The sequence below is a fragment of the Erpetoichthys calabaricus genome, chromosome 18, assembly GCF_900747795.2.
Source record: "Erpetoichthys calabaricus chromosome 18, fErpCal1.3, whole genome shotgun sequence".
In the NCBI taxonomy this organism is placed as follows: domain Eukaryota; kingdom Metazoa; phylum Chordata; class Cladistia; order Polypteriformes; family Polypteridae; genus Erpetoichthys; species Erpetoichthys calabaricus.
The window spans coordinates 14,437,919-14,582,097 of record NC_041411.2 but is presented as its reverse complement, the minus strand read 5'-3'; the positions used below and the strand labels follow the sequence as shown (position 1 = coordinate 14,582,097).

The window sequence follows — 144,179 nt, the reverse complement described above, 5'->3', positions numbered from 1 at the left end:
GCTCCAGTGATTTAGCTTAAAGATGGATGCATTTAGCAACTAGACTGCTATTTGAGAATAAAATTATCCAGTCTTCCTTTATATTCATGTGCCAACAGGATTATAAAACTATCTCCATTTTTAGATAGCATAGTAAGCTGCATTACAGACTGGCAAAAGTGGTTTAATTCATGAATGTTACCTCAAAGCTAGTGTGGCATGGGAGACACAAGTGGTTGAGAAGTGATGCAATAAGGAGACACCAACAAAGCGCAGCGACTTTGCAGCTGAAAATCTTAGGATCTCAAAGGATTGAGGAAGGGCATGCTCCTCCAACACTGAACACCAGCGTTGCAGCAGGCAGTCATCTACACTGAGGATGAAGGGAAATGAAAGAAAGATTAGGAAAAAGGCAGAGGATAAGAGGAAAAATAGATTTACTGGGTCACTGTCACATGTACAGTTAAATGATTAATTGCCTGTAATCCACTACACACAAAGTATGAAACCCAAGACAAATTTTGACCAAAGAAATTCTTTTTATTCCATCAATCCATATCTTGTACCTGTTCAGTTCTTTACGGGGACACTTAAGCTCACCTCAACACTTGCATTCACAAGGCCCACCACTGGGTCATTCCAGTGCTGCCAGTTACCATAATATGCAAGCCTTTGGGTTGTAAAAGAAAACCCAATGGCAGAACTGTAAATCCAGCAAACAGAGACCAGGCTAGAAAATGAAATTGGGTCACTAGATCTGTGTGTGTCAGGAACAATCACATCTGCAAGACACTGGTTTAAATCACACTCTGGGTAAAGGCCTGGACTGTGCGGGTAGTGACATAAGGATATTTTAGAGTTTAGAAAGAGCAAAACTTTTAAAACATCCTCCTTTACTACTTGTGATAGATAATCACTAGTGTGTCATTTACTACACATCCTTCTTGAAGGAAGGTTAACAGTTATGCATGACATCTGAAATATGAGGTTGAGGCCACTATACCAGAAAGTTAAGTAAAGGGATCAAAAAGTAATAGATCATAGAAAAATAAAAATTGTTAAATATATAAATATATATTTCTAAAGTATAATATAGAAAAACCACTACGTATAACAGATAGGCAAAAAAAAAGAATTAAAAGGTCTTTCAAGACTTGAATCCGATCTTCAACATCAGTAACTCCAAACTTGACACTTAAGTCTGTTTTACAAGCAAACTATAATCTCTTGGCTCAAGCATGACACTTAGAGAGTTAACAGAAAAAAGGTTACAACAAAACTAAAGTCACCCTTTACCTTGAGCACTTAATTGAAATTTTCCAAAAACTGGCATTGTTACTGGTCTCCATGACTGCTCTCTTATTTCAAAGCCACACTGCAGAGAGCATCTATGACAAGTAGGAGTAGGCAGCATCATGCTGTCATTCATTGGATTTGTTTTTTGCAAGGAAGTGTGAACACAAAACAAAATTATACAGAGTAAAACAGATGCCATATTTGCCTTTTGTAGTCAATTAATCTGAAATTTGTGTTGCTAGCTGGCCAGACCTTCTATTATCTTCTTGTGTGCATATTCACTTACACTTTCAAGGGTATACTGTATAATTGTTAAGTACTCCTGCCCACTGCTATTCAGCAGGCTGCTCTGACAGAGCACTTCTCCCCCCTGGGAATCAATGCTTTTTCGATCACTCAACCATAATTTCTACTAACTGAACTTGTGGGACTTTTATTCCATATGTGCACATTCTTAGATTCTGAAATACTGCATCACTATGTAATCTTATGTTACATTTTTCTTTTAAATTTGTAGAACCCCATGAGCTGGAATATTAAGTATTGCTTCACATAGTTATTAAATTTTTTCTGTGTTTCAAGTAATTCTGGATGAGATATAGTGCCTTGTACAATGTGATCATTGGTGAAACATAAGTATGTTTCAGTATGCTTCTAAATATTTCAGATGAAGTGGTCTAACTGTGCATCTCTCTCTTACTATTATGCAATTTTCAAATACATAAAGGATGCAGATACACTTGTATCATACTGTTTTATTCTTTTACATTTGCGAAAGCCTCCTTTCACGTGGAAAGACTACATAACAAAAATAACCCGAATAGAAAAAAGTCAAGGAAAAATTTCCTCCTCTGGCAGCTATTGCCCAAGTTCCTATTTAAAACTAAAACTGACCATAACTGACAAGAAGTGTGTTCTAGTTATGTACCTTTTAAGAATACAGTGAGTACCACGTGCCTTATTAATTGACAAATTAATCTTTATCAGTTAATGCTAGAATGAAGTGAAATCCAGATGACATCGGACATTACAGTTCAAAACTTACCGTCTTAGAAGCAGTAAGCTGGAAGCACATAATGCATGTGCAAGGAGATCCGGGCCAGCCAGTCTGCTCTCTAGCATTGAGATCAACGTTTCAGCACAGTCAGAAAGTTCATGATCAGTGGACTTGTGCACGGAAGAGTCACTGCTAACACCAACATCCTCCATTTCACCAACCACAGTCACAAATGCCTCCAAATATGCTTTCAGAAATGCGACATCTTTCTGCATCGCCACTGCATTCTTTAGGAATTTCTAAACACAGCAAGTCGTATCTTAATATCATGGTTTTCATGTTTGAGCTAAAGCAATTTCTCACAAAATGACACTCTGTACACAAAGCTTCAAAAGAACTCCAAAGATCATAACATTCAAGTTTACTTAGAATCACATTGGAAGGCTTTGGCCAAAAAAATGTAAACAGTAAAATGTGTTTTCCAGTTGTAGGAATCAGCTTATTATCACACAATTGACGGACTTGGATTCTCTGTTCTTACTTTGGGTCAAGAAAAGAAAGTGCAGACTAAAGCAAAGAAGGTAAGAGGGATAGCAGACACACTTATACAAGTTATAATGGTGGAAAATTCATTTACACAATGAAGATTTTAATGGATACAAAGTAGCTCAAACAATATACCATTAAAAAAAGTAAAAAAACTAAAGACATGCAATGTAAATCCGTAACCAACAGTAAACGTCAGATCACATTTGTTTTCTTTTTTTGATTAGTTTATTAGCCTATAATTGTGTAAATGCCTTTAACTGAGCTAGACTGCAGCCCAATGCACCTTAATGCTGTAGTAAAAATGAGAGGTTTATAAATGAAAGTATGGACATTACCAGAGATTTAGGCAACTGGAAAAGGGCATGTGCATCTCTGGAGACTGGCAAACTCAATGGATAAGCCACAGTGAAACCAAAAATAAGTGTGAAGCCTGTGATGATTTTTTGTGCTCTATAAATGTTTAGTGATACTAACACATTAGTTATCAGTTTCTATTACCAGACTGTACAGGAGCACATTTTTTTCTGCTTGGCTGCCCTGCAAAGGACCAGCATACTGCTACATGTGCATCTTAATGAAATAGATTATTTCAGCCAGGAGAAGGAATAATGAGATTGCCTAAACATTTGCCTCTGGAAATGACTTTTGTGGACATTCCAATCCATGGCTGCTGAAAACACAGGCAATGCAATTGCATCCACACACTACAAAATCCTTAACAGTTAACCCGGTTATGGATTTACATGGCCATGTAAATGAAATTATTCAAGGAGAAATCTACCTCTGTTAGTCTGGTTTCTCAGACACCAATAACCCAATTTCTCTAATCAGAGTGACGGTTTACATGGAATTTTAGAAGCCAGATTTCTGTGAATAATTGGGTTATTGAAGCCAATGTAAACATGCTAACTATGCAAGGAGAAATAAACAACAGCTCAACTAATTAAAAAAAAAACTATTTGTTTCAAACATGAAAATCAATTCAGCAAAAGTGAAAATTAGGCAAAAATGTTCAACTTTTTTTTTTAAAATAAATTTAAATAATTAAAAAGTAAAGCAACAAATCCCCATCCTACTACTTATGACTTAAATGCAGCCAAATCTGCTTTAAAAGGCTGTTTATTAGTCTTACCACAACTTAGAAGGCATTCAACAGCAGCTGAAAAAAATCAAGCGGCCGAGTACATTTGTTAAATATGATGTGCTCACCACTTTTTAACCTGAGTAGGCCGTTTGTTAACCATAAATATATTTATAAAAAATATCCGGTCTAGCTCTATCTTAATTGCCATTTCTGTGGATGGTGTTACAGCCCACAATTTCAGCATGGGATGAGAATTAATATTATTTTCCAATTACCTTGCGCTTGCAAGACCCATCAAGACTTTCTTATTCAAATCAGACTTTATTTTCCAATCATTTGCTCCATTGTAGGGTCTCTCAAATCACTAAACCAGGATCTATATTGTATCTAAGCAAACAACTGGCAATGAGTGCATCAACGATGATAGTGAGGTGGAGTGGGCAGAAGAGATTAAAACCAATGGGGTCACTTTAACAGCAATATTAGAAATTATTTCCCTATGAGATTTCAAGATTCAAACAATTATGACAGCAACAACAAAAAATTCAAACTAATCTGTAAATTGGGACAGGCTTGGGCCTACTTATAGCTTCTCCATTGTCTTGCATTGTTGAAGTTTGCAGATATCAAGTTATATCTAAGAAATGACCTCAAGTCTCAGATGGCAGACTGGGTCACTACTGGCGTCACCAGATGGATTTAAATATTTTTATGTACACGCACATATTTTTTTTTTTTTTTCCTTTTTGGTGTTGATTAAAGGCTGATTATCAAGGCTGAGATGAATGGCCTTGTGTGAGGACACAGAGGTAACTTGGTTAATGGTAAATATTGTAGGAGTCTGGTGAATACAGATTGATAAATTATGTTGCCCTGAATGGTCTGTTCTCACAAAGGCAGCGCCTAATCAGACTTAATCCTACATTAAATTGATTGAGACATGCTAGAATGTTACTGTAACACCTTGTTTAGGGATTTAAGAATAATTTTGTCACTCTGTTAAATTAAAAGGTAGTGGTAAACCAATGCAACATGTCCTAAAAGTACTCCTTAGCATCAAAGATAAAAGAGCCCTGTTTGAATTCAAAAAACAGATTTAATAATTGCTTAACATTAATTTATTTCCTGAGCAATACATTAGTACAACAGCCATGTCAATGCAAAAGGGCAGACATTTAAAACAGAACATCACCTTCAAGGTTTCCTGAAGTGCCAGTCCTAGATAAGTGCCTTTCCAAGTTTGCTCCTTTACTATCCAAGCAGCAACAGATAGCCGAATATCAATATCTTTTGAAATCATAAGCTGACAAACATAGTCTGCTATTTTCACATCCCCTGTTCTGATGGCTTCGCTGCAAAGAAACTGAGCAGCAGCTTGTCGAAAAATGGCAGCACCAACCTGAAAAGAGATTGAGAAACCTTGTAGCATATAGTATAGAACCCTTCACAGAAGTGTGACATCATAAGGTGCTTTGCAAAGAAAACAATAGGACAGCTGAAAGCAACAAGAGAAAACAAAAATCATTTCATAAAAGATAAACCGCAAAGAAATACACTAAAAAAAAAAATCTGTGTGACGAAACTAACTAAAATCTCAAAAAAGAGCCTGAGTGTAAACTACAGTACAATCGGGACTTGAACAGGTGAATCAAATTAGAGCTCTAGTTTGTCATGTGCACAGCCATGTTTTTTTAGAAACCCAAGCCTACGATTAGTTATGCTTAAGTTACTGTATATATAGGCTGTGACAGTGTACAGTATATTGGTATTGTATTATTGTCACTGTTCTGAGAATACATGCAAATCAGAATTCACTGCATAAATGTCCACATGACAGTTAAACCTGAACTTGATTTTATTTCAAATCTACAGGTAGAATAACCATAACATTCTAGACATGTAAGGTTTGCTAAAATCCAGCTGTACAATATAATATGACAACAATTAAAGTGGGGAGAGAAAAATTATGAAAAAAATACACCATTGTACCTGCAGCTTGCATGGAGGTGTTAAGAGCTCAGACTGTAATTCTAAGTGCAGCTGCTCAGTGAAGCCTTCTCCACACCATTCTATCAATAAAGCTGCCACTTCAAGGTAAGCAAAACGGTTTAGTGGGCAACGCTGGCTCCGAGTTACCAGCCAAAACTTTAACTCAAACTGAGTCATAAAGTTCAGTATGGCACTGGGATCAAATCTGAAATGGTTATAAAAAGCAAAGAAATGAAAAAAGATGAATAAAAAAAACAGTAATCTCTGCAAATCAAATACTGCACATATCACAGTCTCAAGTTCATACATACTGTACATCTCACCTATTCAATTCCAATACTTTCATTTACGAGTTACACATTATCATCAACACAAACATTTTTTCTCTCACATTCACACACACAAAATTTCCCTCCAAGTTGGGTGTAATTCTATAGTTTCTTCAAGCTGGAGACAGAGGGCAGACTCTTGTCCACTAACCAATATAACCTGGAGCTCAGCCTCACATAAGGATTTCTGCACATACTTGACAAAACCCACAGCAGTGGCATAAGAAGCACACATACACACTAGACCTTGGGAACACTAACCACTTCTTGGTAGATGAAGTGTTTATTGATGACAGAAGGTGTTCTATACAGTCTATGACAATGAAATGGAAAATGCTTTTTGAAACATGGAGCCCTACATCACCAACACGGAAAGAATCTGAACTTATGTAAAATGCTGGAAACAATTAGCTAGACATATTCAACTGTATTATTTCTTAAGCCTAATATTTCAGTCAGTTTTGGCACTGCCCCTGCTCTCCTTCACAGGAAAAACCCTAGGTGACTATGGATCTTCTAATCATGAGCAGCTGGCTAGGTGCAGTACAACTGGAAATTCACTCAACATTTAGAAATGTTTAATGGTTTAATGTCATTGGTCATCTTTTTATTTGTGTTACCTGTTCTGCTCACTCAGATGAAAAGACAAGTTAAGATGCCATTTGATCTCCAATCAGCAGACAGACAGACCAGGGCAGCACAAGAAGATTTTAAATCTTTCTTGATTTTTTTTTTTTTTAAACAAAATTTATCTTCCATTTTAATAGCTGTACCTGCTACTGTATGTCTAAAGCAAAATCTGGGGTGCAAAATAAGCAATGACCCAGTTCAAGACTTTTATAGATGTCCGATTGCTGTTGTGGTAAATCTGGGACCCAGTGATACGTAGCAGCAGAATGGGAAGACACTGAGTTAAAGGTTCAAGCCAACGGAGAAGGCAGTAATTTAGTCAGTAGTGAAAAGCAAAGTCTCTTGTGTGGAATAGCTTGCAGAGGCCTTGCAGAAAGGTTATGCCAAAATATTTGATGACTCAGGAAGAGGAAGTGCAGCGCCATCAAAAGCAAAAGAAAAACAGTCGGCGGAACCTCTAACCTAGGCCAGCAGGTCTTTCTTGTACATAGTGCAAGAAGCTTCTGATAGATCTGATAGCTAAAGAAACAAACTCAACCTAAGATCATGGAGGTGATTGAGAAGCTCCGCTCTGGCAATGCTATGTGGTAGAAGAGATTCAGTCAGAAAAGGCAGTAAGTACTAGATAATATGTTGGCGTGTGTAGTCAACCCCATCTGGAATGCAGAGAAAGAAGATCTGAATTGGTAGGCCATAGCAGAGAGTTTTTCATTTTCAAAACATGTAACCAAAGCAGGTTTTTTGGGGTGCTGGATAAAGAAACTGACAGTCTTCCAAGGAGGAGTAATATTGAATCCAGATTGCCATATAATCCATTAATGGTTTTTCGTAGACGTGGAGCACAGATAGGATATAAAATTGCCACCAAGTTATGGAGAATGCTGTTTGTAGATTTGAGGGTTCAATTTCTGCTGTCTAAGAAAAACAGTCTCCTTTGAGCCTGATTAGTGTGAAACAGCCTACTGGTCCTATCATTAACGCACAACACATCAGTTTATTAAACACAGACTGTCAAAGTACTGGGCTTAGGGTTATTAGGCGATTATTTTGCTTGTAAAGCATGTTGTGAAAGGCACTCTATAAAACAAAAGAAAAGCCATGTGGTTTAATGTCAGATAGTGCAAAAAATGAAATCTTTTCCTACCTGTTCACTTTTAGAGCCTTGTGCAGCAAGGTCTTTGTCTGAAGTAACCGTCCATGTAGTTCATTGTGACTATATGCATTTCCTTCTGAAGGCAGATCTTCAATCAACTGTAAGATAAGATGACTAACAGACGAAGCAGAAACCATTGGAATCAAACTTCTAGCAGCCATCACTCGCACAGCATAGAGTGGACTTCCCGCTAATGTGAGTAATGGGTGGATGAAACCGGAGACTGCACTGAAGGAGATAAAAATTCAGAAGGTAAGATAATAATTGTAAACACCAGATACAATGTCTCAATCCACTGCATTCAGAAACTGAAATTCAAAGATAATGTGCAAGAATGTCAATGATTCTCGTCGTCTATATTTACGTGTGAGACGTAAAATATATAGTTCTTTTATGATACACACATACAGTATATTTAGACATGTACATGTATATATACTGTGACAGTGGTGTTTTTAACTTACATTTATTAATCCTGACATTTAATATAAACTGCTAGCTCACCTCTCTACTATAACACACTCAAGGAGAGAACAGCCAAGGAAGAAACATCTGCACAAAATGTGCTCCATTACACCTACATACTGACAAGCACTCGCAGGAAGCCAAGCACAGCAGTAATTTTTTTTAATTAATGTGTTGTTTAATGTTATTCTGCACTTGCATAGTCAACATTCCTCATTGGAGGCTCATTTAGTCCTGGTTAGATAATATTTTAAGGAAGCTAGGTTGAACCACATTTAATTTCTGACCCAATTACTACATTCTTTTTGTGATAATGCAACAAACACGTAACACTACACCACTTAAGTCATCCATGTTTGGTAAGGTTCTAGATTAAGCACAAGTTAGCATAAGATGAATTTGCAGTGGACAGCAGCTTGTCCTGAGGCATTTGCTTTTCCCAAAACAACCATCAATTGGATTTAGCAGGCTTGAGAGTGGAGTGTTCTGTTAGTAGAATTTTAATGTCATGTGATCTAGATCAAACAAAATGTAAACTAAAGGTACAGACTGAACCTGCAGACATGTGCTTTACCACCACAACTCCTAGCCCCTTTGCTATACTGCCAACTAAATACTGAGAACATTATCCATATATACTATGTTTAGGAATGCAAATAATTTGTCCACGCCACCCTGGTAAACCTATGTAGGAAAAAGTGCATTAATACAGCATAGATGCTACATAGCAAACAAATACGTAAATTTAAGAAAAAGTACTCGGCAAGTAAAAAGACAGGGAGAACTATAAATTCTTACTCTGAATTATCATGGAACCCAGGCTGCAACTTTGCAAGGAGTGTCAGAACAGAATGTAGAGAAGGGGTAAGCAGCAGCTTCCCCTCTCCAACAAGTGGTTCAGTAATGGAAGCTTGCTTTAGTTCCTGCAGAAAGAAATCCCGTAGCAGGGAGTAGTGGGTGAAAAAAGCTGAAGGAGACATTCCATTTTGCACAGAGTTGTCTTCCCGGTTCCATCTCTGACCCATCAATCGAACACAAAGGCTACCTAGAAAAAGTAAGAATACAATACTGACCTGAGAGGAGATGAGAGAGTGAGAAAAAAAAAGGGCAGAATATTCTATTGGCAATTAAAACGAGACCAAGATAGGATAGCCCCATTCTTTCAAAAATCTGAAATGCATTTATAACACCTCACAGGATATAAAATAATGCATTTCTTAATGTTGGAGACTTCCGAGCCATGGCTTTTCCATTTTATCATGATTTGGTTTGCAAAACAAAAAAATACAACCATGCTCACTGCGACCAACTCTGTCCACACTAACAGATTTAAGTCCACAACAGACCTTTTCTGTTATATCACCATTCATAGAGAACATACTGTTTACACTTCAAACCTACGTACTACTTTACATTGAAACCAGCAAGTGAGAGGTAAATCTCACAAGGGCCTAGATTCAGACTGTAGTTAAGTCTACAATGCATGAGCTTAAGAGATTAATCCTCATCATCATACGATTAACTCCCGTTCTGCCTTTAAATATAGAAAGATTCAATAAAGCACATTATTAACTGAAAAATAAATGGACGCAAGTATACACACACAGTGATTAGTGTGTTAGAAAACATCCAGGGCATACAACTGCATACAGGTACATAAATAATATCCATCCTTCTATTAATATCAATGTATGTTTTATACACAAAGACCTAGAAAGTCTTAAATAAGATCATGACATTTATGTCAATGTCTGTGTCATGTTGTGTAATGTGGTATGTGTTGTATAAACACAAGATATTTAAGTAACTAAACAATGAGAACACTTATTTATGGAAGTCAGCTTAATTTTGCTCTTTCACTTGAACCTTTCTAGACTGTATGTTAATAAAACAGTAGTACTTCAGGCTTACATTAAATAACATCAGGATTGATACTGCAAATTAACAGTTTACCAAGAATTATATAGGCATTTATGTAGTTAAATGTTTTAGTTACAGATCTAAATCAAGGACAGCTCTATTAAAATAGTTTTTCCTACAAGAAATAATCCACAAAGAATTGTATTAAGATAGTGTACAGTAGTAATATTGATAAAGAGGAAGGGTATGCAAAGTAGTTTGTTGCCAAGAATTTCAAAGCTTGTAAACTATAATCTTAACATTTTTATAAAGCTACACATCATTTGTTAAAGGGCAATTTAAGATTATCTCATGGTTTTCATTAAAAAGCAATTGGTTTCAAAACATAATGCTGTGAGATTTTGCCTGGTCTCCCTTAGTCTCTATGAAGGTTTTACTCAGTGGATAAGGGGAAACAGACTTGCTACCCAAGGAAAGCAGTTCCCTCCCCATGGCCAGGAAAATACAGATAGAGATAAAGGGAGATAAAGTGCCCCCACATTTCCTTGCATTGACTGTTTCTTGCCAAAATTTGTGTGTGAATATGGGTGCAAGAGATGTTGCAGAATTTAATTTCCTTGCAGGAAAATTAAATGGATAAGTAGATTAAATAATTAGATGTATAGGATGTAATATGGAGAGTATACTAGCTATTAAAAACACTGTTGTAATAGCTGAAATTAGTATAATTCTGAAAACATTTTTTTTTTTTTTAACAATTACACACTTTTCTAGTTTTGCACTACATTAGTTAAAAAAAATAAACAATGAATTGACTCACTGAAAAGCTGGAGAGCTGCATTTCTCATCGCCCAACAAGGAGAACTTAGGGCATTCAAAGAAAGCACCGTCATTGGCGTAGCAAATTGCAGCACAGCCACTCCCAATCCTGAACCCCGAACCAGAGTCTGCATCACATGTAAGGAGCAGACCTTAAAAAGGAAATGAATGAAAAATTAAAATAGCTATTTCAGTGCTTCAGTGACGGTACCAGAGTGCTCTAACTTCAGAAATGGATGAGAATTCTTTGATTTTATCGGTATACAATGATCATAATGAAATACAAATATGAATACAAAAAAAAAATGAAATGCAGTCGCAAAAAAAATTGCTTTTAAAACATCCCCAAGCCCTCTTAAAATACTTACTACAATTGAAAGTTTTAAAAAAAAGTAACCATATAATTCCGAGACTACTGGTATAATAAAAAAAAAAAACAAAACAAAACATCCACACACAAAAAAACTGCAAAACAACATGCTACATTGGCTTGATACAGCAAGAATCCAACTTTTTCCTTATTTTGTAAAAAACACAAATGTTGGTGTAATAAAGCCACAATTAGAGCTGCAAAAGGTCAAAGTGCTACTTATCAAAGAAAATACCAAGACAGATGCATTTACAATAACGGGTCTTTACACCATGAAGCTTACCTGAGGCAAGTCCAAGGTGTGGTCCCATTCTTTAGGCAGAGGAGTATTTGCCACTGCTAGTAACATCTTCATGCACAGAGATAACAGTGGACGAGATCTACTGGGGTCTTCACCAGTAATGACACACATGATAAGCATGGGCAGCCCTGCAGCACGTCGAGTGACGGAGCTGTTGCGAGGCATTTTCAGAACAGAAAGAGCCTCAAAACAGATACACAAAAATGCTTTGTACAAAGTGCAAAAACAAGGTCCAACCAATCATAAATATGTAAAGATAAAATAGCTATGAATAGTGAGAAAAGCACTATATAAAACGTAAAGAATTTTTATAATTATAATAAATACATAAATAAGGGCTACTTGGAAGAATGACTACTTTCCATTATTCTAAAACACAGCTAAAGTTTATTACTAAGTGTATTGGATCAAATGAAATCACTGTTGAAAAGCAAGGGATAAATAAATAAAACATTACTGGTTAAATTGTATTTCTTAAAAAGTTTTAACATTCTTATACTTCTCATTTGTAATGCTACTAAGAGACCACATTAGTCAAAATACTCCGATGTGTATAGTCAACTAGCTAGGAGAAGCCATCAGACGTGAAAGAGAGAAGCAGATACTTTACATTTTTCTGTGAGGCTTACCTGCTCCAGGATTTGTTTTGGGATTTCCTGTATTTCCTGGTTTGAATGATTCAGAAGAACAGAACAGAATTTAGTGAATCCAATACAACAGCCCTCCACAGCTCCCTGAAAATACAAAATGTTTTGTTAACCCCTAAAGCTATGCTCTTGTTGCAGTTTAAAATGACACAATTCTGATTTCTTTCAGGCATATGTGATTGTTTTAGAGCAGTGTGCAAAGCACAAAACATGAGATATGCAGACCACCTTGAAAGAAACCAGTTTTACCAATTAGCATAGCAACAACATGGTGGTCTAAAAGGTTTCACTGGTCTGCCTTTATTTTTGCACAAATTTAGCTAATTTCAGGACATGTAGTTTTTAAAATATACCCAATATCTGGTTTGGCTTTCTTGTAAACATTAGCTTTAACAATCAGAACCTAAACAAAATTGATATCAGCCTAAATTAAGGAACTGAATCATCTTAGTTGCAGTATGAACATATGCTAACGGGAAGGTGAAATACATATAATTATAGGTATTTCACATTGCGCAAGCATTTTTAATTTATCTCAGTACAATAGTTTAGCTCACATGTTATGGCAGTTTTAGCATTTCAAATTGGCTCTCCAGGCCAACTAACTCATCTACAGCTTTCCTAGTTTACCAAAAAGGAATAATCTTGCATTTTGTGTTCCCTGCATCAGTGGAAATGATATGCACTATTAAGAATCAAGGTGACAATATTTTAAGTTACATAGACAAGGCACAGAATTCCCAAGCTCTCCCACACCAGCGCAGACAGAGAGAGAGAACCTTACTCTTACCCAGTGTCGGCACTTTAGAAGCAAATCTTGAAATAAATTAGCAATTTTCTTCAGCATGTCCACTGACAGCAACTCCTCCAGAGAAGTGACAGGAGTCCGCGATAGTGATTGGTCTACTAGTGTGCCCAATAAAATTCCAATTTCCTTTAAATTTAAGGTGAAGGAAAAAAAGTTAGTGTAAGTGAATTATCAATTAATGTGTATTTTAGAAATTTTTGAACAATTTATAGCAATCATGTATACCTGGTTGTAGAATTTCACAAGTAGTATTGACAGAATATTTACTATAGTTGATTCCTGATAAATCAAGTGTGTCAATCTTAATATACTTACCTTTTTTTTTTTTTTTTAACTGGGGTTGGGAGGGTTAATCCTTAATACCAATTACTCATCTTCATTTAAACAGTTATTCAAATACATAACTTGGGGAGCAACAGTTAAGAAAGGGTGTAGCTACAAATGTGTGGTTTGACTAGTGTTGTGTAAAAGGGTAGTTCCAGCCGTGGGACTTGACCTCCTGACATCACATTCAATACAATTAAAAAATGTAATTATTAAAACAGATGTCAATGGTTTATTATCAGCTAAATCTATTTTGTCCGATCCCACTGGCATAATAGGAGAGAACTGTATACAGAAAAAATATGTTGAAGATTGTATTAAACAATGGACATACAGAAGTTCACATACAATTAAAATTTCTAAATTCTAGAAAATCCTTAATGCAAGAAAGCTACAAAGTACTTGTAAAAATATATCAATATTAAGCAACAGTCATTTTAAATGCATGTGGCATTTTTCACTTTATACAACAAAAATTTTTTGAAAACAGTATGTTCTTTAATAGTAAGAAAGATGCATGTTTTAACAAATAAATCAGGAGCATAGTTTCTCTATTTTTTTTTTTTTTTAATACATCTTAAAAAAAAAAAAAAAGTAAAAACATTACAGTTGCACAAATAAATCATAATTTCTTATCTATCTATATATAATCCCTTACCACTTCACATCCCATAGCTTGGCCAACATACTTTTCTAATCTCCTGTGGTTATTCTGGCATACTGTAGGATGTGCCAAATAAAAATTGCTACATTTTGCTATTGAGTGTAAAGGGTAGTTCTCCAATTACCTTCACAGTCACCCAGCAACACGTAAGAATTAGGCCGTGATCCTCTGAGAGGAGCACAGAATCTTCTTCTTGTAGTTGGTCAAGTGCTTTTCCTTCAGCAATCAAAGAATAAATAGCTTTTCCCATATCAGCAAAGGAAGGAGGTGCTTCTGTAAACAGAGCATAACTTATAACTGTCAAGAAACTCTTTCAAAAACATTAACTTTTTGGTACTTCTGCATTCAAGATAGTGCGTTACTAGAATCCGTAACACCATAACTTCAAGCAAATCCATCTGCATAAGAATTGCGGCATCACTAAATTATTAAACAAATACTTAAGTTAGGTCATTACTGTAAACCTAGCTAAAATTTTTACTTTAAACCAATACCCTCCTCCCCCCTTTTACCTTGATTTTCAATGTCACATTCTTTTCCATAAAGGACTTTCAAAATGAAAAAAGTTATACTGCAAATGGTCCCAATTAGCTTGTCAAGAATATCTGGTACATCTGGGGTTGTCTGTCTTTTCTGAATGGATACCAGTACATCAGGGACTTTAGCAATGCACCGCTGGAGGGCAGCAATAACACCTTTGGAAAGAGAGGGGGTGGGGGGGAGATAATATGGTATTTTATTAAACAAATGCCATCCTTTTTCAAAATTTAGTCTCTCAATTAGTTTATTTTAGTTGAGGTGAATAATAGAGACTACAGAAACTAACTTAGCTTTCCAAATAAACATAATGAATGTAAACAAGATAAATTATCACAGGAAAGAGAGACAGAGGAACAAAAAAGTTCTTTCATTGAGTACCTTACTGAATAATTGTTACGAAATACAGGTATAATAAAATAGATTTAGTCAAACATCACACAAAGTAGAAACTTCAGTCAGTTCTTTAAAATTAAAAACTAAAATCAAATTTTCAGCTATTTCATAAAGCAAGGTAGCTTTTTTAAAGTAGTTTTCAGACATTATAATGGGATGAGCAGGGCCCAATAGAAGGGCTGCCCTTCACAAGAAGCAATCTGTCCTTTCATAACACAGACATTAACAACAGGCAGCTGCATTCACTAATAAATTCATAATAAACCTAACCCAGACATAATCTACTATACATATATTACTGGAATTAAGACAAGCAAACAATTCGCTTTACGCTTTGTTCCGGTCACTAGAAGTAAGCAAGATGGTAAAAAAGCTTTGAGACATTCTGTAAATTTTTATGCAGTACTGCTTTATCTTCCATTTTACTGTATGCGGTATTTCCCAGTGTCTTTTCCCAATATGGGATAGTTACATTCAGCTGGTGATAGCATTCCTTGGTGTATCTGTGTGAACACCTGACCGATAGTATATGGTCTGATGCCTCAGTTAAAATAATCTGGAGGCAAGGCAAGACTACGTACTGTAAAAATAATCTTGGTCTCCTTACCACCTAAATCCAATCAAATGAGTGCTGGTACTGTTACTTTTGATTTACCTTACATAACATGAAAGTGACACGGAGGAAGCATGAGAGAATTTACGTTTCCATGGATTATGGTTCCTACATTGCTGTGGAAGCATGGTGCGAGTCTCTTTGCAGACCTCTTACTGAAACTGTATGACCCAGAAATCTGTTTGGTATGCCTAATCTTCCAGTTGCTAAAGTTAAGTCAAGTGTTGGTGCCTTATAGTGCAACATTACAACTGCTCTCTCAAATTCTGTCAGGTTATTGCCGTCCTTTTTTAAACTTATCTGGTAGTTTACACTTTGTAGGTTCACAGCAGGGAATTCCCTGTTGTTTGTGTCTGCCCCCCAAATGAAGGCACAAAGTACTGGCTGAAATACATTTATGTGCTATAAACTAAATGATTCTTTCTGCAAAAACTGATGCAGAGTTGTTTGCACTGAAACATTTTTAATATTTTTAAATAACTTGAGATTTAATCCATATCGTTCAGCCCTTGTCCTTATGTACAGTTCAATTACCGTGTATAGGCTTGCTCCTTGCAGCCAGCAGCATATCTGTTTTGGCCAAATTGCAATGTTCCTCCAGCTCCTTAATGAGGTACAGCAGAAAGAAAACAGCTTTGTTCTCAACTGAAGATGAGGCTTTTTCAGTATTTTCAGAGGAGATCTCAAAGAGGAATTCGAGGCTTCTTGATCTGCAACACAACACACAATCTTTTGCTAAATAACAATGATTTAGTGTCTTTGAAGAGTTTTCCTTAAATTATTTTATCTCCTTCTGAACTGTAATACTGGAAGCTGTTAAGTGAAACAATTGATGTGGTATTTGTCAGTTAGGGATGCTCTGATTGATTGGCCACTGAAAGAAATCAGCTGATTTTCACTATTTAAAAAACACACACACTCTGATTGGTAAAAAGGCAGATAACAACAAACAATATTTTCAGCCCCTGCTTTTAGTACTAGGGTGATGTATCGTGTTAACTTATTACTACATCCATAATGGCTAAGCAAAATGACCCCTTTTATTGGCTAACGAAAAAGATTACAGTATGCAAGCTTTCAAGAAGAAGGGGCCTGAGTTGCCTCGAAAGCTTGCATATTGTAATCTTTTTAGTTGGCCAATAAAAGGGGTCATTTTGCTTAACTTCTCACTAGTCCCTGCTTTTCTAAGCTTTACAGTATGTTAGTTGCAGTGCTCCTTTACACAAGGCATTACAAACAAACAGCAGTGAGTGTGGAAGCTTGTTTTAGCAGTGAATGAGGAGAGGCAATTGGAATATTAGCCTTTACGTTAAAGAAACTAGAGTAATAAACTGGAAAAAAAAGTAAATCGTAGAAGTCATCCTGTGCAAACAGACAAATGCCAAGAAGAGCTACTTTAACGAATTAAACCTCTATTTTGTCCTTTAGATTAAAACGGGCACTGCTTTAGTTTGGGCAGTGAGCTTGTTTAAAATGTAGCAGCTTGCACTGTTAACTGCAAAGAGATAAAGATGAATTTGAAATTGCTACTGAGTCAACAATAGGCTTTTTTTTTATATAAAGATGTCTACTTTGTTTATTTGTTGTTGTGTGTCATACAGCATAAGTATTGATAAGAAACAAGTACTACATCATTAAAACAGTAACCCATATTTTGTAATTACACCTCAAGAATTATGTCTAGTTCAGCTACTTGAGGAAAAAAAACCTATATACATATAGTAAATATATATATTAACATCAAAAAGCTGTAGAAAATTGATGATTTAAAATGATTAAAACATAAGTGAATGTATATTTACATTTAAGTAGTTTTAATTGCCAATATCAGTCGATTGTGTGAGTGTATATATTGGTGGAAACTACTGTTTTTAATTAAGCCTTATTTCAGATAAGCACACTATAGAAAAAAACAAAATGACAGATTGTAATTATGAGAAGCGTTTTATTTTCTTTTATTCCATATGTATGATGGATAAATATGTTTGTACATATTTTATTTTTTTTTTTAATATTTTTATTTTATTAATTTTCATTGTAATCATTCCATACAAACAGATCAATTTATAACCCAACAAATTTGAAAACAAATCAAACCCCACCCCTGAGAAGGAGAGCTTAGCTAAAGGAAAATTTCTTTAAGCTTTTTAATAAGGCAACATTAGACAAAAGAAGGGGAGAAGTAAATATCTATATAAATAAGAGATGGAGAAGGGAGTTAAATGCAATAATAGTTAATTCTCTTATTCTAAAATAATATTGATTAAATCCTGCCAAGTTTTGAAAAAATTTTGTACAGATCCTCTAACTGAAAATTAGATTTTTTCCAATTTCAAATAATATAAAACATCGGTTTCCCACTGACTTATAAGAGGAGAATTAGGATTCTTCCAATTTAACAAAATAAGTCTGCGTGCCAAGCGTGTAGTGAATGCAATCACCGTTTGCTTGTCCTTCTCCAATTCAAGTCCATCTGGAAGGACACCAAACACAGCTGTTAGTGGGTTAGGAGGGATTGTGATACTAAGGCTGTCTGAGAGGCACTTAAAAATTTTTGTCCAAAATGATGTTAGTTTGGTGCAGGCCCAGAACATGTGACCCAGTGAGGCAGGAGCTTGGTTGCAGCGCTCGCAGGTTGGATCCTGGCCTGGAAACATTTTGGACAGTTTTAAGCGAGACAGATGAGCTCGATATATAATTTTTAGTTGAATAATTCTATGCTTTGCGCATATAGAACTTGAGTGAATTCTCTGCTTTGCTACCTTCCACTCCTTTTCTGATATATTGATTAAGAGATCTTCTTCCCAATGTCCTCTTGGATCTTTGAAAGGTAGGGACTCTAATAAGATTTTATATATTGCGGAAATAGTGTTTGTTTCCTCGGAATTGAGCAGTATTTTTTCCAGCATTGTGGAGGGTGCAAGGTGGGGGAAATCGGGCAATTTCTGTTTAACAAAATTTCTAATTTGAAGATAGTAAAAGAAATGTGTAGCTGGGAGGTTAAATTTTGAGCGTAATTGTTCAAAAGATGTAAATATGTTGTCTATATAAAGATCTCTGAGCATTTTAATCCCAAAACTTTTCCAGGTATTAAAAACTGGATATACTTGCGAAGGTTGAAAGAGGTGGTTCCCTTGCAGAGGTGCCACTGATAAAAGATTTTCCATCTTAAAATGCTTCCTAATTTGGTTCCATATTCTGAGTGAGTAAAGCACAATTGGGTTATTAGTATATTTGCGATAACTTTCATTTATTGGAGAGCAGAGCAGGGAATATAAAGAAGTACTACAGGATTTTACTTCTATTGCAGACCAAGCCTGTGTATGTGCATTTATTTGTGTCCAGGTTTTTATGGCTTGTATGTTTGCTGCCCAGTAATAAAACTGAAAATTAGGTAAAGCCATGCCACCTTCTGCCTGAGGTCTTTGTAGGGTCGCTCTTCGGATACGTGGGTGTTTTGAGTTCCAAATGAATGAGGTTATTATTGAATCTAACTGTTTAAAAAACGATTTATTGATATATATTGAAATGTTTTGAAATAAAAAGAGAAGTTTAGGAAGGATATTCATCTTAACAATGTTAATTCTTCCGGCTAGAGTGAGATGAAGGGTTGACCATCTATGCAAGTCTTGCTTAATTTTTTCCATACAGACGCCAAAATTTTGTTGATAAAGAGCTTTATGTTTACTTGTGATATTTACCCCTAGGTATTTAAACTGATCTGCTATGGTAAAAGGTAGGGTGTCTAATTTAATATTATATGCTTGTGAGTTCACTGGAAAGAGTATACTTTTATTCAGATTAATTCTAAGACCAGATATCTTTTGAAATTCTGTTAGTGCTGTTAAAACAGCAGGGACAGTGTTTTCTGGGTCCGATATATATAAGACCATATCATCTGCATATAGAGAAATTTTCTGTTCCAGTCCTTCTCTGACAATCCCCTTTATCTGATGAGAATTTCAGCAGTGAACCGCCAGTGGTTCAATAGCGATTGCAAACAACAGTGGCGACAAGGGACATCCTTGTCTGGTACCACGTTCTAGTTTAAAGTAGTCTGAGCAAATTTTATTAATACAAACTGAAGCTTCTGGACTGGTATACAGTAGTTTAATCCAAGCACAAATATTCGGGCCAAACCCAAATTTCTCCAATGCAGTGAAAAGGTAATTCCATTCGATCATGTCAAATGCCTTTTCTGCATCTAATGATAGTAATATCTCTGGGGTGTTTGATTTTGCTGGTGAATATATAACATTAAACAAGCGTCGGAGATTTGAAGATAGATGTCGGCCTTTAATAAGTCCAGTTTGATCTTGTGATATTACCGAGGGCAGCACTTTCTCCATCCTTCTAGCTAGGATTTTTGAGAGTATCTTAACATCATTATTCAGGAGTGAAATTGGTCTATATGATGCACATTGTAACAAGTCCTTATTTTGTTTAGGAAAGACGGTGATTAATGCTTGTCGAAATGTTTGAGGTAGTATTTGGTGGTCTTTAGCTTCTGTAAATGTTACCAATAAGAGTGGAGCTAGCTGAGTGGAGAATTTCTTATAAAACTCTAAGGGGTAACCATCAGGGCCTGATGATTTCCCGCTTTGTAGTGACTTTATAGCGTCTAGTAATTCTGTTAGCGTTAGAGGTTTATCTAGTTCCTCAGCACTTAAAGCATCTATTTGTGGTATTTGTGAATTATCCAGAAATGCATTAGATTGCGTGTTGTCTTCTTTGGGCTCAGTGGAATATAAAGACTTATAGTAATCTCTAAATGTGTGCATTATTTTATTATGGTCGATGATTTCTTCTCCATTCTTGTTGGTGATTACTGGTATTGCATTGTGAACTTCTTGTTTGTGAATTTGTTGAGCTAAAAGCTTATTAGCTTTTTCTCCGTGTTCATAGTAATGCTGTCTAGACTTATAAATAAGTTGTTCAGTTTCTTTAGTTGTTAAGATGTTAAGTTCTGTATGCAGGGCCTGCCTTTTCCTGTGAAGAGCTTCACTTGGACGCCTGGCTTGTTCTTCATCTATTCTAGTAATTTCATTTCTTAGCTCTGACACTTTCTTGGTTTCTAATTTATTTCTATGGGAAAGATATGAAATAATCTGGCCTCTTAAGAAGGCCTTTAGAGTTTCCCAGAGTGTTCCTGCAGAAACCTCTGTAGACGTGTTTGTCTCTAGGAAGAAGCTGATTTGTTTGGATATAAATTCTGTGCAGTTCTCGTCTGCCAATAAAAGAGGGTTAAGACGCCATCTGCGAGGTGAGTACGAGGGGCTTATTGATTTTAGCTCCAAGACTAGAGGGGCATGGTCAGAGATAACAATTGTGTCATATTTGCATGATTTAATTGTAGGCAGGAAATTATTATCTATAAAAAAATAATCAATTCTTGAGTAGCTATAATGCACTGGTGAGTAGAACGAATATGTTCTTGAGTTTGGGTTAAGAAACCTCCAGGGGTCTGATAAGTTGTGATCATTTAAAAACTGTGTAATTATCTTTGCAGTATTAGATGTCGTCCCCCCTGTCACAGGAGTCCTATCTAAGAGTGGATTTAAAACACAATTAAAGTCCCCAGCCATTATAATTTTATGAGTGTTCACATTGGGAATGGATGCAAATAGATTTTGCATGAATTCCTTATCATCAACATTGGGTTCATAAACTTTTATCAAAATCATTTTACTGTTATATAAGTTGCCCATGACCATCACATATCTCCCTTCAGGGTCCGACACTACCTCTGATGCTACAAATGGAACTGTTCTATGTATGAGAATTCCCACCCCTCTAGTTTTCTTTATAAAGCTAGAATGGAACATTTGGCCAGTCCAGTCTTTTTGTAATCTGAACTGATCCTTGGTTAGTAAGTGGGTCTCCTGTAGAAATACAAGTTTAGCGTTTAAGCCTGTTAGGTGAGAGCATACTTTCTTTCTCTTTAATTCGTGATTCAGGCCTTTAACATTCCAGCTCACAAAGTTAACTGTCCCATCATGGAGACATTGATTCTGAGTTTTTAATGTCATTTTATAGTTTTAATTGGTAATATGGCAGTTTTAATCTTAGTTTCAAGATTCCCCATGAGTTGTTGCATGTTAGCCTGTTGTTGCATTGATATTTATAATTATAAGGATTATAAGAATAGATTAGATATAACCTGCTCTCCTTCTCTCCCCCCTTTATCCCCCCACCCCCCCATTTTGCCTCCCCACATGAGGCTAGACCCCACTTCGCGATGTTCCAGTCCTCTGACATACAAAGAGACAGAGCACGTCCAAAACAAAACAAACCCCACCCTGCAGCGGCGTCACAGAATTAAAACAGAGATATCTTTTACAGTTAAATCCTTAATACTATCTGCCGAAAATGTTCTCATTAACAATATTTAAGCTTGAAATAATCTTCAGCGCTTTTAAGTTAAGATATTAAGATTAAAAAAAAAAAAAAAAAAAAACAACCCTGGGAGTGATTTTAAAAACTAGTCTAGGATAAACCTGGTAATTCATACTGTAATAGTATAATGGTAATTGTATAAATAGTAGAACAAGCATTAAACCAAGGGTATGAAGTTAAACAGTCTACTTTAAGGTATAGTAAAATAAAAAAAATAAATAAATAAGTAAAAAAAAATAAAAAAAAATAAATAAATAAAAAAATAAATAAATAAATCGAATCCTACTTTAATCACTTCCACATTTTCACACTCACGTCTATAACTCTATAACTCTGATTAAAACATAAACATATAACATATAAAGTCCAGATAAAAACAAAAAAAAAGAAAATAAGAGATGTATAATTATAATACCAGTCTCTTTAAACATGGATCCAGCGATCAGATCATAGGTCTTTCCCGTGCCTTGATAGAATACGGCTCTTTAATTTTAATTAACTTTCAAAAAAGTGTCGGAAACAGCTTCTTTAATTCTTTTTCAGCTTCTTCTTTGCTGAAGAAAATATAATGTCGATCTTGAACTTCCACTTTCAGTTTGGCAGGATACAAGAGGCTGTATTTGATATCAGCTTCCCGTAGCATCCTTTTAATGTCGTTGTAGGATCTGCGTTTTGCAGCTGTTGATGGTGAGAAGTCGGGAAAAATACGAATAAGATTATTTTCGAATATAATCTCTTGCTTGTGTCTGAGAAGTGCCATCACATCAAGCTTACATCTTAGTCGTTCGAAGCGGACAATAAAAGACCTAGGTTTAAAGGCGCTTGGTATCTTTGTGCGATAAGCCGTGGCTATCTCATTGTCGAGTTTAAAGTCATCTCCAATTATTTTAGACAGTAATTCTACTGCAAATTTCACTGGGCTTGAGCTTTCTCGTTTCTCAGGTATACCCTCAATTCTTATATTATTTCTTCTGCACCCATCCTCCAGGGCTGCAAGTCTGTCTCCAAGTTTTTTGTATTCCGAGTTCGCAGCTGTGGCTTTTTCATCGGCGTTAGATGCCATTTGTTCCGCTGTTTCCACTCGAGCCGTGAGTCCCTGCTTAACGTCTTCCAGCTGATCTGAAACGTCATTAATATGATCATCAAGCCTTTTCAGTTTGGAGTTAGTTTCTTCAATGTGTTCCACTAATTTCTCCAACATGCCTTTAAAGTTCACGTCGAAACGTTTAAATAGACGCGTGTCCTTATCTTTGTTATCCTTCTTGAGCTCAGTGGCCACCTTCTTAAGATCATTTGTGTTATCTTTCTTAAGCTCATTCATGGCCGTAACCATGGCAGTGGCCAGTGTAGTGTTCATCTCTTTCTGTGTAGCTATCTGTGTAGCGATCATCTCTTTCAGTTCGGACAGTTCGCTTCTGCTTTCGTGCTCCGCAAGTGAAAATGCAGCTCTTGTTACAGGCTCGCGATGAGTAGATGAGAGCACGTCCTGCAGAGCCCTTTCTAGTCTCGAATGATCCTCAGAAATCGGCGATCCCTCGCGACCTGTATCACTTGCGCCTTCGCTCCCATTTTCACTCTCAACTGGAGACGATACAATGGAGCGGGGTCCCAGGAATTCTGCGCACTCTTCTGCCTGTTCCAGGTCAGTCTCCGTGATGCCATACCTTACACTTGCACTCAGGCCGGAAGTCTGTCCGGACTTCGATGCAGCTTTAAGTTTCTTTTCCGGTTCTTTCTGACTTTTCTTCTTGTTACTCATGCTTGTATATTGTAGTGGAAGTTCCTTGGTCGGGTTAAATACAGGATACCTCTAAATAATATGAAATACGTGGGAAAATAAAGCCGCTGCTAGCGGAGCTCTGCTTCAGACGTCCATCTCCTATAAACGGACGAAACCAACCTACATATTTTATTAAAGAATGTTTAAGGAAATTTTATTTTAGTAAAATGAATAGTCAATGAATAATAAGCCTACATAATTTTATTTTGTTAAGCTGTAGTCTATAGTTTAATTATAAAAATACACTAAAATATAGGACATAAAACTTCTATCTAGTTATGTGGGAGATTAGTGTAAAAAGTATTTTTAAAGCAAAAAAGGGGGAAAAAAAAATATCTATCCGATTGGTCCCATCAAGTAACACAAAGTCAGTGATCGGTATTGGCCTTAAAAAAAACCTGATGAAGAATCTGCATTAGGAATGGAAGAGACGTCAATTTTAAATACAACCAGCATAATAAAAGTCAAAAAGTACAATAATGTGCAAAATGAAGATCACTGCTTTACAATTAGTTTTCACACTTTTCTCTTAATGTGGTACGCACTATATAAGTGGTGACTTTCAGATAATAAAAGTGTGCTTCTCTTTCTAATCTTACTATAGAGAAAAGCCAAGCAAAATGACACCTTTTATTAGCTAACTAAAAAGATTACAATATGCAAGCTTTCAAGGCAACTCAGGCCCCTTCTTTAGAGATTATATCTTGCCTGAAGAAGAGGTCTGAGTTGCCTCGAAAGCTTGCATATTGTAATCTTTTTAGTTAGCCAATAAAAGGTGTCATTTTGCTTGGCTTTTCTCTACATTCATAATGGCTAACACGGTACAACACCCTAGTACTATATACTCTTACTATAAAAACTTACTGTTAGCAAATCCTGAAAACACCGTACCTTCCTCTATTAATAATAGCATTTAAGTTGCATACAGTACATTACACTACTGTAATTGTCTTTCCACTTGAAAAACAACTAAGCATTTTTTTTTATTAAATTTAGAATTAACTGTCTTAGTCCAAACTTGTTAAGTGTTCAGCACCACAACAGAACCTAATTTGAGGGAAATGTTCACACATAGCGAAAAAAGTCATTAATGAAACTTCCCATGGCAACATTTGACACTACCCCTATAATACAAGGAACATGGTTTTGCTTACAGACATACGACCTTGTTCAAATTCAAAACAGACAGGTTTTTTTTTTAAAGAAACGCCAAATTAGACAGACATGACCTACACTCAGTTAGTGAAACAGTCAGCGTATAGGACAGTCACACAGGAAGAGGATTAACATGGACTTCCTTCTCTAGCCTAAAGCCAAAGTCCCACCACCACAACTCAGGAATGGGGCTGTTCTGAGCCAGTGAAGGAAGAAGATGGTGATATCTGCTTCAAACAACACTACACAGGGTAATCCCTGGTGCACCAAATATTTAAAAACCTTATGCTTTTCAGGATACCAATTCACTATATTTTTCTTTTAATATTTTTAAAATCCAAATAAATTTTTTAAAAAATTAAACAACTCCTTTTGGAGTAATCTCGCTCTCTCGCCCTCTCTATCTGTGCCTATGCATCAAGGTTTTAGGATGCGAGTCTATAGACAGAAGAACTCAAAAACAAACCACTTGATGCAAATGAAACTTAGTACAATTGTAGCATTGTAAAGTAGTAGAGTTATATAGATTGTAATCACTGTTGGTGAGGGAGATTCCATTCTACACTGAGATTATACTGTATATAATACTGTATTTCTCTATCAAATAAAGTACTGTGACAGGTAGAAGCCCTAAAAAATTTAAAAAGAACTTTCCTAGCATAAAACCGTTATATGCTGGACAACAGATGTTATGCTCTGCTGTCACTTCATGTAAAGTTGAATCCATATACAGCAGAACCTCGGTTCACGAACGTCTCAGTACACGTACAAATCAGTTTACGACCAAAAAGTTTGCCAAACTTTTGCCTCGGTTCACGACCACACACTCGGTATATAAACAAGCCAGTTTCCCTTTTGATTTGTACATGTACAGTCTCTCCCTGTGCATTTCCTGTACAGGGAGCGAGGGAGAGAGAGAGAGAGAGAGAGAGCGAGCATGACACACACACAGAGAGGAAGCACGAGAGAGACAGATGCACACACACAGGCAGCGCCAGAGAGAGAGGGGGGGTTGGACTCATAAGGTAGAGAAGACAGTTAAAGAATGCACTGGGCTTGTGTTTGTTTTCACTTCTGTTTACAGCGATCGGTTCGTAGCATGCATTGTTGCAATGTTACTTTTCTTGGTGGTTTATTAAATTACGGATTTTTTCAGATATTCATTTTTTTTCCCTGTGCTTAAAACTCATTAAAAAAAAAAGTGTTTTTAGCCAGCGGTTGGTAGCGCTATAGTGCCAACTATTGCAGTGTTAGTTTTCTCTGTTGTTCAAGGTTTTCTCAGTGTTATTCAATGTTTTTACATTTAGTTTTACTATGTATTCTATGGTATAATTAACTATATTTGTGCTTAAAAACTTAAAATATATTTACATACAGTTCATATGGTCTGGAACGGATTAATTGTATTTACATACAGTCCTATGGGGGAAATTGCTTCAGTTCATGATCAAATCGGTTTGCGACCAGAGTTTTGGAACGAATTATGGTCATGAACCGAGGTTCCACTGTAAGTGTAATTCATATAAACCAAGGCTGTGAGATGTTGTATTAAGTCAAAATATTCTTCACTCCACCTTAGTGCAGTTCATAAAGAACTTAATGGGGACCAATTTATCTAAAGCAAGCTACATACTGTAAAAAATAAATAAAAACGGACATCACCCTGTCCACTGCTACAGATACAGCCCTAGGAGTCAACAGCAAAAATTGCAAAATTCACCAAAATCACCTCTTACTTTTGAAGAACCAACTGCATCATTAATGCTCCTGCCTCAGCATCATGCACCCGGGGACTCAGCAAGGCCCTGTGAGCTTTATCAACAAGTGCTCCCATAAAGGGCTGCGGCAGGTAGCAAGGAAAGAACTTTACAAGTAAATCTGCTGTCATTTCTCTTATCTGGGAAAGGAGAGGAGGAAAAAAAAAAAGTCAGTGCTTTAAAGTAACCCAGAATTGTCAGTATAAACTGTATTCAAAAGAGGCACATTCAGTTTACCTCATTTGTACTGTCCTGTAAACAGCCAAACAAAGCCCAAAGGTTTACTTCTGAAAAGAAATCCCAGTAACCCCTTTCCTTTGACCAATTTATCAGGGCTGAAATGTCCACTAAACGCAACAAGAAAAAAACATCAGAAGCAGTATCCAGCACTTAGTTCCAAACAGATGTATCTGCTGCTGTTTAAATTACTGTAAGTGATGTTAATTTTAACCTAAACAAGTAAATCTCACTTAGATGACAAAGATCAATTAACAAATAAACTAGCTGGTTTAAGCTGCATACAGATACTCTAATAAGATATCTAGAATTGACTCAAGAAACGGACCAAATATGGATTAATCTTAATAATATGCCCTTAAACTCTGCTTCTGGTCTGCAGGTACAACTTTCCTCACAAAAACTAAGATGGCTGCATCTAAAAGTGGTCTACAAAGCCAAAGCTTGGACTCAAGTCAGTTCATGCATACAGAAGTAGGTTGAGCACTGAAGAGCAGCCCCACCAAAATAACAAAAAGTGTTATGCTAACCAGGTGGTTGTCCTTTTTTCTTGTCTGGCACCCAGCTATCTGTACACGTCTCCAGCACGGCAGATAGAATTAGTAGTGCAGTCTTCTTCCGCTGAAAATTAAGGTTTGGAGCCAGAGAGGATATAGATAACTGAACCAGCCAATCAACAAACCCTGGGGAACATAAACATCACCACCAACTGAGGAAAAAGTTTTATGATAAAAGGACATGCATTATATGTGCTTGCATCTTATGAAATACCATTTAATTATTTTCAGATGACCCAAAAACATGGGCATTGGCAATGTCATTAACACACACACACACACACACACACACACAAAGAGAGAGACCCCCCCTTTGGACAGCCCACATTACCCCTGGTTACTCACCTATTCCCTGAATTAGCTCATTGTCCAATGCACCACTCCCTTGTGAGCTCTCCTTTCTTCTGTTCTGTGCTCTTGCTGTTTTGTTTCGAAGATGAACAAGACAGCTGTCTCGGATTCGTACCAACACTTTTTTCACACCAACCTGCAGATGTTGTCGGAAAGGTGAAGATTCACAGTTCAAATTCAATGGGAGAAATTCCTTCAGTAAATCCAGCTCCAGCATGGATACTGGTTGGTTAGTCTTGGGACAGCTGGAAAGGAATCCCAGCACTCCTAGACGCACACTGTCATCCAACGAGTGAAGACAAAGATGCACTTTTTCCAGTGTGGCACCCTGCAGTATCAGATTGTCAGCTGCCACTGATCTTTGGGTCTTTAATATAGTCATTGAGGCACGCAGGTGGCCAGGGTTTACTAGAGTAAAAGTATTGCACAAGATCTCAAAGGTTGCTGGAAAGGTGCGTAGTGTACAGGGAAGAAGATAGTTGGCAGCATTGTTGTGCATTAGGGTGATCTCAGAGGTCAAAGCTTCAGATAGGGTAGACAACCAGGATGCAGCCCAGTGTGCCGCCATTACAGCTTCTGACAAGTTAGCTTCTCCCAGTTTCCTCAGTTCAAGTCTCTGATGATGGATCATTAACTTATAGACTTCAGCTGCACATGAAGTGAGGTATGTAGTGGAAAGACTGTTCAAAAGCTGACAAGGCAGTTCTGGGAATTTTTGTAGAATCTTACAAAAGAGAACCACAAACACTGGTTATTAGGATACAATTAAAGATAGTATACAGAAAACAGTGTTTTACTATTTTTTGGTTGTCATTAAGGAGTTTTTAAGAACATTGTCAGTACTACCCTGCAACAGTGAACCTGTGTAAAAACCTTTGTACTACAGAATGAACATAATGCACTCTCGCATCATATACACCAAGCACTGATTTCCCTTTGGGTAGTCAAACTACTATTCACAATACGTATATGAATGCAGCTGTATCTTGTATAGTTTTTGTATACTTCATAGTGTTTGGAACCTCCAGCAATTGCAAATGTTTCCCTTTTTAAGATCTAAAGGAAAAGCACAAATGAGAATTCCCTTACACTGGTTTGATAAGGATCAAAAAAATGAAGCAGCTTGAGTGAGGAGTGCTGCCTAAACTGGATTTAGCACATAACTTTCTAATGCTCACATAATCAAATTCAGGGTTGTAGGGAGCCAGTCCATGCATGGTTGGTACTAGGCATAATGACAAGTCTGGAAAGTGGCCATGAGCATGAGATTGTAACACTGAAAGGGTGTGGCATGACCAATTAAAAAAACCAAAAAAACAAATGCTAAAATATTGGCAGGCTAAAACCTAAAGAAAATAGTCATAGCTCAGACTGTTACAAATAAATATGGCACTGGCATATTTAGAAGGACAAAAAGCACTAGGCTGAGGCATGCAGACACACACCATAGAAGAACCAAAACTGATTACAGGTGGAAGCATCAAAAATGGTAGAATCATTGCAGTTCTTACTTAGGCTTGTAGACACTCATGACTATAATGCATCAAGAATAGCTATTTGCAATGTGGCGATTTTAATATTGTTATTTTTACAAGTGTGTTCATCGATTGTTATTGTCCTTAATCCAGTTTTGAGGGGGGTGGCACGGGCAAGTTAAGTGAACCACTTAAGGCCATATAGCATTTCCATTATGTGCTACTAACACCCCTGTAATATCTAGTTAATATTCCAAATTTGATCATTCATGAAATTCAAGTTTATACTCTATATCAGATTCTAGTTACCACCTTTGGTTTTATAAATGCACAGTGTGGAAATTTTAATTTGTTTATTTGTAATATAAGAAGCAGCACTGATACTCGCCTTACTGGTACCCAGATATGGCAGCAGAGCACAAAGTGGAAAGTACTTTGCTTTGTTTTGCCATGGTAGTGCAACTACCCGACCAAGGAAAGAATGATAAAGTGGTCTTTCTGAGTCAGCAAAATGTTCACATTCTAAGGTGTAGATCTCCAAAAGCAAACGAAAAGAGCTGTGAACAAATTCTGAAACTCCTTCTACCTATCAAACAAAATATAAAACAAATAAAAAGACATCAAAAAGTTATATTTTTACACCACAATAAAGTATTATTTCATCATATCTTACTGGGTTTTCTGCATTGTTCCAAACAAGTTCGGTGACAGTCAGCAGCAAAGTAGAATCTTCTGATAAAATGCACACTCCTGTCTCTTGCCAAAGGTCAGGCAGGCACTCTTTCAAACACTTCAGCCAGAGAGCTAGTACTTGAGATATTCATAAATGAGTGTATCCATGTGCCAGAATGGAAAGAAAAATAATTTTTACTTGCTTAGGTAGAACAGATATTACATTTAATATTTACTGCATGGAGAGCTTACAAAGGCTAATGCCATAGTATAGCTTATAGTTTGTTATTCAAGATGATGCACTATAAAATATGTGATCCTTTTTTAACAATCCTAGAACAGATACAAATATGCTAATTAAAGATAATTAAATTAAGCAAAATTTTAAAAAACTGGAGAGAAAAAAAGAACAATATTACATTCAGATACACAGACCTAACACAACCAAGCAATAACTTGTGATACAAAAATACAACAAACCATTACCTTGAAATGTATAATAATGGCAGTCAAGATTCTGTTTGCACAAGTCAGCTACTATAGGAAACACCATATCCAATAGCAAGCAGCCCTGTAAAGGAATGATATTTGACTAGCATCAGTGTTATTAGAAAGAAGACATGTACGGAAGATAGATATACATTAACAATTACTCATAAAAAAATGAGTAGAACAGGAGCTCGGTTAACGTATTGAACAATTAAACCCCAAGGATCAGACATATACATTCCTTTTACAGACTAATTTTTGCTTGTAAGCGCCATCTAGCAATTTTATTCACCCACTTTTTCTACTTGTCACGCTTGGGTCACAGATTTGCACAGAGACACAGGAGGTTGTAGAAAAAAAATTAAAAAAAAAAGGAACTTTATTCAAAGCACTGCAAACAAACATTTGTCTCTTTTCAAAAGTTTAAACGTGCTCCATGACAGGTCAGAGATGACAGTTCCGCCAGGAGCAGATAATGTCAGAGAGAGAGAAGCAAAACAATCAATTCCAAAACTGACAGGCATTGTACAAGGCTTTTAGGTTTATTGCGCGTTATAGCGCAAGTAAGAAGGGTAAGGAGCAATGTGAAGGTAGACTGTCAGTTGTTTCAGGGGTTTTCCCAGGGGCATCTGTGTCCTCCGAGGGTGCGATCAGCCCTCTGATGACAGAACTGCGCCTACACCAAACTCACTTGCGTCCTTTTGTAAGACAAAATCCTTTGAGAAATCAGTATTCCACATAACCGGATAAGTAGACAAAGCAGTTTTCAAATCACAGAAGGAACATTCACAAATTTCTTTCCATAAAATAGGGCGGTTTCTCCTACCTCTAGTAAGTTTTGAAAGAGGAGCAGCCCTATGTGCAAAGTTAGGGATGAACCTTCTGTAGTAACAAGCAAGCCCCAGAAAGGCGTGTTTTTGGTCGCGGGTAAGCAAGCATCTCTTCCACTTTCCTTAACTGTGGCCGAAGTAAACCCCTGCCCATAGAATAACCTAAGTAATGAGTCTCAGACATACCCAGTTTACATTTCTTTGGGTTAGCAGTAAGGCCAGCCTGTCTCAAGCTTTCAAGAACAACTTGAAGTCGCTCTAAATGCGTTTACCAATCATTGCTGAAAATCACAACATCATCAAGGTACACCCCGGAATATTCAGAATGAGGACGCAGGATCTGATCCATCATACGCTGGAAAGTTAGAGAGAAACAGCAGCCAAGGAAGTGTAAACCCCTTGTCGGTCATGCCATTCCTTCAAGAGATTAATGTGTAAAATCTGGAATGGTTTGTGCCGGCCTGGCATTCTAACCTTGTAATTTACCGGACCCATACGCTCCTCAATAATAGCGGGGCCCTGCCATTTAGATAGGAATTTGTGCGGGTCAGACGGAACCAGTACCAAAACACGATCACCAGTCCCGTCTTACAACACAAAGGTCACTGCCCAAGTCCAATAATGCGGAGATCTCTCGGTTCCCCAACTTCACCGAGATTAACAAGCCATCTTTTTTATCCGGAGAATAGGAAATATTTGAGCAAAAAACCTCGGCCAATCCAATTTTCATTGATTGAGCTGGAGACAAGCAAGAGAGAGAAGCAAAACAATCAATTCCAAAACTGACAGGCGCTGTACAAGGCTTTTAAGTAAGCGGAGTGCCGCGAGAGAGGTTTATCACGCGTATAGCGCAAATAGGAAGGGTAAGGAGCAATGTGAAGGTAGACTGTCAGCTGTTTCAGGGGTTTTCCCAGGGGCGTCTGTGTCCTCCGAGGGTGCGATCAGCCCTCCAGCTTACATACTATGGGAAAGACAGGCTGTATGAGTTAAACTGGGTGTGATGACAGAACCAATTCATACTTTCCCTAAAACAGATTTGCAGAAATCTATACATACAAAGCACCACCTCATGGGACATTCGCACTCTTCATTCACAAACAGTACTGTAAACTTAACATTGCTTCAGACTGATTCAGACTAGACACCCAAATCAGGGAGCATCCCAAAGTAAAAGAATTTTGAGGCAGAAATACTACGTACTGCATCAACATTCTTCCCATGCTTGAAAACAAAATGCTGGATTTATAAAGATGTCCCAGATAAATCCAAAAATGTAAAAAATGTTTTGTCAGAATGGGAAAAATACACTAAATATATATTATGTGCCTTTTCAAGAAATACTTTTTACTGGTAAATAAATTCTAATATTGCTAGGGTACAACTAAGTAGCCCAAGTCATTGAAAACTAAAAGATGGGAGAAGCACACCTGAATTTTGTCCAGTCGTCCGACCAAAATATCCTTCCTGCCACAGGTTAAAAACGCCCTTGCAGTGGCCAGTCTCTCCACACCATCCATCTTCTGTGTAGAAATGCTCACCTTGAGGCCTCCCAAATGCAATTCTGTCATTCCTAAAGAAACATTCAAAATCCATCTTGCTATAAAGAGAAACACCCAAGTGGGACTGACATACCATTTGGTAGAAATAATAATCTTTTTAAACTTAAGCTGCAATTATAGACACTCAATCCTAAGCATGCCATTACAAAATGCACTTACGTTTTTGTACAAGTTGTAAAAGACTGGCAGAAGCTTTTACTCCAGCCTTCTGCTCAGGAGCAGTATTTATTAGCATCACTAAAGCAGTGCCAGCCAGGAGCCTGGTATCTCGGTTGGAAGTCTAAACCATAACACATTTCAAAAAGAAATATTATTTCCTAGGACAACAAAAAAAAAAAAAAAAAAACACTGCAACACAATAGTAAAAGGAGCCATTGACTTTTGAGGAGTTAAAATGTAAAGCAGTAATGTTTTAGCTTATTTATACGTAACACATGACCAGACACAAACATCCAACAGAAAGTTTCTACTTGGGTCTGTTAACTGGAATTTTCCTTGATATTTCCAACTTAAAACAAGTTCACAATTTAATAAAAATCGGTAAATATAAAAAAGTAAAGGGGCTGTGATACAATAAGATTTTATACTTGTACTTATGTATTGGTATGCTTTGGTACAGCATTGAGGACAAAACCAAGCTGATTAAGTAGCTGTGACCAAGAAGAGAATCAGGGACTGTGGGAAAAGGCGGCAAGCATTTGAGAGATAGCTGAAATGTTCTTGTCCATTAGTATGAATTACTCTGTAATTGCACTCTTCAAATTAAAAAGGTTTCTGCATTTCTCCATGTAATCACTACAATATATAGAATGTATGTGGTGATTTTTTTCTTCATTTTTACAGCAATACCCAAATATTGCTAGGCGGAGGTTACATTCAGTTTTAACACTGGCAGTTTATTCTGTGGAAGTGCTTCATGAACTTTGAAATAGTTATTAAAAAAGCACATAAACATTCAAAATATTTACTTTATGTGTTAAATACTGTGTCTATTAAAGAAACCCCTATATTGCATAAACATAAAATGGGGCTTTCATCACTAAAATGTTTATTTGCTGTACTGCATTTGTACTTCTACTTGCATACATAAAATACATTTTTAGTTAATAATAAACATCAGAAAAAGATTTACAGAATGATTCTGATCAACTACTGAACAGTGAATCTCCAGTTTACAGCAATTGGTTTTATTGTGAACCCTGGCTTAACATCTTCATCACCCTAACTTTGCTTTATGAAGGTGGTTATCCACACGCTTGCAATGTACTAGAGTTTTTATAGTCAACAGATCTCATTATCTGGAGCCATCCTAATCACAAAAGATACAAGACACTGCATTTTAGATTTTTTACACACACACACACACACACACACACACACACACACAATCATTTATACAACACAAACTTGGATAGAGTTACGAACAGCAGCACTCTACAAACAGGCTAAAAACCAAAAGGAAAAATACCTTCCCTAATAGTACTTCGACCAGGCATGTGACAATGCTGTGTATTGTCGTACTATTACACTTCTCTATCCAGACTTGCCTGCCCACCTCCTCTGAAAGCAGTTGAAATACCTGCAGGCATATCTGTAAGAGATATGAAGAATGTTAGCTCAGTGGACACTATGCAGAATATATTATAAAGAAGTAAATTTAGTAAACAAATCTCCTTTAGATTTTAAGCACTCAGTGATAAAAGTACATATTCTGCCTTATTTCTGTTAGGAAAAAAATATAAATTCTAATATCACTTTGGTTAAAACAGACTCACTTTATTTTTAGGTATGCACAAAAATTTACATCATCACATAAAAATCTGCTTGAGCTCCATTTCACCATTATAATCTCCCCATACTTAATCTCACTGTGCATTTCTTACTCAAATGGAATTTTTGGAAAGTTCATACAGGGAAGGATATTTGTTCGTTCTTTCATTTTCTCATTCCTCTTAGCAGTCAGTACATCTGCAAAGAAGGCTTCACTGTGAGCCACAATGTAAAAACACGGAGTTCCCAACTACACAGTACCAACCAGAAAACTACAAAAAAAGTAATCAATCTTTATGAAGATGAAACCCAGAAAAATAAATGTTCTCTAAAACACTACATTTTACTTAATTAGTCAGTCTAACAAACAAGAACCAGCTATACAGATCCCAAGGCATACAGTCACTGGAAGAATGTGTGCATAATCTTTACAAAATACAACTATCAAACTTGAAAAAAGGATTTACCATATGTTCAAGAATTTGACAGGTCCTCACTGTCTGGGCCATCAGTGACTGACGTTTGACTCACTAAAAATAAAGTGGGACCAAGGGCTCAAGTCTGACTCACTCCTTTATGTACCCATAGTGCTTTTCAGTGATTAACTCACATCACAAAGCGAGTCAACTTAAACCTGATGAAGCAATTTTATAGCACTGACCAAATCCCTCACAGATGAAAAAGAAAGACTATGATGGAGTTCTAGTCTGAATGTACTTTATAATTTGACAACGTGGTTTATTTCAGATTTATAATAGGTCATAGTCAGCGTTTGAAAAACACTTATCATACAATTAACTGTAAGATCATGATAATGGTTTCTCAGAAGTGGCAATATTTAGTCTTGCAGCACTGTGGATCTCTGGAAGGCAGATGTCATCAATGTTAAACACATGTAATACAACATGTCCTGATGGTGCTTTTACACACTGATAGGCAGATTCTTTTCATTAAAAATGGGATATAGTCATTTTTCAATATTTTGAGAGTGTGGAATTTTATTGCATTAACATTTAATAAAATAATTTGTTGCAAATGAACACTTTCAGATAAGCATGTATAATAGATCTTTAGCATGTGTTAGTATTCATTGAAAGGAGAATTGCTGGGGCATACTTATCCCATCACGTCTCCTAGAAAGTATCTGTATTTAATAGGCAATTTGTATAGTTAATTTTTATTGTCAATATTTAACAGTGATTAGTGCAGGTGGCACTAATATTTATCTTGTACCTCACTTCAGCTGAAGTGCTGGTATAATAAATTTAACAGAGAATTTTGCATTCACTCAGTAGTTGTTGATGTATGGATGGACATTTCTAAAAAAATATGTATTTAGATGCCCATACTTTGAATATGAGGGGTAACCAAATAACTCCAAAAAAATAAACACACCGCTTTTTCTTGACCAGCAGTAAGGGTGTAAAATTGAATTCCCAAAATATAAAACTCGCATCCATTTTGCTGAATTTAAGGGTGACATGCAGACTGAAGATTCAGTGTGCTTCCCTAGTGCAGACCCACTCGCTGAAGAATTATTTTCTAAACTAAACAGATTTTTGCACTTATGAACTAGCACTTTTTAGCTCTAATGTAAAAAGACCATCTGCTGATTACTTGGTCTTCCTTTCAGTGCGGACCTTGATGATGGAAGAAATCAAAACGATGAAACCAATGGGGTTACAGTGAAGCCCTTGTACTTTGCAGAGTATTTAATAACAAGACAGTTATACATTTCAAAATTCACTGGCCTACTATATAAAAAGTATGGTTGAACAAAATGTACAGAAATAAGGAAATATTAATATTTGTTGAGATGAACAATCTTATTTTATTCCACTGCTGCCTAGACAGTAGCTATCAATTGTTGAAAAAAATGTGTACATTAAACTTTACCAAGAGAAGCTTTGACTGTTAAAACCTGCATAGCGCAGATGGCAATTATCGCCCCCAATCCAATTCAACAGACAGAAGGAAGAACAATATAAACCTATAAATGTGTGGACAATCTCAAACAAACAAACAAAAAAATCACTGTGTAAGAGCCACTTTTAGAAAGTTAAAAGTTTTGAGTTAAACTCATATTAATGTTTGCTTAATTTGAATAGAATATAAATTTCTTCCATAGTCATAGACAATGGTATAGTCTTTTCCCCCTATAAGTTAGTAAGAGATAGAACCTTCTTGCTATTACTGAGAAACAGTGTGATAGTAGATTCAGTTGTGTTTAGAACAGGTCCCAGTACATAGGGACTTAAAAGACCCATTTTCTACTCAGAAATGGGACAGGCATACAGCTTTCTGACTGTTTTGAAATGGTTCAGAAATGTTAAGCAAATTGTAACGATTTGAGATGTAACAAGATTTAAGCTTTGAACAGAACTTTTCTTAAGAATTTTTCTTTTTTTTGCTATTTTAATTTTCTTTTTTGTGTGAACTGTTTTATTTTGAATTTTAACTAAACTTTTAAAAAACAAAGATATTTTGTCTGTGGAATCATTTGTACACGTCAAGCATTTTTTTTTTTTTTTTTTTTTTTAAGTCAGAGCTGCTGAACTTTGGAAAAATGCAGCTACACACTGTGTTTCATTTTCTTATCCTAAATGAGCCAAGTACCTTAACAGAGAAGCAACACCACTCGTCATCCTGTGTGACCACCTGCTCCAGCACCCATAACAATGTGCTCGATATGCTAGATAGCAGTAGCGGAAGGTTTTCCCTGCATACCTCACGACCAAAACAGCTCTCTTCCAGATACATGCATGCTTGTAAAATGCAAAAGAAAAAAAAATTTAAAACATGCCATTAACATTAACAGAATTTAAGGATCACACATACTGCACAAAATTAAACATCACATACAGTACTATGACACATACACTAAGGTGAGCATTCAATACATAGCAAGATGCACACACAATGTACTCATTCACCCAAGGCATTATGATAAATGTTACAGTGTATTTTTGGTTGAGGAACATCCATGGCATACAGAGATAAGTATTATAGGAAAACAGCAATGTAACACTAGCAATTCCAGTATTAGGTTTTTCAAAGTATTTTACAGAACTGAATATAAAATTCTAATATTAACATATAAGACTTGAAATGGCCTTGCACAAAACTACATCAGTAACCTACTCCGTCACTATGTGCCTGTTTTCCAACTAAGTTCCATAATTTGTGGCTATCTCATTGTGCTGCAAACTAAACTGTTTTTTTTTTTTTTTTTAAATATATATATATATATATATATATATATATATATATATACTAGAGGGCTCTGCCCCCTGCTCACTTCACTCACCAACCCCTGTGTTTGGTTAATCGGATATACAATTTTAAAAGCTTTTTTTTTTTTCTCTTTCGAATTGTTTCAATTTCATTATTTGCACTTTTACTTTAAAGCTTCATTAATATCTATCTATCAAAAAACAATATTTGGAATTACCTTTTCTTCAAGATCTCATTGAATTTTGATTCCATTTTTGGAGACACATTGTGACAACACAACATATAACTGCCCATGATAAATAATCTGACTTTTTCTGATGTTTGTCCCTGTGATTTGTTAATTGTCATAGCAAAAGCTATTCTCACAGTAAACTGTAAACATTTTAATACGAATGGCATATCACAATCTCCTTTGGTGTCTAATGTTATTTGCGAAATATATACCTTTCTCGTCGCCTGTTAAAATTTACATCGCTTCTCAATGATCATAAATATACACCTGACCGAATTGTGTATTCTTTGAAATTAAACTTGTCATTGCTTTTACTGGTGCGGGACCACAGATTCTCATAGTGTATGGTCCATTATTGTGTAAATCCACGTTTTGTGCATTGAATGATGCGAAGGCGAAAAGACTTTGTTTTCCACTCTTTGCCTTTTATTTCTGACCTTCGTAATCCCAAACAACTTTCTAGCACCCTCTCCAACCCCTCTTCCCCCGGGTCTCGCCCACCCTTACCCCATCAATCAATACCCTGCTATCAGTCTTCCGTGCTGTACTCCAACCTTCCTCAATTGGACCTAACAGTCACTTAAAACAAAAAAGGCTTCAACCTGGCTGGAATGCTGCAATATTTTTGAATTTTACTGCTTTCATATTCTGTACCTTTCTCTGCATGTGTATCACGCCATCATTTGTTTGAGCCTTTCGAATTCCACTGCTTTCATAATCTCTTCTTATCTGCCTTTTTTCTCTGCAACGCTTTTGGGTCTCTCTTCTCCGTGCTGCTCTTTCTTCTTTGCTTAGTCGTTGATGTTTCATCTAGAACGTATTGTTCTTATATGCTTTATATGTGCTGAGAGCACAGGAGCTGTGCGTGCTACGTGCCTTTATAGGACAGTGTTTTGCTGGCCGTGCTCTTATTTGTAAGTGGGGCGTGTCTTACAAGAATCTCATGTTCCACGTCTCTTGGCACCAAGTCTCATGTTTACGGTCCCCACGAGATGCTCCATGGCCAGTCTCTTTTATCTCATGGGTCTTTTAAGTGTCTTCCGAGAAAATCACATCACGTCTCATCGCCCTGCTTTTCCTTTCCAGGATTTTTTTTTTTTTTTTTTTTTTTTAATAATAATAGATTTTTTTTTTTGGTTTGTAAACTATGGGTGATGGAGTCTTCTGATTGTGGAATCACCTCCCTAAATTAAGAACCATCAGTGGACTTGTTTCATTCCTTCAAAAAACTAAAAATTAATTTGTTCAGGAAGTCTTTTTACTTAACCTGACATTCTGACCCTTCTTTCAGTTCCCCTACCTGTCTGTCCAGATGCCCCAGGAAGATGTGCTAGCACCACAAATTATGTTATTTGTTCAGGGTTTTCTTGTGGTATTTTGTATTTCACTCTGGTTTATTGACTCCTGTTCTAATTCAAAGCTTTGTTTCTTCTATTTATATTTTAGTGTTTTATGCAAGTATTCTTTGTTTCCAGTATCATATATGCCACATTATTCATTTTGAATGTTAATGATATGCTTTAAGCTTAGAAAAGGCACTATATAAATAAAATGCATTATTATTATGTAATGTAAGAGGTAACAAGCCTAAAGCTCAGGTTAGCCTGAAAAACTCCTTACTATCCCAAATGGAAGTGCCTTCAGTCAGCCTACATCTGCCACCCTTTACCAGTACAATCTGTAGCTGCAGATTACCTCTACTCGTACTCTTTGTACTGAAGGCCATTGGTGGCATCTATCCATACATTCTCTGAATCCAGTTTAGGATCATAGGAAGCTGGAGCCTACCTCAGCATCACATGCAAGACAGAAATCAACCCTGAATGAGACACTGGTCCACAGCAAAGCATATTGACTCACACTGTTATATCTGATCAATTCAGACTTGCCAATTAATCCATCAAGTGGACCACTGCTTCTAAACATTAGCCCTAAACCTTCAGTTTCTTTCCATATACTATATGTATGTATTTGTGTGAAGTATAAATTTATCATATCTATTTAAAAGTGCTTAAAAACTGAACAGTTGCTCATAAAAAAATTTTCCATACCTGTCTGGAGGTCTTTGATCGACATAATCTGGGAAAAAAAACCCAAAACAAATAGCCTTAGTTCTGTTAATCTTACAATGGCCAAAAATACAATCATAGTTTTTAAACCATCCCAAGATACTGTTAAATGATGTATATGCTTCTCTGTCTCACTTTGTTAGTTTGGAGAACTGTGCATAGTCTTCTTTTTATGTCCGCTGTCACAACTGGTCTGTCTTCTGATATTTTCAAAAGCAACTGTTTTTGGGGAACAGTATAAAACATACAGAAGTTAATTCATTTGGTTCTGTGTCACAAGTACAATGTATGCATATATACGATGTAACATTATCAATAAATTGTCCTGCTTGAACATACCAAAGTGGCACATAATACAGATGTCATTAAACTCTTTGACGTAAACATTAAAAATTTGAGTGGGCACTCAGGTAGCATTAACCGAATAGTACTTTTGGTACACAAATAGATTTTTTAATACCCGACTAAGGCCAGTTGGAATAGTTTGCCGCTGGAGTGCAAAATAATAAATGTATTCCTCATTGCTAATCTGTACGCGTAAAATTGGCATTGAGTAAGCCTTATTCGCTTGGCGGTTCTTTTATCAGGAACATGTAAATTTTTGTGCCAGCCAATGTCTCCGTAAGGGAATAAAAGTGGGTAAACCATAGGATCGCAATTCATATTGAGCGTGGAAATCTGTTTACAGGAGTTGCCTATGGGATAGATACAAATATTCCTTTCAGCAGGCATTTTGCCATCTTCTCTGACAAAAATCGCTACAACATCGGTGTGACATGTCGGGGCATTGTATCGTCGTAAATCCTGCCTAGGGTTTTACTTGAAAACCATTCGTGCAGATGCTGTTGGACTGGACTAAGCGATTTCATGCATGTGTTTGTATGGTTTAGCGAAGGGGTTGATGGTTCTGAGCATGGAATCTAGCTGGAGAAGTACATTTTTGCTGCATGCAGAGTTTGCTTTATTTTGTAAACGTACTTCAGTAGCTTGCGCTGTGTCAAAAACATACAACTGTCCATATCCTGGAGAGGTAGAAGTGTTAGTGTATAGTGGAGAGATAAATTTGCCTGTGTATTTTAAAACAGTATGGTCTGTGGCCAGGAGGTTGAATTATCTGTGCACCCATGGAAGCAAACGCTACAGAAGAGTTGTATTCTCGAATGTGTTCACGATAATTTTTAGCTACTGATGTTTGCTGTGTAAGAAGCTGTTGTAGGTCAGCTTCCCCGGAAACATGTCTCACAAAACTTGCATGGATCTCTGCGCCATATGAACTGAACTGTTGCTCCATCATCTTGAAACCAGGAATCCGCCACATCCATTACTTCCAGTTGGGGCCGCTAAACGTTTTCTAGCATTTCAATGTAACGTTCTGAAGTGACGGTGACTGTTGCTCCCCCCTCCTCAAAAATAAGGGCCTACATGCCAAATTCTGCAACGGCACACCAAACTGTAACACGCTTACTGTGTCAGGGTCTCTGACGAAGTTCACGAGGGCTGGTTGCAGCTCAATAGTGAAAGTTTTGCAACCATTATTAAGCAACCATTGAAACAGAAAAACAGTAAACCTTGTTGCTGCACATGACAATGGCATCTCGATGAACGGTTTGCAGAAGGTTTGCGCACAACTCTCTATGGCTCTCCCAGTCTCTCTCAGTGAGTTCCTGCACTAGCATCATTTTGTAGGAATGGAAATTAAAGTCCTCAGGCAAAATCCTCCTCAAATGCCCAAGGCAGAAGCAGGTTTGCGCGCTGAACGTCTAGGAGAAATTGATGCCCTTACAGCTTGGATGTTTTCAGGCATCCGTACAGTCCGAGGACGGCCTGGATTTTTTCTGTTCAATGTTGTACCGTCTGTCTAAGTTTAGCTACCCACTGAAGAATCGTTTACCGATTTAGGACGTCACTGTTGGGTGGAATGCTGAAGTGCATTCGGAAGGCGCCTGGCGTAGTGATGATGAAGAACGCTTTGACAGAGAAATTACGGTGCACACCAGACGGACCAAGGCATGTTCCCGACTGAAAACTACAAGGGATGGCCTATCAAAGGACCCCCACCCCACAAAGGACCTTGACAAATGTGGTACTTCATTTTAGCTCACCCTGTATAATCACACACGCTTTAATTTTAGAAGACAGGAAAGAAACGTTGTATACACACACCTGATTCAGTCTTTGAAAAGCAGCTGAATAACAGACTGTTTCTAACTGCATCGAGACAACAACATGTGCTATTGACAGCATCTGACTGTCAACCAACGTGTGCCATTCTTCAATGGAGACAGACTTTACAAGACGCAAAGCTTCATCAAGAATCCTTTCCTTACAACGTTTCACAGAGGCCCTGAAATAGAAATAGTGCAGAATTACAAGTGACCACAAAATACTGTTATGTCAAAATTACATTTTAGCCTACACTTAAAGACGATGGTCTACTCTAGAAGACGATAAGGAGTCTTTTGAAACACTCTGCCATCTGCTGGTGCTTTAAAATACAGCATTTCCCTCCATTTCTGACACTTACTGATACTCCACTTTCAGTGATACGTTAGGATTAATTTAATGGGCAACGAACTAAATGTAATAGTGTAACAAAACTTTGAAAATGCTTCACAAATACAACTTACACAATACAAAATGCAGTAAAAGGAAATACAAAGTAAACAGACTAAGTATTTCTTGAAAATTAAACAGTCAAATTCAAAACAATAGCACTCCATGCCTTAACATTAAGATTAATATGTTTTTGGACTTACTTTACAAACATCTACAGGATGCAAAAATTACACAGGTGCTATATGCATTGGCACTTCATCCAGAGATTGCCCCTACTTTGAGTCTAATACCCGTCTTTGGTCCCTTTGTTGAAATAACCAGGAACTAATAATAATGAATATTGCGAAAGACCCCCCCCCCCCCACTTTACCCTGTGTTAGGATATAGCGGGTTGGAGAATGACTGACTGACTATAACACTACAAATGAACACAAGCCTGCTAATTTCACTACAGGCACTGTAACCAATGCAGATGCTTCACCCTTTCACTTACTCGATACACGTAAAGGTTAAACCGACATAATTACATCCATCTATTTTCCAACCCCAATTTATCCTGAGGAGGGTTCTGGTGGAACTGGCACTTTATTCCTGCAATGAGCTAGGCAGGAGCAATCTGTAGAGACTGGGCGCCGGTCCATTAAAGGGCGAACGCACGCACACTTGAACCAATATAACATTACCAATCCACCTAACCTGCAGGTCTTTGGACTGTTAGAGGAAAACCACACACAAAAGGAGAGAACATACAAGCCAACGCTTGGAGGACCGTGGATGTGAACCCCGGTATCCTTTTTGCGAGACATCAGCGCTACCACTTTGCCGCCCGTAGTTATATACAATAAAATTAACTCAGACACAGGGGATGCACAAACCAGTGTGTTTCTTCGTGCCGATCCCAAGACCAGATAAATGGGGAGGGTTACGTTAGGAAGGGCATCCGGTGCAAATTTTTTCAAAATCAACATGCGGACAACAATACAAATTTCCATACCGGATCGGTCGAGCCCCGGGTTAACAACTACCGCCAACAGGGTGCCGGCGGTAATTGGGCTACTGTTGGCCGAAGAAGGAGAACAAGATGGAGGAGACATGTCCGGATGGGTGTAACAGAGCAAGATGCAGAGGACAGAAAGATATGAAAGAAGATGATCCGCTGAGGAAACCCTAACGAGAGCATCCGAAAGAATAAGTTACATTATGTAACTTTCTTTTTAAACAATTATCAAACTACATGCCTGTGTGTGTCGTACATTAACTGTGTCTACAGTTACGCTGGTGTTATTGTATATAGCGCCTTTTACATGCCACACAATTACAGAGCACCTTAGAATATTTTAGTCATAAGCGCTCTTCCCGTGCTCAAATACAGCACACATATATATGGGCAACCCAAAATAATTAACATAAATGGTAACTCGGAAGAACAACGCAAGAAAGGCCTCCCCTGTCCGATATCTGGCACACTCCGTACTGTAAATCAGCGCTGGAAGGCAGGAGCCTCTCCGGGCAGCACGGCAAAACGAATACATGAACGGGAGAAGCTCACGCGAAGTTGCGACACCCTTAAACTGCCGTCTGGTATGTTGAAGAAATGGAAACCCCGCGGTGTTGCAAACACACTAGATGCGATCTCCGTGAGCCACAGAACAGACTCCCGTCTACACCACCGAAATGTGACAAAGTTCAGACTGCAGAAACGTGACCGTCTTACGTGTTTCTTGCTGAAACTAAAAAGGCTCTTTTCGTAGTCTGCATAAGCCAACTTCGAGTCACCTGGAGCCGATGCTCATATCATCATCACTGAATAAACTGCGGTTTAAAATATCAAATCATTATTTAAACGGCAAATCGCCACCTGCATAAACTGTCACGTTCATTTATAGCCGTTTACCTTGCGAAGTCTTTTAGCTTCTCTATAAACCGAACAAGTTTGGACTTGAGTGGTTCGTCCACATCCAGTTTCTCATAAATGCCGTCTACAGTCGGCCACTCTGGAGAAACCTCCAACAGCATGGCTCACTTTAGACTGTAACTTTATAAATCATAACACATCATAGCATAATATCTAAGTGTAATTGCAGCTGTTCTAAACATTAACGATTCCCTCTGGAAAAACAAGTAGACATGCGTTAGGAGACAACAGAGTGAAGCCTCTTAATGAAATCCAGAGTGGAAGATGAAGCGAAAAGGCGCAACCAGTTTATTCACAGCGCCACCTAGTGAAGCGGCTGAATTGGATGACTTGCGCGCTCTGCTTTGGAGGTGCGCTCCAGTTTAAGCCGCTGCTTTGGGAATGATTTATCACAATACAGGGTCTTTTTGAAAATTCTGTCGCATCATATTAATTTCTGGCGATAAGGATCATAGAAACATGCAAAGAAGGGTATTTTTTGATCGTTGCTCGTCAATTTCTGTACACCCTAGGAAAAAAACAGACTCGCAGGAAAGCTGGTGCGCTGTTCCTTAAGTTCCTTTTAATGTAGTCAACGTCTGTCGACTTCTTATTTTTATTACTACATAATGAAACAGGCAGATCAAGGCTAAGAAATAAGTAAGCTTTTAAACCTCTGTTTCATGTTCCACACTGCCACTGTCTGTATGCGCCCTCCGTGTGTGCTACATTTTATCTCCACGCAATCCAATTTCCCTCCCCATCCAGAAATGCGCAAGCTTGGTTAAATGACCCTTTATGGATGATACTGACTGCGTGTGTATGTGTGAAAGTGCCCTGCAATGGGCTGACGTCTTGTCTAAGACTGGTTCACACCTAGCATCCTTGCTGCTGGGCTTGGCTCCAGCCACCTGTGACCCTTATTTGAATTAAGGCGTCGCGATGGCATACAGTTTAAAAAACAGATGACTGGAGTGTGATTTGTCTGTAAACGTTTGTGCTTCATACTACTTGGGATTTCAGACTCGTATAGCACAGTGGATCAGTGGTTAGTGCCACTGTGTTATGGATCCTAAATCCTGCGCTCCTGAGTTGCCTGTGTGGCGCACGTCCAGCGTGGAGTTTCCTCCCCCACTCCCAAAGAGGTTACCATCATATGAACTGATAATTGCGAATGTGTACCTGATGAGGCCCTGCATGGACTGGCTCCCTGTCCAGGACTGTTTCACATGCAGTCAGTTAATGCTGACGTCGTTCATCTGCCCCCCTGGTTTTCAATCGCTCCACGCGCTCCAGGCTACTTCGTGCCCGTACCAGCGCATACGAGCCGCCAGCATCGCCTCAAGCCGCTCACTCTCCAGTGCTCTGTCTGTGCGCATCCACCACCATCACCCTTTGTAATACTAAAACAACAGTAGAGAACGTTGTTAAAGACAAGGATTTGATGAAGATCACATAAACAACCACAGACCACCGGACCTATAACATGAAACTGCACATATAACTTCCACGGATTGTGAAGGAGGGGCAAAAACAAACAAACCCCATTAATATAAAAGGAGATTATGAAAATCATACTACCCCTGCCCTAAATGCGAAAACTAACGAGACAAATTAACAATAGTCTCTTACAGATTAAAATCATTGAGGTGAAAGAGCCGGGGGTGGGAAGAGAATGATTCTTCCACTCCAGTCCAAGAAGCTTAAAATATATTGAAGAAGAGTTTATACTAATAATGAGGGGTTGGGCGAGTAGACTCTGTGTGAAATCTGAGGTGATACATTCAATGAACTGGGTGTCTTTTACAGCCGAAATAGCGGTGTCATTTCAACCGCAAGCTGGAGTTTCTTGTGATGAGTCTGGTATCTCATCAGCCCTCCACCCTCCATCCAACAAAGTCCACCTGGATAGCACATGGCATTGTTTCTGATGGCCCTCCTGCAACCCTAGTCTTAACCTTAGTGTAAATTGGCGAAGATCTGGAGGATTGCCTGTAGACTCTATTGGCGCCCATCAGAGTCAACTCAACCTGCAGGTACACGGGGTTCCTGAGAGGAGGCTTCATTCTGGAGAGATATTTATTTGTTCGTGAGCTGTGTAACCGAGAACATCAGCGTATTTGCGCCTTTTCATCCAGTTTTATTCTGGTCACAGGGATTTGTATTCCATGTTCCCCCAGAAAAGCAATGGTATGGTTAGGTTAGGTTAGGTTAATTGGCAACCTGTGAACCTGTCTGTGTGAGTTTGTATTTGTGACTGACTCTAGCTCTGGATTGGTTTAAGAGTACTATGTTATTATTATTAACAAACAATATAACACATTCTTAATGAACAGCCCTTCACAATATTTAATTTAAAACACAGAAAGTCTAAAAGTGTGTTTAGAAATCTCCAGCTGGAAAGCTCCATGTCTTTCCAAAGGTGGTGAGCTGGGTTAAAGTTAAGTTTCGCCTTCACAGGAGGGCATGCTTAATATATACTGTCAGAGAATGTGTGGAGAGCACTTCACACACAATGAATGCAACACAGTTGGCTTACCTCACCCAGTGACCTCCATATCCCTGCAGACCTGAACAAGCAAGTTCCCAAAATGTCAGGTGATGTGTTCCTAGGTAGTGGTATCAAAAGTGTTGAAGGTGCTTAAATGTCCTTTGGCATCAATAAAGTATCTATCTATCTATCTATCTATCTATCTATCTATCTATCTATCTATCTATCTATCTATCTATCTATCTATCTATCTATCTATCTATCTATCTATCTATCTATCTAATGCTGGCATTAATAAAGCACACAAACAGTGTTTATTTAATTTGTGTAGAAGTACCTTCTCATACAAGGTGTTTTACAAAGCAAGAAAATAAAATACAAAACAAGATCACTCATCCACATTTTGAACTGACCTGTTGCATTTCAGGGTCACAGCTAAGGGCCAGATTATTTTTAGAAGCATCTTTAAATTGTTGAAAGTTTAAAGATTTCAACAAATTAAAATTAATTGAAGATGTCTGATTAAGTGGATTGTTTTAAATATACTAATTTTAAATTGAGCCAGTGTGGCTATGTGTGTATATGCAATGGACTTGCGTCCTCTCCACACTGGACTACTGTGTTGCTCCCTGTGCTATCAGGATAGACTCTGGCATCCACAACACGGACTTGAATTAAGAGGGTTGGCAAGTGGATGGAGGGCTCAGTATGATCATCTGACTTGCTATACGGCCCAACCAATCCAGTCTCAACAACATGCCAGTCAGTTTTAGATCATCTGCTGGGTGCCTTGTGCACCCTGTCCTGCCAAGGCAGGCCGTTATTAAAAATGTGGGTTCCAAAAATGGATGATTGTATTATTGGGTCTTTGTCTATCTAGTTGTGCTAGGACCCTTACCTTTTCACAGACTGTTTAATTTCTTTTCAAAGAGGCTCTTGATCCTGTAATAGTATGCTCTTAAATCTGTAGGCCTTTTTCAGCCATCTCATCCCATACTGTGACACTCCTGAAGAGGACACTAGTGTAAGATAAAGATGATATGGAGCAATGGTGCAGTGGCTGTGTGTAGATGGTGTGTTCTCTCTGTTTGTGTGGGTATTTTTCAAGTTTCACTGATACATCTCTCATCGCACAGATATAAGTGTTTGGTGAATCATAATCAGTTGGAGTTGCTCAAGTGCTTCCTGCCACATGCCCAGTGTTTCTTCTCCTCTTAACTCAAGCAGCTTCTGAAAACCAGATGGATTGATTCGGCTGCCTGCTTACTTCTCATATTTCATACCAAATTTCTTCTTACTAACCTTTTATTAAGTATCCTCCATCTACCCATTTAACACAGGTCACCCTGGCAGAATACAGCCCATCATTCCTGAATGAGGTGCCAGTAAGTGCCAGTTCCTGATAAGGCTTTCTTGGTGCATAATGTGGCATCCAGTGACTCCACTTGAACCCTGTGGTGTAGGAAGATATGCAGCCCAGCCTGGTGAAATTGCCTTATTATGTATCTCCTTAAATCTTTCTCCTCACGTCAAAGTGCCAAACTGGGAAGTGTTTGATGGATGATGGGGTCCGGCTGCCAGCCATTTAATGATCTTGCTTACTCCAAATTCAGGGATATGAGGAGCCAGCATTGAGCTCAGATCAGATGGGCACCATCTATTAAGGATCATCTTCTGGTAAATCACTCTGTTTACACTGTAGCCCTCTGGCTCCACTGTTGAGGTGAATTTCTTTTTATTTTGCACTGCCCTGGGTGCCAATAAGACAAAGGTACATACTTGAGGAGTGCTGGATGGCTGCTTGAGTCGTGATCCCTCACACCTAACAATTCGTTTAGTCAACCTGTTTAATCCTCGTTTAGGTGCACACCGAGCGTCAGTCCTTCAGAAAGCAGCTAGCTGCAAGTCACTCGGAATGGCCAGTTAATTTTAGGATCATAAGAGGGGAACAACAGAGTCCAAGGCTCACTTTAATTACTAGTTTTTTAAACGATGCTCATGAATTTGCCCTATTTTAATTAATAAAGTGTGAGTAGTTGATCACAGGAGGTTTGTCTCGCGTTGATGGTGCCTGCCTCATTTTGTCTGCATAAACACATTTGATGTCTGCAGTTGGCCTACTGCACTTCAAGTCTCACTTTAAAACTGTAACTGCAAATCTCTGCACACAAAGGAACGAGCGCATAAAACACTGACTTTCTATAAGCCCTTATAAGTACCAAAAGCAAAAAAATAAAATAAAGGAAAGTGAAATGGGCTATTGCTTTACTTTTCTTATAGTAGCGGAAGGATTGCATTTCTTTGGAGCTGAAATATGCCTTTGTGGAGTGCGAAGCCAAAGGAGATTAGTTGATATTAATCCCCTGTAATGGTTTTACCAACATTTGAACCAATACCCAAGTGATAAGAGGTTTTCCTTTATAAATCACAAAGTCTTTAGATAGCATCTACACAGCCTGAGTGACTATTACATCAGGAATCCGTTGGCTATTAAACTTCGTTGAAAGGGGTGAAAAGATATTTATTGTTATCAGGTTTTAGACCCCCTTCTCCTTATCTGAAAGGCTTAGCGCAAGATTTTCTAAATCCAATAATTCTTTGATAAAAAGGAGGTGTATTACATTCTATGAAATAAAAGCCGTGGTACTGAATACACACAATCAGAGTTTACCCTGGAGGACCATATCCTAATAGTCTGAAGAAAATCCCAGGCAATGTGTACATTTGTAAAAAGGAAATATCTTACATGAGCATCGCATCTGACAAGATTCACTGTGGATGCCATCGATCGGATACTTGGAGCAGTCAGATTTCGAGATTTCCTTTCATTGTGTACTTTGGTTGTTTTCTTCCCTGTCAAAGGAATAAAAGCATCTGCAAGTCCAAGTCCAAGACAGACAGATGTGCATACAAGAGCTGGATATATTAGAAAGGAATTCAATTGATCAAAATGCCCCATAAAAAGTGTCATCTCTAAGGCCAATGCTGCTGGGATTTTAGAACTGGTTATTGGGCAAATGAAAATACCCGACCCATAAGAACGGAGCATATCTGCCACATGCGCTGACTCTAATACTGGACTGCACAGAACGTGTAATAATTACTCGCATGCACAGTAAGCAGTTTATTTCAAAGTTCACATTGGTGCCACCTTCAGGGCCCCCGGCTGCTACTTTCTGTATGAGTTTCCTTCCAACAATGAAACACCATTAAGTCCATGAGGATCTGTAAACTGCCCAGTGGTGAGTGGGCATACCCTCAAGGGTGGGTTTCTGTGCTTTTTTGCTGCTTTCATGGACTCTTGACTGCATGCTGTCATACAACAACTCACAAAAGAAATGTAAAAAAGAAATGGAACTTCCTTCCAGAATCCAAATCCAAGCATTTTGATCATGGGAAAGGTGCTATATAAATAAAATGAATTATTATTAAAGATGGTACTTTTTTAGGCTTGGAAAATCAAATGTGTGCAGAAACAAGATATTTAAATATAGCAAACAAATAGTGGAAGTAGTAGAGTGACATAATTTCATTCCAAGCACATTGCCATTCTCTTGTGCCATATGCACATTATATGTAAATGAAAAATAAATCTGAAATTTAATTATAATCTGTGTATAATATAAGCATTTGCTTTGCTGTTTAATTACGTTTAAAGTAAAAAAAAAAGTAAGCAGGTTCTACAAAGGAATACGCATTCATGAAGATCACCCTTGCAAGAAAGAGTAAACCAGCTGAGGGTCTCAAACTACTCACAGCAGTCAAATTGGGCACAAGGTGCAAGTCAGCCTAGCACACCTGCTTAACCACTCACATTTGGGCAATTTAGATGCGCCCATGACACTGATATGCAGGTCTTTGAAGTGCTGGAACAGAAAGAGGAGCATCTGGGAAAAAAATGTAGACAAGTAGAATATGAAAACCTCACATAGGCAGGAATGGAGCCCAAGAACTCTGGAGCTGTGAGGAAGTATTGCTAACCACTGAGCCAACATGCACAAAGAAATAAGCAAACACTTAGATACCCAATTCTGATATTAATAATACATTTATAATATTTGCATCATTCTACTCCTCTGTGTATTGGATGCTCAAGCACCATTTCAGTATTTCACTGCAGCAATTGCCAAGCCACTGTGCTGCTGGTTCAGATTCACTTAAATTATTAAAATTGTTACATATCACAAAAAATATAACAACAGCTCCAGAATAATAAATCCTTACACAGTAACAGCTTTCGTTATCCAGAAATGGATGGATATCAGCAATCTTGTTTATGGAATTATCTGTTAAAAATTAAATAAACAACTAGATGGCATAAAAATATTAAAGCAGCTAAAATCACCTTGAAAATAAAGTCTGCACCTACATATACAATACCTGAAAAATATCCACCAAAATGTTTGTATCATTAATTAATCGGTCGATTGCTTTTTTTATCTGTAACATTATTTTCTGTGTTTTGTATACTGTGATAATCATCATGTGTCTCTTAGATTTTTAAGTTCTATTTCACACCACAAACGGAGCTGATCATTAGTACATCTGAAGGAATAGCTGCTGAAAATGAGGCAGTGCAGTCCTATGTGAATAATAAATTTAGAACCAGTCATTTCAAGCAGTAAGAGCCATTTGCAACACTTAAATCAGTTTGATGGTACCATGATAAAAAGTAGCAATTTTCCCAAAAACATGAAACTTTCTGTGTAATTCCAGTCTTTTGAATGCTAGTGTAAACACACACATTCATTATATATATATATAGAGAGAGAGAGAGAGCGAGTCGGTGCAGACGTACTCCTTGCCCTGGAGTCCATGTGGAGTTTCCTGGATCCTGTTGATTAACCCCCAGATATAAATGGCATGTTAACTGCAGACCCATCTGAGGTGTGCATGTCATTCAAAAGTGCGTAATGCTAATAACTGGGCCTTTAGTCGTCGCTGAATTTGGAGCTGCCCTCCAAAAAGGGTCGAATGTGTGTACATTTCCTGAAGTCGACATTTTGACCCTTACCTTATACATTGAAAAAGTGAAAAGGGCTCAAAAAATGGGCAAGTGGATATAAAGTGACATTTATCAGCAAGCCACATACTAGTAGATTGAATCATGAAAGCTGTAAAACATAGTAACTATAATGTTTTCCCTTATACGATCCGTTCACACAATTTATTTATTGTATTTAACAATAACAGTTGAACTTCATATTTCTACAAAAAATTATTTCAGCGCCGGAGATCTCTTTTCGAAAAGACTTCATTGCGAAGACCGAGAGGACGAGGGTCTTAAAGCTGTACCGTTAATCCTTTTGTCTATTAGCATAAATTATTCTAATCCTTCCCCGCATTAACACACTTTCGTGGGTCGCCGCTGATCAAACATCCGAGGCGTAGAACGGTGGGCCGCCAATGGCCCATGCTGAGATCGCCGTCTTCTCGCGCCTCAGGTGCGCAGTCGGCCCTCATTGTCGGTATCATTGCGGCCCCGCTTACCTTCTGAGACCGTCGAGCAGGACGAAGTCTTTAAAACAGTCTACCTGTGAAAATCAGAGGCCGACAGGTCATGTTGGGTTTTCTTTTCCACCACAGTAAACGCATACCCCCTGCTAACACCTCCACAATGCTGATCTTTATTATAAGTCGCTCTTCCTAATTTAAGAGAGAAAAAAAAATCTGATTTACTTTTGGAAAGCAATGCTACAGGATTAGTGAAATCTCCTATCCTCACTAACCCCTTAACAAAACTGCTGAGATTAGCTGGAATTTATTTTCTCTTGCTTTATGTTTTCTCTTCAAGGGATTATGATTTTTTTTTTTGTCAACTTCACTTATAAAGAGAGTCAGCGATCCAGCGGAGAGTAAAAACGTTAGTGATTCCCAAGGAGAAGAGCTCCTCTGTATTATTTCCGCTTATTACTTGACTTTAAAGACTTGAAATCCGTCAGCATTAGAAAACAGGAAAACATTCACATTTTCTCAGAATGGTTTATTAGATTTAAATGAGTTCGAAAGACCCTGCAAATCGGATGCTCTTGATGCGGATATGGCTAAAACGGTCAAAAAGAAGTTCTCGTTCACCATTGAGGAGATTCTTGCCAAACTGCCGGAGGCAGACGGGGGCCAAGGGCAGGCTCAACGGCCCCTCTCCCTGCTCTGCTTTTCAGGAGAAGAATCCCGAGAGGAAGTGATTGTGGATGTGCACCCGAGCACCACCCCAGGGGACCTTCGGGACGGGGTCTGCTACTGCTGCTGTTGCTCCCACCGCGGGAGGGCGTCCTCGCCCGATTATCCGACTGTGACCGGTGAGTAGCGGCGTGAAGGCTGGGACAGAGGCGCGAAGTGGAGGGTCCAGCACGGGGTTATAGTATCAAACCCGCTACTGACACAGTGCGGCCATAAGCAAGTCACCTCACCTACTGTGCTCTGAAAAGAAATGTAACAAATTGTATCTCTCATTCTGTAGGTCAACATGGATTAAGATGTCAGTCAAATAAGTAAAGAATAATAAAAATAACTTCGAGAAGAAGTCGAAAGAAATCTGCTTATTGAGCCTTTTATTCGACGCAGTCGTTTTTTTTTAATGAAGTCAAAAGAACACTTGTACGGACAGTCAGTTAAATCATCCTTTCATTTATTGAGCCCACTTTTTCTAATTGTCGGGCCCACCTCCACACACAGCCGGCGTATCCGGAGACAGTACAGCTCCATACTGGCAATGACCGCTGGGGAGCCGGACAGTCAAGCACGTGCCACCGCGTTCCAATATAGCGCCTTACGCTCGAAGTCATCTTGTGCGATGTCAGTCAGTCAGAATGATCCAGAACAGCTATACGACTGTAAACCGAAATTCATTCGACTATTTTATTACGCCCTGAGTAAAATTCAGGTGGACAGCATATGACGTTAAGGCAAAAAGCCGACCAGAAGTGGGGGCAGCGCACACTCACACGCCCACCCATAGCGGTCAGATTAAGAAAGCGATAGCAAAACTACCAGTAACGTGCGCGGATCGGGGGGTTCAGCGTGACTTAAATTTAACGCCATTAACAACATAAACCGTGAAGCCGAACAGAATCAAATTCAGGCTGAAGCGCCACATTAACATCACGGCGAGGAGGTCGGAATGGCCATACGTGAGCGTCTCGAGTCCGTAGTGCTTTGAGAAAGTCATTATGTGTTGGTTCCCTTGGCACGTCAAGATCCAGTGACACTTTTAAGAATATGAGCGACACGCACCTCAGGGTATGAAGGGAGTGTGGATGATCATTTTGGAAGGTCTACTGTAGTTTTCCAACATTTCTCCTTACCCATCATTCGCGATGCAGGCGGCAGACCACCAAGGCTAAATGGACTCACAAGTCAGTGAGATGCTGGATGAAAGCCAGGTGTCCTCAGAAAACTAGAGCGCATAGAAAGGGGACTTGCAAAATATCCGCTTACTCCGGGGCTGTTTAGGCCTCAACGAGCCTTTTGACATTTTATAAGTGCAGGTGGACGGGTGCAAAAGCCCAACAGTCTTCACATTCAAATCTGCTTCTTTATTTAATGAATGTACCGCAAGATCTCCAGTGTTAAACCCATTAATCTAGCAATGGCGACTTTGCTGTGCTTGCCAATTCCAGACAGTAAAAGCATGAAACCCTATATGGCGCCCCTCTTCCTCCCCGCAGCCTGCAAACTGCTGTGGACCAGGCGGCTCTTCCCGAACGCCGGGGTCGCGGACTCCCCCCGAACGGCCGGCCGCATCGAGGAGCTTTTCTTCAGTCACATCCAGCGGAGGACGAGGCGCCACCGGACGATCTTCACGGAGGAGCAGCTGCAGGCGCTCGAGGAGCTCTTCGACCAGAACCAGTACCCCGACGTGACGACCCGGGAGCAGCTCGCCATTCGCACACACCTGCGGGAGGAGCGGGTCGAGGTATGGCGAGAAATTTACCAGGCCGACATGACTTTTTTTAACATTCGCCTTGTCTTTAAATTTGCAATGATGAGAACGCTCTGAATGATTTTACTCCTGTTTTTCAGGTGTGGTTCAAAAACCGAAGAGCGAAATGGAGACGGCAAAAGCGAGTGTGCTTGGCCCAGGAACATCAAGAACAATGGAAAATGCTGGAAAACTCGGACTGACAACTCATTCGTGTGAATAGGAGGGTCTGACAGCAGATCGATGTGCGCCGTCCAGTCTTTGTAAAGTTTCATTTATTATAGCGAGGCAAATAAAGCTACTCGGACGTCTGCATCTTGAAGTCGTTTAAGGAGTGCACTTGCGACCCCGTTGATTGTGTTACTTCACCTGTTAAAAGTCTCATCTAGTCAATACGTAGTTAGTTGAGTAGGGTGCTAGGGGTGGCGCATTGGTTAGTTCAGTCCAGGGTTTGAGTCTAATTCCATCACTATTCTATTTTCCTCATTTTTGTTCATCTCCCCATATCTGCTTCTCTCTCATCCATCTGAGTACACCCTTAAAAATGCCAGTTCTTTAATGCACTTTACTGGGCTGTGTGGTTTCTCATTGCTTGAGGAAAAACCATTTTATTCTGAAAAGGGTCTTTGCATATGAAATTGCTTATTTGGGGTTTGAAATTATGTGGACATTCTAAATGTGTATTGAGCTACCAAGCAGGATGGAACAGATCAAGAAAACCTGAACTTAGTTTGTGTGACTGTATACAGAGACAATGCTTTTAAAATCGAGGGCCCTCTGAGGTGGCACAAATCTGTTGTAGGTTATTTATGAAGCCTGTTACAGACCTCTATAATGAAAGGATCTTCATAAGGATATTTCTTTTGGGAACCAAAAATAGTTTCCCTATGTCATCACCCTAAAGAACCACTTTGGCGCTTTTTATTTTTTAGTGTTAAGTTGAGTGGTAGTTGCACATTGGCACAGGTTGGGTAAGCACATGAGCTGTATGTGTATGTGCCTAACACAGGACCAGCGCTCAGCCACTGATGGGCCCTGCCTCGCTGCAGTGTTGCTCCAGTTACTCAGAACCTTATCAGCTGAAACGAGAAAATGAGAGACCTTAAAATTGAGGGTTGTGTGTGAAAGCCTCAGATTTAAAGAGGCTCATTGGGATGCCATGTTTTGCTACTAAAACACATGTAAATGTGTAGAGATTAGCCCGACGACACCTCAAATGCCAGACCTGCCCATTGCAATTGGCAATGTGGTATTTGTATAAATCTATGTGAACAATATTAAAAAATAAGCAACATCAGCATTTATTAAACCATATCCCATCCATCCATATGTCCTGCTTAACCAGTGCAGGGGCTCAGGGTGGCTGGAGCCCACCCTAGCAATTACAGTGCACAAAGTGGGAATAATCCCATAGTAATGAAACATCCCTTCATTTTCTAGGATCACCGTAACAATGTTGGGAGCAACAAGTAACACGGCAGGTGCAAGAAGCTGATTAGTTTCTGAGCTCTTGGTTGTTAAGTGACCCAAAGACACGTCCTTAGGAGGAAATCTGCGTTAAAGTTGGGTTCAAGTTCTGTGACATGCAGATGTCCTCCACTGCACCACCAACCTTTCAGCCTGGCAGCATTCACTTCAGACACTGGGGAGAAGCTGAAGGAAACACTCAGTGGGCAAACTGAGGCCCTGCCACCCCACATGTCCTAACACATCTGTAGGGCTAACTCGGGGTCCTTTATGATCCTGACTGCAACACTTGTAACAGACACAGAGAAACAGGCATTATAAAGCTCTGGGACATCTTGGGATGCAAGTCACATACTCCTACCATTGCACATGTCTATTGTCTCTCTTCTCACCAGACAAATTAAAATTGTCCAGTTTCTTAGTTCTTATGAGTTCAGTGTCCCCTAACCATCCCAAGTGCTCCAAGTTTCTCGATCTTCAGACTTTAAATCCCTTAGCTTTGGGTATCTAACTGCTTCTCAACTATCCTCCTCAGTGCTTTAATTTTGCCATCTTGTCCAAGCACGAATGGCAGTGCCACACATCTTTACTGAACTTTATTCGTCATTTTGTCATATTGGGTCCTAGGGTGACCTAATTCTCCCCTCTATACTCTTTATTATGTAGACCTGACCAAAATGCTTCTGAATCCCTGATCTAGCCCTCATATAATCCACTACCATTTATATATATGACTTGAGGCAACAAGACAGAGTAGCAGAAGAGGCAGGAGATTAACTTACAAATTTATTCATGCATTACAGATGATAAGCCCAAAATATACACAGAGTACAAGTGTGTTGGTTAAAACAATACAACCTCATAATAAGCTACCAGGTTAATGTCTTTTAGTCTCTGGTCCAATATGGTCTGGCATGGCCCTTGACCTCATCAGAGAGATTTTGTCAGGTTGCATTTTGCCTTTATCTGCATGAACCCGTGTGTGCTCTGAGTCAGCCACAAATCTTTTAACAGTACGATGATCACGCTTAAGTTTTTGTGAAATATCTAAGGTTTTCAAACCTTGTCCAAGGCATTCAACTATTTCACGCTTTTCAGCAGCAGAGAAATCCTTTTTCTTTCCCATATTGCTTGAAAATGGTGGTCTGCTTAATAATGTGGAACATCCTTCTTTAGTAGTTTTTCCTTTAATTGGGCTCACCTGGCAAACTAATTATCACAGGTGTCCGAGATTGATTTCAGTGATCAAAAGAGCCCTGAGACACAATACCATCCATGAGTTTAATTGAAAACAAAATATTTAATCTTTATGACACTTACTGTAAATACAATTTGCATAATAATTTGGAACGCGGTGTAAATGCAATTCCAGTCCATCGCAGGGCAAATTTCTTCAACACTCAAACGTGACCAGTTTAGAAATGCCAATAAACTTAAAGACACCCAGGTTTGAAATATGGGAAGAAAACCAGAGCACCTCAGGGGGAGAACTGGCAAACTCTACAAAGACCCCAACCCTGGGTTGGATTTGAATCCAAGATGCTGGGTCCACGGGGCAGCAGCGATAACCAGTGCAGCACCATGTCATTAAACCTGAAACCTATGTCTTTTCTTACTTTAGGGATTCCCAATGCTAAAAAATGGCTTCAACGCTATATTCAATGGCCAAATTAGTCAGTCGCAAATTCAGATGCCAATTGTATTAAAACCTGAACCAGAATTTGGCAAGCACAGGTGATGAAATCATAACCCAAGTTGGTATGAGTATTAAATCATAAAGTTTACATTTTTTGGGCGTATTAGGTTATACTTTATAGTTATATATAAATTTACATTTTGCACAATAACTCTATCATTTAAATCAGTCAAATGGGTTTTTATATCAAAAACATTCATCCACATTCTGAAGGCATTTTTTTTCAGCCAGGTCATTGGAAACTGGCGTCCATAAGGCCCCAATGCAGTAACTGACCCGGGACGGATCGGCAGCCCATTGTCGTAGGGAATGGTCATGCACAGGTTCATGTATTTATCAAGAAACAGTGGACACTGCGCCAAGTAATTGGGGGGGCACTCACACCACCAGCACTGTGTGCAACAACCTAACCTGCGGAGTCATGAGGAAGACTCTCTGAATCGCTGGGCATCACGCTAATGACGGTCCTGTATAATTTGCTTAATTAGATGGTGGGTGACATAAATAAAACGTAAAACACTTTATTTCCTAAAAAAATGTCTTAACATTTTAAAAAATACTGTACCGTGAAATCTTTATACTTTTCTTGTCCGGGAGGTGGCAGTAGTGGTGTTCAGCTATAATGAAAAATGGAAAAAAAAATTAAGGTTTTACTCTTCGTAAGAAATTAAGTTAAATACATTTATTTAAAAAATCTAAATCTTTCGGAAAATGCCCCTTAATTAATTTCACTACGGATTAGACATTTGATTCTTATCTACTAGAATAAAATTCTTCATATATCCTGAATACACGCCCAAAGCGGTCTGGGCTTAGTGATAACAATAACGATGTATTGAGCCGCAAAGTGGCTCTTTAACTCCATCACGTCTCCTATTTCCCCCCGGGGATTTAAACACAAGCATCGAGCCCAAGCCCTGTAGCGTAGAAGCGACCCTTTTTAATTAACGATCACAGAAGGGATGCCTAGCTTCACGTGCCGTTATCGAATTAAAGCCTCCTAGATGTGCGCGTGCGTACAAAGAGCTGACTCGCTTGGAGGGCGGAGCCACTTGCAGTAAACAGCCCAGGGTGTCGTTTTCCCAGCTCACGGCAGGTGGCAGTAACGAAGCCTATCAGTAACAGAACTACTTTTCCCATAATACATTTCGTGGTTGCTTCCCTTCTCCGTGGATTTGGAAAACTGTTCCCCTCATTGACATGGGTTGCCGTTATTTGAAAAGGGTTGTACTTATTTTGTCTGCTTGGTATAGAATGTGGATCTGCTTTTGATTCCGATCGTTCTGTCTTTATATCAGCCACGTACAAGATTTTGACTTCGCTGAAGAAACGCTTGCTACACAGACGAGGCCTGAGTATTTGTGAGAAGCCCGGAGCTTTGGTGATGGCGCTCACCGAAAACAAAGAGCCGTCTGACGGGGCGTTGGTGCTGGTGCAGCCGGGCGGCACTGTCGCTGTTTGTGAATCGGCGAAGGAACAAAGAAAAAGGAAAAGAAAAGTGCTCGACGAGAACTCCTATATTGAAGTGAGTAACACCTAGCGCAGTAGCATCGAATTGCTGTCAACGGGAGGCGACGGCGCTGTTAGAGATGAGAAAATCAACATCCAGGCGGGCACAATCGTGTGTTGTGCACACATCGGGCTTTGGACACTTTCATATTTTTTCAGTGCAATGAAATATTACTGTTATATTGTTAGATATGTCTAGAAAGGCGTTTAGATGTATTTTACCCCTGGGAGTACTATGGGGTCGCGAATAATGTAAGCAAGAGGGGGCAATAAATCCTGTGTGTGTGTGTTTTAACTTTTGTTTATGTAATTGTATAGCTTATAGATGCCAGAAAATGTTTAGTTAAGAAAATACAAATGATTATAAAAAGAAAACAAAAAAAAATCCTATTTGCATGAAGAATATCATATCTGTAATCATCCGTGTGTATTTGTGTGTTTTGTTCTTCGTACAATTTAACCTCCTTGGTCCAGTCTCAGCAGAAGTTTGTCTACATAAACATTAAGAGACACCAGATTACTGAGGAGCCCAGCAGTTTGACCCTGGGGGTACCTTTTGGGTCCTTTTTACTGCAGTAAGTTTTAAAGACTGCACCATTTCCAGGATTTTGAGCCCTGAATTAATTTGTATTTGAAGGGCTGAACATCAAGAAACCCCATTTATAGAATTTAGGTAGTTCTACCATAAAATTGCACACTTGATGTTGCTATTAGTCATAAAAACAGTATTATTAACACAAAAGATGGAATTAAAGTGAGCTGAGGTGTCCAGTCGTGGTCACAGGCCTTTGTTCTATCCAGTTCCTTAATGGAGCCTCTCCTTTAATCACAAGACTGTCTAACGCAGCCTTTATTTGGATTTGGATTTCGGAAAAATGACCCATTCGATACACTGGCGTCTACTTGGAGTTAAAGCTGAATTATTATTATTTATTAGTTTGTGCTTCCATTTAGTTCACTTACTTATTATTCCTGTTAGTGTCTTCACTTGACAAATAGTGAGGAGGTGTACACCCGGTCACTGTATGTCAAGGGGTGTTTGTAGAAGTGGGGGTCCACAGGCAAGACTGGTCTCATAACACAAAGGAACCATATAAGAAAGGGCAGAGCATGGTCTTCTTCTTTAGTAGGTCCCTCATTAATGTCAGTAGTGACCTCCTTCACATCTTCTACATCTCTGTGATGGCTAGTGTGGTTGGTTTGGTCAGTAATATCACTTAAAAAGGGGCCCACCAAAACAACAAGCTAATTAAAGGGGCAGGCTCTATTAATGGACACACTCTGGACCCCCTGGAGGGCATAGCAAAGAAGAAAAAGAAAGCAAAACTGAGTGGCATTATAAACAATGCTGCACATCCTCTCTCTGACACATCAACACAGGACTTTCTGCAAACAAAAAAAATGTTCAGTCTGGAAACACAACTGGGGCTTCTTTATACCAACAGCAATACGTCTACATCAAGCCTTCACCGAGACTAACAAGACACAAGTTTTCCTGTCTGTTTAATTGTCTTCCTTTTGAGTAATTCTGGTGTGTGTGTGTGTTTATATTTAGGGAAAAATAAAGACTATATCTATCCATCCATCCATCCATCCAATGGATGAGGCTGAAGTATTTGGCCAGGAGTTTGCCATCCCACAGGCGTGTTTTAGGCTGGCCGAGTGTGCATTACACCAGACAGGAACCAGTCAGTCAGCCAGCCTGCCTTGCACCTAATGCTGCCAGGGTAGACACTAGCTCATCAAGACTAAGAATTGAAATAAAGAGAGTAGAATATGGATGGATGGATGGATGCTGCTGTTTCTAATTAAACTGAAATAATTTAAAAGGATATCTTGATCCACTATCAAAAAGTAAAATGTATACTTGGATTGGTTCCCTGCCTTGTGCCCTGTGTTGGCTGGGATTGGCTCCAGCAGACCACCGTGACCCTGTGTTCGGATTCAGCAGGTTGGAAAATGGATGGATGGATGGATATGGGAATTTTAAATATGACAGAATAAGTAAAATAAGTGGAAGGTTAGATTAAATGGCATACTTCAATATACACAAGAACTGAGAAAGTGGAAGAAGGGAAAGCTTGTCTAAAATCGGGCCTGAACACTGAAATGGTCTGAGTGGTTAAATGGTTTGAAATGCCACGCACTGTTGTATGACATTTTGTGTTTTTGTATCACAGTGTAAGGGTCCTAATTGTGATTCACAGCAGGGGTTCCTTTGTTTTGTTGCAGTTGTGTCCTTGCCATACTTGCTAGGCGTAGTTAGTATGTAAGGTTCAAAGACATACTTTCTGCCTTGTTGATGGACGATTCCCAGTTGTGTGTCCTGTGATCCATAGTTGGGTCCTGTCTAGCAACAATTTGTTACATTAAAATATTGATAGATGTTTGTATTAATGCTCATATGCGTAGTTTAAAAAACGGAGTATGTTTTTTTTGTTAGGTTGTCAGGTTTGTTTAATAAAAATTAATATTTTTCTTTTTAAGAGTTTGGAGAAGATTATTCAGAGGGACTTTTACCCCGATGTTGCAAAACTGCGGACTCAAAAGGAATATTTAGAGGCAGAGGAGCATGGGGACCTGGAAAAGATGCGAGAAATTGCAATCAAATTTGGTTCATCCCTTGGCAAAGCTTCTGTACGTTCTTCTGCACCATGTAAGTTTTTTCTTTCTTTTCTTCTTCATTGCTTTAGTAATAATTCTGCAAAAGGAGTGACATAGCGAGTTCATAGAGGTGAGACAATGTGGATTAAAAAGTGTATAGTGTATTCAGTAATATCCATCTGTTAGTATTTTTCCAAATGAAACCTGTTTTTATGTGATATAAAACATGAGCTCCCTGAGTACAGAGAAGTCTTTCAAGTGCAAATCCTAGGTGGAGTTCAATTCCTCTCCTTGACAGAGGGAGGCGCCTGATAATCCAGGAGATCCTTGGAGTCAAAAAGAAATACAAATTAGCCAGTCGAGGAGACCTGCGTGTTGCCTGATGGTTGTCTTCTACATGACTTGCTGGGACGAGACCCTGGGGAGATTACGGGGCTCTGAAGGGGCTTTATGTCTCATCTGGCTGTGGATGGAAGCCCCCCATTAGAAGCTGAAGGACAAGAAGTCCTGGTCCTTCCTGCTCAGCTTGTTATTGCCACGACAAACCTTTTAAATTGGTACTAACTGTGACTTGGTTATGCTATTTTATTATTACAGCCCCAGTTCTGTAAAAGTAGTGACAGTATGGCAAATGCTAATAAGAACAAAGAGGAGTGCTTTGTAAATTCTGTTCACCCTCACTATATATTGAAAGCAAATGAGCAGTATGTTACTGGAGGTTTTGCTTTGTGGGTTTGTTTGTTTTTTAAATATTCACTTGTGTCAAATTTGATGACTGTAACATGCTCTACAAAAGCTGGAGTGGTCGTGTTTACCAGTGTGCTTCAGTGACACAAGCAAGTTTTATTATTTGGAATCTTATCCAACATGACATTTAGGGGGCAGCATAGTGGTTAACGTTGTCTTTTTAGCAGCAGTCGTTAGAAGACTGTTGCTGTCACTTAGGAAATCAGTGTGTGAATTCAATTATGAATTAATTAGGTCATTTTGTAAATCGCAGCAAGCAGAGATTTCATTGTCAAAGTGTGTGAGGCCAGCAGAGGCGAGAGCTGGCAGGCCCAGTGATATGACACTCCATAATGGCACATCATGAGGCGGGTGCTGTTGCTAGATTTATAGTTTAAATATCTTCATAGTCCAAGCATTTTGAACCTACAGCTACATGTTTATTGGGTCATTCCTGTATTTTAGTGAGTGAGCGGTGAACATGTCAGATTTGTCACTTTGTGGGTATGTTTTTCATCAAGTAGTGTTATGGACATTTTACAAATCAATGGTCATCTTTTTTCTTGGTGTCGCTCATGGGTTTATGTTCTCTTGTAGACGTCACACCAGCTACATTTGAAACTCCAGAGAGTCACCTAGCGTCCCCAGCGTTAAATGTAAGACGTGGAACGAAACTGCTTGAAGAAGGTACGCCTTTTCATATTTAGTGTTGTTAGGTGTTTATGTCCTTTTTGTAATGCTTTATTATGAACGTTAGTTAACAATACTTTAACATTAAGTTGTGTAAAAGAAACGTGAAATAATGGGCCAAAACAGTAACGTTAAATCTAAGCCTAATATACATGAAGTTAGCATTTTTCAATACATGTCTAAATGCTGACCACTTTACATGGTCAGTGACATAGCACAGCATGGTGAGTGAAATAACTACAAAAAAATATGTGTCTGTATTTATGTCACATTCTTTGCGAAATATATACATTTCATACTTTTAGAAGCCTGTTAGTATATATAGTATTCAAATTATTATTATTTTTTTTTTAGTAGATAAAGAGGGGGAAACAGATGAAGAAAAACAGTTTCCCTCATTAGACTCCTTCTTAGCTCACAACACAAGTGAAGACAACGCCTCCTTTGAGCAAATCCTGGAAATTGCGAAGGATAAGGAGAAAACGAGACATTCATGGTTGTATGAAGCAGAAGCAGAGTACAAACAGGTAGCTCTACTGAAATGATTTACAGACATTAGAGTGTTCTCTTTATTCTGTGGTAATCTGTGGTGCTGTTTATACCTTTTGTCATTATTATTTGTAAATTAATATTAGTAAAGACATTTACAGTATGTAGAGACTGATACTGCATTTTCATTAGATCCATGTGACTTCAGTATGTAAATCTGTCATATTTATAGATAAGGGGACCATTAAGCTAATAACTAAATTTCTAATCTGTTGATTTCAGAGACATGATGATAATCTAGCATTACCATCAGCTGAAAAACAAGCAATTGAGTTTAGAAAGGCAGGTATTGAGACGTGGGAGTATAAAGCAAAAAATGCCTTGATGTATTATCCTGAAGGTAAGTAAGGGTGTCTTTGTACAAACTTCAGAACAGGGTAATAATCCAAACTAGTTATTCATTCTCTACTTTTCTGTCTACTTGAGAGATTTCCCAATTCCCTTTTACTTTTTAAGGACATGTTGGTCCTTTCCCTAGCAATTCAGTATCCCCAGGGTAGGCTACTGCCCCCAGTGACCGTCCATTAGGGAAAATGGATACCTGGACAATGAGAGTGATCTCTAGCACTGCTATGTCTTATACCTTAAGTGACCTTAATACATTTCATTTCAATTCATCCATATATTGTACAGATTTACAGATATAAGTAATATAAATATCTCTAAAGATACCACACATTTTGGTGCTCTTAAACCTTCAAAGTAAGACAAGGTAAGGTTGTTAGGTTGGGGGCAGTGGCACAGTAATGGAGGATAGTTCAGTATTTTAAAATCAATCTCTTTTACACTATCATAGCATACATTTATTTGTTTTGGAAACTTGTTTTCTGTAGTGAAGTGAATGTATTCTAATAATAAAAAAAAAAAACTTCTCTTTACTTTAATCCTAAACGATATTTTATTAATTTATTTTTTTGGGAGAGCAGGTTAAGTGTACTTCAATACAGATTCAAGCACTTTTTATTTTTCTTTTGAAATATTCTAAGTGTTTAGACAGAAAAGCTGTCATTTTAGGCCTCGAGTATGTCTGACTCTGAACATGACTTGGGAGAGGAAAAGCTCTACAACTGGTGATTGGTGGTGATAAAGTGGAAAATGTAAAATACAATCTGCTGAGTTGTGGACATCTTTACTATGGAGAGTTGGACTTCCTGCTGCCACTGCTGGAAAACATAGACGGGTTTGGGGACAAGCCCCCTGTGTTACATGAGGATGCCCTTTTTGTTATTGATCAGGACAATTGTTCAGTCATCAGTCTCAGATTTCCGGGGACATTTTTCTGAAATTTAAACCAGAAGAAGTAATCAATGTCAAAAAGACAAAATGAAGACAGTTTTCTTTTGAGTGAACGAGTTGGTTAATCTTGTGAGTCACTGTCTTCTATTGTGTGGCCTGTTGTAAAATGGCCACACTAGTTTTCCACTTCTCCAGTTGTGTACAGTTTATTCCAAAAGATTTTAGCTGGAAGGTAGTACTGTGGTGGGCAGCGACAGATGGATGCCTTGCTTTGGGACTCTCTGCTCCAGCACTTCTGATCTCCACTGTACCTTCCATTGAACTGAGTGCTGTTTAGATGAAAACTCCACCCAGGCCGTTCACCATGAACACAGAAGCAAAAGCATATCATCCCCTCAGGAAAAACAGAACCAAGAATCTTAGATAAAAACTAATTGATTTGGTTTGTTACTATAAATATATCTCAAGAATTTTTTTGTTTCCTGAAATTGGAAACTTTTCCACTTCAAAACAGATGTATTCATTAAGTTTTAAGGGTGTTGTTTCATGGTACCTCTCGTTCCACATAGACCACAGGTGAATAAGTATATACTATAATTAATGCATCATCATCTAAAATCGCACAAATAAATGTATGCCATGATTGTGAAAAACAAACGAAAAATGAACTTAAGCCTTTATTTTGAGACGATAACCAGTCCACGTGACTAAAATATAAAATTGTTAACCCAAGTCAGTCAATTTGTGCAGAACAGTGAGAGATTATCCATTAATTGTAAACGTTTTCATATCCAAATGAGAATTAAATATAGTGCTCCTTCCTATAATGTATTTTGCAAAGAGTGTATTTAATTTATGTGGATGGTTCTAACAAAATTAACAAATTGTCTGATTTGGTTTGTTAGGTTTTTATTTTGATGGGATGCTTGTCGTCAGTCTTTGTTCTTTCCAGTAGACGTCGTGCAGTTAGCGATGCACGATTTTGCTATTTCTTGGCTACATATGGATGTTGCATTTTGAGTGGTTTTAAAAAGGTACAGAACATATGAGGCATGAAATTAAACAAACTACGAAAGAGGCTTTGATTTATATATAAATGATCAAACGACAATGTTAAATATAACAGAACACTTAAGAAGTGCAGAAAGCAGCTGGCACCATTGTCTCTTGAAATTTCACTTCAGTGATGCTTAGGTCTTAAATATATGCTGGCTTGCTTTGCTGCTAGTAAATACAAAATAAATAATTAGGACCTCCTAGATGTTAATTATATTTAAGGTAAAAGAAGTACAGTGAGGAATAGTAGATAATTGCTAATTATGAAGGTAGCTGTAACAAAATGCTGTTGTTTTTTTCCTCTATGTAGGTGTTAAGGATGAAGAGAACATTTTCAAGAAACCACGTATAGTTCTGCACAAAAATACACGATTTCAGACGGACCCTTTTAGCAAAGCCTTAAGTAAATCCCAGCTGCAACAAGCTGCAGCTCTTAATGCCCAGGTTTGTTGTCTTTTTTTTTTTAAATCTTTTTATATTATAAAAAAAAAAAAAAAAAAAAAACTTCAAATAAATTGGTCATAAGTGTGTCTGTGATGAACAGCATCCCATCCTGCTTCTGTGCCTGAATTGTTACAGACACCTTAAGGTTGAGCTTGGCCAGCTTTGGCTGTGCCCCTTTCACTTCTAACCTAAGCGCATGTCAAAGAACAACAATTTGAACAAAGCATTCTTGAATAAAGCCAAAGTGGTATATGTTTTATTTAAGACTAATTTTTGTCACATGAGCTTTTTTCTTTAAATGTACTAAATAAATATATATATGGAAGTGAAGGTCTGTGATACAGTTTGCACATTAGCAGCTGGAGAGCCACAAAGGGAGAAAAATGAATCGCATATCATAAAGTAGTTTTATTCCTGAGCTTTCAACCCCTGCCAGGGGTCTTCATCAGAGGATAATGCTTAAGAAGAACATGTTCATAATAAACAAGACTTTACACCCAATACCCACTCCCCGATCACACTGACTTAGCCAAAAACGTAATTTTTGGTATATATTGCCTTTGATTCTTGTAAGTCTAAGCATTATCTTCTGATGAAGACCTCTGGCAGGGGTTGAAAGCTCAGGAATAAAACTACTTTATGATGCGTGATTCATTTTTCTCCCTTTGTGGATTCACAGCTGCAAATATATATATATAATATTAGTATTTTATATTGCCTGTAGTGTTGCGTGATATACCATTACTCTGAAAGTACAGAATTACCCATTTTTTATTTTTTAAACAGTACAATATCAGCATTATGCTACATTTGGTACGGACACCTGCTCAGGCGCTGGGCAGGGTCCAAAGTGATGTATAAATGGAAATGTTCTTGACGGTACCTTAGACGTGGCACTGCATGCTGTAGTGAGCTCTACCACCTGTCGCTCCTCTGATGGTTATTTACTTGTACCAAAGGCTTTAATCACAGCTGGGCGGTCCATGGAAAGGGCCTGAAGTGCTTCCAGAGGGGATGGCACAGCGGCACAGTCTCCACTTGAGCTCATAGAGGCAGCGCTAATTATGTACTAAAGGTGCTGACCTGATGACTTCTCATAGCCAAGGAGTTCTAATCTGGCAAAGGCCATGAATGTGCATTAGTATTCAGGATCACTTAAATCCATGGATACAGCTTTGAAATCTCTAAGATTCCTACTCTATTTATGTTACACTTTTTTGTGGTTATATTGGCTGTTTCTTTCAAACCATGTGTGTTCTGATCGCTACTGAGATAGCTGGAATAGTTTTGCTGTTTTTCATTTAGCTAATCAGCCAAAATCTGAGTGCCCTGTCCAAGTTAAAAATGTCAATCTTAAATTAAGCAGATCTGGCAAACTCTAATCACTGGCAGATGTACATCTGGGAAAAATAATTACACTGTAAAGGCCGTGTCACATTACACATCTAATCTGGCGTTCAGTCAGACTTAATGTACACAATAAAGCAGTCATCGCATGCTCCCGAGACCACCAGTGACTCACTCCAAGTAGTCCTTGACTCGTCCCAACATAATCAAACAGGTTACGGTTTTGTCTTAAGTCGGTGGGGGGTGCGCTTTGTGTTGCTGAGAGCTGACAGTCAGTGAGCGCCCACCCGGAAGTAGAATGCTTACAAGGCAGCAACGAGGTAAGGAATGCAGGTGTTTTAAACCTCACAAACAGAAGAGATGCTTGTTTGTCTGATATCTCATATTTTATGTACCCCATTATTGGTGGTGGGGGTTGGGGGCAAGATCACCATACCTATAAACCCTTTGTATAGCATTAGCGCTATCAGGCAGCACACTTTTGGCTGTCAGAAAAAGGGCATCCTTTGGAAATGTGAAACTGTGGTGAAAAGTTTGTGTAATTTCACATGCCCAGCCGTTTCTAACTAGGATTTGACATGCTGTGGTGACGAGATCAGCAGCTGCAGTTGTCAATGTTGGCATCCCCTCTGACCAGAAGTCATGTAATGTGACTTTGGATTAAATGCTGCATCGTCCAGGTTGGATCCTGCCTTGTGCCCAATACTGGCGCGATGGGCACCAGTGTTCCATGATCCTGACCTGCATAAGCATCTTAGAAAGTGAATGGATGGCTTTTTGAATAAGACAAAATGCTAAAGATAGGCAGCACTACTATAACGTACCTCACGGGCCATCCTAAACAGCCTCTGGAGTGAAGTTGTGCTTCTCATTTAACTGTGTGGTCCCACCTAGTGTGCTTCATCTCTTGAAATAGACTCCCTTTTAAATGAATCAATATTTTTGGATATTCATATAACGTGTAACAGCCACATTGCTAAAGATAACGTCTATTAATTAATGTGATATTTTGTGTTTTTAGTTTAAACAGGGCAAGGTTGGACCAGATGGTAAAGAACTCATTCCTCAGGAATCTCCCAAAGTCAATGGATATGGATTTGTAGCAACACCGTCACCTGCACCAGGTTTTGTATTTTTATTGGATTAAACATTCTGTTTTATTCACCTGATTAATTTTGCAAATTAATGCAGAGTTAACAAATTGCATGACTACATGTAATTTCAGGATTAAAAAAGTGTAGCTAACTAAGAGTGTACCATTCTATTATATGGACGGAAACTGTGCCTTCTATTGACATTTTGAGTGATTTTTAAACCAAGCCGATTCATCAAAGTCATGCAGGCGTTGCACAGGCTCTATATCAGGGCGGAGTGGTGGCTCGGAGGCTAAGGATCTGTGATGGTATCCAGAAGGTTGCTGGTTTGAATCCACGTCACTGCCAAAAGAGATCCTACTCTGCTGGGCCGTTGAGCAAGACCGTTAACATGTAATTGCTCCAGGGGCGCTGTACAATGGCTGACCCTGCGCTCTGACCCCAAGGGGTATGCAAAAACTAACAAATTCCTAATACAAGAAATTGAATAAGGCGAAATAAAGAACAAAAAAACGTAGCCAAGCGCTGTTAGGCAGTCTGACAGAGGATTTGGTCCATGTGTGGATGTGACGTACCCTGTTCAAGAAGACAGGCTCCATTATTGAAGCATTCAGTTTAAAAGGCTGATTGAAACAATTGTGAAGAAATTAGGATAACTGATCATAGGAGGCACATGAAAAAGTGAGGAGCAGATGTGAAACGTATATATGTCAGCAAAGACCCTGTAAATGTTCAAACTGAAAATTAGAACTCCTCATTAACAAAAAACTCTCATTGGTGCATTGCAGGTGTGACGGACTCTCCTCTGATGACCTGGGGTGAGATAGAAAGCACCCCCTTCCGACTGGATGGCTCAGACACACCATACGTTGATCGAACTCCTGGTCCATCTTTCAAGGTGAAAATGATTTTTACAAAACAAAAGTAAAGTAAAAATATGTATCAGTTTACTAGTATGATGAGCAGCGGTCTCCAATGCCTCATACTGCACTTACAGACTTTCAAGATATGTTTGTGGAGTTTTTATATTTGCAGTAACAATACCTGAGCTTGCAGACTTTAACTGTGTGAAATCATGTAATGAAAAACTAGGATTAGATTTGATACATCGCTCTTTCAAGTCTGTCTGAGTTTCAATTTAATTTGTTTATGCAGATGTCTTATATTTTATTCATTTTTATTACATCAGCAAGAATATTTCTCAGTGTTAAAGAATGGTAGCTAACCGCTTGTCTCACACTCATCTGCTCGTAATTCACAGATACCTGAACCAGGCCGCCGAGAGAGGCTGGGACTGAAAATGGCTAATGAAGCTGCTGCCAAAAACAGAGCCAAAAAACAAGAAGCACTTCGCAAAGTCACAGAAAACTTAGCAAGGTTGGCATCTTTTCTTAATGTGAACAGCATAGCGAGTTCATTTTTAGTACTTGGGATGTTTTATTCTGTTACTTGATTGTAATTATTAAGCTGACATTTAAATCAATTAAATCATTTTTATGTAACTATTTAATAAGTGGCAGCTAACACTGAATTTGGTCATAGTGGGTGCTGGCTACCAGCTATGACTATGAAAGTGAATATTTTTAAGTAAAGAATTTTGTTGATTTAAATTGTAGTTTTTAATCCTAACTTATCAGTAGAAATGTTCACCATGAGCTTTACACTCCACAATTAGTGTTGAAGTTGGGCATCTTGTAAATGTATTGTATTATCCTAGAAATAAATCACAAATGCCCTTACTCTTCTTAAATATGATGCTCACTTGGAAGTTAAAATACTGGGGCCAACATAAACGGAGTAAAATAAAAACCAAGGTTCAGTATCTACATTGTAAATTACAGCCTGACTTTATACATATGAATACAACATCCATAGAACACTTGACCCAATGTTGTGGTGGTCTTGGTAAGGAGGAGCAGAGGTCCAGCTGAACATTCACACGTCAGTTTCAAAGAGCCATTGTGCTCTAGTAGAGTCATGAGCCTATTAATTAATACGAGACAATTACACAAACTAGTGCACGGATTATGACTCATTTGTATTTAAATAATTACAATTTATGGTAAAGCAAATGACTTTTAATAAGTGTTGTAGTTGTCACGTATATGCAACAATTTGTTCTTACTGACATTTTTGTGAGTGATATTAAATAAGATTTTCAGTAAATCTCTCTCTGTATATATGTTTCTAAACGTTTTAGTTGTGTACGACACATTTTAGGGTATAAAACATTCCAGATATGCTTATAACAGTTCTAAAATTGTAGCAGTAAACCTTGACTGGGCCTGCAGCAAGAAGCATGTAGTTGCTTGACAAGTACTGAGTAGAACTTTATATCCTTTGCATTTTTTTCCAGTGACTGATCAATACTCAGGCATTTTTTGAGTTGCATAACAAATGCCTTCTGTATGTGAAGTAGCTGCTTAACGTAATGGCTTGTGGAAGTGCAGCTATGCGACTGATAAAACTGTCCATAGGTTATTTGTTTGTACTACGCTTTGAAACATTTATATTGATCTTTAAAATTCATCCTTGTGAAATGGGAAAGAAATCAGTGCAGAACAATAATTATTTCTGCAATTCTACAAATAAATCTTGCAACTTACCGTTTGCCTGTGCCTTAAGGCCTAACAACATAAATGGCTACAAAGCTGCAGAAGCAGTAAATGTAAATCTCTTAAGATGAAATACACATTTCATTATGACTGCTTTATTTAAAGTATTGTTAGTCTAATCTGAAATATGACTTAATAAGTACATGGCTATAATAAATCATACTTCTGCTTTGTTTCCACTCTTCCAACAGTCTTACACCTAAAGGGTTAAGTCCGGCTCTGTCCCCAGCACTGCAGAGACTCGTGAACAGGACGGCCAGTAAATATACAGACAAAGCCTTGAGAGCGAGCTACACTCCTTCTCCTGCGCACACACCTTGCAAAACCCCAGCAGCGGGCTTACAGACTCCAAGAGGCACGCCGACGCCACATGGCAGTGACCCAGCAGCCAGCACGCCAGATCCTGCTTCCATCACCGATAATCTGCTGCAGCTTCCTAAAAGGAAAAAGGCCTCGGATTTCTTTTAACTTATTATTGATAAGGGATTTCAGTTCAAATTCAGAATGACCCCATTTGTTCATTCTGTAGGAAGAAAGAAGGGACTCCTCATGGGACACGCAGAATGTATACTGGTGACAGTCTGTTGTGACAACAACAATTGGGGGAAAAATTGCTTGTGAATATTTTGGCTTTTTTTTTTTTAGACATTCAAATGTGCTTATATAAACTTATTGAAGGCTGAAAGTTGTTTTATTTTGGATAATATCCATAAAATAAATGGAAACAAATTCTGTTTTTAACAAAGCTATTTGGAAGGGGGGTGCGGCAAACTGTCTAACCTGCCGGTAGTGAGTGATGATATTCACTTCCCCCAACAGAGTTCAGTTCAGTAATGAAATTTCAAATATTGAAAAATTAAGATTTCCAATGTAATGTTCAAAATTACATGACATTGCAGATGTTGTGTGCATCTCAGTAATGTGAAAAGAAGCCAAAGACAGAGCTGGACACTCACGAGACTTCAGTGCAACTCACCGTTTCAGGTCCTGGATGTCCTTCTGCTGTCCAGTGTGCCTGCTTCACGTTTATATAAAATCCTTTTATTTTTACAGATTTTGATTCTTTTAACAGTGCTTTCCATTTATTTAAACTATTGCACAGGAGAATTGACACACCTTCTAAAAAGGTAATTCTACTTTTTAAATGTGTGCTATTTGCAGTAATCTATTAATTAACCACGTATGAAGTCCCATGCATTCAGTGTTTCCTCCCCAGTCCGACTGCTTCAGGCATCTTAACGTATCTGATGTTGGGCTGCAGTGACCACTGCCTTCGGTCTAAATACCAGAAGACAGAATGCTGATCTCTGTTTTTGGCACATATTATTGAGTTTTTAAAGCACAAATGTTATTGCTGTACATTAGTTACCTTATTAACAGCAGATAAAGTAAATTCTTATTACCTCCGTGTCCACAGAGATGTTTCAGAAGTAAAGTTAAGATTCTGTACTGGTGTGGTGGAGAAACAAGGCAGAAGATTACCTGATTGCAGTTGTGTTTGATAAATGTCCTCATGCTGAAATTTAATGATTATAATTGTACTGAAGTCAAGCAAAATGACATCTTTTATTGGCGAACTAAAAAGATTATAATATTGAAGCTTTCAAGGCAACTCAGGCCCCTTCGTCAGGCGAGATGTCATACAGAAACTGGAGGTCCCTGTGTTTATATACACACTAGGACAAGTAACAACATTGTAAATCTTTAAGTGAGACATCTTAGAAGGGGCCCGAGTTGCCTCGTCCGCTTGCATATTGTAATCTTTCTAGTTAGCCGATATAAAGGGTCATTTTACTTGACTTCTCACTACACCCATAATGGCTGACACGGTACAACACCCTAGTACTAGGATTATATTTGACAGGCTAATATCTATAAACCATGATATTCATTTCTATTAAAATATTCATTTACGGTTTCATTTTAATTCCATGCCCTGTGTTTTAGAAGTTAATTTGTAACATAGAAACTCAAGAAGAATTAGTGCAAGGGGAGTTCACTTTTTTTATAGCTTAGGAAGTCCCTCTTTATGCCGCAGTCTCAAACACAGTGCTTGTATTGTTTCATAAAATGTGACAAACACACAGCATTCTTTTTCACGAAGGAAGAAATTAAGTTGCATGTCCAACCTGAATAGTTGCTAACGTCTTTTCTTTATTCCCAAAACCCCCCATCAATACACTGGTACAAACCTTGCACTGCTCAGTTGGCTAAAACAAGGCTTGGTGACAACGACAGGCAAAGAAAACCAAAGTGCATTGTTGGGGCTTTTCGGTGCCAAAGCCACCTTGAGGGTGTGCCAGCGGCTCAGCTCCTCCTTCAGGTGTCAGACATGAACAGACCCAATTCTGGTGATCCCATTAATGCAAAGGCCTCTCTCCTGTAACATTTTAGTTCCCATAAAGACAGTTTGCTGTTGATTTACAAATTTAGTTTTATGATTTTTGTTAGGTAAAATACCATCTTGTACTTGTAGGTTACTGAAAGCAGAAAATACAATTAGGTATTCCATTTAATGTCATGTTTGATCTTTTTTTGTAAAAATGCTTAAGAGTTTTAGATAGATACTTTATTAATCCCAAAGGGAAATTCACATACTCCAACAGCACATTACTGATACAAAAAAACAATATTACATTAAAGATCGATAATAATGCATGTAAAAACAGACAATAACTTTGTATAATGTTAACGTTTACCCCCCCAAGTGGAATTGAAGAGTCGCATAGTGTGGGGGAGGAACGATCTCCTCAGTCTGTCAGTGGAGCAGGACGGTGACAGCAGTCTGTGGCTGAAGCTGCTCCTCTGTCTGGAGATGATCCTGTTCAGTGGATGCTCCATAATCGATAGGAGCCTGCTCAGCGCCCGTCTCTCTGCCACAGATGTCAAACTGTGCAGCTCCATGCCCTTTAGCGAAGCCTCACATCTGAAATTAAATACAAGTAGCACAGATTTGTAGTTGTAAGGAGGTAATATTCTGAAATGTCAATAGTCCAGTTGGAGCAGTTGCATTTTAAGAGTTAAACATGAAATAAATTTTAAAAATGCACATTAGTTTGCAAAATCCTCATGCTATGTATGGTAGGAGAGTGTTCCAGAAGGTGGACTCGCTGTGTCAGAGTGGGTGGGCCCCGTTGAGCCCCTCGGCTGCTGTCGTTCCCACACGAGTGTATGCGGTGTGCTCGAGTCGTGTCCTGTGCAGGGTGCGATGGGTCTTGTCTTGCACTTTGCTGTGTTAAGAAAACGCTTCAAGAATAACATTTAGTGGAGTAAACACAGCAGTTACAGGACATGAAGACATTTTTCTAATTTACTTTTTCTGTGGAATTTGGTTTGTTAAGTGTATCTAAATACAGAGGATGTTCAGCAGAGCAGACACCAGCATAAATTACTTAAACGAACAGCTGCTTCAGTGCTTATTAGTCTAACCAAAGTATTAAAAAGATAAAACTTCAAAAAACGAATTAATTTCTACCCATCTAACACAAATTCCTGCGTCAAATTCCACCTTGTACCAAAACCAGTTTGTAAATTCTAGATAGCTGTGAAAAATTCAGAAACCGGGAAATAGCAGCTTGCTTATCACAATTAAGAGAAGTGAGCCTGCAGCCACAGGGGGTCCTGAGGACCACTGCCCTATATCCACTTTTACATGAAATGAAGAAGGGTCGTTGTAGTGCCACCGACCGTTCCTTTCTAACTTGTTCCTACACACGCAGTCATCACTGTGCTTGTCGTTGAGATGTGTTCAAGGCAGACCCCCGATTCCTTTCCATAAACTGTTCATATGATGTTAGATTAAATAAACCTTTATTTGTCATCAGGAGAAATTTTGGCTTTTTACAGCAATGCAACAAAATTAGGACAAACAGCAAATTCCACCAGAAGGACTAAAAAAGCCACGCCTAGGCAGTCACGGCACATTGTAAAGGGGTGCCCAGGGGACTGTCTTAGCGCACGTCTGCTGAATGAGTCGCTGGCTGGTAGTCCTCCGTGCTGCCGTGTCACAGAGAGGATGTGCAGCATGGCTCATCCTACCCCCGTCTCTTTTCTGAACTAAAGTAGCATTGCAGGAGTCCCACTTGCAGACACACATCGCTCGTGATGACTAAACCTACAAAGTTCTCCCTGCTCATGAGCCTCACCTAGCGCGCTCCAGCCGTGCTCGTGCTCGCTCCTGGGCGCCGACCCTTGGAGGTGCGTTCGGCCGCGCGCACGCCGCGTTTGCGAATGCCCCGCCTCCTCCTCGTGATCCGATTGGCTTAGCTTCGTGTTTCCAATTGTTGTGAGGGGAGGAGGAAGCCATCTTGTTTTCCCCTTACTCTGGACTATATAGAGGAGTCTTGCAAGACGCCTAGAAGAGTGGGGTTCGGGTTTAAAGTTGCAGTCATTCCTGCAGAGAGCAAGTTAACCTTTACACCAGTAAGAAGAGGACTGGACACGATTCAGAACTACGGGCCACAGGAGCGGAGGCCTAAACTAAAGCCTGGCAGACCTTTTACGATGCTTTGATTTACCTCTTGTGTAGAGTATGATGAATGGAGGATAAATGTTGCCCAACGCTGACAGCAGCAGTTTTGTCCTCCTCCTCTCGCTTCTCTTTACTCCGAGCCTGACGGACCCACCACGCGCAGGTAAGCCTCGGCGAGCGTTTGGTTTCGTGCGGCGTGAGGACGCTGGAGGGTGCGGTGGCTCGTGCTCGCTCGGCGCCGAGGGCCTTTGTCGTGACAGTTAAAGTCGTTGTGACATGTTGCTCGGAGGATGAGCTTTCTAGGCTTAGGCCTCGGCCGGGGCCTCTCGTGTATCTGTGCGGCAGGGGGGCTGCTCGAGAGTCGGTCCGAGGCGGCCTGGTTGCGGAGGAATGCGGCGGCCCGCCTTTAAAATTTTGCGTGAAGTTTGAGTTCTCTAAAGTGTGACCTCGCGTGCTGCCGTTCGGTTAGATATCGTAGAATTGCAAATGCGGCTTCCATGGGGATAAAGTGTTCGAAATATTTACATGTTTGTGCTGATTGGAGTCCGTTAATTATTCGCAAATAGTCTGATTTGCATAATGGGCCCAGCTGGTGGGTGTGTACGCGGTGGTCTTGTACTTCATCAGACGCCTGTCAGTGTCTGTAGCTACAATGTTGTATACCTGCTTTAAGTTTCAGTTTTTACAAACTAAATGCCACAACTCCTGCCGGGGGGGCAGTTACCTTATTGTACCCCCACCTGAAAGTACACGACGTAGTACTGCAGCGCTGTCCTTATATCTTAAAGGATCCAGCGGCGTGCAGCTACAACCCTAACGCATGATGACTTATAATTGTGTTTCAAAGTTTTTCTGTAGTACACTTGGGTTTGGCTGAAGATTTCAGGCCTCATTGCAGGTTCCAAAAAGAGTGCAAAGGCCGCCGCCCCTTGTCAGTTCGTTGTTTTTGTGCTGACTGGTCAGTGACCTGCACTGTGATTCGGGTGAGCACAAGAACCGAACTGACCCGCTGGCCTGCGCCATGTGGCTGCTAAAGCCCACCTAAGCCTCAGTTGGTTTAAGCTCCTTTGTTAATTGCGCTTGTATTGGGGCTGAACGTTTTTTAACCCCCTTAGACTCTTCCTTTCCTTTCAACTGCAGCAGTAGCTTTAGGCTCAGAGGTACATTATGGGATGTTTGTCTTAATTCTCTTTGACTCGCACAGTCATTCCACTGCACCACTTGATTGTGTGGGCATTGTGTACATGAACTTCAACATAAGCCCCAGTGCATTTTTATTGAAAAGTGAAAGTTTCTTCAGTTCTGCTACAACCCTTCATTACATTTTGGTTTAAAGAGTATTGTAAAGTAGAAGGTCTCGGTCTGTCTGGGGGACCCCATGTGGTTGAAGTTTTTTGTTCCTGCCTGTTTCGCCATTTTACCTCTGATGATGATGATGATGATGATCTTAATTAGCTGGTCTCATTTTTCGTCCAATTCTTTGCTCAAAAAAAGCACAGCCGTGTTTCGAGGTATTTGTATATTTGCTATAGCTTTAAATTAATTCTCGTTTGCCTTCTTAATTTGCCCCTTTTCTTTGTAGTTTTCCCCACTTTAATTGCGTCCTAATGATGACAGTGAATGCTGAAAGGCTGCAGCTACCCGAGTGTCGGGCCCACCAATGTGTTCAGTAGTAAGTAACGGCTGAAATAAGCAGAACACTTCAGAAAAGCAGGATTGCAATCGTAAGGATGAAAATCCTAAAAAATAAAAGTTAAAATTAATCACAAAACCATCCACATGTAACATGGCACATTCTAATAAAAATGAACCAAACTCGGTGTCTTTTGTAGTTTCTGTCCTGAACCCACACGATACAAACTGGAAATGACAGCTAAGGGTCCAAATGACAGCACTGGAACATAAGCGTGCAGCCACATGGGGTCCGCAGGACTGAGCGTGGAGTTCAGTGGGTGTGCTGCTCGAGGGAACAGACGGCACAGGAAAGAGAGAAGAAGTGTTCGAGTAACCTGACAGACGCTTCCCGGAGCCGACTTGGATTGTTGGTGTCCTGCCTGCTCTGCTGCTCGTTTCATTTAACACACGTCTGTAATCCTGATGGTGTGTTTTTAAGGTTATAGAATGAGTTGTGTAATAAAAGTGCACGACTCCTGTAAGCTCTGCCAGTGTGGTGGTGTGACTGTCACTTGAGCGAGTGGTGAGGTTTGCTCTTCAGCTCGGTGCCTTATACGGCTGTGATGGACGAACAGAAGATTCCTGTTTGTCGTGGCTGCAGTTGTCCATTCAGCCCTCCATTTTCTGACAGGTGTTTCCTGTAGAGGAGTGCTGGGAGTTGTCTGTCCTGTTTCTAAACTGCCACACTGGCCAGGCATTTGTTATTAATATTTTGAAGTGTGCGTCTAGTATTAGGACATGATTTGACAGAAGTGTTTAATCTCGGAGACCTGAGTAGTAATATTGTGACGTGGGACACGGCACAACAAGCAGATGCTGCATAGTTTGGCTCCTTGTACTGATACTTCATTGTTCGCCCCTGTGTGTCTGGTTACAACTGTTACTGTGGTCATGTGAAATGCAAATTATTTTATTTTGGAAATATGTAAACAGGAGATGTGTAAAGACCTTTTAATAATACTAGCAGGGTCACAAATACACATGTGAAGATGGTGATGGAAGGAAACTGAATCTAACAGCTGCTTGGATAGACCTGGAAAAGCATTCCTGTTCATTCGCTTCGTTGTATGTCTTTGTCTATCGGTGCCCCGTCACTTACCAGTGGTTTACAATGTGATGGGGCAGCATTTGCTCGAAATACGACGCCAATACAGAAAATCTGCCCCGTCCATACTAGATGATCATTTTCTTTTGGCCATCTTTCAGTCTTGTAAATTTTATGATATTCATATCTTTTGAGGCCTTCTATACACGAAGTAGGTTTTCATCCTTTGAACCTTTGCTCCTTGGGCTTCTGTTAGTGTACTCCTTTTGAAATATGTCAAACTTTGCTAACATTTAATTTTTTTAATGTCTGTGGTTGAAAACTAGACTATCTGATATTTGGAAATGCCACCTATTGTGGCATGAAGTAAACCAAGGTTGGCTATGGGACCAGTAAATGATCATTTCAGATGATGAGTGCCAATCTGTCATCGTCAAGGTCCACACTTCATCAGTCGGTACAAGGCCTGGTCTGATTCAGTTCAAAATAATATATAAATCTACCTTAAGATTATCCAAAATAACCTCCGGGCCAGCTGTGATTTATGAAGGCTGTCCTTCAGTGTCGGCCTTGGTAGGTCATCTGTTTGGGGAGTATCTTGTGTTGGTGCCTGCCGTTCAGGTAGTTTCAGGTTTACAAGTCTCTGACATTATTGAAAATAACAACAAAACTGAGGAAGATCTAACAGGATGAGTTAACGGTGCACAGCTCAGTCGTCCCCTCCTCTTGGTCTGTTCAAAGAGCTCCTTCTAAATCCCTTTAGCTCTCTGGGAGAATGACATCTTATTTTATATAACATTAGAAACCGGCCCCGTTGGAGTGTCCTAAAGCTTTGTTAGTTTTGGTCTGTCTTGGTAGTAATTTAAAAATATTAAGGAAAGAGGAAGGCCTAAGAGAAGGTTTATGGAATTGGTGAGAGAGCACATGCAGGTGCAGAGCAAGATGATGAGGACAGGAGGATATGGAAGAAGAAGATCTTCTGTGGTGACCCCTAATGGGAGCAGTTGAAAGAAGAAGCACAAAGTTGTAGCCCAGTATCAGATGTTTTTTGCTCCCATGGCTCTCTGAATTGAAGGGGACAGGCGGTGCCATTGATTTGAATGTAAATGTGTGCTGGTGTTGTGTCTGTAATGGGATTTATTAAGTTAACGAAAAGGGGAAAAATCCTCAAATATTTTGAAGCCTTTCTGTGTATTTTTTGCTCAGGAGAGTTTGCAGCTCAGGTTGGGTTTGCAGTTCATGGGGGGGACAAACGTTGTCTGCTTAGTGAGGAGGTGACCACCAAGTTGGTAGCATTATCAGAGTCCACTGTTCTCAGTTGAAGGGCTCCTGTGAACGTTGTGTCTCGGGTCTGAATGTGAGGATCTACACGGCTCTGTTGGCCAGTCAGGCACCAGTTGGCTTTTGTTTGGTTATCCAGTCTGCACTAATTCTAGTGTTCAGGTTAGCGCTGGGCGGCATACCGGTTCATACCAAAAAACTTTTTTTTTTTTTTTGTTATGCTATGGATTTTTCTTATACCGCAATACCGGTTTAAATAGTCTAAACGTTCAGAACGTGGCACAGCGGGAAACTGTTTTTTGGGGGGGCTCTTTTTCACTGCTGCACCACTAAACACGTATACAACAGAGTACATGTGTTAGTGGTGGCATTGAGTGGTGAAAATGGACAGAGAACATTCAGAAACTGAAGCTGTAGCAAACGACTAAGTTGAACGTGATGACGCAGAAGAACTTTTGCCGAATAAAGGAGCCGTGTCTGTTGTCTGGAGATACTTTGGTTTTAAAAGGTCGGATGTGCACCATTCTGTTCAAATGTGTGAATACTGTTTCTATACTACTGGGTAATACTGCAAGCCAAGTTGTACTTTACTGTGTAATAATAGTGTGACGACATGTTGACTTTATTCTCGTAATTTGTCATTAAAGTAGAACATCGTAAAGTAAACTTCATCCTAAAATGAACATTTAATTTACTAGATTTTCTCAAACCCCGTCATAAGTTATGTAGCACATTAAATGCTTTGTGTTAAGTGTTCTCCGTGTGTTTGTATGTAAGTGTTTATTGTTCATGTGGAGTACTAGGGTGTTGTACCGTGTTAGCCATTATGAATGTAGAGAAAAGCCAAGCAAAATGTAATCTTGCCTGAAGAAGGGGCCTGAGTTGCCTCGAAAGCTTGCATATTGTAATCTTTCTAGTTAGCCAATAAAAGGTGTCTCTTGTTCATGTGGAGAAAGAAAAAGGAAGGATAGGAACTGGGGGTTTGGTACGTCAGACAGAGACAGCATGCATGCAATAAAGAAAGTCCGCTCAGAAGAACATCCATAGAATTCTGTGTTCGTGTCACCGACCACCAGATCACAAACCCAGCATTTACACAATATTTCAGTTAACCCTGTGTGATACCCAGTCATACATCCAGTTTTTTTGGAGCCTCGTCACACCTGCCATAAACGTGTCTACACTGAACGTACACCTGGGGACCCCTTACTGCGAGGGAGCAGCACTACCGCCACACTACCGTGCATGATACCTGCTTTAATGCATTTCATCATGAAAATGATATCACGTATTTATCTTAGCATTCTAAATGTTCAGAGAGCAGGAATATCATGAAGTGAATGCATTCTGTGCGGCGATCGCTGCCTACACCTCTCCTCTTAGTGCAGAGGAAGTCAGTTTAAGAAGCACAAAGCGATTAACAACTGGGTCAGAGAACACTTATGATGGGGTTTGAGAAAATCTAGTAAACTAAACATTTATTTTTAGGATGAAGTTTAGTTTAATGACAAAATAAACATCGAGATTAAAGTGGAAATGTCGAGAATAAAGTCAACATGTTGTCATCACCAAGTTGCACTTGTTTTATTTTATTTTTATTTGGTGAATACTGTGTAATGCACCTGGGCTTGAAGTCTTGAAGTAATAGTATTATTACTGGAAGTAGCACTATTTATTTTATTGTTATTATTTATTAGTTTAAATATTATGCAGTTTAATGATGGTAAAGTTGTTTAAAAAGTCACTTTAACAATCTCTGTCCACTGACACGTTAACATTAACAAAGTGTAGTTGGTTTACAAAAAATATTTACTATTTATTCCTTTTCTAAGACATGTTCAGTGCAATACAACGTTTGGCAAGCACCTCTGGATATTTTACTAAGTCTAAATTCCTCTTTGGATGGTTGAAAATATGTTGTTAAAATTTTAGTTTGCTGTTTGCAAAATTTGTTCAATAAAAAGGTTCTATATTTTGACTGCATCTGTCATGCAATGTGATTCCTTCTCTTCATTATTGCCACCCCCTTGAAAACTATCACTTTATGGGCCATGTAAACCTGTGTTAATACTTGTGTGCACATTAAAATGTTTTTTGTACAATGTACAATGCTCGTGACAGTGGAATAGGTTATTCTTAGCCAGTCTACTGCAGTAATTGCAGCGGAAAATGTGGTTAACATCCACTCCTGCACGGGAAAAAAATACCGTTGAATACCGTGAAACCGGGATAATTTAGAAAAATACCGTGATGTAGAATTTTGGTCACACCTCCCAGCACTAGTTCAGGTTCTTGTTCTCTAATTACACAAATGTAGCCCGCTGTTGGTCACTTTTGATGTTTGGGTGTAACTGAGTGCTGAGTAAGTTTCACTGTCCATTACGTTGTGTCCTTGCGTGTGGTGTGTCTGAAGTGCGTATCAGTAATTCACATGTAAATCCTCCAGTTTGATAGGAGTTGTATCTTCAGGTTAGCCATTTGTAAGATATCTGTAGAAAGGAAGGATTTTTGCTGAAGTGTATTTCTGTTTGCCAGTAAAGCCACTTTTAACTTCATAGCCGCCTGTCTGGAGGGCCTGAGGCCTGTGCTGCTACGACTGTTCAGACCCGTGTTGCTTGGCTTGCTTTTAATTTTCACTTTGCCATCTGTGATGTTGTCCATTTCAATGCATCTTTGTGATTTCTGAATACATTTTACAAATTAGTTATTGAAATTTAAATAGATGGAGCACAGCAATGGAACACTTGTGTGACTCCCTGCCCAGGAGAAGTTTCAAGTTTGAAGCCATTGCAGGTCATAGAAATGTTAAAATAATAATCCAGTGTAAATAATTTTAGAGTTGTTGGAGAATTGCACCACGGTACCTTTTTGTTCAGAATTCTTGCACCATCCGTAGTGTGCAAGTTATCGTCTTCTATTCTAAGTGTGTGTGTCTGTAGGCAGAATCCAAAGCTGCTGCTGCCTGAAGTTCAGATCCGACTCGGAGCTCAAACAGGGTGACCTTGTGCCTTCATTTGAGAGCTCAAACGTGGAGGCAGGAAGGACCCTCTTTGACACCGAGCAGTAATGGAGAGGGGACATCAGGAGGTGTCGGGTCGCTCAAGTCCTGCAGTGGTACGTAGTGAAGTCCTGAGTTAAGCGATGCTTATTGACGATGTCTAGCTGCCGTCTTTAGAGCCTCCGCGTCTCACTCCCACCAGCGTGACTTTAGTGCCCAAGCAGCATCTGCACATTCTGCACTCCCTTGGATCTCCAACAGGCTCTTTGGGTTAGTTGGTGCTTCTTACTTCGCCAGGCAGGCGTCCTTGTGCCCTCAGACTGACTGGACTGCCATCCCCGTCTGAAGTTCCCTATGGTGAGTGCAGAAGGTGGAGTACGATGTGAGCTCAAGTACCTGCTGTTTAACTCTGGAATGTTGTCCCATCGTCTGGCCAGGATTACTACTCCGATTATTCTTATGACTTCAGATATGGGTCAAAATCTGTCACTTAATTTCTACTACATTTAAAATTTTATGCTTAAAATAATTTGACAGTTGCATTATTTAAAAAAAAAAAAAAAAAAAAAAAACAACAACGAAGCGACACCTGCTGAGTAAGTCCGGTTATTATGTTTTTATTGTTCACAAGCGTATACGTATGATTTTTTTTTTTTTTTTTTTGCCGTTTTGCTATGAAAGGATAATTCATGTCTTGTACGTGAAGTGCGTGTCGCACCACACATGAGGGAGGAGATGCTGTTGTGCCTTTGCAGTTGCTTCCCTTCCCTTACTTTGTGTGTAACTCCTCGTCTTCATCGGCTTGCCTTTTGATGCGGTGGTGTTCATCTGTGGCTCAGGTCCATAGCGCTGCTGGTTTGCCTCTGGTCAGCCTCTCCATGCTAACAAACCACTGACTTGAGCGTTACAGTTTTGTAGTGCAGTAGTTACTTGTCTCGCCAAGTTTACAACTAATCCTGATTTGTGCACTCAAATCTAGAAGTGTCGTAAAATAAAGGAAAGAACAGCGGACTGCTGCTCCACTCGGACCAGACACCTGCGCACTGAACGGGAGTCGAGGGGCTCAGTAATTCAGTGGGTGGGTAGAAACCAGAAAGGCTTTGTAGCAGTGTGTTAGTCAGACCATAATTAGACATCGGCTTTGTGGACGCGCCAGTCTCCTGTTTTCTGTAGCACCTTTGACAGGAACATTGTTCAGGCACGCGTGCTTTGCAGTATACAGCATACTGTGGGGTGTTTTTTAAAATTCCAGCTTCATTAGTCGATTATATTGATTACTGTCACCAGCTAAAACACTGGCAGGGCAGCACCACATGGCTAATTATGTAGCTACAGTCTGGAAACAAGCCTTAAAGGTGCATCAGAAAACGGAGGACACCCCGTGAGATTTCTTACTAACAGAAAGGCGTTTATTGATGTAAGAAAAGTGTAATTACATCTGCCAGGTGTTGGCGCTGCTCCTGACTCGAGGGCTCTTTATGTTGGCAGTGCACATTCGTCCCGTGTCTGTACGCGGTTTGGACTTTTAAGGTTTTTTTTTTTATTATTTTTTAATTATTTTATTAGTTTTGGAATTTGAATTACAAAGAATAAATGAGAAGTCAAACATGCATGGATTATTATGTAGGACATTTTAATCTTACCCTCTTAAAGAGATTATAATCAGACTGTACAAAGCTACGCCTTATTATTCTTCAAGCTGCTATTTCACTGTAATCTTTGAAGAGTCTTCTAGTACTTGTAGTATTTAAGAATAAAATAAGAAATAAAGCATGTTGCGCGTCTCCCTGTGGTAAACCTCAATTTTTAGTCCCCCAATATAAACCAAATGATTTCTAGGAGATGGTTAGATTACTGTGTGAATTTGAGGGTGGCGTTTGTGTCTTCTACTGTTGTGGTTGAGCACAGAAGACCACTCGTGCTGATAGCTTTAGAAAATCTCTTTAAATGTGGTCTGATTCCAAACACCAATTCTCTTGGGACAGATCGTTTACTCTCTGAAGACCCCGGTAGTCTTTGTCTTGCATTTCAACATCAGTGCTGTAATTGAATTTGATATTTTGTGCCTTTTTACTTTGGGCCTCTGCTTAATGTAAACGTGGGGGTCATTGGTGCGGTTTGACCTAAAGCACCGTCTACCTTCATTGGGGTGTATCAGCAACTTTCTGAATGTCTTTGTCTGCTCTTCTTTATTTTTGATGCCAGCAGTGTCTTCTCTTCTCACTTACCCCTTCCATCCTAACAACACTTCACACTCCTCGCCCAGCAGACGTTTGTCAGACTCCTGATATTGTGGTCTAACATTTGGTCTTTTGCTATTCCTGTATTGTGAATCTGTCTGAAATTAAATAAGCATTTTTATTTGTGGTTGTGTTGTTTGAGACCTTCCTGGCTGTGGTAGGGGTGTGCGTTTAGAACGGTAAAAATGTTATCAACTGGTGGGAATTTTTCCTCATTTTTATTGTGGTTGAAGATCTTGGAAAGCTGCCTTTGTTGCTTGTCACCAAAGAGATGGCGCGTGGTGGGGCGTTAGTGACATTGTGACACAGCCTCCCTGCACCCTCCCCGTCTCTGAAACTGTTTACCAGTGCGCCTCAAGACGTTGAAGAGGACCACCACCACCCAATCCTCAAAACTTTCACTTTGAAAAGGGCCGTTCACCCACCCTGGGGTCTCTGAAGGAACTGATAAGAAGCGGGTATTAGTGCCACTGATGGTGGAGATCAGCCCACGAGCAACATACACGGGCTGAGGTCACCAAGGGAATTGGGATAAAAATGTCTTGGAAATAGAAGGAAGTCTTTTTTTGTTGTTGATTCCTGGAGTGTTCCTGTGTTTTTGATGGCAGTTGGGCTCCTTCAAGGTTTGTTTGTCATCTCCAAGTGGCTCATTATGGGTGCACAGGGCACACACCTCATTCACTTATACTGGCGTGGAACTCCAAGATCAACCAGCAGAGAACTTGTTACTTTACGTTGTATAAGTTTCATAAAATTTAAAATTGTGACCCTTCATTATCAGCTGTTCTACCACCAGCTGAGAGTCACACAGTAAATCGGTCAACCAAATGATGAGCGTTGTGTGTCCCCCTGTTAGAGCTCCTAAAGCAGCCGAGTTATCGGTGCCGGTGACGCTGGTCGTTAATGTTCACCAGCGTATATTTCTATAAAGTGAGGAGTTGTGTGAGAGGTTTCTTCACCTGCTGTGCTGTCGATCAGTCGGGTCAGTTCAGCTGCGCCACTGCTCAGTCCGTGGACATCTTCTGCATTTCCTTTGGTTTCCTTCACGTTCATAAAGACATTTTGAGAGGCGTCTTAAAGTCCTACTTGGGCCTGCTGGTGTTTTTGGTCAAAGGAGAATGAAACTAATTGGGAGAGCAGCTCTCTGCAAAGGCGGTGGTCTTGTGTTTTTGTTGTCAATCTTGTTTCGTTTTTTATTTTTACTCTGCAGTGTCTGCAGTACACAGTTTTGAAGATTCTGCCTTTTTAATGCCTTGTGCAAAGTTCGCACAATTTGAATATAAATAAGTTTAGATTTAGTCTTAAAATGTCCTCTTCAAAGTCGCTTGTTCAGGAAGACCTTGAACGTCCCCTGTGCAGACCCTCGGTGTGAGGCTGTGAGCTCTTCTTGTAGTTCTTGTGTCTGTTATTGTAACTCAGAGCTTTGTGTTTCTCATATTTATCTTCATTTAGTGTTTTATGTAGATAATATTTAGTTTTCAGTCCTGCATATTTGATCTTTTTTTTTCCCTGTTTATTCTGAAATTCTGTGAAGCACTTTGCTTATGAGAAAGGAGATATCTGGGTAAAATGTAGGATTTATTATTATTACTAGGGGGCTCCGCCGCCTGCTTGCTTCGCTCGCCAACCCCTGGTGTTGGGAATGACAAAGAGCGTGATGTATGAATGAGATATAGAATAGTGTGAAGGTGTAGATGATGCAAATAGAAAGCAAACAATAAAGTGTGTGGCACAGTGTTAAGGTTTATTGGAAAATTTCTTTGTACGCGCCGTTTAAGTGTAAAAGGTAATTCCAGCTCAGAACTTGTAATGTCAATGAAGATGGTTATTGTTGTGATCAGAGTCAAGTTTGTCAGAGCTTAGAAAGAGTTGTGTCTCTCCAGGAAGTAATGGAATGATTTGGGTATTTATGTTTTCCACATTAATATTTTTTGGACATAATATAGTGCATTGTGTTAAAAGGGGCATTTGGTCTAATGAGATTGCTGTTCCAAATCTGTCTGTCAATAAGTCGTCGCAGATAAAGGCTTGAGGAATTGTAATAATATGTGGCTGAAGTCCATCTGTATTGGTGAGTGTACCATCTCTCAGTTGTAATAAGCAATTGTTATGATCTGGTTCTGGACATCGTATCTTTTTTACTAACTGTATCTTTTGAAAGCAATGCCAATTGTCTGCGTATTTTAAGGTGCACTGAACAATAGCTGAGCGCATGGCATGTGGAAGAATATCTAAGCACTGTTTAAAATCTCCTCCTCATAAAAGTACCTTTCATCCAAATCGAATATTATTATTCATAAACGTTTGTAGAAGTTTATGAATGGTGTTGAGTAAGTGACTGGATGCCATTGTACATTCATCAAGAATTAACATTTTTGCAAGACGGATGTCACGTGCAGTGCCACCGTCAATGTTCATAGTGGATACCGATTTGTAGGATCTAATGCAGTTGATAAAGATTTCACTTTCAGGTACATCGTTAGTTAGAAGCTTCTGTAGATATTCAGCATATGAATGTAAAGGAGGCAGTCTAATTTGACGCTTTTGACAACAACGTGTAAATGTATTACTTGTATTGCCAGTTGTTTCTTCAGGGAAGTGAACTGAATGACAATGATTGCAAATGACATTCATTAATCCGAAGGAATTTTCCCGGTGTATGTTTTCCTTGTGCCGTTTGAGAGGCGCGTTGTTGCATGTGTAGTATTTGGGACGTGTTGTTTTGGAGCTGTAATCGATTTGCCTGTGCTGTGTGAGAAGCCCGTTGTAGCCTTCGCTGCCATTAACGTATGTCTGAGACGGGAGGTGTTTCGTTTTGAATCCGTGCCTGTTGCGATGCAGCACTTTGATTGATAGTTTGCGTCATGTGGATCTAGGATGTAGATTTGTGCATATTAAATGAACTATTGTAGGATCTAATGCAGTTCATAAAGTTTTTACTTTTAGGTACATCGTTAGTTAGAAGCTTTACTTGAGCTTTGCGTTTTTGGAGTCGAGACATTTTTTCTTTTAGAAATATGGATAAGTAATAAGGAGTATTGTACTCACTGTTAATATGGAGCCTTTTCTGCAGTTGAACGGTTAATAGTGCTTTATTGTAAGGAGATCCACCAATGCTGACACCTATGCTGTCTAGTGTGAAGTGTTGATGTTCACTTTAGAATATGTGGCTTTGGGTGTCACTTCTTATGGATGTGTGTGTGGTTGGGGGGGGGGGTGAGGATTGCTGTCGCGCGAGCGTCTTCTTTCTTTTTGTGTTCCTGTGTCTTGTTGAATCCCCCTCTTTGTGTGTGTCCCGTCCGGTGCCTGTAGGGGGGGGGTGTCTTGCTGTTGTGCGCAAGCGTCTTTTTTTTTTTTTTTTTGGGTCTAGTCTCGTGTGCAATGTGTTTCGTGCTTTGCCTGCGTTTCCTCATTTCTCCATTTTTCCTGTGCTCACTCCTTTTTTCTGTGGTCTTGTCCGCCTCTCTCGCCCTCTTTTGTCCGCCTTTCTCGGCTCCTCAGCCGACTCTCGCGGACTCTTTTTGCGCCTGCGCAGTACGTCTTTTTGCAGCTACGGCCCATTGCCGGATGTGCCTGCGTCCATCATCCGGTTTAGCATTCTCGGTTAGTAATATGGATTATTATTATTATTATTGGTGCTGAGTGTTAATATTCTATAAAGAAACCTCCCAGTAGAAGCACCCACTGCTGATGGGCCAACAGACACCCTGAACTGAAGCCCCTACACTCTGATGGTTTTGCCCACACTGTCCACCCCTGGCCTCTGGTGGTGATGATGATGTCCAGATTGCACTTTCCTATTTTGTCTTTTATTAATTGATGGTTTTCTGTGTGTCCATAACTAAAATGGCCATTCTGTGCTGACGTTTATTTTCAGATTGTTCCAATGTTGTTTTTAATTCTGCAGGTTCTTCCCGTGTGTGGCTGTGCTTTGACCCACCTTGTGAAGCGCCGTACCAGTTAACGGCTGACAGAATGTGTTCTTTAAACGCTTGTATGTGCCGTTTAGTTGTGCTGGGTGGTTCTGGTGGTTCTGGGCGGCTCTCTTTCTCAAACCTTATCTGTGGCTTGTAAGTAGCTGAACAGAAAGCACGCGTTCATTTCGTGGCGAGCACACCTGCGTTGTAAATGTGCACTCGTCGGAGCGAAGGACCCCCTTTATGTGAGTCGTGTCTGCACCGCGAAGTGAGTGACCAGTGCAGCACCGGGTGTAACGTCAACGCTTAGGCGCAGGTTAGACTTCAGTACGAGGTGCTACTGTCGTCAGTGTCTGTGCTGCTCGTTTGTCGTTATTAGGATAAAAGGCAATAAAATGATAATAATTAGTAGAAAGACTGACAAGCGTTAACAACTTTAAACTGTGGCAAAATGTAGGAGTATTTGTGAATTTCTTCTGAATGTTGGATTTGGTCTACTGCTCTTATCTGAATGGAAAAGGAGAAAAGAGCGGCTCAGTAGACAATGAGATCAGTCCGGGCGGGGCGGGGGGCAGGCACTGGTACAGAGTGTCACGCCCATCATGTGACAAAACGGCTCAGGATCCTGGTTGGTAAGCCCCTAGGCAGATGCACAGTCCAGTCATACCCTCTGGAAATGACCATCTATCTGCCACAGCCAGGTGTTATGTGGGAGTCTCCTTTGTCTGGTCCAGCTACTCAGGTCCTCAACAATGAGAATCCTGTAAGCTGGATCACCCTCGAAGAATCATGCCACTTGGCCATAGTGCCATAACTGACAGTCTCTCACAATGCAGGTAATATGCTTCATTCGGGACATTGTGAGCAACCACTTGTTTGATCAAACCAATGGTATCCAAAGATTCTCCCAAGAGACATAGTACTTAAGGAACCCAGCCTTCATCTCAGGTCACTGGATAGCGTCCATGTCTCACAACCCTATAGAAAAACAGGAAGCACCAGGACTCTAAAGACTTGGAGCTTTGTCATTTTGCAAAGATAAGATATTGGGAGTGCCACACACCCTTTTCCAGCAACCTCACACCCACCAGGCTCTCCTAATCCATCTACTGACTTCATAGGAAGAGTCACCAGAGACATGAATGTTGCTGCTAAGGTAAGTAAACCTCTAGACCTGAATCTTGTTTTTTATCCAGGACACTTGCAAGCCCAGATACTCAGACTCCTTGCTCAGTCTCTCAAGAGCCCAAATCAGAGCCTCCATTGACTCAGTGAAGATCACAGCATCATCGGCAAAGTCAAGATCAATGAATCTTTCTTCACCAACAGATGTCCCCACAGCCCAACACCCAGTCTACACAAGCATTGAATAGAGTAGAAGCAAGAACACACCCCTGACAAACCCCATAATTACCTGGGAAATATGCAGATGTTCTGCCTCCACTCTGCATAGCACTCGCAGTACCAGTGTACAGGCCAGCCATGATATCTAGAAACTCTGGGGAGATGCCACAAAGTCTCAGGATGTCCCACAGGACAGCTTGATTAACTTGAGTTGAATGCTTTATGAAAATTGACTGCAAAGAAATTCTGATGATGTGTTTCCATGTGTTTGGTTTTATTTGGCTGAATTCCTGCAGTCGGCCCCTGAGTGACTTTGAAATGTTCAGCTTTGTCTGTGCAGCAGTTGATGCTCTTTGTTCCTCTCGGCTTCAGTGTGTGGGCTGCCCAGGAACCTCCCCTGGTGGGCTGATCTTTGATGTGAGCTGCAAACCTCTGTACACTCCTGGCACGTTGGCCGTGTTGCGATGGCGCTGCCTCCTGTACCCGACTCTCTTAAAACTGAGAGTTTGGATTGACTTGGGCCTCGTCAGTGTGGATCTTAATACACTGAAACCTTCAGAGTCGCTGCTGACGACACCTGGCACACGAGGAGTGTGGGCCGACCTACATGGGGGCGTCTGTCTGCACTGCTTGAGGAGCATTAAGGCCTCACTTGCCTAACAAGTTGATCAGCCATCAGTTGAATGAAGAAGAAAGCCAGTCGCTGTTCAGAGTGATTTTGGGTCCCCAGTGCTGTATGGGTATGGCGCGTCATTCCAGTTCAGTTCGAAAACTGGTGACAGCCTTGGGTGGGACGGATGTTGTTGGAGTGTGTTGTGGGGGGGGGGTGGGTGTTAGTTTTATTTAATTGGGAGCGGTGAATGTCAGGAGTTCAGTCGGAGAGCTGGTGTTCATGTAAGCCTCGACTTGTGGAAGGTCTGTTTGTGTGAGAACTGTAGTGTGGTCATTCGGCACCAAACCCTCTCCAGCTCAGGGGTCTTTGTTCTCGAATGTCGATGATATGGTGCTGGTGATGCACCGAGTCTGTTTGTCCCTCTTTGGTGTTGTCTGCTTTGTGAATTCAGCCCACAGTGAATGTTAACAGATGTTTAAAGAGAACCTAAAATCATGAAAGTGAAACAACAACAATAACATTTTATTTCTAGAGCACATTAAATGATGGAGCTTTACAGGATGAAGAAAGAAAAAATATAAAATTAGGGAACACTAATTAACAAAGAATAAAGTAAGGTCCAATGGCCAGGGAGGACAGAAGAAACACTCCAGACGGCTGGAGGAAAAAAAAAAAATCTGCAGGGGTACTGAGGCCACGAGACCATCCAGCCAGCCCCCTCTAGGCATTCTACCTAACATCAATGACCTCCTCAGTCTTCGTGGTATTCAGGGTTCACATGGAAGAACTTGATGATGGTGACGGTCATGTGGACTTCTGGCCTTTAATCCATCAATGGAGGGACATCACGGTGCTTTGATCAGGTGGGGGGAGCGCAGATCACAGAAAACTGGAAAAAGAACAGCAGAGAGAGTAGGGGTTAGTACAGAGTGCGGAGCCACCAGGACTGATTCTGATAATTAAATGAATACACAGAACATCAGGGTTACACTAAGATGAAGCTGTGAGAAAGCCGTGTTTTTAGCAGTTTATTAAAGTGCTCCACCGTGTCAGCCTGGCGAGTTTGGCAGTCTGCTATTCCAGATTTGAGGTGCATAACAGCAGAAGGCCCCCACCCCCTTACATTTGAAGATCTAAGGTTACGATTTGGAGTGTAAGGTGACAGACCTTCTTAAATATAAGATGGAGCAGATTATTGAAGGCTTTGTAAACCATCAGCAGTATTTTAAAGTCAATTCTAAATGGCACCGGTAACCAGTGTAGTGACATCAGAGCTGAGGTGATGTGCTCGGAATTTCTTTTCCCGATTCTAGCGGCTGCATTCTGCACTCGATTGATGTCTTTTTTTTTTTTTTGGGTGGTCCGGAGAGGAGGAGAGTTGTTGTTGTTGTTTTTCTCTGGTCAGGTTCTCGCTCTGCTCCAGCTCAGTGCAGCTTTAGGAGTTTGAGCATCAAACATCATATTGTGCTACGTCTGCTGCAACATCTCTCTGATATTGTGAGTCCTTCTAACGTTCTATATAAAACTTTAGAGAAGTCCTCTCATAAATGAAAAATGTGAAACCCGCTCTATGATGTTAATGCAGCCTACCATCTCTGCTCAGATAGCACTAAAGGCTGGGCACAAGTATTGTATTTTTAAGCAATGGCCGTCTTATCTAGGGCTGGGCCTGTTAGCAGCACGCGCCCCAAAGTCTTACAATATGGCAGTGGAATGGCAGCTGCCAAGTCGATGGGAGGACAGCCCCACTAGTGGTCTTCCTGAAATGCCATCTGCTCGGTGCTTCTCCATTCTGCAGACCCCACTGCCAGAGGTCTGTGCTGGTCGTAGTTGAGCCTGAGAGTTCTTCAGCACGTTTCTAAACGCGTCTCATTTTCAGTTATTTGAGGACTCGAAGCCGTGAGTGGACCTGCGCTTCAGCTCTCCTACCACACGAGTTCTGGCCGACATCCTAACGCGCAGCAGCGTCTTGCCATGTCGATGTTCCTTTGAGCCACTTAACCAGAGTCTGCGCCAGCTGTGGAGTCCTAAGATGACGGACGTCTGCTCCTCAGCTTTCCGGCCTGTGCTGCCTTAAATAGGACCAGTGGAATTCAAGGCAGTCCTGCTACTCCATTGAAGGGATTACATTTCACAGCTGACACACACAGCGGGGACTTCTGGGAGGGCATGAAAGTTGACGTGCGATACGGGGTATCAAATCTGAAGCCTTTTCATATTGGAATTACGCTAACAAGTGACCGTGGACCTCCGGTGGGCCGCTGTATCCTCATCCTCACTCTCCAGCCCACTTAGGGAAGGCCTGTTGGTGTGTGTTTATTTATTTATCTCTTTACACTTTTTATTTCTTTCACTCTTTCCTGTCTTCTTTGTTGTAAAGATTCATGAGCTTCAGTTTTTGAATAATTGTGTGTCCCTGACCCACCTCGCCCGTCTGTGCCCACTCTGCTCCGGGGTGCACACACACACACACACACACGGGTGACGTCCCTCCATTTTTTCCGTCACTACATGGCCAGCCAACTGTTCCTCCAGCTCACCCTCTGAGGCTCAGGGGTCTTGTTTTAGTGTTTGGTCTCCTTGTTAACCCTTTCATTGCTGACAGCGGGCCGAGTCACTGCTGATGTCCTCTAAGCGCCGCCTTAATTCTCCACAACTCTGTCGGCGAGTCCAGTGCTTGTCGCCCTTCACCCCCTGCCCTGCCTGTGTGTTCTTCTGAACGCACCCCACGTCCCACTTCTGAGCACAGACACGGCACCAGAGACCTCTTTGATAACCCAGCCGTGATTCCCATGTCAGGATGTCTGCTTTGTTTGCTCCTTTTCTTGCACAAATGCCCACCGGTCTGAGACGGCGTCACTGACTGACAGTTTAAGGGTGCGGAGGAATCTGCGGTTTGCAAAGAGCCCACAATCCTTTTAGCTGCTACCCCATGGCGTGCTTCACATTAGGTTTCTTCTCCCTCAGCTGCACAGAAGCAAAGGGCACACGAATTGTGTTTCGTTCATTTGTTCTTTTTATTCCCTTCCTTCCCCAAGCCGACACTGCAGGGACAGTTTACATTTGAGCGTGTGCAGCAGCTAAGGAAGTCAGCGGACCGCAAAGCCCCTCTGCTTGGAGCCCACCGTCCACACAAATTGTTGATGAGGTTGTGAGCAGCGCTGCCTGTGCACCGGCGCCCTGAGTGGGAGCCCCGAGTCGGGGGGGCCGTCTGCTGTGCTTTCTCCTGCAGTTTGTTGTGTTCTGCTGTGAAGGGCACCAGTGATGGCCATCAACACGAGGCCACGGAAGTGAACAGTGAGCCACCACAAGCCTGGCACTGCTGCCATTTGAATTCTGAATTCTTTTCAGTGGTAGTTTGCCATCTTTATTTGTATATTAAAAATAAAAAGTGATGTACGGTTGGGGTGAGACTTCCCAGTTCTGTGTGGTGAGGACGTATCGTCGCCCCTCGGAGGGTTTTCTGCTCCCCACCGTATTGCCAGTAATCTGGTAAAGCAGAAGCGAGGCCTGAAGTGCAGAGTATGAGACGAGTCTGACCACCTCAAGCCCACCTGACGTCTCCACTCTCGGGCGCCCACAGATGGACCGCAATGGTTGCATTTTTTTATTTTTATTTTATTTTTTCCACAAACTTTTTTTCTGTGTAAGAATTCAGTTCCTTTATCCCTCATTGATTTTTGTGTGTCTGACGTTTTTGGGGGTCTTCTCTATATAAATGGTGACCTGGAGTGTCATGGAGTTCGGTTTGTGTACTCGTCTGTCCGTCCCTGTCGCTGTTTACCGACTTCACACAGGCCGATGTTGTTGGCTGAGATTTGCCACAGTAGGGCGGCACTGCATCGTGGCTGGCACTGTTCCTCCAGGACTCTGATGTCAAGGTGTGAATGCCACTCTTCTGTGCCATCCATTGTGGTTTTACTCCTTTTCTCTGTCTGTTGTCCCCACCCGCATCTCCAAAGATAGCAGAGCTGATCAGCAGCACATTGGCCTCTGTGTCTCTGTGGTGCCCGAGTAGACCCTGTCGTGGAGTGGCAGTCCATATGTGCCCAATTCTGGCCTTGTGGCCCATTTGAGACTGTTGTGTTGCTGTCTCTTTATTATTTGGTGAACACAAGTAAACAGGCACGTCGGTTCCTGGCCTTTCTGTAATGTAGCCCCCTCTGTTTAATGTGTGCCCTCTTGCCCAGCAGTCAGCAGTTGTCCCACTACCACGACGTTTACCAGGTGGGAATTGGGTAGCAGATGTCTTGGGGGCCTCCTGAGTTCACATGCAAGCTGTTTGAGGTGTGGTGGCAGAGCAGGGATGGAGTGAAGACCCTTCTGCTGCTTCCCAAGCCTCCCCCTGAGGCTTTCTTGTCCTCCATGATTTCCTGGTGTAGTTGTGTCAACTTGTGGTGGAAATGTAAACTGGGGAGGGATAAAGAACATGCTGTGTAGTTCTGGAGTTAAAGGGGTCCGCAGCCTCAGCAGTTCTGGTTTAAAGAGTGGGGAAGATGCCAAAGCAAAGGGAGTCTGGGGCTTTGTGTACCACCAAAAAAAGTTCAAATCGGCAAAAAAAAATTTAAAAAATGAAGCTTTGAGATGAATGTCCCCTTGGAGCTCCGGTTGCTGTGTGCTGACCACTTGTGCCGTAGTCTTGAGGGTGGGATTCTGCTTTTCCCCCGTAATCTGCTGTGCACTTTCTTGGCTGCCCCTCTCACTTGTGCCTCCCCTTCTCGTTTCAGATCTCCGGTGTAACCAAGACCAGTTTGCCTGCCGCAGTGGTACCATCCAGTGTATCCCTTTCTCCTGGAAATGTGATGGCTGGCCTACCTGTGAAGATGAAAGCGATGAGATGGACTGTCCTAGTGAGTGACTTTATTACAATTCCTGCTGTGTGTCACACACACTCCTCTCTTTTACACTTTGTGCCTCTGCAGCTTCTCACAGGACATTTCAGCCCAAAGCCCCTCTTGTGGTGGTTTGTCATTTAGTGTGCGGTCTGTTAGTCCCGAGGAGCTCTTGGAAAGCTTGGAAGTCCTCATTTCACTGAACTACTTGCTAAAATACCTGAGTGTGTGTCTGTGTGTGTTTCTTTTAATTTTGTTGCCCCAGTTCTTCTTTAAGAACCTTGTTTTAATGTAATGGCTGACATCCACCTTTAATCTCCTTCTTCTTTTACCCAACATGGCGGATACTCGCCAGTCAGTTTGTTGGCTCTTTTCTGAACTTCATGAGTGCTTCAAACGTTGTGTGCTTTAATCCACTTTGTCCATCTTCTGGGCCCACGTAAGCCAATTCTAACGTTGGACTGGAATGTGTGAGTTTTTCTTTTGACACATTTACTTCATTTGTTTCTACTTCTTCCTCTATTCCCACTTCTATGTGGGGAACCCTGTGTGTGAAGCATCTTCAAACAGTTCCCTTTGCAAGTTAGTTCCTTTTCCATAAGATTTTCTTTTACTTTATCCCTCCTCTGCTTTGGCCTCCCTCACTTTTTCCTCCCCTGTAGTTCCATTCCCATCACTCTGTTCCCCACATATTCATGGTGTCTCCTCATCACATGTCCATACCACTTCACCCTACTTTCCTGGACTTTAAGACATCTCTCCCACTTTTATTATACCTCTGATTGTCTCATTTCATATTCTGTCCTTTTGTGTAACTCCACACATCCATCTCAATATTCTCATTTCTGCCACATCTAACGTCTTCTCCTACACTCCCTTTAGTACCCACTCCATACATCATTGCAGGTCTTACGACTGTCCTAAACACACTGCCTTTAACCCTTGCCTCAATTCTTTGATTTCACAATACTCCTCATACCTTCTACCAATTGTTCCATCCACACTACACTCTATGGGTTATCTCTGCATTCAGTTCTCCATCTTGAGCTACCACTGATCCTAGATATTTAAATTTAAATAGTTTTCCCTGCAGGGTAACTACTGAATTATGATCATTATTAAATGATATACAGTAATCCCTCCTCCATCGCGGGGGTTGCGTTCCAGAGCCACCCGCGAAATAAGAAAATCCACGAAGTAGAAACCATATGTTTATATGGTTATTTTTATATTGTCATGCTTGGGTCACAGATTTGCACAGAAACACAGGAGGTTGTAGAGAGACAGGAACGTTATTCAAACACTACAAACAAACATTTGTCTCTTTTTCAAAAGTTTCAACTGTGCTCCATGACAAGACAGAGATGATAGTTAAGTCTCACAATTAAAAGAATGCAAACATATCTTCCTCTTCAAAGGAGCAAAAAAATCAATAGGGCTGTCTGGCTTGTAAGTATGCGAAGCACCGCGGCACAAAGCTGTTGAAGGCGGCAGCTCACAGAGAGAGAGAGAGAGTTAGAGAGAGATAGAGAGAGAGAGTGAGAGATAGAGAGAGACAGATTAAAAAATCAATACGTGCCCTTTGAGCTTTTAAGTATGCGAAGCACCGTGCAGCATAGTTAAAAGCTGCACACAGAAGGTAGCAACGTGAAGATAATCTTTCAGCATTTTCAGACGAGCGTCCGTATCGTCTAGGTGTGCAAACAGCCCCCCTGCTCACACCCCCTACGTCAGGATCACAGATAGTCAGCGCAAGAGAGACAGAAAGAAAAGTAAGTTGGGTAGCTTCTCAGCCATCTGCCAATAGCGTCCCTTGTATGAAATCAACTGGGCAAACCAACTGAGGAAGCATGTACCAGAAATTAAAAGACCTATTGTCCGCAGAAACCCGCGAAGCAGCGAAAAATCCGCGATATATATTTAAATATGCTTACATATAAAATCCGCGATGGAGTGAAGCCGCGAAAGGCGAAGCGCGATATAGCGAGGGATTACTGTATATTCTGTCTTCTTCCTGTTTATCTTCAACCCTCTATCGTCCAAACCCCTTCTCCACACTTCAAACTTCTTCTCCACTTCCTCTTTTCTAGTGCTACACAAATCAGTGTTATCAGGAAAAAAACAAGCAATTTGTCTTTTATCCCATAACTCACCACATTCATAAGCAGATCAATGAGGTAAGGACTTAAAGACCCCTTTTGCAGACCTCCTCTAACTAGGATCTTATCTGTTACCCCAACACTGCTTTTAACCAAAGTCCTCACCCCCTCATATACTGTATATCCTGGACAATCCTCACATACTTCTTTGGTACTCCTTTCTCTCTCATGTGCCTCCAGACCCCTTGATGTGGCACTTTCTCCAATTAAATAAACACTATATGCACACCTTTCTGTGTATCTTGATGCTTCTCTATGAGCTGTCTTAATACAAAGACTGCATCACTTGTTCTTCTCCCTGGCATAAAACCAAACTGCTATTCTCCTATGGTGGACTCTTCCCTAACCTTTCCCAAGTTTTCATTGTGTGTGTTGTCCACTTTATTCCTCTCTACTTTGCACAGTCCCTGACATTTCTCTTCTCCTTTTCAGTTCCTCCTCTCCTCTTCACAGATCTTGTGCATTTCATCCCACGACCCACCCACTCCCTCTTAGACCCTTCCACACATCTGCTGGTGTTTCATGTGGTCCTGCTGCCTTTTCAGTGCCTCCCTTACCTCCTCCTCTTCATCCTTTATTCTTGATACTGACCAGACGTACTGCTGTGTGCCTGTTTGATATCTCCAGTCCGTCCGGCTGTGTGTGTGTGCACCTCAGTAAAAGCCGCTGTTTGTGTGGTTGTTTGATTCCCTTTAGTGCACACCCTCGCAGTCCCCTCGTCTGTGACCATCGCCATCTTAAGGCTCTTGTCAAGTGCAGCAGTGGTTGCACAACAGCCTCTGTAATATCTGCATAACGTCAAAGCTCTACTTAAAAATTCTTAAGCATCTGCTCATCAAGTCCTTGTTCAGAGTTTTAATAGCACATGATGAAGGTCTGACTCTGTCATGGGTGGTCTTCATTTATACTATCGGCCCAGAGGAGATGGGAGAGTGAAGTCACGAGAGCCCTCCGCGTGGCTGTCACAAGACCAACATGTTAAACTTGAGATGTGACTCAAATACTGAAATGCAGAGTTTTTAATGAAAGAGAAGAGCACATCAAAGTAGAGAAGTTCCAGTGTGGCCACCAGCCAGGCCTGTGCTCCTTGATTACGTATTTTGCACTCCTCTGTAAACGTATGCATAAACATTCAGGAGAGAGAACGTCATTGTGGTCTTTGGTGAACAACCGTTCAGAGAGGTGACACCCAATCAAAGGCTTTACATAAATACAACTGCTCATTGTCCTGTCCACGAGCTCCTCGGTGGGCCGCACTGCTTTTAGACGTCCATAACACACACCACTGGACGTGTGTGCACACAGAGGGGTCCTTCCCGCCTCTGTTAATGCCCTGATAAGTTACAGCGTCATGCTTTGTGTAGCAAATGCGATGAAATAGAATGTTAAACTCGTGGCATCAGCGCACTTTGTGGCGAAGGTCTAAGAGTCAAGGGCACGAAGGACCCCAGTGCTGCAGAGCAACAGCACAGAATTAAACTGGCCCACCAGTAAAGCTGAGCTGCAAGGGAGGGGGCAGATGGGCCGTCCTACTTCAGATTTACAAGTTAATATTTAATGTTACGTGTGCTGCTGAAGTTGCCATCTTGAGTGGCTGGACTGGGGGCTGCAGTTTGGTGACGCAGACTGTAGACGTGATCTGTGACAAGTGATTCTTGATATTGTGATCTCCCTACAGTGAGGTGGTCTTCAGTTCTGATGTAAATGACGACAAGCCTGAAAGTGCATGTCTTGTGTTGACAGCTAATTTACTCTCAAGCCCCTCATAGGTGACCTTCGTTCATGTGACACACTTAACTCACGCTGTGCCAATTTTGAGTGTTCACTTAAGGTTACCCACAAGACCTTGGGATATGGCAGAGAATGGTGTTAGGGGGCACCTGGTGAAAGCCGAGTCTTCTCCAGGAGGTTTGCTGTCCAGGTCACCCACTCACCCAACAAAACAAGGTCTGAATAAAGTTCTGTACAAAAACAAATCCCTCAAATTGAGAACTGCGCTGGTCCTGTCGTGGAGATGTAAGACTCCCAGTGGATCTGCAGAGAGCAGCCACAGTTTGTCTGTCGTTTGTGAAGGTGCGTCTTCAGCTGTGCACCGTGCTGCTTCACATAACTGGACATTTAAAACACACGACTGGGAGGTGGTGAGCCCCCCGTACTGCAGGGTTACAACTGTGATGCAGCACTGACACCGCCATCTGCTGTCCAAGTTTGGCATCACTCCTCAGCCTTAAACCTGCTCCATAGAAAGGAGTGGGCCGGTGGGGTCAGTGGGGGGGTCAGTATTGTATTGTAGTCGTCAGCCTGCATGTCCAGAGAGACTGCCGGTTCCTAACATTCCAGGCATGAGAGTTGGAGGTGCGGATGGTACAGTAATGTCGACACTGACTAGAAGTGCCGTCCTAAAGTTGTCCTCCTAGTTAGCAGGCAGATATTTGCTCGTCTTTCTGATGTTTCACAAATTCCGTTTGGGTGTAAATTCTTGAATGCCACCCCAGGTCAGCTGTGAGGTCCGAGATCTGTGGACTTGAGCACCACATTTATGTTCTCCATCTGTTTTGCCCAATGACCAGCAAATACTGTGTGACAGCATCAGCTACACTGGTATGTCCGAAGATGAAATCTGCACGAGTGTCAAAGCTGGGGGTTTGCCGCGGCCCCCTGTGAGGAGGAGTCAGTTCTGATGAGTTCCCTCTATGCCAGGAGCCGTGCCGAGAATGACATGGCACTTGAGGCTCGTCTCCCCTCATGTGACACAGAGGCCTGTGGTATTACTGCCTCCTTCATACTTTGTTATTGTAGACGTCTGTGGTGTATTTGTACAATTTAACACATAAAATCCCAACTCTGTCTGCCTTATCCTTCATAAGGTGGTCCACGTGACGTCTGTCCAGTTCCGTGTGTAGACAACTGCAGGTAAATCCAAACGAGACCTCTGAATGTGGCCTGTTTTTTTTCCTCCCACTGCAGGTGTAGCAGGCGATCAGCGAATTCACCATGTAAAGGAGGGCACGGACAGCAGACACCCACATGGCAGGCCTGCGGGGGACGCCACTCGTTTCCATACTGTCAATGTGGCTCAGCCAGTACGATTCAGCCGTGAGTTCTTTTTTTGTTCTTTATTTCACCTTATACAATTTCTTGTACAGTGGAACCTCGAGTCATGAACGTCTCGGTACATGTACAAATTGGGTTACGACCAAAAGGTTCGCCAAACTTTTGCATCTGTTCACGACCACACAGTCGGGTGACGAACAAGTCCGTTTCCCTTCCGGTTCGTACACGCAGATTTCCACACGTGCTCGGTCTCTCCCTGTATATTGTTCTCTGTCCTCGGTCAGACGTGTGTGCTTTCGCTGTGAACTCTTTGTGCTCTACAGTATTTCATGTGCTTTTGCATTAATCTTGCAGTTAACCACAGCCTCTAAGCAAGTGAAGAGTGGTAGTGTTGGTGAGAAGAAAGGTTCAAAGAAAATTGAAATCGAATTAAAGAAATTATTGAAAAGTATGAGCGTGGCGTTCGTGTTACTGATCTTACCGCCGAGTACAAGAAGTCAAAATCTACAATTTCGACTATTCTAAAGCAGAAAGAGGCCGTCAAAGCAGCTGATGTTGCAAAAGGAGTTAGTGTTAACCAAGCAGAGGCCTCAAGTGCTGGAAGAGGTGGAAAAACTGTCACTAGTGTGGCTGAACGAGAAGCAACTTGCAGGGGATAGCGTAAGCGAGGCGATGTTATGCGAGAAAGCCAGGAAGATTCATGGCGATTTGCTGCAAAACTATCCTACGAGTGGCTAGTTCTTCCTCCTCACTTCCTTCATGCCAGAACTCGACCCATGCAAGGTTAGTTTTCTTGGTGGTTTATGGTTAGTTTTTGTATAAATTACGGATTTTTCAAATGTTCATTTTTTTTTTTCCCTGTGCTTAAAACTCATTAAAAAAAAAGTGTTTACAGAGAGCGGTTCGTAAGGCTATAGCGCAAACTCTTACAGTGTTAGTTTTCTGTTGTTCAAGGTTTTCTCCGTGTTATTCAATGTTTTTACATTTAGTTTACGCTGTGCATTCTATGGTATAATTAACTATATTTGTGCTTAAAAATCTTTTTTAAAAATAAAAAAAAAATGTATATATATATCTACGTACAGTTTGTACGGTCTGGAATGGATTAATTGTATTTACATACAATCCTATGGGGGGGGGGGAAATTAGTTCTGGTCACAACCAAATTGGGTTACGATCAGAGTTTTGGACCGAGTTACAATCGTGACCCGAGGTTCTACTGTATTAGGAATTTGTTAGTTTCTGCATACCCCTTGGGGTCAGAGCGCAGGGTCAGCCATTGTACAGCGCCCCTGGAGCAATTGCAGGTAAAGGGTCTCGCTCAAGGGCCCAGCAGAGTAGGATCTTTTTTTTTGGCCGTGACGGGAATTCGAACCGGTAACCTTTGTGATACCAGCGCAGATCCTTAGCCTCAGAGCCACTCTTTTGTTCTTTTCTGATTAGTTTGCTGTTTTTATGTGGACTCCGAGTTTGGTATTTTTTTTTTATTAAAATGTATCAAGTAGGAGGCATGTGGGTAAATCTTTTTTAACAATATTTTATGTCGATTTTCATTGTGCTTTTCAAGGTGTTGTGCTCATTTAATCCATTATTGAAGTAGGTGCAGCCTTTCAGTCTCGTTTTCTCAGGTGTCTGCTGTAATTGTTTTTAACTTTCATTGTCAGAGTGCATTGAAAGGAGCAAAATAGGAAAAAACACAAAAGAGAGTTCAGCATTTAAAGCTGTAGCACAAATGGATGTCTGAACCCAGCAAAAGTCACACTGAATGATTCTGTGAGTGCAGATGAGAGAAAAAACAGCAGCTAAAGATCATTTTTTATCAGTTACCGTCACTAGTTGTGAATCTGGTTAGAACAAAAATCTGGAGCTGCTGTGGGACCCCAGGGCTAAGTCTGAGATCCACCGGTCTACATTCATCTTTTTAGTCTCGTCAAAATAAGAGGTTGAAGAAAATAGCAGTTTTTATTCAGTAATGTCACAATTTTGGCTTTCTCTGAGTTTTATCATCACAAAAGATATAAAGTTAATTGTAATGTTTATGTTGTTTCTTCCAGAAAAGTGTCCTACAGGGTGGCATCACTATGAGGGGACCGCGAGCTGCTACAGGGTTTATTTAAACGCCGAGAACTACTGGGATGCTGTGCAGACTTGTCAGCGAGTCAATGGGTCTCTGGCCACATTTGCCACAGATCAGGAACTGCGGTTCATTCTTGGAGAGGAGTGGGATCTGGAGGAAAGAACGTTTGGGCGGAGAGACCAGCGCAGGTAGGTGGGCACCTTCACAGGGGTGTAGGAGGCAGGAGGGGCACAGAGTGCTGAATTTGAGGCTTTAATGGGGTGGTGAGTACGAGGAGATCCCCACTCTCCATGCTTGTGTCTGTTCCTATTGGAGGTGCATTTGTTCTGTTCAGTTATCCTTCACACTTTACTCTTGGCATATTTCTAAAATCGTTCACATTTTCAGATCTCCCCATGCTGTAACAGTGCATGTGAGAAGTGAGCACACAAATGGCACATGAACTCTACGGAAAATGACCCCAGCCAGGCCCCCCCCATCCATCCATTCAATTTTTTAAATTGTCAGACATCTGTTTTAATGTTGCTTTAAGTGTTGTGTATCAGTGTGTATTAATAATAACTAGGAGCAGCACCTGGCATTGCACAGGCAAGTCCTTTGAAGCTCTGCCAGCAGGTGGCACTGTTGCTCAAACTGTAGTGAAAAGGGAAATAAAAGAACCAAAGGCACCGAGAGTTGAAATGTCAGGTCAGGACAACGGGAACAGCGGCCTGTTGTGATCAGACGAGCAGAGATTGGGCCCCACTGTGTGTACTGGACACACACACACACACACGGCGCTTCTGTATCCTGCATTTTCAGACTGTGATGGCTGCAAAGCTCTGACAGCTAGATGTTTATGTTCCTTTGGGGTGGTGTTGGTGGGGTCAAAGCCGCTAATTCTTTTGGATTTGAAACAAAGCAACGTCGCTCTGAGTAAAAGCCACGGATGTGCAGAGGCAGACCGTCCACCAGAGCACAAAGGATAAAGCACATTTAGAGACTGAGCCCCACAAGCCTCTACTAGATGTGCTTTTACCAAATTCTGTGATCTTCAGTGAAATTAACGATGCAAACGGCGTCGGGCTTGATGTATAAAATTCAGTTTTACTAAAATTGTCCGCGCTGAACTAAATTGCTCAAAAAGTGCAGTGAGCTGAAGTCCACAAAGAGATTCTGAGTTTACCAGCTTTCTGCCAGCTAAGGATGTTAAAATCCAAAAAGACAGACATTCGGCATAAAGAACCAGAAACATTTAAACACCGTTTAGGACTTTGTCAGATTATAGCAGCTCAGAATTATCAGATTAAATATACTTTATTTATTTGCATATTCAGCCGAGCACAGAAAGGTCCGCATTTGGAGTGCCAGCTGACAAGACCTGGTGCTCCGCCACTTATTTTATTTTGCGTTTTATTTATCTAACACTAATCCACATATTCAGAGAGTGCATGGAGTCCACAAACAGCGAGAGACGGACGCCCCCTCTATGTTCTTATATTCACTTTATAGCACCAAGCTACCCAGTGGTGGCTTTCGTGTCCCTTCTTTGGTCTTTTGGACATTTGGAGTAAGAGCTCTTATTGCAGCTCGCCGTCCACTTGACTGATGTCTTTGATCCTCCTGTCTGATAATAGAGCGGTGGTCACCTGTCCATACAGCCAGTAGTAATGGGACACTTCACGCAGTACTGGGTTATGGGGGACGAGACCCCCAGCAGCTGAACACAGTAAGTAAAGGGTACGCTGAAACGACACTCTTGTGCACACAATTTGTCATTTAAAAACAAAAGAATACTGGAGACGTCCTTCATGTGGGCAGCACTGTGGTGTGCACCGGCACTTGCTTTGCCTTTGGCTTCACAGATCCAAACTGCAGCGGGTTTTGCCCGAAGATCCTCTGCAGTGTGATGTGACCAGCACCAGTGGCTCCATAGCCCACTTGCATTTCTGCAGTGGCTTGTCACCGTCCTGTAGGAGCAAGTGAACACTTTTTTGTTGTACCACACTTGTCACACAGTTTCTACAGTCATGTGGCTGCTCTTCACCTACGTGGCACAACGTATTCTGTCTCAAGGTGTTGCCAGGAGAGCTGTGGAACTCGCGTCCTCCTCAAGAGATACTGGCTGCATGTCCGTTACGATCATTTTTACTGTTACTGTTGCAATTCACTTTGAGCGCCGTCACACTGCCAGACCTGCCACACGTAAAGCTGTCGGGCCTCCCCTGTGAGGAGGCGTTGGCGCGTGTGACCCTGTGCTCACTCCAGAGGCCAGTGCGGCTTGGCACCTCATCCTTATCCATTTTATGTAAATAAATACATAAAAACTCTCCACAATACCTCAGACTTGCCAAGGTGCAGTCCTGTTGGTGGCCATTTTCTTGCTTCAGCTCAAGTGTGGGGTGGTCGGTCAGTGTGTGGGTTTTATTTTTCAATATATAACATCTACAAATTGAATAAACTTTTAAATGTTGTTTTAACATCCCTACTGTTGAGTAAACTGGAGACTTCAATAGGCCAGGAAAATCCTGAAGAGCCAACTGCTTCTGTCCTGTTGGTCCTGTAGTCGACACGCCAGTGCACCCCGAGACGCCATGACGTGACTGATAATGTTGGAGGGTTTCATTTGGTAAACTGCGTTGTTTTTTTGTCTGTTTCTGCCCTTCTCGTAGGCTTTGGGTCGGCTATCTGTATGTGATTACAAACCGCAGTCACTCCTTGGAAGGCCGCTGGGAGGTTGCATATAAAGGTCAGCTGTTGCTGCATCTTCCTTTTGATCGTTTTGTGTGTTTTTAAAAGATGACACATGGATAATGACAAATCTCTTCGTAGTCTTTGATTTGTAACACCGATGTTAATGTTACTTTCTCAACAGGCTCAACGGAGGTCTTTTTTCCACCTGAGAAGGTGCCAATTTTTGGGACAACTATGCCAGACCATGAAAATGTTTTGTGTGCGCAGCTCCAGTGCTTTCGTTTTCCAACCATTCGTAACAATGGCCTCCACAGCTGGTATGCCGAGTACTGCTATGAAAAATCTGCTTTCCTTTGTAAAAGAAGTAAGTTGTCTGAATGTGGAGTAGCCGACGCCTCCGTGACTTGCAGTTGTTGTGTTCTTGTTTGTCAATGGTGGAGAGCAAAGTGTCAAATTGGAACAAAAACCCCAAAAAACGGGCGCATGCAGTTTTAGTAAATGTGTACACTTGGGTAATGGGTGGGTTTTTTTTTTTTTTGTGGGGGTCCCCCACCAATGAAACAAAAGCTTAAACAAAGACCTCTTATGTGAGAATTGCGAAGGCTGACGCTCTTTGTTAACCAGTAAGTGAGTTGCTTCTCCTTCTGACTTGTGGATGTCCGAGCCTGGCCAGGGGACTGCTCTCATCGGTGGTCTCTCAAACTGCAGCTCATTGGCTTGTGGTGAAGCAGGAGTGGAGGTCCTCAAGTGTGGGCCGCCCTGAATGTGCATCTCTTGGTGAAATTGGTGCCTCCACGTTGACCACTTTTACAGGTTTTATACACTCAAAGACTAAATAAGAATACAAATACTGAGAGAAGGGAAATGTGTTTGAATCTGAAACTGTTTTATGCTCTCCCTTTGCTGCTCTTCCAGATGTTTTTTCCCCCCTCAAGTAATTTGTATTGCTGGGGGGGACTCCTCGATACGCAGAACAGAAAAAAAAATGTTGCATATTGTTGTGGTAAAAGAGCGCATTTCTTCCGTTCGGTCCTGCCAAGTAAATGGGAGATGGCTGATCTTTCGGGGGGTGAACCTGTCTCGTTGATGATGATGTCCACTTAATCCACTGTAGGAAACATCAGCAACCATGAGGGGAAAAAAGGAAGAGAAAATAAAAATTCTTCTTCAGTGAGGGTGAAAAAAAAATCCAAGCCCATGCAACACAGTAAGTCTGAAAGCAGATGGGAGAAAGCCGAGGCTGTGTCACGTGTCCCTACCTTGGGGGCTCAGCAAAACTTTACGTTAACTTCAGCTCTCTCTCTGTCATAATCCAAAAGAAAAAAACCAACCCTGGTGTGAGTGTCTCCTCCTGCGGTGCTGAAACTGTCGCCTACTCCACGACCACTAACACACGCCGCGCCTTTCTCTGCCTTTTCTCCTCCTCCTCCTCTAGAATCCTTTTATGCAGCAAAGTCCCCTCGGTGTACACGTTTGTGATGTACGCTTCACTTAAGTGACAACGACGACGACGATGATGGTGGCTATGCTGAAGTATAAAATGAATTCTAAAGCTCTTGGTGCTGTAAAGCTTGTTAGAGTGCGGCTCTGTCGGTTTAACGCTTCCAGTAGAACCGCTTGGAGCTTTTTACACAAATGCAGCATTTCTTTCTTCTCCTTCTGCTTTCGGACCTCCTCTAAATATGCAAGGAATGTTCTCCCAGGCACACTTAATGCTGAAGTGACCCCCATAACGGTGTGATGTTTTAACAGCTGAGCTTTTTTGCGATGTGTAGTTCTGCTGTAGACGCATTTCTGTGTCGTCCACTTAACTGACTGAATGTGCTTCTCGTTTTTCTCTCACTCATAATTCTTAACAGATTAACAGTTTAAAATATTTGTGTGAAAGCAGTGTGCGCCTTGACTACTCCAGTTGCTTTATTTATTCTTTAAGTTTTCACAGGGAGCCCAGTGTTAAATACTCTCTTTATTTGTTATTCACCTGTGTGTGTTTTGCATGTTGTTTTGCTTCAAGTCTCTGTGAAAAGCTTTGGAAAAATGTACACAATTGTGAGGGATCTGTTTAGTCCTAAGGATGGACCTCTGAGTCTGCCCTGCTTTTACTGCTAACTCCTCTCACGTTTGCGCAGATGCGAGTGTGAGGACGTCTGATGGCCGTCGAGTGCCCTTTTTTAGGTCCTGCTCACTCCATGTGGCTCGTCACGGCCCTTCAGCACCCTGCTCGTATTGCCTTACGTTTTGTATTTTGTGTTTCTTTGGTTCTTTTTTTCCTTCCACTGACACTCTTTTTGAAGTACGGGCTGCTGTGAGGTTTCCTTCTGTTACTTTTGCAGGCCAGACCTGTGTAGATATTAAAGATAACATCGTGGATGAGGGCTACTACTTCACTCCTAAAGGCGATGATCCCTGCTTGAGCTGCACGTGTCACAATGGCGAGCCGGAGATGTGTGTGGCTGCACTCTGTGAGCGACCCCAGGGATGCCAACACTACCGGAAGGACCCTAAAGAGTGTTGCAAGTTCACCTGCCTTGACCAAGGTAACAAGAAAATCATTGACGTGGGTCAGATGTGGCCCTTAAAAGTGGACATGTTGTGCGCGTTGGCTCTCTAGGTGTGCAGTGACCCACAGAAGTTGTTTGGTTTAGCAAGTTTTTAATAAGATGGATTCAGTTTTAGTTTTGCCTTTTATTTTTTATTATTTTAATAACATGTTTATATATTTTTAACACTGAAAAATGTTTTGTTGTGTTACATCATTTTAAAAATGCCTACCTTGACTTTCTTGTCCACTTACAAGTTTGTGTCCGGTAGAAAGTGCATTGTGTTGTGTGTCTGCTCTCCTTCAGATGGCAACAGCCTGTTTGACTCCATGGCCAGCGGCATGCGCCTCATCGTCAGCTGCATCTCCTCGTTTCTCATCCTCTCGCTGCTGCTCTTCATGGTCCACAGACTTCGCCAGCGGCGCCGCGAGAGAATCGAGTCTCTCATTGGAGGAAACTGTAAGGTTTTGGGGTTTTTTTCTCTGCTCTTGTTCTTCATGTTTTTGTGCTCTTCAGCATCTTGTGTTTTAAACAATATAAAAAGAAATTTGCTCAAAAGTGAAAGCTAAACAAATATCTCTAAGTAATTTACATTAGATCTAAAAAAAACTATTAATTGTAAAGAATCCGACCGTGTTAACTAAATGTTTAACACTCAGTTTCTGAAGGACTGGCTGGCTAGCTGGTATTTTTGGGTCTCGTTGTTTTCTGATGGCGTGTGGGTTTCATGTGGATCATCTTGTAGAAAACTTAACGTTCAACTAGCAAGTTAGCCGCACCACCGCCTCCCAGCTCTGAGCACCTGCCTCTGAATCTGACATGTTGAGGTAGAAGTCTGCATGTGGCTAGGAGAGCGCAAACCAGTGAGAGTATCCTGTGCCACGTTTGAGGCAGTCACTTGTGTCTCTCTGGCACTTTTTCCAGTTTTTAAAACCTTATCAGTGGCATTTCTATATGTGTGTTAAATTTACACAAGACCACAATATAATGCTGCTAAAATGTTTTATGTGTGTGTGTGTCGTTGATGTCCATGAGGAGTTTGAATGTTCTTCCTTGTGTCTTTTGGGTCACTAATGTCCGTTTAGTAAGGACACAGTTAATGGCTCCGCTTCCTTCAGAACTCTGATTGGCACGAATATAAAACTCGGAGCAACATGAAACTGCTGCAGTACAATGGCTTCTGTAGCTGAGCAGGGGAGCAGCAGAAAGGCCCGCATTTTAAAAACTGGTCAGAGTGACGCCTTCAGAACTGGGGACGCGTCTGTTTGCCATTCAAAGAAACCTCCTTAGGAACAACTGCTCCAAAATACTTTGAGTAGCAACCGTAAACGCAGAACCAGACCCTCTTCTCATTCACGTGAGGGAGCCGTGTGTTTTCTTTTAATTAAATTTTGTGTTATTAGGCCTTCTGTGTTGTGTTTGCACCCCAGATGATCTGCTACAATAAACCATATTTTCCACTCCACAGTGCATCACTTTAACTTGGGTCGCAGGATGCCTGGTTTTGACTACGGTCCTGATGGGTTTGGCACGGGTTTGACTCCACTGCACCTCTCGGATGATGGAGAAGGTGGCGCGTTTCACTTTCATGATCCTCCTCCTCCGTATACAGCCTTCAAATATCCAGATATTCAGCACCCGGATGACCCTCCTCCTCCTTACGAGGCTTCTATCAACCCTGACAGCATGCTGTGCGTCAGCCCAGGTAATTTCACACACTTCCATTTCATTTTTAAAAGTTTCCATAGAAAGTTCGGTTAATAAGCCTGCAGTGCTGTGTGTGTTTTTGTGTTTCTCTGACTGAACCCAGAAGCTATGATGGTGTGTGCAGAGTTAATCTTGGTGGTCAGAGTACGTAACTGGAAGTGTTCTTTGTTGGGCCCCCAGATATTTGCGATTGTGTGGATTGTTAACCGGTGCCTGAACACCAGCAGCATAGACAGTGAGAGTGACGGGCGAAATTAATTAAAAGTGAGGGAGAAGTCCAATAACACACAAAAAGATCATGTGAATGTCAGCACCACCACACGTGGATCAGGAGAGAAAGTGAGGCAATAAAACACAAACTTGGGTACTTATTAGAGAGGCCACTTAAATTGTAAACAGGGACAGCTTGTCAGCCATGTCATACTAAAAAATAAAATCTACGCATCAAACCATACACCACAACTGGAATCCTGAATAGTTTTAAAGTGACAGTCCTACGTGGTCCCTGCATTTGATGGGCTGTTAGCTGAGCTGGGACCTGTGGACGACGTGGCAGTACGGCTTTGCCCACATGGTGGAGCTGTGGTCCTCTCGCTCTTATTCTCCGTTATCTTGACTTCATGCTCACGGCCGTAGGCAGTTATGTCAGCCTTTGTTATGTCCTTTCAAAATTAGCAGCAGAGGACTTGAGACTCAAAAACGAAGCACTGCAAGGGCACGACTGATGTGCAGATGGACTGTGGATGATCAGATTTCTAAAACCTATATTTGAGAGAGCAGAATGTACTATCTGAAGAAATGAAAGGACGCTTTAAGTAAAGAATGCTATTGAAAACGCGTCTGTTTGAATCTTCCTAAAACAGTCGCTTGATTTATAAAGAAGTACAAGTTCGCACACTGTCCTAGGCCCGGATGCTTTTGAAGCACATGGTGTTCAGACAGGCTGTATGTGTTCATTTTATATATTTAAACAGGTCTAAACCCCCCACCTTACAGGTATAAAGCAAAGATTTAATTTTGTGCCCCATACTGTCTACCCCTGGGATGATAAGCAGATGAATATTCCCTCGTGGCTTTTTTGGGGGGCACAAACCAGATGGACGCTGCAGTATTTGCTTGTACTTGAGTGACTCTCTTATCCTCTGTCCATTCTGATCCTCCATTTTAAAATTAGACAGCTATTTAGTTATTATATGGTTACTTTTGACTGAAATGCAAGTTTGCTTTACAAAACCTTTTCTATTGCAGGTGGCAACGGTTCACAGGTTCATCAAAACATACAGCTGCCACCTCTCCCATCAGGCAGTCTGTGCCCAGAGATGGAGGAAACTGCGCCTTTAGAGCAGTCCTCGGAAGAGCATGAAGACTCGATTGACAGCAGCACACTCCTCGTGCCCCCCGATTCACCAAACGATGAACCCACAGTGACAGAGAGTGCAGTAATGAGCTGCACCAGTAACTGCTCGCTGAATACGGTCGTATAAAACCAGGAGACGGTTTCCTTTGTCGTGTCAATGGCATACGCGGAGACGCCTTTTGCACATTTGCTCTCCGGAGACCAGGAAAAGCACCGGTTGGAACATCTAATATTTTTTTTAAAAGGCTTTAGTTGCATTTCCAGACTTTTTTTTTTGGTTTCAGTACTACTTCTCCCCTCCCGTCACCTCTTTTTGTGTGTGTTGTGTTTTTTGTTTGCTTTGGCTTTTTTGTCTTGTAAATACTATGAAATCCCTGCCTGTTTCCAGTGAGGAAACAAAGAGTTCTTAAAGACACTGTGGAAAAAAACGGAGCAGCTCTTGTGTCAACTGAGGAAACAAAAACTCTGAATTTGAACGTGGAGTCTGTGACTGAAAACGCAAGGACCTAACAGTCGAGAGAAGTTGTTTACGTCTGCTTCATACATCCCTGTCCTGCTGCGAAGAAAACACACAAGTTAAAGAAGGCTTGAATACGCCGGTTTTGTTTTTCCGTTTTTCTTTTGCTCTGCGTCCGATGAACTCCTGTGAAGTCCGGCAGAAAAAAAACATGAACCCCACCATGTAAAGACCCTTCCCACCTTACTCTTTGTGTTGCCCAACGTATGATTGATTTCTTCTTATCCCCGGATTTTGGAGGAAAAACAATACACTCTGTACGTGTCGGAAGGTTGCATTGTGCTGCAGTTTGTTTTTTCATAATGGACAGCAGATCTGTGACTTTTATCATAACGGCGTCATTGACCTCCTGGATTGAAATGTGTAGAATAAAACGAAAGAACGGAACTCCTGGCTGTAAAAGCATCTGTGATGGTAACACTGAGCAGGTCGCGTGCTTCTGCTCAGCTCTGTTGTATTGAACGTGCTCTGTAACATCTCTGATTTTTATCCTGTATGCATTTATTTTTTTCCAGCCCTGGATTATTCAAAAGCTACCCTTTTATTTATTATGCATTACATTTCTTGTATGTTAAGTTTGCTATGTATTAGTTTTAATATGTCACTGAAAATGGGAGAAAAAAGTTGTAGACTGCAGAAAATGAATGCTTGGCAGGCTGGTAGGAGGTTTAAAAACAAACGTATGTGTTAGTGTTGGGTTTGGATGCGATTGCAGTGCCAGTATCGCTCGCTCTGCTCTGATTGGCTGGCAGTGCTTTTCTGTGTAATGTCCGTCTCCCCTGACCGCTGTCGCCTTGGCTCTGCTGTCTGTTTTGAAATGTGTGCAAATGTCAACCTGAGTCAATGGTGAACCCCCCCGGGACGGACATTTGTACCTGCAGCGGTGTGCACTCCCAGCCGGCCGAAAGAATTCCAATTGTGATCAGTTTGACCTGTGGGGTGTGGGGCTGGACCGACAGTATGGGGACGTTTTGATGTATTACAGTATGTGTAAAGTTTACATGGCTTGTCCAGAAACCAGCACTGCTGGCAAAGGGCAGAAAAGATCATGGACCCCAATTTGTGTGTCAATATGGCAGATTTCAGGATGTGCAAAAAAAGCTCACTGGTTTGTAACAGAAACAGAAAACTGTAAAATGTGACTGCTTTAAGATAAGAATACGTGTGTGTGTGTGTGTGTGTATGTGTGTGTGCGCGCATGTCTGCCAGGGCAGCTGACAGAAAGAACGGTACTTTGGTTTGTTTTTGTATTGTTGTGTGTGTTTTGTCCACTGCCCCCCCCCCCCCCCCCAAACAATGCTTGTATTCAAGAGACATTTTCAAAGCCCAGAGTGGACGGTTTGTTTCCAGGACCATGATTCTAGGTGCGGGGCTTTCTGAGGTGAGTCCACTTTTTTTTTGAATGCAGCAGACCTGTTCTGTTAGTGGTGTGTGTTTTTATTTTATTTTTTCCTCTGTTTGTTTTTACATTTAATATCGGGCACAGTACAGTATTACATGAAGCTGAGTTAACCTTAAAAGTAGCCACACAAAAAAAGTGAAGTTCTGTATCAGAATGCATTATTAGTGTGAATGCAGCAGTGTATTGGTTTTTAATTTGTTGAGCACATGTTTTCAAATGAACTGCAGTAACATTCGCCTGTGAAAATGTCAGCCAACATCTTGTGTGGACTTTCATGTAGCAGTTGTGTTCCCTTCATCTATGTTGGGTTTGTCTGTCTTCCTGTTCTGGGCTCTGTATAGACAACTGGAATGGAATTATTTTTAAAATATTTGTAATACAGCAGTGTATATAAATGTGTGCATTTGTTTATACTGTATATTGTTTTGTTTATGGTGAGGGGATTTACTTTAAACTGCAGTGGCTTGTGGGTACTGAGAGGTCCTGCAGTGCTTGAGCCGTGTGACACGACTGTCTGGACTCTCTACGTGTGGACATTGTGGCTTCAGAAATACCTGAGCAGGTCAGACGGTGGGGGGCTCGTCACAGCACAGGGAAATGCATTTATCCTAAAGATACTTTTATTTTATGGCGGGTGTTTTGTATTACAAATATTAATACTGTGTACAGAAGCAGACTGAAGATTGTCAAATACTTCTCTCCCTCTTGTATTGCTAAATGACAAACGAGACACCTTATTGAGTACGTGTGTGCAAAAAGGAAAACCAGTGAAGAATTTGTCTGGCCTGGTGTACGATGGCGGCGAGAGCCGAGGGTTTTAATGTTGGGATTGATTTCACTTCTCAGAAGTCTTTGGTTCTAGAATTCATTTTGTGTCAGTTCTGCAAGATAGGATGTGCTGCTACTCTAATTGCTGATTATTTTATTTCTTTGTAAATTGTCATAATAGTGACTGTACTCACCATCACGTAACATCACAGGAAATATTTTTACATTTATTGTGATACAAGTTCTTGGCAATCATGCTAGTGGGCAAAAAACAAACCAACGCAGTAGTGCACCCCCTTGACGGGACACGTCTGCACTGCTGACGCCGGCCGCTGGGGTGTAATTAGGGGTGCGAGAGCAATTGAAAGAGGCACTTTCCAGCCCCTAAGGGGGAAATGTTTATCCTAATGCCAAATAAACCAAATTATGAAGACAAATTAATTTTGCATTTAATACTTGCTTTTTTTTTTTTTTTTTTTTAATACAGTGGATGGTTTACATTCGGAGTATTTTCTCTTATTGTTGTAACTCTTCAATTTGTGTTTTTATGAAGTGCATGTGTTCAGTTGCCAGCTCATTCTGTTGTGCTGTTTATGTTGTTTGTTTACAATCCTGGTCTGCAGATTCCGTGTTTTCCGTTAGTCGCTCCTGTTCACAGGCCCCTCTGGATCATCGGACACTCGGGAGACGAGCAGAACAAGACGCAGTAAGGCCACCCACTAGACGTATTTCTGTACCTCGCAAATTGTTGTTGGGTTTGCAGCTTGTTTCCAGATGCTGGGCATTTAAAAATGTATTTTAGGCTGCAATCGTGTAATTTTCAAGTCTGAAAACTTTGGCAACTTGCTGTTTGTGTTGGTAGCAGAAGGTTGCAGATGTTTTCTTCACAGTGGAGTGTGTGTGTGTGTGTGTTGCCTCCATGCCCATTTCAATGTATGTTTTTCCAGGCAATGCACCAAGTGATTTTCCAGATTGTGTTTTGTCTGAAGGTGGCACCTCACTTCACGTTCAAGTCTCTTGTCCACTGTATGCTTTTTCTACACAAGTTCTCCTGATTGTGGGTTTCTCTTTGCTGGCCATTGTTCTTCCAAATGCGTTTTTTTGTGGCTTACTCGGTTTCTGCTATAATTGTTTGTTATTCATTCTGCTTGTACTCCATCTTTAACTCTGATTGAAGACCAGGAGGTTGCTGACCCCCAGTGTGTATTCACTGTAGCTGTACAACATGGACCTGTAATGCGAGTCTCAGGTCCTCCTTAATTCCATTTGCTGTGGTGGTCTATTTATTGCTACTGTACTGTTTTGTTCTTCCTCGACTGTTGGAGTGAGATCAGGTGACCATGCAACTTCTAATCTGGATGTATTACGACTGACTTTGCATTGTTTTGAAAGTTCAATGGCAGCACATGATGGTATTCAAGTCCACTGACCTTTAAATGTAGGCAGTTACTGGCGGCTGAGGTGAGGATGAGGCTGGAAGGGAATCTGCTCGTCTCACGTAAAGTGAGCGCATTTCTGGCCCTCCAGGTTTGAAAAGGTAACCCTGGGTGCTGAGGTCACTTACAGCTGTGACCTTTTGGGTTGTCACTCTTTCAAGGGTGTTGGTCTGCAGGAATACTAAACAGTACAGGTGTGTGTAAAGTGAACAGAAGTTCAACCCAACTACTAGACGGTGGACTTTATCTCTCTGTCTTTCTCTATAGCATCCATAATGGATTAGAAGAATGTGGCATAAAGGGCACACGTGGGGGCACTGCTGAATAGATAAACCAAAATCTTTTTTTTCTTTTTGTTCTTGTAGTTGTACATCTTTTAATGTGAGTTGTAGTAATTCGTGTTTCGTGGAGCTACATGACCCTCTTTGTTTGTTATCCTCCACCAAGTACCATTTTTGGATCAGTCGCACACCTCCAGCCTGCAAGGAATAAATGGATGTGAATTTGGTATCTGAAGTAGTGTGGCTGTGTTAGTGAACGGGGTGCGTAGAATCCCAGCAGTCCGATTTGTGGGGGGGGGGCAGGCCGGGTCCTTTGACGTAACACAGGAGTCCTGAGCAGCAGCAGCAGACCCCTAGGTTGTACACTCAGTGCTCCCCTCTGCCTGCCTGGGCTCCAGAACTCCCACAAATAGAAACATTTCATAGTACTTGCTAAAAATGGAAAATTTATTTATTTGTGATGTTACAGGCTTTTCTGACTTCAAGGTATTACAGTAGATGCCCAAGTACGTTACCACAGTATGTTCACTCGAAGCAGTGCCAACTGCAAACGGGCCCTCTGCTTCTCTTGGTGTTTGATCAGGATCACAGCAAGGTGACTCGGATGTTCATTGTCCACATTCGGTAGTAGGGGCCAAAGCTGACCTTTGTCTGATCTAGAGGTGTTGTGCATCGCTGCAAAGCCAAGTGCTTGTGACTTAACACAGCCGTGGTGTGAGCAACTCTTACCTGAAATAGCTTCGGTTCTGCCATCAAGCTCTCCAGCAGTCTTCCTGGTCTATGCCACTTTAAAAGTTGGTGCCCTCGTTCATTTCTGACGGACTCCTGGCTGACGTGGTTGGAGATTTCTGTCCTTTCAATAAGAATAAGGTGGAAAGAGGGAGGTTCCAGGCTGAGAAGTCCAGGCCCCTGTAAGCTTCACCAGTGATGCTCTCAATTCATGGCACAGATACTATCCAAGATTATGACGAGCGCTCAAGGCGGCAGAGGAGCTGCTAACAGCCAAGATGTGAAGTTGACTCATCTGCCTGCTTCATCTGTGGGGGCCCTACATGTCCACTGCCAGCATTGCTTGGGACTTGGTGAACCACACTAGCCCCTCTGACCCATCAGCTGGTCAGTCCCCGGAGCAGCAGGGTTTTGTCATAGGTTAGAAACACTCGCAGTCCAGGCAGGATGCAGTTGCAGATCTCTCTGTGATCAAGAGTGCATTCATGATGGAGATCACACCCTGAAGATTACGGAGTCAAAATCGTGCATTGCTTTTACCTTTTTTAAGGGTCAACTCAAGTTTGACGGTTGGGAGACAAAGTCAGAGAGGCGAGATTACGTTGGTTTGGACATGTGCAGAGGAGAGATGCTGGGTATGTTGGGGGAAGGATGCGAAGGATAGAGCTACCAGGGAAGAGGAAAAGAGGAAGACCTAAGAGAAGGTTTATGGATGTGGTGAGAGAGGACATGCAGGTGATGGTGTGACAGAGCAAGATGTAGAGGACAAAGATATGGAAGAAGATGATATGCTGTGGCAACACCTAACACAGCAGAAAGAAGAACAGTCACCAGTGTCTAAGAACAGGTACATGTAATACAAACCACAGCTTCTGCAATTGTCCCAGAAACCCTCCCAACTTCCCATAGACCAGATTTGTTAAAAGGTGGCACACTTTGACGTAATTTGTCTACAAAGTTTAATTTTCATTAGTGCACTGTATGTGTTTTTGAAATTTCAAAATCCCCTATTCAAAGCCAAGGTCAGGCTGTGCAAGTTTACCTGAAGTCGGACAGGTCACTTCAACTTGTAGACGTTCCTGTTTTACTTTTCTGCTGCCAAATACAAGGTAGGTGTCTACGCCAGCTCACTGCTCCTGCCACCTATAGAGGAAAGGAATTCTGTAAGCATAGCAGCAACAGGTACGGCTCGTGGTCAGGAGGTACACGGTGTTACAATAAAACAAAAACACCTCCACAACGCTAATGTCAGTCATGTAACTTACTGGCAAAGCGACAGACCTGCTCTCCAAACTTACCATAATTTTACCTTTAAATCTCCATCAGGTTACTAACTAATGTCACTCGATGCCAGTTGGACTCTGCTCACAGTTAACGCACCCGAGTGTTAGGCTGCGTGTCCATTGCCCAGCTGGTTTGCTCCCAGGCCTTGACTGGAGATCACCTCCGCTGTTATTGTGTTGTAAATTGTCACTGGGGGCCCAGCACTGTATGCCAATGTTTGCACTTTCCTGTCTGTGTATTCCTTAAATTGTTTAACTAACTTGGGACTTCTTGTAAGGTTGTCCATTTTAGCCTCGCTGCACTCGGTCGCACCTGCTGGTCTCCAACTGCGGAGCCATTTAAACTGAATGAGAGCAGTGACCAGAGTGACTGCTGCCTGTTGAGGTGTTTTCTTTTCAAAGTGGTTTACCTTCATTTTAGTGTTTCTGCACTCCAGGATGAGCTCCCTGATGTTAGCACTTGGTGGTGAGAGTCCAGAGTGAGCTACAGGAGAGCTCTCCGGCTCTAGTCATCAGCTGGGCTTGTCTCTTAGTTTGCGACTTGCCTCACCTCAGTTACCTGTAAAATGTCCAAAGAACACTGCAGACGCAAGAACAAAAACGTAAGTGAACATGCAGACACTGCCGAATGTGACAGAACGGGCATTTGAACCAACAGCACTAGCCACCGTGCCGCCTTACCACCAAAGTCTGCAGCATTTTGCTTAAACGCCTTCAGTTTCTATGCTGAAAAAAATGACCCTAAAGATGAAGATTTAATGAGCTGCACCAATGGGCCATTTTTCTTAGGTATGTTGTGTTGTTTTCTAATCAATTAATTGCCTTCACAGTGCAGGGTTTCCTCGGACATGGTGGTGGTGGTGCGCTAATGGGCCGCCGTGCTGTAATTTATACGACTCCATGCTCAGGACTTGTTCCCCAGTGTCGTCCTGGTGCTTTGCTGCAGTACGTGCTATAAAAGAGTCCGCTGCTACCCTGACTTCTTGCAGACATTAGAACAGCCACAATGGTGAGGTGCAGGGAGGAGATGAGAGTAGTGAAGGATGTCTTCTCGTTGAGTCGGCGTCCACTTCTGGCTGTGGTTTAGCGATGCTCTGTGTGTCCATCTTCTTAAGTTCTCATCTTGTGGCTCATCAACCAAAGTGAGGCTTTAAATTGGTCCACTGTGTGCCCTGAAATGGACTGGAAGCCTGTCCACCATTTTTCCCAGTCTAGTGCTGCCAGGATGAGCATAACAGTAGAATAACAATGCAAAATGATTGTGGTTTTCTAGAATAATTAAGAAAAAAATGGCAAAAGATCATTACGACTGTCTGTCTGCTTTTCCACGGAAAATCAAAGCCAGTATGCTCATGTCATAGTTCAAGTAAATGAACGAACAAAACGATCAGGCTGAGCTTATTAAAAAAGAAATGTATTCACACCAAGCCTTGGAGATTGATTCCATTGATTTTTAGGGATGTCTGGATCAGCAGAAGCGTTGCTCATTTCTCAATTAACTGGTTAAAAATACTTTTGCAGGGCCAGCAGGCTATTAAAGATTAAACATGCCAGTGTAACAGACACCTTCACCCCAGGAAATGTGCTCATGGAGTCTGGTAACGGTAGCGGGCAGATTGTGCTGAACGATGGGAATCAGCCGGCCTGTGACTTTAAGGGACCATTACGGAGATTGATTCGGATTTTTTATTCTAAGGGCTTTAAGGTTGTGGTGGGCAGAACTTAATCCTTCTCCTTAAAGATCAAAACTAACCTCGCCAGTTTGAATCTTCGTTTTCTGTCTCTCCTGAAGAGATGAAGATTATGGTGTTTCCTATGCAACGGAACAAAAGTGGAAGTTAACAAAAATGGTGAGTCCTATAAAGTGAAGCAGCAACCCAAATAACTGATCTCTGACAAGCCATACAACAAAATGTCTGTGAATGTCCCGCAATCTTTACGCCAAAGCACTGTCTGCCATTGTACTGTGCTGAGAAGTGCAGGATTTACTTTACAGCTCTTTATAATGTTTTCAATGACATGTTGGCCTACCTGTTGGCGCTGTAACTTGAGTCCTGGTGAGTTCCTTGTAACTGAGCATGGATTTCCTTCCCCTGTGCTGATCGGCTGCTGTGCCCGCTAAGAAGGGCTGTGGGTGTCTAGCGGAAAAACGTAAATTCAACAAAAGAGGCATAATAACCTGGAACAGTTCATAGCAGTGCGTGCCAAGGAATTTGCACCATCACACCATGTTCACTTAACAATGTTATGGTGCCTCGAGCTGCAACCGCTTTATCTTTAAAAGGACTCCTTAACAAAGGAAATTTCAGAAACAAATGCAAGAAGAACTGGAGTGGTGAGTAATGTGCCCTTTTAAATTTTCTTTAACTTGGTACTCAAGAAACACTGCCAGGCTTTTTTTACGTTTCTAAGGTGCTTTCTGCTGCTCCCGTTAGGGGTTGCCACAGCGGATCATCTTCTTCCATGTCTTTCTGTCCTCTGCATCTTGTTCTGTCACCCCCACCACCTGCATGTCCACTCTCACCACAGCCATAAACCTTCTCTTAGACCTTCCTCTTTTCCTCTTACCTGGCAGCTCTATCCTTAGCATCCTTCTCCCAGTATACCCAGCATCTCTCCTCTGCACATGTCCAAACCAACGTAATCTCACCTCTCTGACTTTGTCTCCCACCCGTCCAACTTGAGCTGACCCTCTGATGTCCTCATTTCTAATCCTATCCATCCTCATCACACCCAATGCGAATCTTAGCATCTTTAACTCTGCTACCTCCAGCTCTGTCTCTTGCTTTCTGGTCAGTGCCACCGTCTCCAACCCATATATCATAGCTGGTCTCACTACCGTCCTGTAGACCTTCCCTTTCACTCTTGCTGATAGTTTTCTGTCAGAAATCACTCCTGACACTCTTCTCCACCCATTCCACCCTGCCTGCACTCTCTTCTTCACTTCTCTTCCACAAGCCCCATTACTCTGCACTGTTGATCCCAAGTATTTAAACTCCTCCACCTTCGCCAACTCTACTCCCTCATCCTCACCATTCCACTGACCTCTCTCTCATTTACACACATGTATTCTGTCTTGTTCCTACTGACCTTCATTCCTCTCCTCTCTAGAGCATATCTCCACCTCTCCAGGGTCTCCTCAACCTGCTCCCTACTCTTGCTACAGATCACAATGTCATCAGCAAACATCATAGTCCACGAGGACTCCTGTCTAATCTTGTCTGTCAACCTGTCCATCACCATTGCAAATAAGAAAGGGCTCAGAGCCAATCCCTGATGTAATCCCACCTCCAACTTGAATGCATCCGTCACTCCTACCACAGATCTCACCACTGTCACACTTCCCTCGTACATATCCTGTACAACTCTTACGTACTTCTGTGCCACTCCCGACTTCTTCATACAATACCACAGCTCCTCTCGAGGCACCCTGTCATATGCTTTCTCCAGGTCCACAACAATGCAATGCAACTCCTTCTGGCCTTCTCTAAACTTCTTCATCAACACCCTCAGAGCAAACATTGCATCTGTGGTGCTCTTTCTTGGCATGAAACCATACTGCTGCTCACTAATCATCACCCCACTTCCTAACCTAGCTTCCACTACTCCTTCCCATAACTTCATGCTATGGCTCATCAATTTTATCCTCCTATAGTTACTGCAGTCCTGTACAACCCCCTTATTCTTAAACATCTGTACCAGTACACTTCTCCACTCCTCAGGCATCCTCTCACTTTCCAAGATTCCATTAAACAAAAACTCCACTGCCATCTCTCCTAAACACCTCCATGCTTCCATAGGTATGTCATCTGGACCAACGGCTTTTCCATTTTTCTTCCTCTTCATCGCTGTCCTTACTTCCTCCTTGCTAATCCGTTGTACTTCCTGATTCACTATCTCCACATCCTCCAACCTCTTCTCTCTCTCGTTCTCTTCATTCATCAGCCTCTCAAAGTACTCTTTCCATCTGCTCAACATACTCTTCTCGCTTGTGAGTACATTTCCTTCTTTATCCTTTATCACCCTAACCTGCTGCACATCTTTCCCAGCTTTATCCCTCTGTCTAGCCAATCGGTACAGGTCCTTTTCTCCATCCTTAGTGTCCAACCTCTCATACAACTCATCATACACCTTTTCTTTAGCCTTCGCCACCTCTCTCTTCACCTTGCACCTTATTTCTTGTACTCTTGTCTACTTTCTGCATCTCTCTGACTATCCCACTTCTTCTTTGCCATCCTCTTCCTCTGTATACTCTCCTGTATTTCCTCATTCCACCACCAGGTTTCCTTTTCCTCCTCCCTCTGTCCAGACGTCACGCCAAGCCCCCTTCTTGCTGTCACCCTTACTACATCTGCTGTAGTTTCCCAGCTGTCTGGTAACTCTTCACTGCCACCCAGTGTCTGTCTCACCTCCTCCCTAAACTCAATCTTGCAGTCTTCCTTTTTCAACTTCCACCATTTGATCCTTGGCTCTGCCCTCACTCTCTTCCTCTTCTTGATCTCCAACATCATCCTACAGACCACCATCCTATGCTGCTTAACTACACTTTCCCCTGCCACCACTTTGCAGTCTTCAATCTCCTTCAGATGAACTCTTCTGCATAGGATGTAATCTACCTGTGTGCATCTTCCTCCACTCTTGTACATAACCCTATGAAACTCCCTCTTCTTAAAATACAGCCATGTCCATCTTTTTGACAAAATCCACTATCCTCTGACCTTCTTCATTCCTCTCCTTGACACCATACCTACCCATCACCTCCTCGTCTCCTCTGTTCCCTTCATCAACATGTCCATTGAAATCCGCTCCAATGAAAGTAGAGACATAAGTTAAAAACATAATAAAGCAAGGATGTTAATGGGTTATGAGGAAAACTAAAGTAAAATCATTTGAAAATTATTTAATACCAGTGACGGCGCACTGCACAATAACGTGCAGTGAATACACTTGACTTACAGTTTTCCTCCTCTTTCTTTCTCTGTACGTTTATCATTTGTCTGCTCAGAGGTTGATGCACTTGCTCTTTCCGGAACAGCTCTTCTACTTTTCTCCACCCTAGTGGCCCGCTTCTTCTTTTCTTTCGTTGGCATCTTTTCATGTTAAAACTGATTAAGTCAGTGTTTGTGTTGCAATTACTTGGTACATTTTCTTTCATTTTACGTTCAATCTGCCGCAAGAATGATTTAAGATATGAAGAGGTAGGAGAAGTGATGGCGAAGGTGGTAGGGAATGAGAACGCCACCCATTCACATGTACCACACGGCCACCCTGCTGGCTGCTGCCAAGAGTTGATTCTACAATAAAATAAAAATAAAAAGAGGAATCGCCTTGGAGGTCAATCATCACCCGTAAGTGGACAGTAGACGTCACGTAGTATATGTGAACCAAATTTCAAGTCTATTGCGAGCTACAGGTGATTTAAAATCCTGGACAGGCAAACGGACAGCCACAGTTGCCTATTATATATAAAGACAACCTAAAAATAATCTGTAAAAGTGAAATCATTTGAAAACATTTAATACAGACAACAGAGAAATATTATTATTATTTAACACAGTCAGTTACTACTTGCCATGGCCCACTTTTTTTTTTTGTAACAACACCAATGTTAACGCCGTATGTTGCAATGCTGATCCACAACTGCACAGCAGCGCGGCTGGACAGCTAAACGGTAAGAAGGTCTCTGTCCTCAGCTAGCCAGAGCAAGGAGTGCAAGTCTGTAGGACATCAGTGAGGTTGTGGAGAGCTTTAAATGTTAAGAGCGGTATTTAGTATTGTAATCGGTAGTTAACAGGGAGCCAGTGAAGTTGAGAGAGAATAGGTGTAATATGTTCAGTGGATTTACAACAGCAGGATATTATCATGGCAGCAGAATTTTGAAGAAGTTGTAACCGATGGATACGTTTTTGTGGGATGCCAGATAGAAAGCCATTACGGTAATCTATACGTGAGGTGACTAGGGCATTAACCAATACAATAACCAATATAATAATAATAATAACTGCAGTACTGTGTTGCATAAGAACAGGACAAAGTCTAGAAATGTTTCAGAGATGGAAGAAGGCAGTCCGAGAAATTTTACTTATATGGGAGGAATTATTTAATCATAATAATTATTATAATTTAATAATTGCCATTATTAGTGTGTAAATGGATATAAATAATTGCATTTAAACGATTTGCCAAAATCTATTGTATGTAAACGATACTGTTTTAAACGTTATTGTTTTTTCATCAAAAAACCCGGTTTCCACATCTATCTGTATTAGTTTAAATGGTACTTTTGCCACTCGCAATATGGCGTACGCACTGACGTATCGTGTTGACTGGGCAACACAGTGAATGCAGCGTCTATCTATATATGTCTATGGGAGTAACAACCTCCGAGTCGCCCACATCTGACAATGCCACATGGGCGGGTCTGAAACCCTAACCCCACCCCATGCAAGTCTACGCCCCTCTGAGCTCATTTCCGTCCATCCTGCTGTGCAGGCTACTTGGAAAAAATGAGAGGCAGAAGGGAGACCCCTTCCCATGTTTAGCAAAGTAGCCAAAGTTTTTGAAATGTGACAGAGAGACCCCAAATAGGCTTTTTAGCTTACTACCACAAGTGCCCCATGGGCTGTTTTGTTGAAATGTGGGAGTAGAGAACAAATAGCCATCTTAATCTGCTATTAAAGAGAACTTGTGGTCTAGTGGATAAGACAGTGGCCTCCAAAACCTGCGGGTGTCAGTTCAATTCCCAACCGTGGCAACAAAGGCCTCCACTGATGCTTAGGTAAGCAGTTGCAGCTGCCCTTATGTTGAAGTGTGTGAGTAGAGAACACTAATAGCCACTTTAGCCTAACACTAAAGGAGACCTGTGGTGCAGGGGATAAGGTAATGGACCCTGAGACCCAAGTTTGGTGGCTCAATTCCAACGGAAGCAAAACCCACCCACCACCACCAATGTCTAAGGGAGGAATAGTAGAAGCTTAAGTTGAAGTGTGTGAGTGGAGAACACAAATAGCAACTTTAGCCTGACTCTGAAGGGGACCTGTGGTCCAGGGGATAAGGTGATGGACCCTGAGACCCAACGTTGGTGGTTCAAATCCCACCTCTGGCCAACCAAAGGTCCCCACCATCCAGGTGTGTGTTACTCTTAATGTTGAAGTGTGTGAGAAGAGAATACAAATAGCAACTTTAGCCTAAATCTAAAGGGGACCCGTGGTCCAGGGGAGAAGGCGATGGACCCTGAGACCCAAGGTTGGTGGTTCAAATCCCACCTCTGGCGAAGGGTCCCCACTGTCCAGGTGAGTGGTTGGATCTACTCTTATGTTAAAGTGTGTGAGTAGAGAATACAAATAGCAACTTTAGCCTAACTCTAAAGGGGACCCGTGGTCCAGGGGAGAAGGCGATGGACCCCGAGACCCAAGGTTGGTGGTTCGAATCCCACCTCCAGCAAAGGGTCCCCACGGAAGCCCCCCACTGTCCAGGTGAGTGGTTGGATCTACTCTTATGTTAAAGTGTGTGAGTACAGAATACAAATAGCAACTTTAGCCTAACTCTAAAGGGGACCCGTGGTCCAGGGGAGAAGGCGATGGACCCTGAGACCCAAGGTTGGTGGTTCGAATCCCACCTCTGGCGAAGGGTCCCCACGGAAGCCCCCCACTGTCCAGGTGAGTGGTTGGATCTACTCTTATGTTAAAGTGTGTGAGTAGAGAATACAAATAGCAACTTTAGCCTAACTCTAAAGGGGACCCGTGGTCCAGGGGAGAAGGCGATGGACCCTGAGACCCAAGGTTGGTGGTTCGAATCCCACCTCCGGCGAAGGGTCCCCACGGAAGCCCCCCACTGTCCAGGTGAGTGGTTGGATCTACTCTTATGTTAAAGTGTGTGAGTAGAGAATACAAATAGCAACTTTAGCCTAACTCTAAAGGGGACCCGTGGTCCAGGGGAGAAGGCGATGGACCCTGAGACCCAAGGTTGGTGGTTCGAATCCCACCTCCGGCGAAGGGTCCCCACGGAAGCCCCCCACTGTCCAGGTGAGTGGTTGGATCTACTCTTATGTTAAAGTGTGTGAGTAGAGAATACAAATAGCAACTTTAGCCTAACTCTAAAGGGGACCCGTGGTCCAGGGGAGAAGGCGATGGACCCTGAGACCCAAGGTTGGTGGTTCGAATCCCACCTCCGGCGAAGGGTCCCCACGGAAGCCCCCCACTGTCCAGGTGAGTGGTTGGATCTACTCTTATGTTAAAGTGTGTGAGTAGAGAATACAAATAGCAACTTTAGCCTAACTCTAAAGGGGACCCGTGGTCCAGGGGAGAAGGCGATGGACCCTGAGACCCAAGGTTGGTGGTTCGAATCCCACCTCAGGCAGCCAGGATAAAGGTGCCAGCCACAAGATAAGAGATCACCACTCTTTTGTCCCCACTTGCAGAGAACACTAACAGCACACTTACCTTCTTGTTCCAGCAGCTAACACAGCCAAGGTGATAAGGCAATGCCCCACCACTGCCACCAACAGATGGTGGAGCTTCAGCTAATTATTAAAAACATCAACACAATCCAAATACACTCAGCCAGGTGCATACTAGTGTTAGTAAGCACTTTGCCCCACTAGGCTGATGCCCATCAAGTGCCCATCTGTTACTTACCACCACCACTGCTGCTGCTGCTCCTTTCTTGTCCCTGGGTCAGCATGGTGTCCATTTGTTGGTGTCTGCACATGAAGACTCTGCTCCAGTGTTTGGTGGGCTGCCACAGTTGCTGTATTTCTGCATTTGGATACCTCAAACTGGTAAGCTTCTTGCCCCCACAAAACTATACATAACACCCAACACCCTCTATCCACAACTTCAAAAATCACTGCAAAAGCATTCAAGGCAGAGTATAGAACAGACAGGAGTGACAGGACAATGAGGGACACGTCAGGTCATGTGTGTGACCTCTTAATGCCGGTGCTGCTAATGAAGAGGCACAGATTTAGGAAACAGCAAAACACAAATAGGCTGCTGAGCAAGCAGGCCAGTCTGACACTGAACAGATGACACCACATGCGTTAAAAGGAAGAGACGTCAAACACCACACTGCTGTCAATGAATGACATGCAACCTGTGGCTCGGACTCTGGACCTGGCCGGCCCGGCTGTTGTATCTCAGCACCACTTGCCTAAAGCTCTTTAGAAACTCAAACACTTCCCACTTTGTACCACACACACATTTAGGCCCAAACTGAATGCCAGCAGACACACTGTAAACTAATTAGACCAGATACCAGATTTTAATAAAGAAAAAAACAAAGACACATGGTCTTAAAGGGGGGCCGTTAGGCACTCAAATGGTGAAACCAATAACCGCGTAACAGTAACGGCAGTCATGGGAGCCCAGCTGACGAGAGACGGTAGTGAAGTGAACCCGTGACCAGCTGAAGTGCCCACATACCACATCTGCATGGATTCATGGGGCACACTCCAGCAAGTAGCTTTGCTTTACACAGTTGTATAACTTAAGCGTGTAGACGCTGTCACATTACTGTGGACCTACTCGCAAGCAATCAAAAGGACACAAAGGACAAAGCCAGAAATAGCCCAAGACCGAGAAGCCTGTGATGTCACCTCAGCCTGAACTGCTCTGCCCTACTGTGCTCCCTTTCCTGAACGCAGTTTCAGACAATCCAAATTGACCAAAATGTCCTCCTTTGGAGAAACACAATTCACTTACTGCTTCGGACATCTGAACCTCAACAGAAGCAATCTGGAAAAAGAGGGGTAACGCCATCTGAATACACAGCAGCTCACTAGCCCAAGCCAAGCAAAACGGAGAGAGTTGTGAATTAACAAGAGCTGGGCTAACAAAAAGGTCCATCTGGGTGAGGTTGAACAAGAGCTGGTGCTCCTTTATCCAGATTGCAGCAGTGGTGAGACTTGTAGAGATTCTAGTTGATAGCTTGTGGTGCCCTGGAAGGAGAAAAATAACAGCCCAGCACTACTAAGAGAAGCGATGGGACAAGAGGTTAGGGCCTAGCACCAATCCTCATGTGACTCCTGTGCTTTCCTTCACATCGCCCTGTGCCAGGCTGCACTGTAGGATCTGTCAAAGAGGTATGGACTCTGACCACCTCAGGGCTATCCCAGTGAGACTGGGGTCACAGAGGGTGGCAAAAAATAGCAGGTGGGTGACTTCGTCAAAGGCAGAAGAAAGATCAAGCAGGAAGAAGGTAGGTGCCATAGAGTTGGCTCACAGCTTGCTGTAAAATAGCAATAATGGTAAGTGGCACTGTCTCTGAGTAATGGTGCTATCTGAAGCCTAACTGCTAGGATCAAGCAATCTGTCCCGTGGGAAGAAGGCACATTCAAGTGTTTTGGATAGAAAGGAGAGGAGGAAGACTGGTCTGTACTTACTGTAGGTGGTTGAAATGGGTCGAGAAGGGGCTTCTTGAAAAGGGGGATCTCTTAAGGCCTGTTTCAACAATTCAGGAAAAGTGTCTGTGCTGGCAGAGGTGTTGATGAGGTATGTAGCTGCAGAAATGAGCAAGGGTGAAATAGACCAGAGGAGATGTGAAGGGTTAGGGGCAAGAGGCCAGGCAGTGGGGTGTCTAGAGTGGTGGACAGAAGGGAGAAAGAGGAGAACAGAAGTTCAGAAGGGAGCAGACTGGCTAGTAGGGGTGATGACAATTGACTGCTGCCGACAGCCCCCTTTTTCCTGAAAAATGGTTTGCAAAGTCATCAACAGTCAAGGAGGTGGTGGACAGTTGAGGAGAAGAGTTGAAAGTAGAGAACAAGTTACAAGTATCAGAAGTGTTGCTACATCAAAACAGAAAAGTGTCCTTTTCATTTCTTAATTATACTTCCCCCTTGTCAAGTAACATGCAGAGGAGCAGAGCCCAGTGTGCTAGCGAAGCGGAAAAGTAGATTGACAGAAAGAAAGGACACCTAGTGGAGTGCTGAGGAAGATGGAGATTATCCTGACCACCCCAGGAGCAAAGCTGAGTGCTGGCTTGATGATGGCACCGATTTCAAGTGAACAGCTGCAGCAACTGGAAGTGGATTGGTGTCTCCTGGTGGAGCCTTTTTTCTGCCTTTTAGTTGGGGTGTAGAATTGTGTTCAGGAGTAAACGGGGAGCCCAACACTTGTTCACAGTAGAAAAGAAAGATGGCACATAATCAGGAATATCAGGAATATTAGCCAACCACCGCCAGCATGAAGGTTATAGGGCTGGTCACAAAGTACTCCTAAGAGGCCAAAGCCACCCAGATGTAGCAGTGGATCAGCTGAATGATGCAGACCATCTCCTAGATAGGGGCGCCCCGTTGATAATGATACAGCTTGCTGTAACCCTGGCGGACATGTTGCTCCCTGTGACCCAAATATGCTCCTTTTGCACAGCTGCCAGCAAAGCCACAGTCACTTAGGTAGTGGCAGACATCCATCTCCACAGCATTGGAGTCAACGTGGCAAATACAAGAAACCTCTTCATACTGGAACTGAACTGGTTTGGCTTGAGACTGACACACACATGACCCAGCAAGCCAAGTTCATCCAACGAGACGTTCACTGAATTTCTGTGGCTCTTTGTGCTACCAGAAAGGTCACAATGTAGGAAACTCTGGATGCAAGTAATCAACCAGACCGGAGCTCTTCTGTCAATGATAGTGAAAAAAAAATAGTGGCTGCTGCTTTGGGAAGTGAAGAACCTTATCTTGACAAATCCTTGGCCCTCAATTCAGGTGGCTCTCCTCTTGAGGTGAAAGGTAGACAAGTCCTGACCATGCAGTAGACAGTGCAGCCGCCACCTTATGGACCATGTACTGACAGGACTTCCCCAGTCACACTGCCCAGGCTGCTTAGATGACTTGCTGGTGCATGGAGAGTCGCCGGTTGCCATGCCAAAGGGATTGAGGTCTGCAAATCTGAGGCCGTACCTTGACAAGTACCTCCTGCTAAACGAGAAGTGACATTCCTAGGACACTGGGTCAGTCGACAAACCATTTACACTGAGGGTGATAAAGGGGTGGTGATCCCTAGGGAGTAGCCACACCAACACAACAAAGGACTGCAGTTTTCTAGGACAGGCTAGAATTACAACAAAGTGTCCAGAACATCGAGATGATATCAGCCCACCAGCCACTACAATCAGCCCTTTGCCCTCCTCCCAGGCACCAGTCTACAACACACACTCGAGACATCACAAACTGGACACTCGGTCTTGGAGGTCCTGTGTAAATGAAGTACCACAGAATGCAAGTGGACCATGCCCGAGAAGACCAGTGATTTGCCCTTACCTCAGCAGGAGGAGACTTGAATGTTGGACGCAGCAGCAAGAAGAAACCAAAGTGGGCACAGTGTGGCAACAGCTGGAGTCCCGCAGAGCACTCGCTCTGTCTTTAGCGGTTGGTTTTTGTTCACTTTCTTTTTCTTCTCTCTTAAAACATTGTTAGCCACAAGGATGAAGGTAATAAAGAGGAAGGAGCTGTGCTGCCACGTGTCTGGCGACAGCAGCATTTCTTACCATTGTTTCTAAAATTAAAAAACTTAACGGAAGAAGAGGAACCACATGAAGCATTAAGAGTCTTTGGAGACCGACTGGCGAAATGGAGGAAGATCAGCCCAGAACGTCATTGTCGTCATCGTCTTTGTTGTGTAATGGGGAAGTTGAGAATGCTGAAAAAACATCTCGGGCACAGCGAGACGACGACGACAGGATGGGTGTGAATTGTCTGAAGGTTGTTCTGATTCCATCCTCACATCACGCTAGCATTTCTGGACTGGAAGATGACAACATTTACCATTTCCCCATTCAGTTACCTGTCACAGGGCTGTTTTTGCCAGCTTGGACTTGATTTCCTAAGTTCTCTGAGAGTCATTTTTGGATCTTATTTTGTGTTTTGGACACTCGATTTAACTGGGGTCGCTGCCCTTTCTGAAAATGTCTGCCGAGAGTAGATAAATGGAAGTGAGGGCTCCACCTCTCACATTCTCATTTTTCCTTTGGCTGTTTTACTGTAGTTGTCGGTGTCCATAAAAACATTCAATATAAATCATTTAATTGTACCTTTTGAGTTTCACTTTGCTTCACTGCTTACACATGCTGTTAAGGAGCCGGGACATTCACACCGCACAGCCCTCTGCCTCAAATATAATTAAAGGTGACGGGTTTCGAGAAACATACATTTAGTTTTTGGGAAGTGAAAGTACCTAAGACTAGTACTATGATCCCATGGGACAGCCTGGGCATGTGGGACAAAGTATTACAGTGACAATAGCACAAGCTGGCAAATCAAAGAGCTCCAAACATTGTGACACAAGATGGGAATCCCAACGCAGAACATGCTGGGCCACAAAAATTTAATGTACCAGTGTTGACACGATGAGGAAGACTTCTGACAGTGTCACAAAGAGTAGAAGACCCCTGAGCAATCCGTTGTGCCCCTCCAACAGTGTCAAGTGAGGGCACTCATGGAGTGGCTGAGTAAGGATATGCTGGGCCCATTTATATAATGCACCTGTGGCAACCATCTCACAAAATAGCAGGAGGCTTTGCCACTGCCAGACCAGGAGATGGTGACAGGGGTAGAAGCTTTAAGCAAAGAGATGACTGGCAAGTTTCAGTAACAAAAGTTAAGTTCAGGCCACATGCAACCTCTCCACAGCCAGTTTTTCCAAGGTGTGTACACAAAACGTGACACCCAGAAACCTACAGCCTGGCACTTCACTCTTAAAGTGATGAACTAGCACAGGATGGCCACTGAGCTTGCGTCAGTTAAAGGGCAAGACCTGTGCAGCACGGACCAACTTCTCCCTCTGACCATGATGGCACGTCACACCCCAATGCAGGAATCCCTTAACTGCTCACCTGTACTTGTGATGCTTAGACATTTGGGTGGCCTCTGGGCAGCACAATGAAGAACTCTGAATACACTCGATGGCTATAAGCCAGAATTGATGCCACCCACAACTTTTTCAGATTGTAGTTACAGGATGTGGGGAACACCCAGAAAAGACACCATGACTTGATGGATAGGTGCAGGATCATCCCTTCTCCACTGGTAAGCAGCCTCCAGAGATAGTCAGTCGTTTAAACTGGAGAAAGGGTGACAGTTTACTGGGTGCAGCTACCGCCCTCAGATCAGAAGGTCTTTCTACAGCAGGATCAAGTAACACCAAACAGGCCTTGAACTTCCCGTATGGCAGCACCAGCCAAGGAAACCAAATGAGACCAGCCAGCCTGAGCCCAACCACCACAAATGATCTTCTACAGAGGACAGCATGTGATGGAGCAGCACAGCGGCATACAAAGAAGACACCCAGTGCAGCGTGCAGAGCTCCTGAACACAGCAGCCCTCCTGCGTAGGCTCCACACCTTATGAGACATCTCCTGAGGCTGGCAGCAACAGGCAGTCAGGGTCTCGTTCCCAAAAAGAACTGATAAAGGGTTCAGCTAAGGTGCTGCTGGCTTCCATGTCTCAGTCCTTCCCCCACCACATCTCAGCTTAAAACCGTACTGCAGCTCAGTGTCTGTAAAACACCTTAGGGTGACAATCACTGGTAGGGGCTTGAAGTTAATTGACCATCATTTTAAACCGCAGTGCCTATCACTAAAGAAACAATTTACAAAGTAAAAACGCACATCAACATAAACACTATTGCGTTGACCTGTGGCCTGCTTGTTGGTTCCCCACTACAGATGTATCCTCATTGCCCCGACTCTCTCTGCTGAAATGCCCACTGCAATAACACCCCCCCCTCACATCCCTCCCATAGCTTCCTCCCAAGAAACCCTGACCTTCTCTTTTTGAAATTAATGGTGAAAGATATACATGGCACTTCTCAAATGCAATCAGACCGATGCCAACATGGTGTTCCTTATTCTTTGCTTTACCCAGTAGCCCCCCCACCCCCACCGCCCTAAAATCCGCTTCACTAAATCTGATCTGCCCTGTAAATGTTAAGGAGGATTTCCAGATTTACATTCCGGAGTGCAGAGTGCTTTCCTGCAGGTGGCTTCTTTCTCCCACGTGATGGGCACAATGGAAATTCCCAAAGCAGACAAAACCTCTCTCTGTTCAAAGGACAAATCTGACCAAACAACACCAGGGATTGCTAAAAAGGCCGGCTTTGGTGCCAGACGTCCTGGGAACACTAAACCTAAGCGTGAAGAAGTGATACCAGCGTGTAAGGCAACACCTGCCGGAGTTTTTCGACTTACTGACATATAAATTGGGCTGACAGGGTTTAATCCGAGGTGCAGGTCTCACCTCTATGACAGGTCACTACCTTGGCATGGAACTGTAGGATTTCCCACAGAATTACATCTGGGGCTTTACCATAAACTAAAGTCCTTCAAACTTTCTCCATCTTTTGCAGTGGGTTTCTACATCCAGGCGTGTTTTGTTACGAGGCATTTGTCCTTTAATATCAAAAAGAACTGAATGCAGTTTGAAAACAAGCAATATGAATGATCAGACATTAAACTCACTGTGCTGAATTGTAATCTTGTTTAGACCATATAAAACACCATAAAAGGTGCGCTATAAAAATGTGCAGCAACCACCTATCAAATTAGGACTGTCACCAAAGTGAGCAACTCAAGACGCCCACTCTCAACCCATCTGAAGTGCGCAATTTCAGACAAAACAGTACAACACAGGGTCTCTAAACAAATGTCTTAATTTCTTCTGAGAACATACTGCTTGATCCTAATCAGTTGGGCTTCAAGAAGGGCCATTCAACAGAGACGGCTTTACTTACCACTGCCAACACGTCATGGTAGGCTAGAGCTACCAACATGTGTTCCATCTGCATGTCCTTTCCATACGGTCAATCACCAGATCCTACTTCCACTCTAGGACAGATCCTACTGCAGTGTCCTGGCCTGGAGGGGTGTCAAGGGTGCAGCAGGAGTGCCCCAATGACTGGTGCTGGACCCTCTCCTCTTCTCCATATACACCTCCTCACTGGGCAATGTCATTTGGCCCCATGATGTTAACCAACTCTACCTGTCATTCCCTCCAGAAGACCACACAGTATTACCTAAAGTCTTTACATGGTTGCATTGATATCGAGACCTGTATGAAGGAACACCATCTCCTGCTCAACCTGGCACAAGCTTACCTTCTTGTTATGCCAGCTCATCCGTCTATTCAGCATCCCGTCTCTGTTCAGTTTGGCTCATTATGGGTATAACCCACCAGGTCCGTATGCAACTCTGGGCTTGTGATCGATGACCAGTTGTCTTTCATGGAGCATGTTGGCAACGGTCTGTCAGCCTTGCAGATTCATTCTGTACAACATCTGCAAGATCAGACAATTTTGGACAGGGTATGCAGCACAACTCCTGGTCCAGGATTTGGCCTTGTCACATCTGGAGTGCTGCAACTCTGTGCTGGCATGTACACTGGCATGTGTCACCAAGCTGCTGCACTTCTGCTGTTCAGCCAGCCAGGCCAGGCACACACCACTCCTCTTTTTAGGTCACTGCATTGGCTTCCTGTGGCGACACATATCAAGTTCAGTGGATCAGTACCCATATATATATGGAGACACTTGTGAGGTCCTGTGCTCCTTCTCAACCACTCGGGTCTGCTGAGAAGTGGCATCTGGTGGGAGAGCTGTCCACCTCAATGTGTCTGAAGACTCTTGTTTAGTGAACTTCTGTCTTACTGATTACCTCCTCTTTAGTTTTTTAAATCTGGGAATCCTAACTCACTTGCATTTTGTTCTGAACACTTCACTTTGTGGTGGTCAGTTTTGTCACCTTGTTCTGTAACACTTGTTTCCATACAGACCCCCAGTACCGATGCTTACTCCATCATGTTGACCTCTTTTGTAAGTTGCTTTGTATAAAAGCATCTGTCAGTAAATAAGTGTAAATGTAATAAATGTAACAAGTTGCCCAAAAGCAAGTTTTTTTCTGATCTTTGAACCTACAAAACTTACCAATTACATTACCTTGAAACTGCAGTTCCAATTCTTGGCCAGTGGGGGGTAAACTGGTTTTCATTCCAACTAAGTTATTAGTCAGCCCTGACTTTAAGTGGTCACCATGGCAATTTAAAGTACAACATGGAATAACATTGTCATGTTCTACAACAAACCGTGCAAGGAGTGCTTTACGGCTCACCACAGGCTTCTAAATCAACCATGGACCAGCTTCCATGTGCCAGTATGTCAAAGCAGCCGACACAAACAGCAGAGAAGAGAGGGGCTGGGAGAGCAGGCCCACTGGTCTGATGTCGGATCACTGGTTCAGAAGCTGATTAGCCTTGGCAACAGTTCAGGGACCCCACTGTTGTATTCCAAAGTTGAAGTCACCAAGGCTACACTGAAGGTCCAGGTGGGAGTTGGGTGGCCAGCTGGCCTTGGCCGCATTGCCTTGCTTTTTTTGTTTAGGCCTCACAGATGTTGTGACAGGCTGACATTTTGATTTCTGCTGTCTTATCTAACCATATACTGTACGTATATGAAACCTTTTTTATTGCATCCTTATTAGCCTATTAAATAAAAAATTAAAAGTTCACCTGCTTGAATGTACGTAACCCCTTCATTTGCCTTGTCTTTGAATAACAACCTAAAAACTAAGCATTGTAATCAGATTTAAGGACACCATACATTTTCTAACTTGCTAGCCCAGTTTAGTGGTGCAGGAAGCCAGCGCCCAGCTGGCAGTAACCAATATAAGGTGTGGGCAGGGCACTCAGACTTGTGTTCACACACACAAACCCACACTCTCATATGTGGGGAGAACATGCATACTCCACAGAAGAAGAGAACTAGCTGAGATTTGAACCCCAAACTCCCAATCCGCCCATACAACGATGACGGCGATTAAATCATGTTAGTCTTCACATGTAGCCATAACAACTCTGGGAACAAGTAACACTCACCAGGGCAGTGTCTGACCCCCAAACTGCTTCTGCGGTCAACAATTGACTGGTCATGGCGCTCTCGAGTGACGGTGTGCGGCATGCTGGTCACCCACCCTAACTTGAACCTGGAGCTCGAAGGCAGCAGTGGCCCAGTTCTTCTTCGGCCAATCCTTTTTTTCTCACATGCATCCATTCCTATGAAGAGAAAAATTAAGATTTTTAAAAATTTACCTTTTAAAAAAATATATATAATAAAATGTCAAGTTAAAAGCCTACTGTAGGGCCTCCCCAACTTTGAAGCAGCGCCCTTTGCACTTGTCACAGCACAGGCCATTTTATTTGAATAATAATCCCGGACATTTCTAAGTGCCTACTGCATTTGGAGCCTTTCAATCTGAAATTCACTTTATTGCAAATAAACCATTTTGGGTCGCCACATGCAGGGTTGCTGCCCTTTGACCCTTGACTGTCTTAAGTGGGTTTTGTGATGGATGCAGGAGCGAATGTGGCATCTGTCTCACTTGCTGGTGGCGCAGGGCCTGCAGCAAAGCGTTGTGGAGGGCGTAAAAACTGCAACTGTCTGCCTCTGCCGAGAAAGTAAGACATTTGACAAATGAGAGGAGACCACTCACTCCAGCAGGCTTGTTTGTTCAGGTAAGAGCTAAGCTGTCCCAATATCTCAACTAAAGTGTTCTTTAAGGTTCAAAAAGCTATTGCTTCAGCTACATGTCTTAGTAGAGAGTCCCGTGGTTCCCTGCCTTGCCAAGACTGAAGTACATAAAACGATCTTGCAGCTTCCCACTTAGTGTTACTAGAATTGTGAAATCCTTACATCCATGTCTGACCAACATGAAACACGTCACCAGTCTCCAGCCTCGTGATGAACAAGAATGAGTTAAAACGTACAATCCCTACACAGCAACTTAGCATCCCACTGGGTGATGTGGGCACTGATAAGAGTGCCTGTCACTGCGCGCCTCGACAGGGCTTTTCCTGGCTCCCAGCCTTCACTGCTTGGGCACAACTCCAAAGACGCCATGGGTGCCTTATCTGCTCAGTAATCGGAGCGCCTCATTGGGCAGAGTGCCACGATGCTATCGGCCCACGGCTGGAAGCAGATTCTCTTTATACAGATGGAATCCAGTGTTTGAAAAGGGCAGCCCAGCAGTTTAGTTCTTGGGAAGAAAAAGAAAAAAAAAAAAGTCCTAATAAAGTGACTCCCCCAGGGGAGCTGCAGTGAGCAGATATCCGAGATAGAAGCCCCTTCAATGCGCACTTCCATTAGCTTGACTGACTAAATCCGAGCTGCTCTTTCCTTCTCTAATCCATCATTTATTCATTTTAGACACTTGTCTCCCCACTAAATCCTCCTGTATAAATATACAGAAACTCCTTTAGAATAAATATGAACCTGGGCATACAGCAGACCCCCCATTTCACAGCAGGTCTTGATTTTCCATTGTTGACCCTTCATCTGCAAGAATGCCTGGCATTACCTACAATCTCAGAATTGTCCTCCACAGATCAGCAGGCTAAACGTATTAAAACTCAACAGATGTACAGACACATCAAATCTAATGAGTCACTCCTGTGACGTGGCCTTCTAAACAATGTCTCTCACCGGTGGGGGGCATTCAAACACAAAACAAAAGAAGAAGGGGGAAAAAAGTCTGTCATAGGTACGGTCATTCATTTTATGACTCCAGATACAGGACAACAGAAGCTATCCTGGGAAGATTGAGGACAAGAAGGAAACCATCCCTGGTGGGACAGTCGCATCAGGTATAAGGTGGAAACAAACCCATCTTAGGACCAGTCATGGCCAGGGAGCTTGTCTGTTGCAGTGCACATAGGCCTGTCTCTGGGCACACTTACACGCAACACTCCATCTATGAGGACCACCTAATGCAGGCTGCACAAGTCATGCCCCCCCATTATGTCCAGAGCCTTAGAAGTGCTTCTGTGAATGTTCAATACATTAGCACCATGCCCCATTTCATCAAAGACTTGTGCACTTTTCCTTAAAGTGGCACAAATTGAGCAAAAAGCCATGGCCAATACTTTACAAAAAAACATTTATGATGCCTCTTCATAATTCAACACCCCCTAAAAAATAATACCACTAGCTGTGTAAATTTCAGAAGGTGACGACTTTCAGAGTACACTTGCAGGGAGAGAATAAGCAGGCATGAAATGTTAGAGTTAGTCTGACCTTACAGACCTGAACTGTTAGCAGAAAGTGAAGAAAAGTCTGAGGGGGTCTGGCATCCTTCTAATAAGTGGAAACCAACCCTGCAAAAAGGGTGACACCCGTGACAGTGCCCACTAAGATTTGGATTCTGTCCACCCTGGAAATGCAGCTAGGGAGGTCTGCCAACATGAAGAGGGCTTGTAACAAACTGGCATTCAGCTAAAGTCATGACAATATGTTCACCTCTTCCATTTCAACAGCGACCAACATGACTGGTGTGGATTCACAAGGCTGGTGGTCACCTCTGAGGCCCTCGCCTCTCTCGTCAGCAAGACACTGGAGACTTTCTTGACAGTCTTCAGACAGGACTCACTCAGCTCCGATGCAGATGAAGAGAAGGTCACTTTGGGAGAGGTTGGCCCTCCATGACCCTGAATGTGGGTTGGAGAACTTCATGTGATTTTATGTGCAGGAGTCATTTAAATTTGAGTATGTCCCCCGTTTGTGACCAAGGATCGGCTGTGTTATGATTACAGTGAGTCAGGGCGCTTTGGAGAACTGGAGACGCGAACACTTGACTGATCTGAGAGGTTTTTATAGTGCCTCACTGTGACCACTCTTTTTATGTTTAGCCAAGTCAGAACTTTACTTTCTTTTTAGTTTTCTTTCCTTTTAGACATCCTGGTGTGTATTTGAGATGGTTGTTGCTGTTTGTTATAATATAAATGTAAAAAGCCAAATTTCACTCTGGGGACAAGTAATGTACAATCTCTCCATCTGTATTGAGTGCTGGAAAACAGGGAGGGGTCCACTTGGGGGACTTGTTTTATCTGTTGTGCCCTCCCCTGTCAGTGATCTAGTAGGTGTTTGAAGCAGAGCTGCTTGGACTTCTCTGAATCCTTATTAACTTTATCCATGCCTTTGGAGTGATGGCTTTGACGCAAGCCTATTAGTCAGAGGCAATGGTGGCTCTGTAGGTGGGGTTTCTGCCTTGGTTTGTACCTTCTCCCTGTGTCTGTGTGGTTTTCCTCTGGCTACTCTGCTTCTTTCTATATTAAACATGGCAACACAGATGTTCCTGTAGCGGCCCACTTCAACAGCCATGGACACTGTGAGAGGGACTTTAAAGTCACAGAGCTTATGGGCAACTTCAAAACACAGCAAGACAGAAAAGAATGGGAAGTTAAACTCATGCTAAAATTTAATACATTGCAACATGGATTGAACAGAGACAAGAGTTTTATGGCCAGATATGAGGATTGTGTACATCTCTCAGAATGACAGACAGCCTGTCTACAGATCCACATTGTTTTGAAAAAACTCATTACAAACTTCAAAAGACTTTGTTGGACAATTATCTTATCCAGAGATCCTGACAATACATTGTTCTTTTCTCTCTTGTTAAATTAACCCTAGCCTGAATTAATCTATTAATTTTTTACATTTTAAATTTCTCATTTAAAGATTTACCAATGTTGTTTCTTGTTCTAGAGTGTGTATATAAACATAGGGAAATCGAGTCTCTGTATTATATCTTGCCTGAAGAAGGGGCCTGAGTTGTCTCAAAAGCTTGCATATTGTAATCTTTTTAGTTAGCCAATAAAAGGTGTCATTTTGCTTGGCTTTTCTCTACATTCATAATGGAAACACGGTACAACACCCTAGTACTACATAATCTGTAAGGAATTGTGCTCTGATGGCCTTACACTACTCCATCCAGGAGAGCTCTGAGGAGTCAAAGTCAGGTTTATAAATGCTGCCGAACATGTCGCAGGTTGGTCAGACATGCAAGTAAGAATTGCTCAGCGCATTTGACAACACCACTAGTGCTACTGTAAAAAAAAAAAAAAAAAAAGAGAGCATTACCATCCAGACATGCATTTGCACCAGACAAAGAGTTCCTGGTCCACATTTTAGACATCAAATATTTCAATGAGAAGTAAAGAAAAATAGGAAGTTAAACTGAGGGTAAAATTGAATACATTTCAACATGGTTTAAATAAAAAAAAAAAGAGTTTTATGGCCAGATATGAGGACTATTTACATCACTCTGAATGACTATTCGATTTGATTGCAGATCCACATTGTATACAAAACTCCTCAAAAACTTCAAAAGACTTTGTTGAACAGTTATCTTATCAAAAGATCTTGACTATACATTGTTCTCCTCTCCTACTAAATGAATCTTAGGCTGGGCAGGCCTGCTAATTTTGACACTGAAGATGACCCACTTAAAGTTTTCAAATGCTCTTCTTTCATAGTGGACATATAAACACACAGACTCCATTTTCTGCACTATGACTTGCCTGAAGAAGGGGCCTGAGCTGCCACAAAAGTCTGCATATTGTAATCTGTTTAGTTAGCCAATAAAAGGTGTCATTTTGCCTCACTTCTCATTGTATCTATAATGGTTAACACAGTACATCACGCTACTACTACAAACATCAAAGAATTAAAACAATATTGCTGTCACACCCCTGAAGGTTGAAGAGAGGCTCTGAATAGATCAAGGGGATGTTAAACAAAGGCACATCCTAACAGATGGTTTCCTCACATCAAAGGGTTAAATTGTTTCATTCTTTTTATATCTACAGTGAGAATTGTTTTTCCATGACTGGAGACTTTGGTAGTAAAATGATGAAGATGAAACCAAAGAGCCCAAAGTGGACGAGGCTTTCCTTGTCTCAGGCCTTCCTCTGCTGGCAAACATGTCTCATTGTGACCAGAGAGGATAAGTACTTAGACAAAGATAAGAAAAGACATGCCGGGGATGACAAGCATACGACCTTAACAACAGAGAAGTCAGAAACAATGCTAATTGCAGAAATCAGAATGTTAAAAAACAATATATGAAGTGACAAAGCCAAAATGCTCCACTCTACTTGAAGTAGCTAGCATTACCTTTCTGTTATTGTAATTTACTCCATATGCTTGAACAAAGAGAGATGTGTGCAGTTATCTTTATAGCATTTGTATGATACACCATTGATGACAGGTCACATGACCAGCACAACAATATGGCAGTGCACATGAATATACAATAACTGTAATGTTGCCTGTGCACAAAATAATAAATTAAATATATCACCCCAAAAAAATCATAGTATAATGAACATTATTGCAGAGCAAGACAATTTCACAACAAATACAGACCCTGTTACAATGTTAAATCCTCTTTCCAAAATATGGCTGCCTTTGTTAAACTTCTTGGTTTAATTAAATTCTTTTTGTATCTAGAAATAAAAATAATCATTCCAGCTGAGAAAACAGAAAAAGGCCTGAGAATGGCCAACACAAACCTGTCCTGCTGGTGGAATTGGGGCACGGGGGGGTTGGGCCTCTTATGTTCTAACCACAAATAAATAAAGCTTACACTGACCAGACAGACTCACTATGCTCTCTAATATATTCATCCCTCGTCCCCCAATTTTGGACCCTTCAATGGAGCTCACCAGCTTCCATGTTGCTGGTGACTCTTCGGAATTTGAACAGTGCCTTTTGACTTGTGTGGGACATGTGTAACCCCAATGTTAAAAAAGTCTGGCCTTGATGCTGACAATCTTAACAATTTCCGGCCTATTTCCCACTTACCTTTCCTGTCAAAAGTTCTTGAGCGTGTTGTAGCTTCCCAACTCACCAATTACCTAACCTCTAATAATTTGATGGAACCCTTTCAGTCTGGTTTCAGGGCGTGGCACAGCTGTGAAAGTGCTCTGCTATGGGTAACCAATGATTTGCTTATGGCAGAAGACTCTGGACAAACCAGCATATTAATTCTGTTAGACCTCAGTGCAGCATTTGACACTGTTAGACATGACATCCTACTGTCCAGAATGGAGAACATGCTGGGTATCTCTGGCACTGCCCTCCTGTGGTTCAAGTCCTATCTGACTGATAGGCAAGAGTTTGTTAGTCTTGGCAACAGCAGATCCAACTCCGTGCCAGTCACACAAGGAGTTCCTCATGGCTCTGTCCTTGGTCCTCTGCTTTTCTGTATTTAAATGCTTCCCCTTGGCCATATTATCCATAGCTATGGACTGGGTTATCATTTTTATGCAGATGATACTCAGCTCTACTTCAATGTTAAAAGTGGAACTTCATCAGAGCTTTCTCAGCTCACAACCTGCCTTAGTGAAATTAAAACCTGGATGGAGCAGAACTCTTTAAAATTAAATTGCAACAAAACTGAACTCCTGCAAATTGGGACTAAAATGCAACTTAATAAAATGAGCTCCTTCCCAGTCCATCTTGGCAGTGATCTCATCAGACCTGCCTCTACTGTAAAAAATCTTGGTGTCATTTTTGATTCCTCCCTCACTTATTCCGCCCAAATAAATCACATTAAGAAACTTTCTTACTTTCACCTCCGTAACATATCCCGTGTTCGCTCCTTCCTCTCCTTCTCTAATGCTGAGAAACTTGTCCATGCTTTTATCACATCCCGCATCGATTATTGTAATTCCCCATTGGCAGGTGCCCCTTCTAATCTTCTATCACAGCTCCAGTTTATTCAAAGCTCAGTGGCAAGAGTCCTTACTCGAACCAGCAGCAGTGAGCACATCACACCCATCCTGCTCCGTCTTCACTGGCTCCCTGTGTCCTACAGAATCGAATATAAAATCCTACTAATAACCTACAAAGCTTTAAATAACCTCGCACCAAACTACATCAGTGACCTTCTCCATCACTATGTGCCTGCCCGCCCACTAAGGTCCTCTGATTCTGGTAATCTTGTTGTGCCCCTCACTAATCTACACTCCATGGGTGACAGGGCCTTCAGCTGTATAGCGCCCAGACTCTGGAATGACCTACCGAAATTAATCAGGTCAGCTGACTCCATGAATTCTTTTAAAAAACAACTCAAAACTCATCTGTTCAGGAAGGCTTTTAGCTCTACTTGACTTTATTACCCTTCTCTCAGTTTACTTCTCTGTCAAGATGCTAATGTAACCTGTGTGTGTGCTAGACCATCAATTATGTTGTCTGTTTTTTTCAGAATTTACTGTCTTAATCTTCTTTATTTATTTATCTGGTTTGTACAATGCTATATACTGTATATTCTGCCGTTCTTTATTATATTCTGTAAGTGCCTTGAGCATGGGAAAGGCGCTATATAAATAAAATGTATTATTATTATTATTATTATTAAGTTTTACCACCCATGAGACCTGAGAGCAGAGGGAGCTGCAAACCTCCATCCAGAGCAGGCTAAGTATCTCACAGGTCAACAAGGCCACAAGTGTGGGATATGCCTGACTATATTGCTTTTTGATAAATTTATTATAATACAATAACAGACTGGCCCATTGTGCATGCATATTGATGTGGTCAAGAGTGTGGATTTTTGAGGCCTAGCAACCCAGCCAGGGTTGACCATTATCTTCCGCTTGAAGTTGGTTCAGTAAAGGGAATAGCAGTTTCAGATCCCTTTAACAGCGCTTTTACGAACAGTAAACTGTGAACGTTGAAACACAGCA

General features: G+C 41.4%; 4 protein-coding genes across 6 annotated transcripts in view; 3 read left to right on the top strand and 1 right to left on the bottom strand.

Annotated features, from left to right (window-relative positions):
- Positions 1-45,083, bottom strand: part of si:ch211-225b11.4 (thyroid adenoma-associated protein homolog) — a 57,213-nt gene extending 12,130 nt beyond the window's left edge. Inside the window, exons 1-28 of the mRNA XM_028824904.2 lie at positions 44,824-45,083; positions 42,537-42,717; positions 40,509-40,592; positions 40,356-40,383; positions 37,455-37,603; positions 34,537-34,659; positions 33,228-33,348; positions 32,937-33,079; positions 30,677-30,761; positions 30,192-30,328; positions 29,907-30,104; positions 28,038-28,767; positions 27,666-27,818; positions 27,136-27,245; positions 26,878-27,038; positions 16,345-16,520; positions 14,777-14,959; positions 14,389-14,537; positions 13,259-13,402; positions 12,451-12,555; positions 11,804-12,004; positions 11,152-11,302; positions 9,270-9,516; positions 7,998-8,234; positions 5,895-6,099; positions 5,098-5,304; positions 2,321-2,571; positions 182-352 (exon numbers count right to left, since the gene is read on the bottom strand). Of these exons, the coding sequence (XP_028680737.2) occupies positions 182-352; positions 2,321-2,571; positions 5,098-5,304; positions 5,895-6,099; positions 7,998-8,234; positions 9,270-9,516; positions 11,152-11,302; positions 11,804-12,004; positions 12,451-12,555; positions 13,259-13,402; positions 14,389-14,537; positions 14,777-14,959; positions 16,345-16,520; positions 26,878-27,038; positions 27,136-27,245; positions 27,666-27,818; positions 28,038-28,767; positions 29,907-30,104; positions 30,192-30,328; positions 30,677-30,761; positions 32,937-33,079; positions 33,228-33,348; positions 34,537-34,659; positions 37,455-37,603; positions 40,356-40,383; positions 40,509-40,592; positions 42,537-42,717; positions 44,824-44,945 (4,952 nt within the window). The 5' untranslated portion in view covers positions 44,946-45,083. The remainder of the gene's footprint in view (positions 1-181; positions 353-2,320; positions 2,572-5,097; positions 5,305-5,894; positions 6,100-7,997; positions 8,235-9,269; positions 9,517-11,151; positions 11,303-11,803; positions 12,005-12,450; positions 12,556-13,258; positions 13,403-14,388; positions 14,538-14,776; positions 14,960-16,344; positions 16,521-26,877; positions 27,039-27,135; positions 27,246-27,665; positions 27,819-28,037; positions 28,768-29,906; positions 30,105-30,191; positions 30,329-30,676; positions 30,762-32,936; positions 33,080-33,227; positions 33,349-34,536; positions 34,660-37,454; positions 37,604-40,355; positions 40,384-40,508; positions 40,593-42,536; positions 42,718-44,823) is intronic.
- Positions 45,084-51,588: 6,505 nt separating this feature from the next.
- Positions 51,589-56,112, top strand: LOC114668895 (homeobox protein goosecoid-2). Its single transcript, XM_028824909.2, has 3 exons — positions 51,589-53,613; positions 54,982-55,229; positions 55,337-56,112. Exons 1-3 carry the CDS (start codon positions 53,355-53,357, stop codon positions 55,436-55,438), a joined length of 609 nt encoding a protein of 202 aa, XP_028680742.1. The 5' UTR covers positions 51,589-53,354; the 3' UTR covers positions 55,439-56,112.
- Positions 56,113-59,296: 3,184 nt separating this feature from the next.
- On the top strand, positions 59,297-72,867 carry ess2 (ess-2 splicing factor homolog). 2 transcript variants are annotated; one of them, XM_028824359.2, is made up of 10 exons: positions 59,297-59,923; positions 62,395-62,563; positions 63,835-63,924; positions 64,282-64,454; positions 64,699-64,816; positions 67,079-67,212; positions 69,581-69,683; positions 70,442-70,551; positions 70,915-71,030; positions 72,460-72,867. In XM_028824359.2, exons 1-10 carry the CDS (start codon positions 59,783-59,785, stop codon positions 72,734-72,736), a joined length of 1,431 nt encoding a protein of 476 aa, XP_028680192.1. In that variant the 5' UTR covers positions 59,297-59,782; the 3' UTR covers positions 72,737-72,867. The 2 variants fall into 2 exon arrangements, with proteins under 2 accessions (XP_028680192.1, XP_028680193.1); XM_028824360.2 differs by having other exon boundaries at positions 59,298-59,923; positions 64,285-64,454.
- Positions 72,868-76,548: 3,681 nt separating this feature from the next.
- Positions 76,549-115,400, top strand: dgcr2 (DiGeorge syndrome critical region gene 2). Of its 2 annotated transcripts, XM_028825102.2 has the most exons (11): positions 76,549-76,902; positions 96,579-96,701; positions 101,810-101,938; positions 103,951-104,161; positions 106,625-106,701; positions 106,828-107,010; positions 107,761-107,853; positions 108,980-109,183; positions 109,493-109,645; positions 110,655-110,891; positions 112,142-115,400. In XM_028825102.2, exons 1-11 carry the CDS (start codon positions 76,818-76,820, stop codon positions 112,375-112,377), a joined length of 1,731 nt encoding a protein of 576 aa, XP_028680935.1. In that variant the 5' UTR covers positions 76,549-76,817; the 3' UTR covers positions 112,378-115,400. The 2 variants fall into 2 exon arrangements, with proteins under 2 accessions (XP_028680935.1, XP_028680936.1); XM_028825103.2 differs by lacking the exon at positions 107,761-107,853 and having other exon boundaries at positions 76,550-76,902.
- The last annotated feature ends 28,779 nt before the right edge of the window (positions 115,401-144,179 follow it).

Excerpts from the sequence above, each read along its gene's own strand:
- LOC114668895 (XM_028824909.2), top strand. The coding sequence starts at position 53,355 with ATGGCTAAAACGGTCAAAAAGAAGTTCTCGTTCACCATTGAGGAGATT. Across the intron at positions 53,614-54,981 it reads CGATTATCCGACTGTGACCG|CCTGCAAACTGCTGTGGACC; the intron begins GTGAGTAGCGGC and ends TCCTCCCCGCAG. Across the intron at positions 55,230-55,336 it reads TGCGGGAGGAGCGGGTCGAG|GTGTGGTTCAAAAACCGAAG; the intron begins GTATGGCGAGAA and ends CCTGTTTTTCAG.
- ess2 (XM_028824359.2), top strand. The coding sequence starts at position 59,783 with ATGGCGCTCACCGAAAACAAAGAGCCGTCTGACGGGGCGTTGGTGCTG. Across the intron at positions 64,817-67,078 it reads CTTGATGTATTATCCTGAAG|GTGTTAAGGATGAAGAGAAC; the intron begins GTAAGTAAGGGT and ends TCCTCTATGTAG. Across the intron at positions 69,684-70,441 it reads AACACCGTCACCTGCACCAG|GTGTGACGGACTCTCCTCTG; the intron begins GTTTTGTATTTT and ends GGTGCATTGCAG.
- dgcr2 (XM_028825102.2), top strand. The coding sequence starts at position 76,818 with ATGTTGCCCAACGCTGACAGCAGCAGTTTTGTCCTCCTCCTCTCGCTT. Across the intron at positions 76,903-96,578 it reads GACGGACCCACCACGCGCAG|ATCTCCGGTGTAACCAAGAC; the intron begins GTAAGCCTCGGC and ends TTCTCGTTTCAG. Across the intron at positions 109,184-109,492 it reads GTTCACCTGCCTTGACCAAG|ATGGCAACAGCCTGTTTGAC; the intron begins GTAACAAGAAAA and ends GCTCTCCTTCAG.